Genomic DNA, 142,476 nt, shown 5'->3' on the forward strand with positions numbered 1-142,476 from the left:
AAAGTGTGTTCAGTTGTTGTATTGTGTCTCTCTTCTAGTGAGCTGGCTTCCTCCGGCTCGCTCTCTTCTTCTGGCCCATCTGCACTGCATTCAGACTCCTCGCTGTCACTCTCGCAGGAGCTCGACGTCTCATCTTCGGAGTCGGAGTAAACCTCTGCTCCGTGGAAGATATAGTGATTTGGTGCTTGGAACAGGTACTGGCCTGCTGTAGAAAACAAATACAAACAATTGACGGTTCAGTATTGAGAGAGACTCTATTGATGTGTAACTATGAAACATCTTTTGTTTTTGGCATTGAGAAGATGCATTTATAATTATTTAGTGAGTAATCAAATATAATTTAGATTTGGATGTATTTGCTTTGCATGCTGTTTGAGGGAAAAACTATAGTGAAGGGGCTAGTTTAAAATCACCATGGTCTCTCATTCAAATACATATAAAGTTATGTTAATTAAACAGTAATGTTCTCTCTTCTGTGATGTAAAACCTACTCTCGAGGCGTTTACTGATTGGACTCCTGTTGATTCGACTCATCCAGCATCGTCTACGAAATTCGAGGTTAGAGGTTTGGCTCTTCACTTCCGCTGCCTCTTCTTTTGGTGTTTCTTCTGCTGGTAGCTCTGAAGGCTCTGCCGTCTCCTCGCTAGGACACTGAGCGTTTGGACAAGGCTCTGGAGGTGTAATGTTATTACCAGCAGTCTCTGTGATATTCGGACATTCTGTCTCCTCTGGAGGGTTAATTACTGAGTCTGTACTGTGCTGCTTCTGCTCCTCCTGTGCTGCGTCACTGGAAGCAGACAAGGCCTCGCTTGGTGGCTGTTCTGGTAACCGAGGGGGTTTCTCTGTGATCTCCGTGAGTCTTGCCGTGTTGTAGCAGAGCTGCTCAAAGTCCCCGCCCAACCGATGACAGAGCTCGTTGACGATGACGTCACAGTCCCCAAGTAGCTCCACGTCAAAGTTGAGGTGTGGCAGCTGCTCCCTATTGATCAAGACCTGAGGCACTTCATGAGGAATGGAGTCTAGATGGGATGAAGAGAAAAGCCGTTTCATGCCAAAATCTCATGCCAAATATTTACTGCAGGCACATTATAAAACCACTGGTTATTGCATTCATGTCAATCAACATACTTGGGATGAGGGCAACTGGTCGGACTTTAAGTGAGGAGCCAATGACAATCAAGAGGTCCACCTCATCTTTATCCTGCTTCATGGCTCTGTGGAACATTTCTGGAAGATTCTCTCCAAAGAAGACGATATCTGGTTTCATGATTGCCAGAGGAATATCTGGACACCGCGGACAATGAGGGACGACCTGCAGCAGGAATACATTTTGTTAGAACAAATTATTGTATTAAAATAAATACATGGGGGTTGCATGTCTATAATATCCACAGTATTAGACAATGTCTTCACTGTAGGCAACTATAGCAATGATTTACTTTCACACTCCTCTGACAGACTAATGGATGGTGCTGTATGTTTGGAGAGGACAACCTGCAGCTGACAACCTCATGTCAAATTTTTAAACATGTTCATGTAATTTGCTGTCTCAGCATAATATAATCTAACAAAACCAAAATCACTGTGAAGTTGATGATGCTGGTTGGTGTTTACAATCACAATGTTTTAACTACAATGGCTGAAGTAGCAAATTCAGATCTGGGTGTCAGAATTTACATTTGAACACTGCTGATGAAAAAAAGATAAGACCAAAAAAAAGATGACAGCTGATCACGTTTTTTTTAAGATTTAAGAGTATTACTATTTTTATATTCCCAGTAAAAAGTCAGTTTATCTTGAACTTTGTTTTGCTCTCTGACTACATATAGCTAAACCATGATAGCCCTGCTAGCATCATAGCATTGTTGTTTCTTTAGTGAGACATTTTCCACAGCATACATTTTGTTATAGCAGAAAAATCACAGGTGGAACTAATAACATTAACTATGGCTCTGTTACAATCATTGCAATGTAATGGAGCAGTTAATGTTAATGTTAATGTTAAATCTGTGTTTGACATGTCTGCTGTGAAAACTCCCAGTTCATCCCTTCGGTTTTAGAGCCACTGTGTTAATGCCGAATGTTTGGGCGTACACAATGAAAACATACACAGATCAGCTTCTTTTTGCTCTACAGAAGTGACTATTGGAAGTTGCTTGTTAAGGAGTATTTTCATGTTATAGCCCCACCAGAAATGATGGATATTATAAATGCTTTTTCAGTTCCATTATTGCTGAACAGGCAGAGTATGTAATAGGCTTCAGGAGCTGCAGGAGATACCTTAATACAAACACAGTGCCTGCTGACTTTGATAATGCAGAATCAATACTGCATTATTTATTATGTATTATTCATCAGTTTGTAATGAATAAATACCTGGTTGAAGATGTCTTCTCTTATAGCTTCACAGTCCACTTTATGTTTACAGACAAGACAGGAAGCAGTTGCAAAAGACCCTGAAATAAAATAGTTATTAATGAACTTTTATTTATACCATTCTATATATTTAAAAACAATAAACAATATTTATCATTGTACCACTTACCATGACACTGGATAATTCTCTGAACTCCAGCCACTTGTTCTAATGTGTCAATGTTTTGTGTGTAATTGCGCAGCAGTGTCCCCTGCTTATCCAGCATAGATATGAATTTGTGGCAGGGTGAAGGCTGGAACTGACCCGGGTAGATCTCCTGTAACAGAGAGCAGGCATTCAGCGCTTGTGAGCAAATATCAAAAAACTGCAATAACCACGCACATCCTCCCTGTGCCGACTTCTCTTCACTCTGCATCTGTAAAACTAAAATACTTTAAAGTCTGTGAAAAAACCTAAGTTTAGAACACAACCTGAATGTCTTAACCGTCTGATATGCTCAGGACACTTTTTATTATCGTCCCACAGTTCAAACTAAAGGTGTCAAAACTCTTTAGCAAACTTTTTAGAGAATCTCATGTTAGATTTAGATCTGAATCCTCTTTTAAAAAACAATGTCAACACTAAAGATGCCTTTACACACAAGGATCCGAGCATCATATATTACATTACAAGCTTTTTCATAGACCTTTAGACAAAGAGTATGTATCTCATCTATGGTATATGCTCAAGCAAAACAAAGTATGTGGAGGCTTCTGTATCCGTACATGACATTATCTCTGTAGCACCTTACAAAAGGTTTATATTATCCTGTTTGTTTTTTGTTGAATAAATAATATCAACAAAGTTCATTATTTTACATCATCATATGTCAGATATACACTATATTTGTATCTGATGTAGCTAAATGAATTTAATTAGGGGAATCTTGTATTTGTATCAAATTAGAATATGCACAAGATAAATCATACATGAAACAAACCTTAGCAAACTTGAAAAATGGCCTTGGGTCCCGTCTGAAGTATTCAATGTCAAACATAGCTTGAGGGTCTGGAAGATCAGGGAAATCTACAGCAAGCCGCGCATATATTCCATCTCTGGAGCGAAAGTCTGGTATTCCACATGAAACGGACACCTGTGAAAACAGCACACAACATTCTGGCTTAGCAGCATGAACATAACACCGTACAAATAGGCATACACAGTAATTTAAAGGTGAAATATGTAAGAATTTAATTTAAACAGTATGTGAAATAAGAGATGAGAAATAAAATCAGACTTTTACTGTCTTTCTCGGTTGCTTATGACAGTATGTGGACTGATTTACAGTACCAGACAAAAGTTTGGACACATCGTCCCATTCACATCAATGAGAAAGGTTGTCCAAACTTTTGATTGGAAACTGGTTTTGCAATGAAAATGGATTTGTCGTTCATGCATGCTCCAGAGTGCCTTGTCTCTCTCCAGATCCCTTACAGCAACAACATGGTGCAACTCTAACCAACATTAACTTAGAAATGGAGCCCACTAACCTGTATCCCCATGCTGGCTTTCTTCCTATTGGACAGGTAAGCTAACATTACCTTAAAGAATGTTAAATATATTGCGATTGTGGTTTTAAGTGGCTAATGTTGGCGCTGCTGCTTGCTTGTGCCAATGGAGTGCGAGTACTCCTGCGAGCAACAGGATGCTGACTGCAGTTCACTTAATGACCACCGGTGTCACTAATGAGAGCAATTTCTGATTCTTACATATTGCACCTTTTTAAAAAAAAATCCATTTATGTGATACTGCTGTAAATACATACCCCAGCACCCGTCAGCACAAGGATCCTTTTACTGTCATGGAGTAGCCTGACTACATCTTCCAAGGTGTTGATATCCTTCCGCTTCTTTCTCTTTGGTGGTTCGGAGATGTTGATGATGATCTGCCACAACGTCATGTCGTCTAAATCTGGTGGGAGTACAGTCTCAGGCAGCAGCTCCCTCAGAATGGTCCTCGGGTCGGTCTCTCTGATGTGTTGCTGGATGAAACTGTATGAACCTGGTCGAGAATACAACATCTCAGCATGACTTGTATTGATGCTGTGCCACTGATACTTCACATTTGATATCAGAAGCTTAATAAAAAGTGTACTGGTTCCTGTTGTAACAGGAACAGCTTTTGTCAAATCCTACTTACCTATCTGTGGTTGAGGGGTCCAGTCGCTGGAGCTTGCATGTGATGATCTGTCATCTTCTTCTGTGATGTGGTCCGGTGTGACAGCCAGGCCGTTGGAGGGAAGGTCGTCATGCCCAAGAAAATCTAAAGCACAGACAAGTTTGGAAAATGGACAAATAAAACAAGACATGACTTATTTGTAAGTGATAACTTTAATAACCACTATAGTCCGTTACTTTCTATATCCATGACAACCAACTCAACTTTAACTGGTCATGAGATCATTGGTATGTAAGAGATGGTGATAAAGTTTTGTAGATGGAATATATTAAATCATGAAATTCAATACTTCCATTCTTGTCACACAGACTGTTTTCACTTTTCTTTTTAAGCGGCACTTGGACGAAAGTTCAAGTTGCTGCCCAGAGACGTAGACACCACTCAACACACACGCACTCACACACACACAAACAAACACACACATATTTACTGCATTTGACATTATATCTTCTGTTCCTCGTGAAGTTAACTTAACCGGTTAAGTTAGTAAAACAAGTACACGGCGTGTAAAACCTTGAAGCTTTGTTAAGAGCCGGGCTCCTTTCTTACCAGCACCTTCCTCCGTTGTCCCGAGTGCAGCGCAGTCGCGTAGTCTCAAAGCCGGTCTGTACGACTGGGAGAGCAGCAGTCCCAGTCCATTGTTGTCTCCGCCTGGCGCTCCCGCTGCGGCCTGCTCCACCGCCATCACCGGCTTCGCTTCCTTCTCCGCTGGCTGCGCACAACTCCCTGCCGCCTCACAACTCTCCGCGGCGCCAGAAACACACGAGAATGGATCTGCTTCGGCGACTTTAGTCACCGGACTCATTTTCGCCCTTTTGGCGGCAGGTTCGTCCATACCGGAGGTGCCTGAAAAGGCCGTTCCGAGACTGCTCTCTTCGTCCGCCATCTTCAGCCCGCAGAGCCGCTGGGCAGAGCCTTCCTCTCGGACACAGCTGGCTCATTTGCATAGAGCACGTGACTCTCTCTCCGCCAATAGGCGCGGCTGTCACGTCCCACTTGTTTTACGTCGCTGACATAAAACCATAACAAAAATGTTGCTGCTTTCAAACACCGTCGGATTATTTTTAGTGCTCACGACTGCTCAAAATGGTGAATAAACTAAGTTTTCTATAATGACAGGTGAATCATGTTGATATGTGTTTATCTTCTTGTTCCTACAGTTGATGTTTGAGCTTCACGGTGTGTTGTTGTTTTCACTATCATCTGATGAAAGTGGATATTTTCTCTGTGCTCAATTAAACAAAACAAAACAAAACCAAAAAACAACAGAGTTTATGGGCTGTGTTTAGGAGCATTTGTGACATCACAACTAGTTTGGAGTCTGGAGGAGATCTTTAACTTTTGTATGACTTGTATACATACAGACCTTTTGATTACAACATAGCCCAATCATATATCATTTTATCACAGGGTCATTTATTATGTTATTACGTTCGTTTTTTGTTTGGTTAGTTTCGTATTTGTTGTTTGATGTTACTTTTTGGGGGTCAAATATGATGTGTTGTTACGAGGCTTAATTAACTGTAACCTCAGCCTACACCTTTTTCAGACTGAAGAAATCTTTTAAATTGTGTTATTGTGTTGTTTTGATCTGTGGTAATTGAGTATCTGCCTCTTTTTTAAGTGTTTAAACATGTGTGTGTATATATGAATGTGCATATTTATACATATGACCTAATTATTGATTGCCGACTGAAATAATATTCAATTTCAGTGTTTTTTTTGTCTTTATGTTTTAATTTGCCCTTATTTCATGTCCCCACAAATGCTCGAAAACTGAGCGAGTAGCTGAGAGACACTTGAACGCATCATGCGTCACATGCTGAAAATTTACAGCTCATTTTTTTGCTCACAACTCAGGAGAAAAACCCCAGGGAGAATTTTCAACCAGCTGGGAGTTTGTCCATTAATTCCCTAAAGCTTTCTTAGAGAGCAATAATAGAATAAACTTGAAAGATATTGTCAGTGAGTCACGCAGCATCAACTATTGAAGCGAACAGCTGTAATCCAGCACACATTCAAGCTGCTCCTTTACAAGAAAGCTGACACATTTCCACTACAGATTCACATGGAGGCTGTTTTGAACTGCAAACCAGAGGATTTGGAGGATTATTACGGGTTATTGGGATGTGATGAATTATCGTCGGTAAGTTTGTTGCCAGTGGGTATGGCTCAGTCTAATTGCTGGATGACATAACCCTTATGGCTGTTTAGATATACCTACCAAAACATACACGTTTAAGGGTTAAATAAAGTCGAGATTAACATAAGATACCGGATCCACACCGCAGAGATAAGCAATTGTCTAAATTGGCATGTCAAAAGGTTAATTGATTCTATCCAGTATGTTCCAGAGGTTAGTCTGAACCAGCAGAAACCTGTTGATGCTGATGAAATATGTCAGATGTATTGCGTTACAGTATTTGTGTCTTATAATTACTTATTCATCATGTCAACATGTATATGTTATAGACGGTCCATATTATTATGTATTGTTTTATATTTTAGATCATAGTCTGACAACAGTAGCATCTGCAGATGTGTCTAAAGACTGTGATTTTGTGCATTGAAATGACCAGTCAGGATAACTATAATAACCATACAAGATTAATTCAAATGAGTGCAGTCAGTAAGCTTACAAGACACTGATTAGTATCATTTACAAGACGGAAGAAAGTATACTAGTATTCAGAAAATGTGTTTCATAAATGTGTATCTAATGTGCCTTTACCATAATGAATATGATCCCTCAAAAATAACTGTTTTTACTGAAATTGTACATGGTTAAATTAACAAAAGACAAATACATTTCTTTCATCTTTTTCCTGACAGGGTGAACAGATTCTCAATGAATATAAGATCAGAGCCTTGGCATGTCACCCAGATAAGCATCTAGACAACCCGGGCGCAGGTAGATTCATGGACCATTGCTGTGACACACTGGTGTATGTTTTATGCCATTGTATATCCATTTTCTGACTTCTCCCACAAAGAGTTAATGCTTCTTTCTGATGTCTTGACTTCAAAGCAAAATATGTTAATGGAGAGCATGTAAATAAGAGGCTGTTCCTCCCAGTTCTGTTACATTATGTGCCATCTTAGATATGACAGACATGATATTTTTCTTCCTGTCTGACAGTGGCCGACTTTCAAAAGTTACAGGAAGCCAAAGAGGTTTTATGCAATGAAGTCAAAAGAAAAAACTATGACCTTTGGAAAAGAAGTGGAATCACTATTCCGTTCCGTGAATGGCAAGCCTTGAACGAGTCTGTAAAAACCGTATGTAATGTCTTTAATTCTCTCTAATTCTTCTTTTTTCTAAATTCTTTATAATCTTGATATTTAGAAAGCCTTGTGATATGTTGTGTCACCTATATGCAGTCAATGCACTGGGCTGTGAGAAATAAAAAGGAACCAATGTTGGAAGCCCCAGAAGCAGAGAGACCAATCACCTCTCAGGCAGAGGACCGTCATTTTGAGCAGGAATCACCAGAGACCCCCTCATATGAAGCCATGCCATCCTCAAGTAAGTATATAAGTAAGTATTAGAAACCCAATTTTTTTGAACGTTTCATACCTGTTTCAACCTCTAACCAAACAAATGAACACAATAGAAATCTTGTATAGAAATCATTGTTTAAAATACTTTATTTATTGTCATCATATAATTTGATGCATATTGTGCATGTTGTATAAGCTACATAGTGCACATTCCTTGGTCAGCAAAAAATAATGTGGTGAATTGTGTCACCCAGTGATACAACATATTAACAATTAATCAATGTAGCAATGAGTAAATTAATAACAATATTTGCAATACAAATTAAAATTGCTACAGTATATTGTAGTCATCTTAAATTCTTTTTTTTAAATACATTTTTAAAAAGGTTCATCTTTGATCTTATTTCATATTTCAAAGCCTGCTTGCTGTATGCGATAGGTCTATAGGTTTTTCAAGGTTTCCACCTTGCTCAAGAGCAGCCAGCATTTTAGAAAAATTCTAAATTAAATATAATAAATGAAAGAAAAAGGTCTTATTCAAAATAAGATACCTATTGTAATCTTGGTGCTCAGCTCTGCCTATAACAGCCTTGTTCTTGTAGCCAGAAGATTAATAAACTGTTAACTGTGGCCAGCAGTAACTCCTCTATGCACATAATATTCTTTTGTCATAAGATCAGATGCACTTGATGATCAGACTCCAGGTGACTAGAAACTATTCTTCAAGTGCCCCACTGGTGTTACATTAAGCTATAGAAAGCTCTTTGAAACTCTACCATTGAAGCACCTTTTTTGTAAAAATGTTGTGTGGTGCACTTCAAGACATCCACTATAATAAACTGAATTTTGAGAATTGGACAAGAAGTCTATTTAAGTATGAAGAGCATTTCCATTAACACATATGACAACATGTCTGCAGGTTTTGATGCATTGTCATTCTGATATTTATTATATTTTAGAATAATCTTCTGCCACAGCAGTTGTTCCAAAGTGTTCTAGGTCACTCGGGACACTTCAAATTAATTGAGATTTTCCCCAAAGAAAAATCTGCAGCTACTTCACAGTCGACTCCTTTCTTGTCCTTCTTTGGTGAAAAGCTTTTGATGTGAAGCAGCAACAGCAGCAAGGGTTTGGTTCCTATTAACTGTACAACTGAATAACATTCATTTATAATTTTTATTAATTAGAATAAAATTACCCTCTGAGTGGAATAAAATTACCATAAAGATGTTGTGGTCCAATCACAAAACCTACAGTCACATTAAAGTAAACTACAGTGATTATGACCTCATAATATTTAAACATGGTTTTCCACTACTTAACTTATCGATCAGTATCGAGACAGTATATAATCATTGGTGTTGCATTATAATTTAGACAATACATAGTTTCATTTTATAATGTAGGAATGTCACATTAGTAAATTATGAATTATGTGGTTATTGAACAATGCTTAACATCAGCAGGTTGGAAATGTGTCTCATCACATTCACTTTTTACCATGATCCAACAAGGAGTATCTATTATTTGCACTGTATTAAATTGAACTTTTCATCCTCGTTGCCTAGGTGATTACTGCCATCGGCGTTTTCGCTGGGCTGCTGACTCACCATCTAATCTACTGCGGAAGTTCAGAAATTATGATATTTAAATATACCACCAAATAAATATTATTTGAATGTTTGTGTCTTACTGTTGTCACATTGATTCACCTTGGACCCTGTTAACTGTGGTGTCAAATTTGTTCTTGGACTTTAACTTCATGTACTTTTCTCTATAAACTGGAGATGATAAGCTAAATGTGTCTGGTGGATATTTGAATCTACAGTTTGACAGATCACGTGGATAATTTATGTTGTAAGTCTTTCTCAGTTGTTATGTTCATTCGTGCACAATTGGAGAGGTGATCAAAACTGATACTGGACTAGTACCTGTAATGCTGTAATGTGTACCTTTGTGTTACTGTTTGTATGTATCATTTCATGGTTTACATTGTAATGGATGTCATGTATAGAGAGTATGAAAATGATTCATTGTCATAAAAATGTCTATCAATATGGATCATTCATTGACTTCTATTTTCTTGCTTAAATAAGATGGGGTATTTCACATATCTAGCCCCCAGAGAGGCATCAGGTTTGTGGTAACCTTACTTGTTATCAGTGTATTTAAACTTTATTGTTAATTAAGTTGAATCCTACTAACCTGAAAAAAGGTGTTACTTTTCTTCATCAAGTCATTCACAAAAGTGGAAGCTGTCCAAAGTTCCCCTTTTCAGCTGCAAACATTTCACTTAATTTATCCAATGTAATTAGTGTAGACAAACAGGCTAAATTAAAACAGTCAGACAATTTGTTAATGTTGGGAAAGTATAGGCTGTTCAGTAATTCCACAGAGGATAATATTAAACCCATGGGTAGAAACAAGGTCCCAAGATATGGTCATATTTATGTGTTTGGCTGCACACATTAAAAGATGTAATGATGTTTGAGAAATTAGTAACAGAAAGAACAAGTGGGTGCTTTAGAAATCAATGAAACCACACCACACATATGTCAAATAAGAATTGTTTTACCAATAAATGTTTTGAGAATAAACAAGGCAATAAAACAATAATGTCAATAATAAGGTCTTTGAGTTTTCACCTCGATATCCTTTCTCTTGCCAACAAAAGCTAAAAAATAATTATAGGTGGAATTGCTGCTACTGTGCATGAATCAAAAAAGCAGGTTACATAAGTGGAAAAAAGCCTTCTGAAAACATTTGAAGGTACAGTTGAATTTTAAAGCACTGAAAGGAGTTCAAATGTTGAAGTGTAGATTATATAATGAGCTGGAAGTGTGAGTTGAAGGCAATGTCCTGAGAGAAATTAATGTAGATATCAACTGATGTGCTGACAGTATAGTGTAAGCACAGAAATGAGTTGAAAGTACATTTTTAGTACATTTTGTAAAAGAAAGTGGAGTTGTGAAATATGTTTGTGGTTGTCACAGGAAAGTTAGTCATACAAGCATGTGGTTCACTTCAACATCAACATGCTGTATGACCACAGAAAGTAAGTGTAGAGATATTACTGAGAAGAGATAGATGTGTCCTACATTATGTAGTTACATGTTTGAGCTGTGCAGTTTCAACTGTTCTGTTCTGTGTTTTCGAACAGGAAACGTCTCAGGCACAAGCACGTTTTGCGAATCGAGACATTAAAGCAGGTTGAATTGACACCAAAAGAAGCATGCATGGTTATGCACAGTTCAAACTGAAATTGCCACGAATTAGCACATCAACATTGATCTAAACTCGATATTTATCATTATTAGTGAATGAGCTTTGGAGATCTGTTGAGACACTGAGCAACAACACTGCAGATGCAGTGCTTCACCACTAGCCGTCGCCAGAGTTTGTGATGACGTCACTTTTGTCGAGGATATAAGGCCGATATGAACAGTACACTCTTGCCGGGTGCGGTGGCGCGCGCCTGTAATCCAAGTTACTGGGAGGCTGAGGCTGGCGGATCGTTTGAGCTCAGGAGTTCTGAGCTGCAGTGGACTATGCCGATCGGGTGTCCGCACTAAGTTCGGTATCGATATGGTGCTCCTGGGGGAGCCCGGGACCACCAGGTCGTCTAAGGAGGGGTGCACCGGCCCAGGTCGGAAACGGAGCAGGTCAAAGCCCCCGTGCCGCTCAGTAGTGGGATCGCGCCTGTGAATAGACACTGTAGTGCAGCCTGAGTAATACAGCGGGACTCAGTCTTTTTTACACTCTGTACACCTTATAACAAACAGCTGTGACGACACATACGCTCAAACATCACGTTTTTACATGTTAAACTGCTTCATGTTCATCAACAAACCTCCCAAACCAATGCTGTTTAGTCGGTCCCACACTGCCTCCACCTGGACAAGAGGAGCAACTACTATCAATCACAATAATCATTGCAGCGCCACAGATACACAACACTACAGGCTCAACTGTTCACTATTACAAGCTTTTCTCTCAACTCTTAAAGGAACTTGGTGGGGGAAAAAACTGTTTGTTTATTTTTCTGATACAGTAGCTTAATCAAATACGTCCACAATAATTTGAACAAAACAATCACACCTACAGAATATCCTGATCACCAACATTTGACCATTTTTAAATTTTGTTGTAAGGCTGTCGTTGTGAGTATGTCTGATATCAGCATAAAATGTCAAGATTAAGGGTGAAATAATGCAGTTAATGCATTGTTAAGTACACACCACCCAGTTCACAGTTTGACAAGAAACTCCCAACATTTATAACAAATTAAAGTTGAGATTTAATGCAAACAAAAATGTGTCCGTTATCATAACAGATGAGATGAAAATTGCAATCCATTTTCACATCCACAGTGTATATTGTCATCATTGTGTACTGCTCTATATCATGGTGCAACATATTGTTTCACCTCCAGTGAATATATAAAATTGTGTAATATATTCCGTCATATTGTCTGGTTATTGATTCTCAGAACAAGCCTAACTTTTATAAATGATGAAGTTTTAGTTTTTTCACTATTGCTTTGTTATCTAAAAGGAAGTTTATTTTTCTTTATGTTCAGAAATACATTTCACATTGGCCAGGCTCTGTTCAAAGACCTGTTTCATAGAAAATGTCTATTCTGATATTAAATGTTTTGAAATATTGTGGAGCTCCTTTGGGCCACGAGCCGCTGTTTGCCTACCACTGGGTTAGTGTAACATGCTAACCAAGGAAATTATGGAGAGTATTCACTTATGTCATTAAGCTACAATACATGAAAGATGAAGATAATATCAATGAATTCATAATGATCATATGATTAAAACAGCATAAAGACATGTTGTAAAACCACGAATCATCAAAAAACATGAGTCATTGACAGTGGGTGATCTTTGGGAAATAGTCAATGGGCTTGATGAACCTTCGTTGTTAGATGCCTATGCAGCGTGTTTCTTGGTGACGTCACTGTCGTTAAACTCCAAAACTCTGGTGAATGCAGTTATTCCTCGCCGGGTGTGGTGGCGCGCGCCTGTAATCCAAGTTACTGGGAGACTGAGGCTGGAGGATCGTTTGAGCTCAGGAATTCTGGGTGCAGTGAACTATGCCGATCGGGTTGAACAGTTGAGCCTGTAGTGTTGTGTATCTGTGGTGCTGCAATGATTATTGTGATTGATAGTAGTTGCTCCTCTTGTCCAGGTGGAGGCAGTGTGGGACCGACTAAACAGCATTGGTTTTGGAGGTTTGTTGATGAACATGAAGCAGTTTAACATGTAAAAACGTGATATTTGAGCGTATGTGTCCTCACAGCTGTTTGTTATAAGGTGTACAGAGTGTAAAAAAGACTGAGTCCCGCTGTATTACTCAGGCTGCACTACAGTGTCTATTCACAGGCGCGATCCCACTACTGAGCGGCACGGGGGCTTTGACCTGCTCCGTTTCCGACCTGGGCCGGTGCACCCCTCCTTAGACGACCTGGTGGTCTCGGGCTCCCCCAGGAGCACCATATCGATACCGAACTTAGTGCGGACACCCGATCGGCATAGTCCATTGCAGCTCAGAACTCCTGAGCTCAAACGATCCACCAGCCTCAGCCTCCCAGTAACTTGGATTACAGGCGCGCGCCACCGCACCCGGCGAGAGAATCTTGCATTCACCGGAGTTTTGTAGTTTAACGACGGTGACGTCACCAAGAAACAGACAGCGGCATCCAAAGACGAAAAACGTACTACATTGTTGAAGGTTCATCAATCAAATCAACAGTTTCCCAAAAGTCACTCACTGATAATGTTTTTCATCAAGATTCATGGTTTTATAACATGTCTTTATGTTATTTTAATCATATGTTAATTATGAATTCATTTAATTCATTGAATTCCTTCCTCTTCTCTCATGTCTTTTAGCTTACTGACATACAGTGGATACTCTCCATAACTTCGTCGGTTAGTATGATACAATAACTTAGTGGTAGGCAAACAGTGGCTCGTGGCCCACAATAATTCAAAACATTTAATATCATAATAGACATTTACTATTAAACATAACAGGTCTTTGAATAGAGACTGGCCAATGTGACTGATATCAGTTGGGCTAAATCTAAGTCATTAAGGTTTGTTTACATCAGTGTTACTTCTTGTAAACATCAGGCCTCCTCTGCATGTTTTACTTCATGGTACATATTAAAAATTGACAGATCAATTCACATGAATATTTTTAAACAAGGACTTGGGTGGTCTTTTTCTGTCTGAATTTCTGAACATAAAGAAAAAGAAACTTCCTTTTAGACAACAAAGCAATAGTGAAAAAACTAAAACTTCATAATTGATAAAAGTTAGGCCGGTTCTGACATTCAATAATCAGACAATATGATGGAATATATTACAAAATATTTCATATTAGCTGGAGGTGAAACAACATGTTGCACCATGATATAGAGCAGTACAAAATTATGACAATTTACACAGTGGATCTGAAAATGGATTGCAATTTTCATCTCATCTGTTATGATAAAGGACACATTTTTGTTTGCATTAAATCTCAACTTTACTTTGTTATAAATGTTAGGAGTTTCTTGTCAAACTGTGAACTGGGTGGTGTGTACTTAACAATGCATTAACTGCATTATTTCACCCTTAATTTTGACATTTTATGCTGATATCAGACATACTCACAACGACAGCCTTACAACAAAATTTAAAAATGGTCAAATGTTGGTGATCAGGATATTCTGTAGTGTGATTGTTTTGTTCAAATTATTGTGGACGTATTTGATTAAGCTACTGTATCAGAAAAATAAACAGACAGTTTTTTCCCCCACCAAGTTCCTTTAAGAGTTGAGAGAAAAGCTTGTAATAGTGAACAGTTGAGCCTGTAGTGTTGTGTATCTGTGGCGCTGCAATGATTATTGTGATTGATAGTAGTTGCTCCTCTTGTCCAGGTGGAGGCAGTGTGGGACCGACTAAACAGCATTGGTTTGGGAGGTTTGTTGATGAACATGAAGCAGTTTAACATGTAAAAACGTGATGTTTGAGCGTATGTGTCGTCACAGCTGTTTGTTATAAGGTGTACAGAGTGTAAAAAAGACTGAGTCCCGCTGTATTACTCAGGCTGCACTACGGTGTCTATTCACAGGCGCGATCCCACTACTGAGCGGCACGGGGGCTTTGACCTGCTCCGTTTCCGACCTGGGCCGGTGCACCCCTCCTTAGACGACCTGGTGGTCCCGGGCTCCCCCAGGAGCACCATATCGATACCGAACTTAGTGCGGACACCCGATCGACATAGCCCACTGCAGCTCAGAACTCCTGAGCTCAAACGATCCACCAGCCTCAGCCTCCCAGTAACTTGGATTACAGGCGCGCGCCACCGCACCCGGCGACAGAATTCTGCATTCACCGGAGTTTTGGAGTTTAACGACGGTGACGTCACCAAGAAACAGACAGCGGCATCCAAAGACGAAAAACGTACTACATTGTTGAAGGTTCATCAAGCACAACAGTTTCCCAAAGATCACTCACTGATAATGACTCTTGTTTTTAATCAAGATTCATGTTTTTTTATGACGTGTCTTCATGTCTAAATGATATTTTGATTATATGGTCATAATGAATTCACTGATATCATCCTCCTCTCTCATGTCTTGTAGCTTATTGACATACAGTGGATAGGCTAACTCTTATTTTCAGTGGTTTTGAGTGATACAATAACCTAGTGGTAGGCAAAAACTGGCACTTGGAACAAATCCAGCCCTACAGCAAAAACATTTGACTCAGTGATGAGAACTTTTGACGATCAGAATATGTTGACATCATTTTTCACAAATCTCCTGTAGATGACAAAATAAACAGGCTCCTGTAAATCCCAGCTATGGTAATATAACCCTGTTACATCTAATACTGCCCCCACAGTAGGACAGGCATTCAAACTATGGTTGTGTCATGCTATTTAACAGTGAAGGTGTTGAAATTAAGTCTAATGAACCTACCAGAAATTAATGTTTAATGTGTGTCAATTTCTACAACTTCAGCCTAAACAGGCATAACACATTTATTCTTCACAAACACAAATGATTGGCAAACACAAAATGATGTGTTCATGCAATTTTGCCCATGTTGACACATTATTTAACAGTGTTATAAATCTATTATTGTCGTAAATTAATTAACAGTAATAAATAAAACATGAAGGCCTGCCTTTCCACTGCACATGTTAAAGAAAAATCTTCAAAAATTGACACATGGTTGAACCTATTGCTGACCACTGAATATCTAAATGTCAATCAAAGAGTAGCTATACCACAATTCAAAACATTTAATATTAGAAAAGACATTTAATATAAAAATCCAAGATTTTGGATAGAGACTGGCCTATGTGACAGACATCAATTGGGTTAATTCTAAGTCAGTATGGTGTTTTTTTGTCTGTTGGTTTGTTCTACTTGTAAATATCAGGCTTCATCTGTATGTTTTGCTTCATGGTATACTTGTTAAAAATTGACAAATCAATTCACAAAACATTTTTCTTAACAATGCTCGGCTGTTCTTTTCCCGTGACCTCCTGTGTCTGAATTTCTCAAAAGTGTGCTTCTTGTCAAACTGTAAACTATGTGGTGTGTACTGAACCATGAGCTGAATGTATTGGTTGACCCAGTTAATCTTCCCATTTCATACTGATATTATAAACATACACTCACATCTACAAAATATCCTGATCATAAACATTTAACTCGAACATTTTGTTTTAAGGTTATTGTTGTGGTATTTTATTTACTGTATCAGATAAACATTTTTCCACCACCAAGTTCATTTAAAAGTTGAGAGAAAAGCTTGTAATAGTGAACATTATAGCCTGTAGTGTTGTGTATCTGTGGTGCTGTCTGTGATTGATAGTAGTTGCTCCTCTTGTCCAGGTGGAGGCAGTGTGGGACAAACTAAACAACATTGGTTTGGGAGGTTACTTGATGGACATGAAGCAGGTTAACTTGTAAAAACGTGATGTTTGAGCTTGTGTGTCATCACAGCTGTTTGTTATAAAGTGTACAGAGTGTAAAAAGACTGGGTCCCGCTGTATTACTCAGGCTGCACTACAGTGTCTATTCACAGGCGCGATCCCACTACTGAGCGGCACGGGGGCTTTGACCTGCTCCGTTTCCGACCTGGGCCGGTGCACCCCTCCTTAGACGACCTGGTGATCCCGGGCTCCCCCAGGAGCGCCATACCGATACCGAACTTAGTGCGGACACCCGATCGGCATAGTCCACTGCAGCTCAGAACTCCTGAGCTCAAACGATCCACCAGCCTCAGCCTCCCAGTAACTTGGATTACAGGCGCGCGCCACCGCACCCGGCGAGAGAAGCTTGCATTCACCGGACTTTTGGAGTTTAACGACGGTGACGTCACCAAGAAACATGCTGCAGAGGCATCTCACGACGAAGGTTCATCAAGCCCATTAACTATTTCCCAAAGATCACCCACTGTTAATGATTCATGTTTTTTTGATGATTCATGGTTTGAAACATGTCTTTATGCTGTTTTAATCATATGATCATTATGAATTCATTGATATTATCTTCATCTCTCATGTATTGTAGCTTAATGACCTAAGTGAATACTCTCCATAATGTCGCTGGTTAGCATGATATAATAACCCAGTGGTAGGCAAACAGCGGCTCGTGGCCCAAAGGAGCTCCACAATATTTCAAAACATTTCATATCAGAATAGAAATGTTCTATGAAACAGGTCTTTGAACAGAGACTGGCCAATGTGACTGATATCAGTTGGGCTAAATCTAAGTCATTAAGGTTTGTTTACATCAGTGTTACTTCTTGTAAACATCATACCTCCTCTGCATGTTTGACTTCATGATACATATTAAAAATTGATAGATCAATTTACAAAAATGTATTTTAAACAACGACTCAGGTGTTCTTTTCCTGTCTGAATTTGTGAACATAAAGAAAAAGAAACTTCCTTTTAGATGACAAAGCAATAGTGAAAAAACAAAAACTTCATAATTGATAAAAGTTAGGCCGATTCTGACAATCAATAATCAGACAATATGATGGAATATATTACACAATTTTACATAGTCACTGGAGGGGAAACAACATGTTGCACCATGATAAAATCATGACAATATACACTGTGGATGTGAAAATGGATTGTAACTTTCATCTCATCTGTTATGATAAAGGACACATTTGTGTTTGCATATATTAAATATCAAATTTAATTTTTTATAAATGTTGTGAGTTTCTTGTCAAACTGTGAACTGTGTGGTGTGTACTAAACCATGCATTAACTGCATCATTTCACCCTTAATCTTGACATTTTATGCTGATATCAGACACACTCACAACAGCGACAGCCTTACAACAAAATGTAAAATGTGTCAAATGTTTGTGATCAGGATATTCTGTAGGTGTGATTGTTTTCCCAAATTATTGTGGACGTATTTTATTTACTGTATCAGAAGAATAAACAAAAAGTTTTTTTTCCCAGAAAGTTCATTTAAAAGTTGAGAGAAAAGCGTGTAATAGTGAACAGTACCTGTAGTGTTGTGTATCGGTGGTGCTGCATTGATTATTGTGATTTATAGCAGTTGCTCTTCTTGTCCAGGTGGAGGCAGTGTGGGATAGACTAAACAACATTGGTTTGGGAGGTTACTTGATGGACATGAAGCAGGTTAACGTGTAAAAACGTGATGTTTGCGCTTGTGAGTCATCACAGCTGTTTGTTATAAAGTGTACAGACTAGAGCGTAAAAAGACTGGGTCCCGCTGTATTACTCAGGCTGCACTACAGTGTCTATTCACAGGCGCGATCCCACTACTGAGCGGCACGGGGGTTTTGACCTGCTCCGTTTCCGACCTGGGCCGGTGCACCCCTCCTTAGACGACCTGGTGGTCCCGGGCTCCCCCAGGAGCACCATACCGATACCGAACTTAGTGCGGACACCCGATCGGCATAGTCCACTGCAGCTCAGAACTCCTGGGCTCAAACGATCCTCCACCCTCAACCTCCCAGTAACTTGGATTACAGGTGCGCGCCACCGCACCCGGCGAGAGTTATCTGCATTCACCGGAGTTTTGGAGTTTAACGACGGTGACGTCACCAATAAACACACTGCAGCGGCATCTAGTGGTGAGAAAATGACATAGCCTACAGTGTTGAAGGTTCATCAAGCACAACAGTTTCCCAAAGATCACTCACTGATAATGACTCTTGTTTTTAAATCAAGATTTGTGTTTTTTTATAACGTGTCTTCATGTCTGAATGATATTTTAATCATATGGTCATTATGAATTATTTGCTATCATCCTCCTCTTTCATGTCTTTGTAGCTTATTGACATAAAGTGGATACCCTCCATAATTTCAGTGGTTTAGCGTGATACAATAACCCAGTGGTAGGCAAATAGGCTCCCGTTGACCAAATCTGGTCGTACAGCAAAAATATTTGGCCCACTGATAAGAACTTTCATAGTTTACATCAAAACTTTTACATACGTTTTTACAAATCCCCTGTAAATAACAAAATAATCACAAGCCTCCTGTAAATTCCAGCTGTGGCGATAAAACCTAATTACATCTAATACTTCCCCCACAAGAGGAGAGGCATTTAAACTATGGTTGTGTCATGCTATTTAACAGTGAATGGTGCTGAAATGAGTCTAACAAACCTACCAGAAATTAATGTTTAATGTGTGAATTCTACAACTTCAGCACATGGGACCATAACAGATTTGTTCTTCACAAACACAAATGATTGGCAGACAGAAGTAGTGTGTTGATGCCATTTTCCTCTCTGATACAAACCTTAATAGAGTTGTAAATCTATTTTAGTTTTAAAAGAATTAATAGATATGAATTAAACTTATAGGACTTCCTTTCCACTGCACATTAACGGCCCGTAATGAAAAGTCCTAAAAAAACCCACAAAAACCCCCCAACTAAATAACGCATGATTGAACCTCTTGCTGACCTTTGCAATCTGCAATCTAAATGTAAATCAAAGAGCAGCTGCACCAAAATTCTAAGCATTTGATATGAGTAGAAATTTAGTATTAAAAATAACATCTCTTTTAATAGAGACTGGCCAATGAGACCAATAAATATTGGGATAAATCTAAGATATTATGGTTTGCTTACATCAGTACTAGCCTATTTGTACACATCAGGCCTTCTCTGCATGTTGTTTACTTCCTGGCAATTATCTATTACAAACTGACAGATCAACTTACAAAACACTTTTCTTAACAATCACTGGGCTGTTCTTTTCCTGTGCATTCATAAAAAATATTGTGAGTTTCTTGTTAAACTGTTAACTAGGTGGTGTGTACTAAAACATGAGCTGAATGCATCGATTCACACTTAATATTCACATTTTTGCTGATATAAGAAAGACACACATATCAACAGCAACAATATGTTTGTGATTAGAAGATTCTGTGGGTCTGATTGTCTTGCCCAAATTATTGTGGACATATTTTATTTATGTTTCAGCATTTTTTTTCTCCGCTGGGTTCATTTAAAAGTTGAGAGAAAAGCTTGTAATAGTGAACATTATAGCCTGTAGTGTTGTGTATCTGTGGTGCTGAATTGATTGTTGAGAGTGATAGTAGTTGCTCCTCTTGTCCAGGTGGAGGCAGTGTGGGACCGACTAAACAGCATTGGTTTGGGAGGTTTGTTGATGAACATGAAGCAGTTTAACATGTAAAAACGTGATGTTTGAGCGTATGTGTCGTCACAGCTGTTTGTTATAAGGTGTACAGAGTGTAAAAAAGACTGAGTCCCGCTGTATTACTCAGGCTGCACTACGGTGTCTATTCACAGGCGCGATCCCACTACTGAGCGGCACGGGGGCTTTGACCTGCTCCGTTTCCGACCTGGGCCGGTGCACCCCTCCTTAGACGACCTGGTGGTCCCGGGCTCCCCCAGGAGCACCATATCGATACCGAACTTAGTGCGGACACCTGATCGGCATAGTCCACTGCAGCTCAGAACTCCTGAGCTCAAACGATCCACCAGCCTCACCCTCCCAGTAACTTGGATTACAGGTGCGCGCCACCGCACCCGGCGAGACAATCCTGCATTCACCGGAGTTTTGGAGTTTAACGACGGTGACGTCACCAAGAAACAGACAGCGGCATCCAAAGACGAAAAACGTACTACATTGTTGAAGGTTCATCAAGCACAACAGTTTCCCAAAGATCACTCACTGATAATGACTCTTGTTTTTAATCAAGATTCATGGTTTTTTAATGACGTGTCTTCATGTCTAAATGATATTTTAATTATATGGTCATAATGAATTCACTGATATCATCCTCCTATCATGTCTTGTAGCTTATTGACATACAGTGGATAGGCTAACTCTTATTTTCAGTGGTTTTGAGTGATAGAATAACCTAGTGGTAGGCAAAAACTGGCACTTGGAACAAATCCAGCCCTACAGCAAAAACATTTGACTCAGTGATGAGAACTTTTGACGATCAGAAAATGTTGACAACATTTTTCACAAATCTCCTGTAGATGACAAAATAAACAGGCTCCTGTAAATCCCAGCTATGGTAATATAACCCTGTTACATCTAATACTGCCCCCACAGTAGGACAGGCATTCAAACTATGGTTGTGTCATGCTATTTAACAGTGAAGGTGTTGAAATTAAGTCTAATGAACCTACCAGAAATTAATGTTTAATGTGTGTCAATTTCTACAACTTCAGCCTAAACAGGCATAACACATTTATTCTTCACAAACACAAATGATTGGCAAACACAAAATGATGTGTTCATGCAATTTTGCCCATGTTGACACATTATTTAACAGTGTTATAAATCTATTATTGTCGTAAATTAATTAACAGTAATAAATAAAACATGAAGGCCTGCCTTTCCACTGCACATGTTAAAGAAAAATCTTCAAAAATTGACACATGGTTGAACCTATTGCTGACCACTGAATATCTAAATGTCAATCAAAGAGTAGCTATACCACAATTCAAAACATTTAATATTAGAAAAGACATTTAATATAAAAATCCAAGATTTTGGATAGAGACTGGCCTATGTGACAGACATCAATTGGGTTAATTCTAAGTCAGTATGGTGTTTTTTTGTCTGTTGGTTTGTTCTACTTGTAAATATCAGGCCTCATCTGTATGTTTTGCTTCATGGTATACTTGTTAAAAATTGACAAATCAATTCACAAAACATTTTTCTTAACAATGCTCGGCTGTTCTTTTCCCGTGACTTCCTGTGTCTGAATTTCTCAAAAGTGTGCTTCTTGTCAAACTGTAAACTATGTGGTGTGTACTGAACCATGAGCTGAATGTATTGGTTGACCCAGTTAATCTTCCCATTTCATACTGATATTATAAACATACACTCACATCTACAAAATATCCTGATCATAAACATTTAACTCGAACATTTTGTTTTAAGGTTATTGTTGTGGTATTTTATTTACTGTATCAGATAAACATTTTTCCCCCACCAAGTTCATTTAAAAGTTGAGAGAAAAGCTTGTAATAGTGAACATTATAGCCTGTAGTGTTGTGTATCTGTGGTGCTGTCTGTGATTGATAGTAGTTGCTCCTCTTGTCCAGGTGGAGGCAGTGTGGGACAGACTAAACAACATTGGTTTGGGAGGTTACTTGATGGACATGAAGCAGGTTAACTTGTAAAAACGTGATGTTTGAGCTTGTGTGTCATCACAGCTGTTTGTTATAAAGTGTACAGAGTGTAAAAAGACTGGGTCCCGCTGTATTACTCAGGCTGCACTACAGTGTCTATTCATAGGCGCGATCCCACTACTGAGCGGCACGGGGGCTTTGACCTGCTCCGTTTCCGACCTGGGCCGGTGCACCCCTCCTTAGACGACCTGGTGATCCTAGGCTCCCCCAGGAGCACCATACCGATACCGAACTTAGTGCGGACACCCGATCGGCATAGTCCACTGCAGCTCAGAACTCCTGAGCTCAAACGATCCACCAGCCTCAGCCTCCCAGTAACTTGGATTACAGGCGCGCGCCACCGCACCCGGCGAGAGAATCTTGCATTCACCGGAGTTTTGGAGTTTAACGACGGTGACGTCACCAAGAAACAGACAGCGGCATCCAATGACGAAAAACGTACTACATTGTTGAAGGTTCATCAATCAAATCAACAGTTTCCCAAAGATCACTCACCGATAATGTTTTTCATCAAGATTCATGGTTTTATAACGTGTCTTTATGTTAATTTAATCATATGTTAATTATGAATTCATTGAATTCCTTGAATTCCTTCCTCTTCTCTCATGTCTTTTAGCTTACTGACATACAGTGGATACTCTCCATAACGTCGCCGGTTAGTATGATACAATAACTTAGTGGTAGGCAAACAGCGACTCCTGGCCCACCGTAATTCAAAACATTTAATATCATAATAGAAATTTACTATGAAACATAACCGGTCTTTGAATAGAGACTGGCCAATGTGACAGAGATCAGTTGGGCTAAATCTAAGTCATTAAGGTTTGTTTACATCGGTGTCACTTCTTGTAAACATCAAACTTGACTTTAGATAAAAAAGCAATAGTGAAAAAACTAAAATTTCATAATTGATAAAAGACTGAGTCCCGCTGTATTACTCAGGCTGCACTACAGTGTCTATTCACAGGCGCGATCCCACTACTGAGCGGCACGGGGGCTTTGACCTGCTCCGTTTCCGACCTGGGCCGGTGCACCCCTCCTTAGACGACCTGGTGGTCTCGGGCTCCCCCAGGAGCACCGTATCGATACCGAACGTAGTGCGGACACCCGATCGGTATAGTCCACTGCAGCTCAGAACTCCTGAGCTCAAACGATCCACCAGCCTCAGCCTCCCAGTAACTTGGATTACAGGCGCGCGCCACCGCACCCGGCGAGGGAAACGTGCATTCACTGGAGTTTTGGAGTTTAACGACGGTGACGTCACCAAGAAACATACAGCGGCATCCAATGACGAAAAACGTACTACATTGTTGAAGGTTCATCAATCAAATCAACAGTTTCCCAAAGATCACTCACCGATAATGTTTTTCATCAAGATTCATGGTTTTATAACGTGTCTTTATGTTAATTTAATCATATGTTAATTATGAATTCATTTAATTCCTTGAATTCCTTCCTCTTCTCTCATGTCTTTTAGTTTACTGACATACAGTGGATACTCTCCATAACTTCGCCGGTTAGTATGATACAATAACTTAGTGGTAGGCAAACAGCGACTCCTGGCCCACCGTAATTCAAAACATTTAATATCATAATAGAAATTTACTATGAAACATAACTGGTCTTTGAATAGAGACTGGCCAATGTGACCAATTGGGCTAAATCTAAGTCATTAAGGTTTGTTTACATCGGTGTCACTTCTTGTAAACATCAAACTTGACTTTAGATAAAAAAGCAATAGTGAAAAAACTAAAATTTCATAATTGATAAAAGACTGAGTCCCGCTGTATTACTCAGGCTGCACTACAGTGTCTATTCACAGGCGCGATCCCACTACTGAGCGGCACGGGGGCTTTGACCAGCTCCGTTTCCGACCTGGGCCGGTGCACCCCTCCTTAGACGACCTGGTAGTCCCGGGCTCCCCCAGGAGCACCATATCGATACCGAACTTAGTGCGGACACCCGATCGGCATAGTCCACTGCAGCTCAGAACTCCTGAGCTCACACGATCCGCCAGCCTCAGCCTCCCAGTAACTTGGATTACAGGCGCGCGCCACCGCACCCGGCGGCAGATTCCTTCATTCACCTGAGTTTTGGAGTTTAACGACGGTGACGTCCCCAAGAAACAGACTGCAGCGGTATCTAGTGGTGATTAAAAAAAAGTCCTACATTGTTGAAGGTTCATCGAACACAACAGTTTCCCAAAGATCACTCACTGATAATGACTCATGTTTTTAAGAAAGATGTATGTATAACGTGTCTTTATGTCAGAATGCCGTTTTAATTATATGTTCATCATGAATTCACTGATATCACCCTCCTCTCTCATGTCTTGTAGCTTATTGACATACAGTGGATAAGCTAACTCTTATTTTCAGTGGTTTTGAGTGATACAATAACCTAGTGGTAGGCAAAAACTGGCACTTGGAACAAATCCAGCCCTACAGCAAAACTATTTGACTCAGTGGTGAGAACTTTTGATGATCAGAAAATGTTGACATCATTTTTCACAAATCTCCTGTAGATAACAAAATAAACAGGCTCCTGTAAATCCCAGCTATGGTAATATAACCCTGTTACATCTAATACTGCCCCCACAGGAGGAGAGGCATTCAAACTATGGTTGTGTCATGCTATTTAACAGTGAAGGTGTTGAAATTAAGTCTAATGAACCTACCAGAAATTAATGTTTAATGTGTGTCAATTCTTACAACTTCAGCCTAAACAGACATAACACATTTGTTCATCACAAACACAAATTTACGATTAGAATAGAAATTTACTATAAAAATCACAGGTCTTTGGATAGAGACTGGCCAATGTGACAGACACCAATTGGGTTAAATCTAAGTTATTATGCGTTTTTTTGTTTGTCTGTTTTTACATCAGTAGGACTCGTAAATATCAGACCTCGCCTGTAGGTTTTATTTCATGGTACTTGTTAAAAATTGACAGATCAATTAACAGAAATATATTTTTAACAACGACTCAGGTGTTCTTTTCCTGTCTGAATTTCTGAACATAAAGAAAAAGAAACTTCCTTTTAGATAACAAAGCAATAGTGAAAAAACTAAAACTTCATAATTGATAAAAGTTAGGCCGGCTCTTACATTCAATAACCAGACAATATGATGGAATATATTACACAATTTTATATATTCACTGGAGGTGAAACAACATGTTGCACCATGATATAGAGCAGTACGAAATTATGACAATATACACTGTGGATGTGAAAATGGATTGCAATTTTCATGTTATCAGTTATGATAAAGGACACATTTGTGTTTGCATATATTAAATATCAAATTCACTTTTTTTATAAATGTTGTGAGTTTCTTGTCAAACTGTGAACTGTGTGGTGTTTACTAAACCATGCACTAACTGCGTCATTTCACCCTTAATCTTGACATTTTATGCTGATATCAGACACACTCACAACAGCGACAGCCTAACAACACAATTTTAAATGTGTCAAATGTTTGTGATCAGGATATTCTGTAGTGTCATTGTTTTCCCAAATTATTGTGGAAGTATTTTATTTACTGTATCAGAAAAATAAACACACAGTTTTCCCCCCAAAAAGTTCATTTAAAAGTTGAGAGAAAAGCTTGTAATAGTGAACAGTTGAGCCTGTAGTGTTGTGTATCTGTGGTGCTGCAATGATTATTGTGATTGATAGTAGTTGCTCCTCTTGTCCAGGTGGAGGCAGTGTGGGACCGACTAAACAGCATTGGTTTGGGAGGTTTGTTGATGAACATGAAGCAGTTTAACATGTAAAAACGTGATGTTTGAGCGTATGTGTCGTCACAGCTGTTTGTTATAAAGTGTACAGAGTGTGAAAAGACTGAGTCCCGCTGTATTACTCAGGATGCACTACAATGTCTATTCATAGGCGCAATCCCACTACTGGGCGGCACGGGGGCTTTGACCTGCTCCGTTTCCGACCTGGGCCGGTGCACCCCTCTTTAGACGACCTGGTGGTCTCGGGCTCCCCCAGGAGCACCATATAGATACCGAACTTAGTGCGGACACCCGATCGGTATAGTCCACTGCAGCTCAGAACTCCTGAGCTCAAACGATCCTCCAGCCTCAGCCTCCCAGTAACTTGGATTACAGGCACGCGCCACAGCACCCGGCGAGGGAAACGTGCATTCACTGGAGTTTTGGAGTTTAACGACGGTGACGTCACCAAGAAACAGACAGCGGCATCCAATGACGAAAAACGTACTACATTGTTGAAGGTTCATCAATCAAATCAACAGTTTCCCAAAGATCACTCACTGATAATGTTTTTCATCAAGATTCATGGTTTTATAACATGTCTTTATGTTATTTTAATCATATGTTAATTATGAATTCATTGAATTCCTTGAATTCATTCCTCTTCTCTCATGTCTTTTAGCTTACTGACATACAGTGGATACTCTCCATAACTTCGCCGGTTAGTATGATACAATAATTTAGTGGTAGGCAAACAGCGACTCCTGGCCCACCGTAATTCAAAACATTTAATATCATAATAGAAATTTACTATGAAACATAACCGGTCTTTGAATAGAGACTGGCCAATATGTGACAGAGATCAGTTGGGCTAAATCTAAGTCATTAAGGTTTGTTTACATCGGTTTCACTTCTTGTAAACATCAAACTTGACTTTACATAACAAAGCAATAGTGAAAAAACTAAAATTTCATAATTGATAAAAGACTGAGTCCCGCTGTATTACTCAGGCTGCACTACAGTGTCTATTCACAGGCGCGATCCCACTACTGAGCGGCACGGGGGCTTTGACCTGCTCCGTTTCCGACCTGGGCCGGTGCACCCCTCCTTAGACGACCTTGTGGTCTCGGGCTCCCCCAGGAGCACCATATCGATACCGAACTTAGTGCGGACACCCGATCGGCATAGTCCACTGCAACTCAGAACTCCTGAGCTCAAACGATCCACCAGCCTCAGCCTCCCAGTAACTTGGATTACAGGCGCGCGCCACCGCACCCGGCGAGGGAAACGTGCATTCACTGGAGTTTTGGAGTTTAACGACGGTGACGTCACCAAGAAACAGACAGCGGCATCCAATGACGAAAAACGTATTACATTGTTGAAGGTTCATCAATCAAATCAACAGTTTCCCAAAGATCACTCACCGATAATGTTTTTCATCAAGATTCATGGTTTTATAACATGTCTTTATGTTATTTTAATCATATGTTAATTATGAATTCATTGAATTCCTTGAATTCCTTCCTCTTCTCTCATGTCTTTTAGCTTACTGACATACAGTGGATACTCTCCATAACTTCGCCGGTTAGTATGATACAATAATTTAGTGGTAGGCAAACAGCGACTCCTGGCCCACCGTAATTCAAAACATTTAATATCATAATAGAAATTTACTATGAAACATAACCGGTCTTTGAATAGAGACTGGCCAATGTGACAGAGATCAGTTGGGCTAAATCTAAGTCATTAAGGTTTGTTTACATCGGTGTCACTTCTTGTAAACATCAAACTTGACTTTAGATAACAAAGCAATAGTGAACAAACTAAAATTTCATAATTGATAAAAGACTGAGTCCCGCTGTATTACTCAGGCTGCACTACAGTGTCTATTCACAGGCGCGATCCCACTACTGAGCGACACGGGGGCTTTGACCAGCTCCGTTTCCGACCTGGGCCGGTGCACCCCTCCTTAGACGACCTGGTAGTCCCGGGCTCCACCAGGAGCACCATATCGATACCGAACTTAGTGCGGACACCCGATCGGCATAGTCCACTGCAGCTCAGAACTCCTGAGCTCACACGATCCGCCAGTCTCAGCCTCCCAGTAACTTGGATTACAGGCGCGCGCCACCGCACCCGGCGGCAGATTCCTTCATTCACCTGAGTTTTGGAGTTTAACGACGGTGACGTCCCCAAGAAACAGACTGCAGCGGTATCTAGTGGTGATAAAAAAAAAAAGTCCTACATTGTTGAAGGTTCATCGAACACAACAGTTTCCCAAAGATCACTCACTGATAATGACTCATGTTTTTAAGAAAGATGTATGTATAACGTGTCTTTATGTCAGAATGCCGTTTTAATTATATGTTCATCATGAATTCACTGATATCACCCTCCTCTCTCATGTCTTGTAGCTTATTGACATACAGTGGATAAGGTAACTCTTATTTTCAGTGGTTTTGAGTGATACAATAACCTAGTGGTAGGCAAAAACTGGCACTTGGAACAAATCCAGCCCTACAGCAAAACTATTTGACTCAGTGGTGAGAACTTTTGATGATCAGAAAATGTTGACATCATTTTTCACAAATCTCCTGTAGATAACAAAATAAACAGGCTCCTGTAAATCCCAGCTATGGTAATATAACCCTGTTACATCTAATACTGCCCCCACAGGAGGAGAGGCATTCAAACTATGGTTGTGTCATGCTATTTAACAGTGAAGGTGTTGAAATTAAGTCTAATGAACCTACCAGAAATTAATGTTTAATGTGTGTCAATTCTTACAACTTCAGCCTAAACAAACATAACACATTTGTTCATCACAAACACAAATTTACGATTAGAATAGAAATTTACTATAAAAATCACAGGTCTTTGGATAGAGACTGGCCAATGTGACAGACACCAATTGGGTTAAATCTAAGTTATTATGCGTTTTTTTGTTTGTCTGTTTTTACATCAGTAGGACTCGTAAATATCAGACCTCGCCTGTAGGTTTTATTTCATGGTACTTGTTAAAAATTGACAGATCAATTAACAGAAATATATTTTTAACAACGACTCAGGTGTTCTTTTCCTGTCTGAATTTCTGAACATAAAGAAAAAGAAACTTCCTTTTAGATAACAAAGCAATAGTGAAAAAACTAAAACTTCATAATTGATCAAAGTTAGGCCGGCTCTTACATTCAATAACCAGACAATATGATGGAATATATTACACAATTTTATATATTCACTGGAGGTGAAACAACATGTTGCACCATGATATAGAGCAGTACGAAATTATGACAATATACACTGTGGATGTGAAAATGGATTGCAATTTTCATGTTATCAGTTATGATAAAGGACACATTTGTGTTTGCATATATTAAATATCAAATTCACTTTTTTATAAATGTTGTGAGTTTTTTGTCAAACTGTGAACTGTGTGGTGTTTACTAAACCATGCACTAACTGCGTCATTTCACCCTTAATCTTGACATTTTATGCTGATATCAGACACACTCACAACAGCGACAGCCTAACAACACAATTTTAAATGTGTCAAATGTTTGTGATCAGGATATTCTGTAGTGTCATTGTTTTCCCAAATTATTGTGGAAGTATTTTATTTACTGTATCAGAAAAATAAACACACAGTTTTCCCCCCAAAAAGTTCATTTAAAAGTTGAGAGAAAAGCTTGTAATAGTGAACAGTTGAGCCTGTAGTGTTGTGTATCTGTGGTGCTGCAATGATTATTGTGATTGATAGTAGTTGCTCCTCTTGTCCAGGTGGAGGCAGTGTGGGACCGACTAAACAGAATTGGTTTGGGAGGTTTGTTGATGAACATGAAGCAGTTTAACATGTAAAAACGTGATGTTTGAGCGTATGTGTCGTCACAGCTGTTTGTTATAAGGTGTACAGAGTGTAAAAAAGACTGAGTCCCGCTGTATTACTCAGGCTGCACTACAATGTCTATTCACAGGCGCGATCCCACTACTGAGCGGCACGGGGGCTTTGACCTGCTCCGTTTCCGACCTGGGCCGGTGCACCCCTCCTTAGACGACCTGGTGGTCCCGGGCTCCCCCAGGAGCACCATATCGATACCGAACTTAGTGCGGACACCTGATCGGCATAGTCCACTGCAGCTCAGAACTCCTGAGCTCAAACGATCCACCAGCCTCAGCCTCCCAGTAACTTGGATTACAGGCGCGCGCCACCGCACCCGGCGAGACAATCCTGCATTCACCGGAGTTTTGGAGTTTAACGACGGTGACGTCACCAAGAAACAGACAGCGGCATCCAAAGACGAAAAACGTACTACATTGTTGAAGGTTCATCAAGCACAACAGTTTCCCAAAGATCACTCACTGATAATGACTCTTGTTTTTAATCAAGATTCATGTTTTTTTATGACGTGTCTTCATGTCTAAATGATATTTTAATTATATGGTCATAATGAATTCACTGATATCATCCTCCTCTCATGTCTTGTAGCTTATTGACATACAGTGGATAGGCTAACTATTATTTTCAGTGGTTTGAGTGATACAATAACCTAGTGGTAGGCAAAAACTGGCACTTGGAACAAATCCAGCCCTACAGCAAAAACATTTGACTCAGTGATGAGAACTTTTGACGATCAGAAAATGTTGACATCATTTTTCACAAATCTCCTGTAGATGACAAAATAAACAGGCTCCTGTAAATCCCAGCTATGGTAATATAACCCTGTTACATCTAATACTGCCCCCACAGTAGGACAGGCATTCAAACTATGGTTGTGTCATGCTATTTAACAGTGAAGGTGTTGAAATTAAGTCTAATGAACCTACCAGAAATTAATGTTTAATGTGTGTCAATTTCTACAACTTCAGCCTAAACAGGCATAACACATTTATTCTTCACAAACACAAATGATTGGCAAACAGAAATGATGTGTTCATGCAATTTTGCCCATGTTGACACATTATTTAACAGTGTTATAAATCTATTATTGTCGTAAATTAATTAACAGTAATAAATAAAACATGAAGGCCTGCCTTTCCACTGCACATGTTAAAGAAAAATCTTCAAAAATTGACACATGGTTGAACCTATTGCTGACCACTGAATATCTAAATGTCAATCAAAGAGTAGCTATACCACAATTCAAAACATTTAATATTAGAAAAGACATTTAATATAAAAATCCAAGATTTTGGATAGAGACTGGCCTATGTGACAGACATCAATTGGGTTAATTCTAAGTCAGTATGGTGTTTTTTTGTCTGTTGGTTTGTTCTACTTGTAAATATCAGGCCTCATCTGTATGTTTTGCTTCATGGTATACTTGTTAAAAATTGACAAATCAATTCACAAAACATTTTTCTTAACAATGCTCGGCTGTTCTTTTCCCGTGACTTCCTGTGTCTGAATTTCTCAAAAGTGTGCTTCTTGTCAAACTGTAAACTATGTGGTGTGTACTGAACCATGAGCTGAATGTATTGGTTGACCCAGTTAATCTTCCCATTTCATACTGATATTATAAACATACACTCACATCTACAAAATATCCTGATCATAAACATTTAACTCGAACATTTTGTTTTAAGGTTATTGTTGTGGTATTTTATTTACTGTATCAGATAAACATTTTTCCCCCACCAAGTTCATTTAAAAGTTGAGAGAAAAGCTTGTAATAGTGAACATTATAGCCTGTAGTGTTGTGTATCTGTGGTGCTGTCTGTGATTGATAGTAGTTGCTCCTCTTGTCCAGGTGGAGGCAGTGTGGGACAGACTAAACAACATTGGTTTGGGAGGTTACTTGATGGACATGAAGCAGGTTAACTTGTAAAAACGTGATGTTTGAGCGTATGTGTCATCACAGCTGTTTGTTATAAAGTGTACAGAGTGTAAAAAGACTGGGTCCCGCTGTATTACTCAGGCTGCACTACAGTGTCTATTCATAGGCGCGATCCCACTACTGAGCGGCACGGGGGCTTTGACCTGCTCCGTTTCCGACCTGGGCCGGTGCACCCCTCCTTAGACGACCTGGTGATCCTAGGCTCCCCCAGGAGCACCATACCGATACCGAACTTAGTGCGGACACCCGATCGGCATAGTCCACTGCAGCTCAGAACTCCTGAGCTCAAACGATCCACCAGCCTCAGCCTCCCAGTAACTTGGATTACAGGCGCGCGCCACCGCACCCGGCGAGGGAAACGATCATTCACTGGAGTTTTGGAGTTTAACGACGGTGACGTCACCAAGAAACAGACAGCGGCATCCAATGACGAAAAACGTACTACATTGTTGAAGGTTCATCAATCAAATCAACAGTTTCCCAAAGATCACTCACCGATAATGTTTTTCATCAAGATTCATGGTTTTATAACGTGTCTTTATGTTAATTTAATCATATGTTAATTATGAATTCATTTAATTCCTTGAATTCCTTCCTCTTCTCTCATGTCTTTTAGCTTACTGACATACAGTGGATACTCTCCATAACTTCGCCGGTTAGTATGATACAATAACTTAGTGGTAGGCAAACAGCGACTCCTGGCCCACCGTAATTCAAAACATTTAATATCATAATAGAAATTTACTATGAAACATAACTGGTCTTTGAATAGAGACTGGCCAATGTGACAGAGATCAATTGGGCTAAATCTAAGTCATTAAGGTTTGTTTACATCGGTGTCACTTCTTGTAAACATCAAACTTGACTTTAGATAAAAAAGCAATAGTGAAAAAACTAAAATTTCATAATTGATAAAAGACTGAGTCCCGCTGTATTACTCAGGCTGCACTACAGTGTCTATTCACAGGCGCGATCCCACTACTGAGCGGCACGGGGGCTTTGACCAGCTCCGTTTCCGACCTGGGCCGGTGCACCCCTCCTTAGACGACCTGTTAGTCCCGGGCTCCCCCAGGAGCACCATATCGATACCGAACTTAGTGCGGACACCCGATCGGCATAGTCCACTGCAGCTCAGAACTCCTGAGCTCACACGATCCGCCAGCCTCAGCCTCCCAGTAACTTGGATTACAGGCGCGCGCCACCGCACCCGGCGGCAGATTCCTTCATTCACCTGAGTTTTGGAGTTTAACGACGGTGACGTCCCCAAGAAACAGACTGCAGCGGTATCTAGTGGTGATTAAAAAAAAGTCCTACATTGTTGAAGGTTCATCGAACACAACAGTTTCCCAAAGATCACTCACTGATAATGACTCATGTTTTTAAGAAAGATGTATGTATAACGTGTCTTTATGTCAGAATGCCGTTTTAATTATATGTTCATCATGAATTCACTGATATCACCCTCCTCTCTCATGTCTTGTAGCTTATTGACATACAGTGGATAAGCTAACTCTTATTTTCAGTGGTTTTGAGTGATACAATAACCTAGTGGTAGGCAAAAACTGGCACTTGGAACAAATCCAGCCCTACAGCAAAACTATTTGACTCAGTGGTGAGAACTTTTGATGATCAGAAAATGTTGACATCATTTTTCACAAATCTCCTGTAGATGACAAAATAAACAGGCTCCTGTAAATCCCAGCTATGGTAATATAACCCTGTTACATCTAATACTGCCCCCACAGGAGGAGAGGCATTCAAACTATGGTTGTGTCATGCTATTTAACAGTGAAGGTGTTGAAATTAAGTCTAATGAACCTACCAGAAATTAATGTTTAATGTGTGTCAATTCCTACAACTTCAGCCTAAACAGACATAACACATTTGTTCATCACAAACACAAATTTACGATTAGAATAGAAATTTACTATAAAAATCACAGGTCTTTGGATAGAGACTGGCCAATGTGACAGACACCAATTGGGTTAAATCTAAGTTATTATGCGTTTTTTTGTTTGTCTGTTTTTACATCAGTAGGACTCGTAAATATCAGACCTCGCCTGTAGGTTTTATTTCATGGTACTTGTTAAAAATTGACAGATCAATTAACAGAAATATATTTTTAACAACGACTCAGGTGTTCTTTTCCTGTCTGAATTTCTGAACATAAAGAAAAAGAAACTTCCTTTTAGATAACAAAGCAATAGTGAAAAAACTAAAACTTCATAATTGATAAAAGTTAGGCCGGCTCTTACATTCAATAACCAGACAATATGATGGAATATATTACACAATTTTATATATTCACTGGAGGTGAAACAACATGTTGCACCATGATATAGAGCAGTACGAAATTATGACAATATACACTGTGGATGTGAAAATGGATTGCAATTTTCATGTTATCAGTTATGATAAAGGACACATTTGTGTTTGCATATATTAAATATCAAATTCACTTTTTTATAAATGTTGTGAGTTTTTTGTCAAACTGTGAACTGTGTGGTGTTTACTAAACCATGCACTAACTGCGTCATTTCACCCTTAATCTTGACATTTTATGCTGATATCAGACACACTCACAACAGCGACAGCCTAACAACACAATTTTAAATGTGTCAAATGTTTGTGATCAGGATATTCTGTAGTGTCATTGTTTTCCCAAATTATTGTGGAAGTATTTTATTTACTGTATCAGAAAAATAAACACACAGTTTTCCCCCCAAAAAGTTCATTTAAAAGTTGAGAGAAAAGCTTGTAATAGTGAACAGTTGAGCCTGTAGTGTTGTGTATCTGTGGTGCTGCAATGATTATTGTGATTGATAGTAGTTGCTCCTCTTGTCCAGGTGGAGGCAGTGTGGGACCGACTAAACAGCATTGGTTTGGGAGGTTTGTTGATGAACATGAAGCAGTTTAACATGTAAAAACGTGATGTTTGAGCGTATGTGTCGTCACAGCTGTTTGTTATAAGGTGTACAGAGTGTAAAAAAGACTGAGTCCCGCTGTATTACTCAGGCTGCACTACAATGTCTATTCACAGGCGCGATCCCACTACTGAGCGGCACGGGGGCTTTGACCTGCTCCGTTTCCGACCTGGGCCGGTGCACCCCTCCTTAGACGACCTGGTGGTCCCGGGCTCCCCCAGGAGCACCATATCGATACCGAACTTAGTGCGGACACCTGATCGGCATAGTCCACTGCAGCTCAGAACTCCTGAGCTCAAACGATCCACCAGCCTCAGCCTCCCAGTAACTTGGATTACAGGCGCGCGCCACCGCACCCGGCGAGACAATCCTGCATTCACCGGAGTTTTGGAGTTTAACGACGGTGACGTCACCAAGAAACAGACAGCGGCATCCAAAGACGAAAAACGTACTACATTGTTGAAGGTTCATCAAGCACAACAGTTTCCCAAAGATCACTCACTGATAATGACTCTTGTTTTTAATCAAGATTCATGTTTTTTTATGACGTGTCTTCATGTCTAAATGATATTTTAATTATATGGTCATAATGAATTCACTGATATCATCCTCCTCTCATGTCTTGTAGCTTATTGACATACAGTGGATAGGCTAACTATTATTTTCAGTGGTTTGAGTGATACAATAACTTAGTGGTAGGCAAAAACTGGCACTTGGAACAAATCCAGCCCTACAGCAAAAACATTTGACTCAGTGATGAGAACTTTTGACGATCAGAAAATGTTGACATCATTTTTCACAAATCTCCTGTAGATGACAAAATAAACAGGCTCCTGTAAATCCCAGCTATGGTAATATAACCCTGTTACATCTAATACTGCCCCCACAGTAGGACAGGCATTCAAACTATGGTTGTGTCATGCTATTTAACAGTGAAGGTGTTGAAATTAAGTCTAATGAACCTACCAGAAATTAATGTTTAATGTGTGTCAATTTCTACAACTTCAGCCTAAACAGGCATAACACATTTATTCTTCACAAACACAAATGATTGGCAAACAGAAATGATGTGTTCATGCAATTTTGCCCATGTTGACACATTATTTAACAGTGTTATAAATCTATTATTGTCGTAAATTAATTAACAGTAATAAATAAAACATGAAGGCCTGCCTTTCCACTGCACATGTTAAAGAAAAATCTTCAAAAATTGACACATGGTTGAACCTATTGCTGACCACTGAATATCTAAATGTCAATCAAAGAGTAGCTATACCACAATTCAAAACATTTAATATTAGAAAAGACATTTAATATAAAAATCCAAGATTTTGGATAGAGACTGGCCTATGTGACAGACATCAATTGGGTTAATTCTAAGTCAGTATGGTGTTTTTTTGTCTGTTGGTTTGTTCTACTTGTAAATATCAGGCCTCATCTGTATGTTTTGCTTCATGGTATACTTGTTAAAAATTGACAAATCAATTCACAAAACATTTTTCTTAACAATGCTCGGCTGTTCTTTTCCCGTGACCTCCTGTGTCTGAATTTCTCAAAAGTGTGCTTCTTGTCAAACTGTAAACTATGTGGTGTGTACTGAACCATGAGCTGAATGTATTGGTTGACCCAGTTAATCTTCCCATTTCATACTGATATTATAAACATACACTCACATCTACAAAATATCCTGATCATAAACATTTAACTCGAACATTTTGTTTTAAGGTTATTGTTGTGGTATTTTATTTACTGTATCAGATAAACATTTTTCCCCCACCAAGTTCATTTAAAAGTTGAGAGAAAAGCTTGTAATAGTGAACATTATAGCCTGTAGTGTTGTGTATCTGTGGTGCTGTCTGTGATTGATAGTAGTTGCTCCTCTTGTCCAGGTGGAGGCAGTGTGGGACAGACTAAACAACATTGGTTTGGGAGGTTACTTGATGGACATGAAGCAGGTTAACTTGTAAAAACGTGATGTTTGAGCTTGTGTGTCATCACAGCTGTTTGTTATAAAGTGTACAAAGTGTAAAAAGACTGGGTCCCGCTGTATTACTCAGGCTGCACTACAGTGTCTATTCATAGGCGCGATCCCACTACTGAGCGGCACGGGGGCTTTGACCTGCTCCGTTTCCGACCTGGGCCGGTGCACCCCTCCTTAGACGACCTGGTGATCCTAGGCTCCCCCAGGAGCACCATACCGATACCGAACTTAGTGCGGACACCCGATCGGCATAGTCCACTGCAGCTCAGAACTCCTGAGCTCAAACGATCCACCAGCCTCAGCCTCCCAGTAACTTGGATTACAGGCGCGCGCCACCGCACCCGGCGAGAGAATCTTGCATTCACCGGAGTTTTGGAGTTTAACGACGGTGACGTCACCAAGAAACATGCTGCAGAGGCATCTCACGACGAAGGTTCATCAAGCCCATTAACTATTTCCCAAAGATCACCCACTGTTAATGATTCATGTTTTTTGATGATTCATGGTTTGAAACATGTCTTTATGCTGTTTTAATCATATGATCATTATGAATTCATTGATATTATCTTCATCTCTCATGTATTGTAGCTTAATGACCTAAATGAATACTCTCCATAATTTCGCTGGTTAGCATGATATAATAACCCAGTGGTAGGCAAACAGCGGCTCGTGGCCCAAAGGAGCTCCACAATATTTCAAAACATTTCATATCAGAATAGAAATGTTCTATGAAACAGGTCTTTGAACAGAGACTGGCCAATGTGACTGATATCAGTTGGGCTAAATCTAAGTCATTAAGGTTTGTTTACATCAGTGTTACTTCTTGTAAACATCATACCTCCTCTGCATGTTTGACTTCATGATACATATTAAAAATTGATAGATCAATTTACAAAAATGTATTTTAAACAACGACTCAGGTGTTCTTTTCCTGTCTGAATTTGTGAACATAAAGAAAAAGAAACTTCCTTTTAGATGACAAAGCAATAGTGAAAAAACAAAAAACTTCATAATTGATAAAGGTTAGGCCGGTTCAGATAATCAATAATCAGACAATATGATGGAATATATTACACAATTTTATATATTCACTGGAGGTGAAACAAGATGTTGCACCATGATATAGAGCAGTACAAAATTATGACAATATACACTGTGGATGTGAAAATGGATTGCAATTTTCATCTCATCTGTTAGGATAACGGACACATTTTTGTTTGCATATGTAGTACACTCAAAATATGTGATAACTGTGGTGTTTATTTTGAAACGGTTCATATATTATTTTAAGTCGTGCTTTATTTTTGCTTATTGTAATAAGAACAACTGTGCAGTACGCTATATTGACAGAGGTCCAAAATAGTTAATTTCCACATCTGTCTTGAGGAGAAATGTTAGTTTAGTAGGAAAGAGGAGAGCGGAACCAAAGTGCGCAGGTACGCCCGGTTTCCTAACGCGGAGGCTTCATCCCCTCTTTCCAGAGGAAAATTGGGAAGAGAGCTACATGGTTCGTGTCAAATTGTGAACTGTGTGATGCACTAACCGCATCATTTCACCCTTAATCTTCACATTTTATGCTGACAACAGACACACACACACACACACACACACACACACACACACACACACACACACACACACACACACACACACACACACACACACACACACACACACACACACACACACACCCAACGACAATCTTACAACAAAATGTTAAAATGGTCAAATGTTTGTAATCAGGATTTTCTGTAAGTGTGATCGTTTTGCCCAAATTACTGTGGACAGTAAAAGCCAGTATGAGCGATTGGTGTGATTGATAGTAGTTGCTCCTCTTGTCCAGGTGGAGGCAGTGTGGGACAGACTAAACAGCATTGGTTTGGGAGGTTTGTTGCTGAACATGAAACAGCCAAACAAGTAAAAACGTGATGTTTGAGCATATGTGTCGTCACAGCTGTTTGTTATAAAGTGTACAGAGTGTGAAAAGACTGGGTCCCGCTGTATTACTCAGGCTGCACTACAATGTCTATTCATAGGCGCAATCCCACTACTGGGCGGCACGGGGGCTTTGACCTGCTCCGTTTCCGACCTGGGCCGGTGCACCCCTCCTTAGACGACCTGGTGGTCTCGGGCTCCCAAAGGAGCACCATATCGATACCGAACTTAGTGCGGACACCCGATCGGCATAGTCCACTGCAGCTCAGAACTCCTGAGCTCAAACGATCCTCCAGCCTCAGCCTCCCAGTAACTTGGATTACAGGCACGCGCCACAGCACCCGGCGAGGGAAACGTGCATTCACTGGAGTTTTGGAGTTTAACGACGGTGACGTCACCAAGAAACAGACAGCGGCATCCAATGACGAAAAACGTACTACATTGTTGAAGGTTCATCAATCAAATCAACAGTTTCCCAAAGATCACTCACTGATAATGTTTTTCATCAAGATTCATGGTTTTATAACATGTCTTTATGTTATTTTAATCATATGTTAATTATGAATTCATTGAATTCATTGAATTCCTTCCTCTTCTCTCATGTCTTTTAGCTTACTGACATACAGTGGATACTCTCCATAACTTCGCCGGTTAGTATGATACAATAATTTAGTGGTAGGCAAACAGCGACTCCTGGCCCACCGTAATTCAAAACATTTAATATCATAATAGAAATTTACTATGAAACATAACCGGTCTTTGAATAGAGACTGGCCAATGTGACAGAGATCAGTTGGGCTAAATCTAAGTCATTAAGGTTTGTTTACATCGGTTTCACTTCTTGTAAACATCAAACTTGACTTTAGATAACAAAGCAATAGTGAAAAAACTAAAATTTCATAATTGATAAAAGACTGAGTCCCACTGTATTACTCAGGCTGCACTACAGTGTCTATTCACAGGCGCGATCCCACTACTGAGCGGCACGGGGGCTTTGACCTGCTCCGTTTCCGACCTGGGCCGGTGCACCCCTCCTTAGACGACCTTGTGGTCTCGGGCTCCCCCAGGAGCACCATATCGATACCGAACTTAGTGCGGACACCCGATCGGCATAGTCCACTGCAACTCAGAACTCCTGAGCTCAAACGATCCACCAGCCTCAGCCTCCCAGTAACTTGGATTACAGGCGCGCGCCACCGCACCCGGCGAGGGAAACGTGCATTCACTGGAGTTTTGGAGTTTAACGACGGTGACGTCACCAAGAAACAGACAGCGGCATCCAATGACGAAAAACGTATTACATTGTTGAAGGTTCATCAATCAAATCAACAGTTTCCCAAAGATAACTCACCGATAATGTTTTTCATCAAGATTCATGGTTTTATAACGTGTCTTTATGTTATTTTAATCATATGTTAATTATGAATTCATTGAATTCCTTGAATTCCTTCCTCTTCTCTCATGTCTTTTAGCTTACTGACATACAGTGGATACTCTCCATAACTTCGCCGGTTAGTATGATACAATAATTTAGTGGTAGGCAAACAGCGACTCCTGGCCCACCGTAATTCAAAACATTTAATATCATAATAGAAATTTACTATGAAACATAACCGGTCTTTGAATAGAGACTGGCCAATATGTGACAGAGATCAGTTGGGCTAAATCTAAGTCATTAAGGTTTGTTTACATCGGTTTCACTTCTTGTAAACATCAAACTTGACTTTAGATAACAAAGCAATAGTGAAAAAACTAAAATTTCATAATTGATAAAAGACTGAGTCCCGCTGTATTACTCAGGCTGCACTACAGTGTCTATTCACAGGCGCGATCCCACTACTGAGCGGCACGGGGGCTTTGACCTGCTCCGTTTCCGACCTGGGCCGGTGCACCCCTCCTTAGACGACCTGGTGGTCCCGGGCTCCCCCAGGAGCACCATATCGATAGCGAACTTAGTGCGGACACCCGATCGGCATAGTCCACTGCAACTCAGAACTCCTGAGCTCAAACGATCCACCAGCCTCAGCCTCCCAGTAACTTGGATTACAGGCGAGCGCCACCGCACCCGGCGAGGGAAACGTGCATTCACTGGAGTTTTGGAGTTTAACGACGGTGACGTCACCAAGAAACAGACAGCGGCATCCAATGACGAAAAACGTACTACATTGTTGAAGGTTCATCAATCAAATCAACAGTTTCCCAAAGATCACTCACTGATAATGTTTTTAATCAAGATTCATGGTTTTATAACATGTCTTTATGTTATTTTAATCATATGTTAATTATGAATTCATTGAATTCCTTGAATTCCTTCCTCTTCTCTCATGTATTTTAGCTTACTGACATACAGTGGATACTCTCCATAACTTCGCCGGTTAGTATGATACAATAACTTAGTGGTAGGCAAACAGCGACTCCTGGCCCACCGTAATTCAAAACATTTAATATCATAATAGAAATTTACTATGAAACATAACCGGTCTTTGAATAGAGACTGGCCAATGTGACAGATATTAGTTGAGCTAAATCTAAGTCATTAAGGTTTGTTTACATCGGTGTCACTTCTTGTAAACATCAAACTTGACTTTAGATAACAAAGCAACAGTAAAAAAACTAAAATTTCATAATTGATAAAAGACTGAGTCCCGCTGTATTACTCAGGCTGCACTACAGTGTCTATTCACAGGCGCGATCCCACTACTGAGCGGCACGGGGGCTTTGACCTGCTCCGTTTCCGACCTGGGCCGGTGCACACCTCCTTAGACGACCTGGTGGTCTCGGGCTCCCCCAGGAGCACCATATCGATACCGAACTTAGTGCAGACACCCGATCGGCATAGTCCACTGCAGCTCAGAACTCCTGAGCTCAAACGATCCGCAAGCCTCAGCCTCCCAGTAACTTGGATTACAGGCGCGCGCCACCGCACCCGGCGAGAGATTATTGCATTCATCGGAGTTTTGGAGTTTAACGACGGTGACGTCACCAACAAACACACTGCAAGATCATCTTATCTAGCGACAAAGGTTTATCAAGCCCATTAACTATTTTGTAAACATTTTGATGTAAATAGTGAACGTTCTCATCACTGAGTCAAATATTTTTGCTGCAGGGCTGAAATTAAGGGTAAACTACTGTATGTCTGTATGTCAATAAACTACAAGACATGAGAGAGGAGGATAATATCAGTGAATTCATAATACACATATGATTAAAACAGCATTCTGACATAAAGACACGTTATAAACCCATGAATCTTGATTAAAAACACAAGTCATTAACAGTGAGTGATCTTTGGGAAACTGGTGTGCTTGTTGAACTTTCAACACTGTAGTTCATTTTCTCACCACTAAATGCCGCTGTCTGTTTCTTGGTGACGTCACCATCGTAAAACTCCAAAACTCCGTTGAATGTAGGAATCTCTCGCCGGGTGCGGTGGCGAGCGCCTGTAATCCAAGTTACTGGGAGGCTGAGGCTGGTGGATCGTTTGAACTCAGGAGTTCTGAGCTGCAGTGGACTATGCCGATCGGGTGTCCGCACTTAGATCGGTATCGATATGGTGCTCCTGGGGGAGCCCGGGACCACCAGGTCGTCTAAGGAGGGGTGCACCGGCCCAGGTCGGAAACGCAGCAGGTCAAAGCCCCCGTGCCGCTCAGTAGTGGGATCGCGCCTATGAATAGACACTGTAGTGCAGCCTGAGTAATACAGCGGGACTCAGTCTTTTTTACACGCTGTGACGACACATACGTTCAAACATCACGTATTTACATGTTAAACTGCTTCATATTCATCAACAAACCCCCCAAACCAATGCAATTTAGTCTGTCCCACACTGCCTCCACCTGGACAAGAGGAGCAACTACTATCACTTACAGGCAGCGCTGCACTACAGATAAACAAAAACATAATGTCTTTACAAGTTAAAACTGCTTCATTAATGCTCGTATTTCCCATTTTTAACTTGAAGAACCATCAGAAACGGTGCTGTTTGTTTGTCTGACATCGCCTCCAACTGGAGTATCAATCATACAAACGAGGTCACTTCAAATACCAATGAAGAAGTGATTTCTTTATATCCGTAGGAGCTTGGTGCAGACCTGTGCACTGTTCAGTAGGTCTAAACAACATGGTTTGTATTGTGATGATAAACTGAACAGTGCGAGTGTAATTCTTCATTTATTAATCTTTACACCACTGTGTTTCACCAATCCCACTTTCTGACGCAAGGAAACTTTTGATTTTTAAGTTTTATTTATTTTATAATTTCTGAGTCTGGCACAGGGAATTTCCAGAGTGTTACTATGGTGATTAATTTAGTTAAGTAGAGCACTAATAGTTTGTTTTCCCCACACAGCATTCAGTTTGGAGTTTTTGTTTTGTATTTATTGTGTAATCTATAACATTTATTGACTCCCCTACTAGCTATCAATCAAACCAATTAGTGCGACACTAGATATAAGTAGATATAGAGGTTTTTCTTTCTCTCTTTGTGTGTGTGTCCATTTCATGTGTGTAATGACTTTAGCTTTGTAATCTCTTCTGATATTTCCAACAGGATGTCAGTACCTTCTCCAAAAAAAAACGTTATTAAGTGAATCTCTCGGTTGTTCAATAGGATTAAATCAATACAAACAAATCCAATGAAAAGCCAATACAAATAAATAGACCTATTATGATTTTCGCCATGTCTTTATATATTTTACACCTGTTCCTCGCGCTACCCTCTGTCATTGGTTAGCGCAGCTGGTGTTTCTGCTCCTATTGGCCCAAACCTCCTGTCACTCACACGGTTGTCGGGGTCATTTCAGTCCGCGGCTCGCTGTGTCGGGTCATTCTCGGTAACCTGACAGTGAGACCAGGATGGCAGGACGACTTCTCCTTCGAACTTGTACAAAAACATTGCAGCTGAGGAGCCATGTGTTGGCTACACGGCCACACCGCGCCATGGGCACTCTGAAAGGTAAGAGTCTGATTATTACCGAAATTTTAAACAGTACTACAGACTGAAAAGTGAAAGCTTCCCTGTCAGCGGGGGATGAATGTGTACAGGCAAGGAACTTGAGGGGGCTTCACTGTCAGTCTGGTATCAAGCGGTATTTTTAGTTTATTGCGCAGTTAGGTGGCTACAACGCCATACACTATCATCTGTATCATCTGTCTGTAAAACTTTAACCAGCTACCACTGGTGCTGCATTATATACAGATGGTAGATAAGACTGTTTTGTTTGTTTTCAGTAAATAAACTTTCTGTGGTGACTTTATGTGCTGTTAAAAAAAAAGTGTGTACCACGGACACGCTCAATTTCAATGCGCCCACAGTATTTGAATCAAATAATGAAGGTCATTTGGATTGTAACTAGTGGAAAGGCCTCTGGTAGACCCAACCTTCTTTGGCAGGCGTCTGTTGGTGTGGTGCCAGTATCCGGATAAAGGACAGTGGTTGGTTGGTGTGGGTGGTGCCAAGTGACCGACTGTGATGTGCACAGGGCACAAGCTGGCATGGCGACTTTGAAGGTGGTTTTAAATTTATAATGACCCTTTATGAACAACAAATAAAACTTTGCTGTATAATTTTCAGGCATACCAACAGATGAGGAACAGGCTGCTGGATTGGAGAGACGTGTCATGCAGGCCTTTAAACAGGGAAAGGTAGGCTACTGTACAAGTGCGAGTGTTCTCTTTAATTCTTACACAGTATGAACCTATTCTCTTCATATTCACATTGCAGGATCCCTACAGTATACTTAAGCCCAAGCAGTATGGTGGAACCAAGGAAGACCCTCATATTGTACCATGCATTGGAACCAAGAGGCTGGTGGGCTGCGTGTGTAAGTAGTACACATTAAAGGAAGGGTCTGTTGTTTTTAAAAAAAAATTAATGTGTAGATGACAAACCACGATGACCATAATATAATTGTCTGCAGGTGAGGAAGACAACACTGCTATAGTTTGGTTCTGGCTTCATGAGGGAGATTGCCACCGCTGTCCTTCCTGTGGTTCCCACTACAAACTGGTCCACCACGAGTTGCCCCATTAAAACTGACCTCAACACCAAAAGGCTCTGTACAAATGGTGCATTGTACCTATTTGCCTTCTTCGTGGCCATATACTTGCAATGTCTGCATATCATTTCATATGTACAGTGTAGCATTAAAATGTGTGCCTGAACTGGATTGTCTCAATAGAAATCTGTTGTTAGGTTTTTAATAAGCAAAACGGTTATGCAAGATGACCACTGCTCCACCCGGCTAAGTCATTGTGAGGTTATGGACGAGTCCAAACTTGGTTTAAGAGATATCTGCACACTTAGATATATGCAGTATTCACTTGATTTGTTAAGCTTTTGATGAAGGTCCGAAAGCTCAAAAATAAAGGGAATACTGCACAGATCGAAGTGTGCGGAAATCTTTCATCAGATAACTGAACAAGTTAACATCAGTTAAGCTGTGACAAAGAGCAAGGGAATCTATTAAAGCCAAAAATATGAACTAGTTTAATTGATTTCAGCATTTGATAAAATACTAGAAATAATGCTCCGATTTCAGTTTATGTCTGTATTACACAATAGATTAAGACTTTGGCTTATCATCACATCATTTGAAGAGCATTGTCTTGTAAATGTTTGACCCTTTACTGTAAATTCAATGGATCACTGTTATATGCTCAAAGTATGCAGCTATGTAAGACTGACAGTATTAAAAATGAATGAAAACTCTTCGTACGCTGGCACAGTCCCAAGGTGGTTGGTGAATGTACAAATTGCTTTTAAAGAGCCAAATACTGTAATAATGTAAACTCAAATCTAATCAGCCATTCATCATTCAGTAGTTTCTCCCAACAGTAATTCACATTTCAATGGCTGCACTTAAAGTTTTTATTTGTGGATTGTTTTAAAGCTTACAGCCAAGAAAATCCACTCAGCATCTAAAGCAAATGCTTTGCACTGCTCTTTCTCAAACATCACAACAGAACTTTATGTCAAACATAATGAATCAAACATTTTAATGCACAGGGGGTGGGCACAACATCATTAGTTCCTGCAAAATACTGCATGATTCACTGCAGTAGCCACGGAGTAACTACTACCACAGTGAAGCTTAAAATGTAAAAAGAGGTGTTGATTTAAATCTGACCATTTCTAAGACCACAGTGTTTGCTTAAGTTAGTTTGAGGTACTTCTGATATATTTTTTCATCAGTATAAACATAACAGAAACATCTCATTATTACATTGAATTCCATTGCAAGCTTCAGAAAGGTAGGGCTACTGCATTTGATTATATTTTACAGGTATTTATGTTGCTGTATGCATGCCCTGTACTGTAAGTAACAGTAGTTCGCTTCATCATACTTGTCATATCCAAACATTAATAAAAGCATATCTACAAGAGCAATATCAAACGTGAATCGACTTGTAATAGCGCAACAAATACTGTGATGGCATGGAGGAAAAAAAAAAAAGCTGAAAAATCGAAGTCAAGATTAACGTCTAAGACATCCAACTCTTAATCACTTGTAGTGTCAGGTGGCCGCCTCTTCTTTCCAACCAATGTTCATTTCCTTTAGCAGAACTCAGAGGAGTCTGCTAAACATCATCATTTGGGAATGTGGTAGCCATCAACAGTCTGGAGTCGAGGTTCCAGTTATTTCTGTGCACTATCACGCCAGGTTAAAGCCTTGATTGTGATCTATAGCTTGTAGAAGCTTCTCACGGAGTGTTTCTATACTCGTGTACTTGGGCAAGTCCAGCAGGTTGAAGCAGGTGTGTGCTACAGGTAAGTAATGCTCCCCTCCGCCAGTGGGCTGGATCACCAGTTTCAGGCTTTTCATGCCTAAGATGGGTATGCGATCACTTCCTGTGAGGAACACTGAAGAGACGAGAGACATTTTTCATTATATCTCGTTGCAGCAACAGCTTCTCTAACATTTTTAACACGTCACACATGAAGAGCAACACTTACAGAGGAACTGTTTCTTCTTTTCTAAAGGAAGACTGTGGAACACTTCCCAGAAAAGCCTCATGGTGGGATGGTCTGCCCAGTACTCCCCTTTATATTCAGTACTCTGAAAAATGAAAACAAAAGTTATATGTCCCATTTCAAGTTACTCAGCCAACAAAGTTTTTACTGAAAACTGAAGGCGTTTGCATGTATAATACATACATTTATGATTCACTGACAGATGAGATATGAGAGATTTAAAAAAAGATTGTGTACCAAGAGTGGAAATATTTGATACATTTCTAGATACTTAGTTAGATTGTTATTGTTCCTTTCTGAAGATTACATCATTGAGCTTGAAAATGAATCACTGAAATATTTCAATTTCGAACACCTTTTCGAGCTCCGTCCAGTCGTAGTTGGTGTTGCCGATCACCATGGCCTGCAGCTCGTTAGGCTGGAAAAGCTCCAAAACTTTGCCACCGCACACCTTGTGGAAGCCGGCAAAGAAGCACTCAAATAGTGGAGCCACTGATGTGTTGAAAACGTAGTCTACGTACGCAATGACAAAGTCCTGCCTAGAGGAATAAAAGAAAAAAAAAGACACTGATGAAAAAGAATATTACTTTTGTTAATTTCACATGACTGGATTGCTAAAACTGAAAGAGTTTAGCAAGAGACTACAGTGAATCCTGAGGTGAAAAGATTAATTGATTAAAGGTTAGGAACAACTTGAAACATAGAATTAAAGCCCTGAATTGGATTCAGTGGAGACTTAATATTTACAAATCACTATCTTAGTATATCTTTAGTATGCTGCACCTAGAGAGAAAGGACTGTTTACTCTCACTGTATGGTGGTGTCACTTTATTATTTTGATATTTCTGATGTCTATTTGTTCATCCATCCTAGTTTAGTGTGTTGTTAATATGCTAACATGAGCTATTTAGCATATTACACTAAAGTTCTGCTGAGGCTGATGAAAATGTTGTTAGTTTTACAGAAATTTAGTTATATTCACCTAAAAACCTACAGATTTTGGACATTTAGACCTGTATTAACTGTTTGATTTTTTACAAAGCTTTTCCACTGAAAAAGCTGCCTGTTGTGGCTGAAAACTACGCCATGAGAGCTGTAAGGGAACCAAAACAATAAAGTTGCAGGCGGGCTGAAACTCACCATAAAGCTCTGTAAAGCCATCTCTACGAGTGGTGTCTTTGACATCTGATTCATTATAATATTAGTATAAAAAATATCTATTATAGTTGCTATAATGAACCTTACTCTGGTGCAACTATCAAGTCAGAGTGTTTCAGAAGACCATCTCCAAAACCATTGGGTCTTAAACAATATTTGCTATTGGTTAACACAAAATCCAAGAAAAGCTTGATGTTACCGGTTTGAATTATTAACATTGATGTTTTCGCCATTAGACACTAGTTCCAAAACCTCTGTGGCACCATAGTTTTCTTCTGTGATCTGAAAAAAAACAGACATTTGGATTTTGCTGTTTTAGTATGCAGATATCACAACTATTTCTATACTTAATGCTCCACAAGGGACAATCATCTCACTGTGAAGTTCAAGCAGAAGGTGTCCTCAAGATCATCTTCTGCATAGTCCAGTAACTGCTGCAGACTCCTAGTTTAAGAGACAGAAAAAAGACATATTTTACAATATTTTTGGTACTTTTTTTAGACTATGATTAACTTACTTATACTCAACACTATTTCAAAAATATTTTAATCAACACAGTTTGTGTGGTAATATAATTGAAATATTAAAATAAAACATTTCAGGTGCAGCAAAAGTGATACTGAGGCAAACTGACATTCATATAGACATGATAAATGGAAACCTCAGATGACTGATCCTTGATCTGACCTTCCCACATCTGGCATTAGCTCTTTCAGGTCATCTAATGTCGGCTTCCTCTTCAGGAGCTTCTTATAAAGGGCCACCGGGAAGTTGAGTTCCACTATCGTGAGATTGTAGATGGCCAGACCACAGATGATCCCGATCAGGTTGAACAAGTCAATGTCCTCAAAGGTCTGGAAGAAACATTCATTGATTGTCAGTCCGACATATATCACATGGAGTACCATTGTCTGCTTTTAAACACTGACATGAATAACACTGATATAAAATCCATCTATGAGCGACAATCATGATTTCCATGCATTTGTATCTCTCTAGTCATATAGCTGATGAATACAGTTATACACTGGTGTTATATTACTAAGGCCAAACAGCGTGCGTACTTATTAAAAATCTAAAAAGAACTAGAAAATACCGCATTAAGATTTAATTTATCTGGTTAACTCTAAACAGGATATGACATTTAATTCTACCAATTCACATAAGACCACTTCAGTGTCCCCATTACTAAGGTTGTTTCAGAGTGCACTTATACATAGTGATAAGTGATATTATAGCAGTGTGAGGGTATGAAGGTCAATCACACAGTGAAGTACCTTGTTTGAAAACCAGATGAGCCTGGACTCCTCATGGTAACGGAACATGCCGTATTTGGGATCCAGCAGCTCTTTCATGATCAGCAGGAAGAATTCCTTTCTCACGCCTCCTGCATCGACTGCCTCTTCTCCAACAAAGATCACCTGCCATGGACACGTTAGGAAAGTTATAGCAACTTTTAACTTCAACTAACACACCTTTGTAAACATGTGTTTTGGAAGCGGGCAAAGGAAAGTAATAATAATATTTAAAGCATTCATCCATGAATGACAGATAGTACAATCAGTAATGTTTTGTATCACTCCTTAAATTAAACAAGCTGCATATAATCTTACCCACTTTTAAACTTAAAGTAAAAACACGTTTTTCCCTGGATACAGCATCAGAGGCAGAAACCTGTTCATTCCGACAGAGATGCTCAGTGGTGTATGAAATCAAAATGGTTTGACTTCTTCTGCACAGCTGTGGGGCCTACAGATCAAGTGCATTGGTAACTTTCGGTTAAACCCCTTCAGGTAACTTAAATGGGGATAAAACAATTAAACTGTGTGTCTCTTATGGATTTTTCCAAATATTATTGGGCCAAATGGATCAAATTTTGATAGTGAAAGGAATCATTTCGTTCAAAAAAATTTATCCACTGATTAACAAATGTCTCTTTCACAATGCAAGTCTATCGGCCAAAAGTCTTTTTTTCAGGTCCAATAGCATCACGTAGAGTTGTAATTACACAATTTGGCCACTTGTGCCACAAATTGGCTTCAAAGACCTGGTTTCAAGCCTCTTTCACCTCTGACCATACCCAACAGTGATGTCAGTGTATCCAGGAGAACACATGTACGTCACTGCAGCACAGAGAGAAGTCACACCACCGGAGATGAGCAAAAAACTAAATTTCCTGGGGGAGTTTAGATACTGTTAAAATGAATAATCATTTTCATAAAATATCCAGTAAACAAACCTTGAGTGGTTTCTTGTAGTCAACATTCTTGGACTTCCTGAGGACTTCCATGGTGTCTCCAACAATGTTTTCCCTCCGGACGATGAGGATGAGGCATGGGTTTACAGATTCCACGGCGGGAAGGAACATGGAGCTGAAGTTTTGCATCTGTGCCTGGTCCACCGCCATCTATCAATATAATAATAATTCCCTTATTATGTTTCAGGATCGAATGAGGGGGAAGGAAAAAAGAGAGAGAGAATGTGCATTACCTGCATTTGTATGACAGCATCAGTCTGAAGTAGTGTGGTCTTTGCTTGGGCATCAAAAACAAAAGGATACCTGCACAGAGTCACCACGCCATCATGACCCTGAAGACAGAGACATTAATGAATGAATCATAAACAAATGTAACAAAGAGAAAAGTGGAGCTGACATCAACAGTAGACTCACCATTGGGTACATTTGCCTCTGAACCCATGTGACGTAGTCATTTCTGATGTCTATCAAGTCATCCAGCTCGTGGATGTAGAATTTATCGTACTGTATTATGTGTCCTGCTCTATCGCTCACCTGGAGCAACAGGAAAATGTACGTCATCAACAGTTCCTCAAAAGCACTGCATGATGTAAAACAGCTGTGGTGACACAAATTCATGGATTTTCTCATTACTCACCATATGCAGGATCTCCAACAGTCGGAGGGACGTTTCCAGGAAACAGGTGAAAATTCTCTGCTCTACTGAAGGAATGCCCACCTTGTGCATCTGGAGCAGATAGACCACCACCTCTTTGTACAACTCTACAAGTCTCTGGAAGAACGGGGGTTCAAATGTGGACCACCAGTTTCCTGAAGCAAATACAAGACCAAACATGTCAGACACGAGAAAAAACTGCATGTATGAAAATCGTTCTTGGTCCTACCTAGAACCTTCAGTGGAGCTTCTTTCAGACTGATGATTGATTTGGCGAACTGGATAGCGATGGTCACGTAGTTTTTTCTGTCGCTGAAGAGAGGACATTCAGGGAGAGTGAGGTAGAGTCTCAAGGCTTCAATGTCTGGAGGAGAGCTGCTCAGTCTGGGGATCAGGTTCTTCTCCAGACTTGCAGCAATCTGAGAGTGACAGAAGACAGTATGCAGGTCTGTTAAGGTCTGGTGATAATCTGAACCTAACTGGCCACATGACTTAGTGCTTGTTTTATAATCACTGTGATAATTGGAGGTAGTGGGAAGTAAAATACATGCTGCCACTGTTAGAGGAATTGTAGCTGTGTGGAGGAGGACTGTATGTTGTGCATTTAAAGCATATATAGTAGAGAGACAAACAGACATGGATATGGTGCACTGACTAAAGCATTTACTTCCTGACCACTGACCTGCTGAGCGATCTCTGGGTGATCTTGCTGAATCACTCTGTGTAACAGGAGACGAGCCGTGTTCATATCCACCCCTGAACATTTACTGCTGGTACTGTAGTGATCTGGATGACTGTGTAAAAGAGAGAGGCAGTTGATGAGACTGAGACCAAGAAGACCACTCTCCCACTGCTTTTACATACATGAGGGAGGCTCATTATTGTACAATCCAATCCTACAACAACAACACTGGCTACAGCTTCATACTACAACATAGCACTGAGTCAGCATCCTTCATAAGAAATGATTTGTCCTCAGTACCTGCAAAATTCACATGCTACAAAGCATGTTGTGTTACCATAACAACCAGCAACAATGTGTTGTTATTAGCCGCGGTGTTACTGCATAATAAACATGAATACAGTGATTTTAAATCATTTTCACTTTCTCTGTTTTAATATATTTGAAAACAGAGGACATAATTAATATAAACACACAGACATTAATATTAATATTTATTTTAATTTATAATTAATATTAACAACATAAGCAAAATAAACATTCATCAATTCATCAACTAATTAACTAGACTTATCAAATTTGACATATACTAGTTCTAAATAGTGTGAAAATAATTTAAAATCAGTGAAGAAAATGTCTTGGATATGACCATAGTGAAAACAGAAAGTTCTTAGCAATGGGTTAAGACTTTTGGACCTAACTGTGGATGAACATTGACTCCATTTAAATAGAGATTACCTCGTAGACAGAAACGATCCATTGAGGCAGCTTGCTGAGGAGAACACGAGGTCAATCTCACTAAAGGGAATCATAAAAGTTGAGTCATTAGTGTGACTGCTGTTCACAAATAAGACATTACAGCACCATGGCGACTCATCCAATAATATGTGGTCCAAGTTCATGTGAGGAGACATTACTTGGAGACTTCCAGCGGGATTCTTCCTGGTGAGTGATTCAGCCACTTCTGTATAATCTCCTCATTCAAGGTGCAATGCCTTCTGTTGGGGTCTTGTATCCTTACGTCATCCAAGTTCTGCAGGCTCTGCTACAACAAATATTCAAGACTTTTTAAAAGTCTGAACTTACATAAGCAGACTTATTAACTGAGTGCTCAAAATGTCAGAAGTCGCGTGTTTATGAAAACATACATTGGCAGTGCAATAGTGAGAAAAGCTCTGGTCTCCTCCGGCATAAATCCTCTTGACACAGCAGCTCTGTTGCATTTCTGTAATGTGACGTAACAAAAGCAAGAAATAAACAAAGAGGTTGCAATGAGTTAAATACACGTAGAGTACTGAATAAAAACATGCAACAGTCTTCCTAAAGGTCTACCAAGTAATATTTTTGATACAGGATATTAAATCAGCAGCCAAGTCTGGAGCGTTTTACTCTGTGTGCTTCTCTCATGTTTCTTTCTGCCGTCTAGTCCTTCAGAAATGCTTTTATGCTGCTTTAATTGACTGCATCTCACCTGTTGGAGCACTGGAGGCTACCCAGGCGCATTTGACAGGGCCGGGGCTTTTTCTGTTGCAAGTGGAGCGTGTACCGAGTTGCCCGTTACCCCCGAGCCCAAAAGAGTCCATCTTTCCACAAGAGGGAGTGAAAGCCAAAGTGTGCTGCCTGTCGTTACAGAGCAGTTTGAGAACTGTAAGTCGTTTAAGTACGATTTCAAATCATCTCATCAGACTAACACTGCATGCTGTTTATTTCATGTTACATTGAAGTGTGCATGCAACATTGGACATTAAATTGAATGAACAATAAACAGGACATTTTACCTTCCACATGCAATCTGCGTGACTACATTTCCCATGAGCTCAAACACTTTCCTCGGGTTGATTTCGTGGTTTGTAGAGTTATGTCCGAGCTGTCCGTACCCTCCTGCTCCGAATGTAAACACACCTCCTTCCTGTGAAATCAACAACAGCAGTTATTTTGACCTTCTCGCGGACGAGAGCGCTGCAAGGCTAAAAAGGTTAGCAAATGACGCTTTATACAGGGTTAAAGAGCACAGAGGGTTTAATCAGGATTGTCATTTCAATCAAGCTATCCCCAAAAAGTGACAATCAGCTATATAATATTACACGCACTGCACTACTGAAGGAGGAACTTATGAGTTTAACCACCAAAGTAGTAGTTCAGTCATTTTATCTATGACAGCTTTACTAACCAGCTTAATTATTGTGATATAGGCTTATTTAAAAGAGGTGATTATTATATAGTAGAAATCAAAACAATTACCCAAGTTAAACCCTAAAACCTTCCATTAGATTTTGGAGGGCTGGTCCTTGGTTTCACTTTGACTTACTGAACTTAGCAAAGTCATGTAACAGTTTTACAATGCGATTGATTGAGGCATTCACCTCGGTTCATTGTTCACCTTGATCTTTGCTTCTAAATGAGTGGTTTCGAGCATTTAGTGAAACTGTAAATGAAACTGAGAATGATCTAAATGTTTGTATTTGCGAAGCTCATTACATTATTGTAAAGCTGTGTTAAGTGGAGTCCATGTGACTATTTATCTCAGCAATTCAAAATGTAATCAGAGCCAACAATTACCAAAATGATACAATTAAGGTCCAAGATTTAAAAACTATTAATTCACCACATAATAAAACATATATACCATACCTTGGTCAGTGCTGCTGTATGATCTTCTCCACAGGAGACATAAATCACTCTCTGTGATCTGAGCGACTTCAGCAGAGCTGGGAAACACCGATCTGAAAAAAAAAGCCCTTCATACAATTAGTCTGAGTTTAGAGATTGAATGCTCACTCACAGATTAAGGTTTGGACACTTCTTTTTTATCCCCTCACCATTGCGGTCATTGAGACCCAGCTGACCGAATTTGTTGCACCCCCAACCGAACACCGCTCCTGAGAGAGTGAGGGCGAAGCTGTGAGCGCCGCCTGCAGATATTTGAGCAAAAGGAATGCCCTGCAGAGACTGAATGATTTGGGGCGTGGGAATGCTCTGTCCAGTTAATCCTATCCCAAGTTGTCCGTATCGATTCTGGCCCCAGGAGAACACTTGGCCCCCTGTGAATAGTAATGTGTCAAAAGGGATTCATGTGAAGAAAACATAATGAATGAAAAAATCTGTATTATGTGTTGTGCAAAGCATGCCCCACCTCTTGAAAGTGCATGGGAATGCCAGTACCCACAGGCTACCTGAGCAATTTGAACATCTGACAACGTCTTGATGTTTCTGGCATTTTCAGAGAGGGAGAGAGAGAGAGAGAAAGAGAAAGAGAAAGAGGGAGAGGATTTAGAAATGATATCTTTTAGTGGTTGCTTGTGAGACATCATCTTAGTATAACATTTCTAATTTACCTAGGCACACGAACACATTCTTCAAAGTTATTTAGGCCCAGCTGCCCATCTGAGCCCAGGCCCCAGGAGAAAACCTGCCCTTTGTCATTCAGGGCGAGTGTATGGGACTCTCCACATGACACCGCCACTATGATCTGTGCATCCAGAGCCACAACCTGTTCTAATGCAGACAAAGACAAAGTGTTAATGTGATGAGTCATTATAATGCCATTATGATTAAAAAAAAAAAAAAAAAAAAGATGTATTAAAAATGAACCTGGTTTCTTTCTGGACTTCTCATGTCCCAGCTGGCCCAGGTCGTTGCAGCCACAGGTGTACACTGTCCCATCCTCCAGCAGGAAGGCGGTGTGTCTGCGGCCACACCCCACATCACACACTTGCTTCCCGTGGAAAAACTCACATTTTCGTGGCTCCACCACTATCTCCTCATCAATCCCACCCAAGCCCAGCTGTCCGTAGGAAGCATTGCCCCAACACAGCATTGTAGATGTGCCTTTGTTGGCTCCAACTCACACACGCCAGCAGGATCCTCGTCTCTGTAGAAACACGAGAGACACCTCGGCTGCTTGTTACAACCTCACAGACCTCATTCAGACCTCCATAGTTTGAGCTGCAGGATGCACTTTGAGCTGGTGTCACCTAGCAAGGCAAGTTAGCCCAATAACGTTACAGCTTGAAGACCGTTATCTCTCGGTGTGAAACAGACGCGGCCCTGTGGTTGGCTAAATTAATGTCTGCAGAATTTAACGACATACAAAACAACTAAATAATGTACTCGCAGCGGGCCGGGTAACATGTAAACAGATTAGCCAAGTAAGCTACAGTAAAAATGAACGGCGATGGCGGAGTTAAGCTAGAGAATATCACTTGAAAATACAAACCACTTCCGGTTGTGCGCCTCGCTCTTCAAATTAAAGTGCTGAGGGTTTAAAAAGTGATACATCTCTATTGTGATTTATATGATAATTTTTCAATATTCAAAACAGAAATAATGTCAAATTAGTCATGACCGTTGACTAAGTTAATTTGCCATTACATACAGATGGGGGAGAAATGAAAGGAAAAACCTAAATAAAAGCAGATGCTTCCACACAGGTGCACTTCATGGTACAATTGAGCAATAAACATCCCTACATGCTCTGTGGCATGTATAAAAATGCAAAGCAGGCCCAGTTGATTCTTTTTGTATCAAGATGGCAAGAGGAAAAGATCTAAGTGACTTTGAAGGAGGGTTCGTTGTTGAGGCACGGATGGCAGGAGCTTCAGTCACAATGATTGCTCAACTGGCTGCTGTTTAAATAGGAACAGTGACTTAAGTGACATCTGCATTTAGATCTATGAGAAAGATATCAGTGAAGAGGGTCTGAAATTGACAGTGACAACGCACCATGATGATGGTGCATTAGTGTAAGGAAAAACAGAAGAGCAACTTTTCCCCAGGTGACTGAGAATGTCAATGCAGGACGTGATCGGACTGTCAGCAAGAACAGTCTGTCAACAATTACATAGAGCGGGATGTTATAGTAGAGTGGCAGTGCATAAACCACTCATTACAAAGATGAATGCACTTTTGAGAGTTCAGTGGTGCAAAAACCATAAAAGACCATAAAAAAGGGATATGGTCAGATGAGTCATCCTTCACATTATTCTCGATGAGTGGGCGAGCGCATGTGTGAACAAGAGAATAGTACAGGTCTGAATGCTTGACCCCTACAGTGAGAGGATCTGGTGGCTCTGTTATGCTGTAGGGGGCATTTTGCTGGCATGGTTTGGGTCCACTTGTTCCCTTAAAAGGGAAGGGTCACTGCAAATCAATACAAAGTTGTTCTGTGTGATCACCTTTATCCTATGATGAAACATTTCATCCTGATGGGATTGGTCTCTCCCAGGATGACAATGCCTCCATTCATAGAGCAAAAAGGAGTTGATAAGTATGAAAAGGATGTGAATCATATGCTACAAAAAGACAAAAATCTAAAGGATAGCATCTTTAAGTGAAAACCAACATGGTCCACAAAAGTTAAAAGAAAATTGATTAGGGGTTTGATGGGATGCATTTAATAGAATGTAACTGAAAATACTTAATTGTCTACTTTTTGTGTACAAAAGGCAGCAATTTGTGCTTGGCTTGCATGTGCAGAAATCTGCTATTAAAACAAGTACATTAAAACACATCACATCCGGACAGGACACATTAAAACACTTTCAACAGAAGCTACGTTAAAAGGAGCACAAAGTACTTGATGGTGAGGACTGAATCAGAGTTATAAATAAATAGATATAAAGGGCGACTGTTTACTGAGGTAGCAGGCTGGCTTCAAAAAGTCCAAAAGTCCTCACTGATTAAGATATGTTATGGCACAAGATATGTTAGGGACAAACGTTGTTTTAGATGTTTTCTTCGCACAGGAGACGCTGTGCCTGATAATAAATACAGAATAATATGATTATGCATCACCTGCCGTTTGTTCCTAGGTTTAGCTGTCTAACCATTAAAGGGGTGTTACATCAGATTCTGTGACCTGCAGTGTTGGAAGAAGTGCTCAGATCAGATATCAAATATAGGGCATGACCAATACTGGATCTTTGGGGCCAATATACTGACATTAGGGAATACAATTTTTTTATCTAATCTATGCAGAATATATACAGTACCGGTCAAAAGTTTGGACACACTTAATCATTGATGTGAATGGGAAAGTGTGTCCAAACTTTTGACTGGTACTGTATAGCTATATAAACACAAGTTTTGTATTGATGCCTCAAATGCGGTTATCAAACACTTGTGACAAAGATGTTGCCTAATGGAGGCATGGTATTTTACACTTTAACAATAAACTTTACTGTATAAAATGACATCACTGAGAATCTACTTATGAATTACTATAAATGAAAAAACACATAGAACAATGTTGGTACGTATTAAACTTGAATTAAGAAGAAGGATAAAATATACATAAAATGCTGCCTATATATACATAAAACAGATAACATATATGCCAATACTAATATATCTATTGTAAGCCAATATCATCAATAATCAGTTAGGCTCTAATCAGTACTGCAATGTAAAGATACTTCAATACAAGTAGATGCATTTAAAATCCTACTTAAAAAAAATACTAATTCTATATAGAGGAAGAATTACTTATTTACTTTCACCTCAGTATTAATTTACTTTTACTTTTAATAAAATTTAACTTTAGTACTAATTTAGTCAATTTAGCTGGTAATACTTCCATACTCTTACTTAAGTAGGATTATAAATACACGATTTTTTATTTATTATTATTATTTATTCATTTGTAATGAAGTATTTTTTGTGGTATTGAAACTTTTACTTAAATAAAGGAACTTAGTTCTTCTTTTAGCACTACATGTCACAGAATATGAAGGGTTACCAGATACAGTGTAACACCGGTGTAACTACAGGCGGTAAACTGTTTAAAGATACAAACTATAGATAAAGCTCACGACACGTGGTAACATGGATAAAACACGAATTTCTTTCAACAGGCTGCAGTCTTCACATACTGTAACTGAGAGTTCATTCATTAAATTATTATATATTTTAGGTAACTGCATAGCTGAGTAACACAAACTAAAGGACGCGTTATGTCTTTATCTGTGTCGAAAGTGTGTTCACAAGTTACTGTCATGCCTAAGAATAACACGAGTTTTTTCTCTTTAGAATAATAAAAAGCCAAATAGAAACTCTTACCAAACCCGACACAGTTACTGTTTTCCAGCGCACATTTTCAGTCGCTGTTGTCAGATGTCAAAATGAGAGCTTGTTGTCAAGAGTCAGTCAACAACTGCTGGAGAAACGATATTTTTCTTCTCCACCCGCATTCAGAAAAGACCAGCCCTCCCCCGCCTTTGATTGGCTATGGTCCTGATAGTATTATCCAACCCCAACCAATCTCACGCTGCATGCCTAATCTTAACCAATCTAACCAACGAAGACAACAAGTATTAGCCAATCAGAGGCAGAGTAGAGCAGCCTATCGCGGAATGCAGGTTGGGGAAAAAGAAAGCTGCAGAAACAGGTGTCAAGTTGGCCGCACTGCAAATGCTTATTACCGGTGTTACTTTTAGAGATAGAGGTCGTTGTGTGTTTAACAGAGTCGCAATGCAGTGTCTGGAGCAATGGTTCTCAAACTTTTTCACTTCAACGACCCCTAAACTGACACAAATTAGACCACAGACCCCTATCTGATAAGATTTTTGCTTTCAACGTTTTATTACAGAAAGTGTATGAATTCCATGACCCCAAATAGTCACACATTCTGCCATTGTCTTACTTATGGATTGAATCAAAGGACCTCAAGAACCCCTGGAGGGGGGCTGTACTGACCTGAACCACTGTAGTAGATAGTGCAACTATATATTCAAGTTTCTTTCTTTTCTTGTAATTAAAGTTTTTATTAACTTGTTCAATATACAAAATGAAACACAATAGCAGTTGTTACAGTAAGCAGTAAGAACAAACAGAAGAAAACATAACAAACTAAATTTGGGCAAACAGAAGTAGCTACAAGAACAGTAAAAAAAAAAAACAATAAACTGTGGATATAAATGACACATTTTCCTTAAAAAAGTTTTGCAGGAATATATTCTTCCTGTGAGGCTCCTTCCTTTATACATCAGAAAATTAGACCAACCTTCATAAAACTCCCCTTGGCACTTATTAGTCATTGTGATTAGAGCCTCAAAAGAGGCGATGTCTGTCAACTTGAAAAGGTCAGTAAGATCTGGTTTTGTGTGGCTCTTCCATTGGCGGAGAACAATCCTTGAAACGGTAATAAGGCCTGCTGGTACAAGTCCAAATGTTTGTTTGGATATGCCTAATGGTAGGAGAGTTCAGTCTCCTAATAAGCACAGCTGGGAAAATTCCGTCAGTGGCCTTCACAACCACTCCCCCATACTTTAAATTACTTGTTTTAAAAAAGGAGAAACAAAAGAACATCCCCACAGTGAATGAGTAAAAGCATCACTTTCAATTTTTACACTTCCAGCCAGTGTTTTCCAGTTATTGTGTTTTCCAGTGTAGCACAGTTTTTTGAAGTTTAATCTAACACTCAGTGTAATCCTGCATGAAACTCATGTGGACATGCATGGGGACAACACTGAACCCATGGACAAACCCACTTTCAACCCGTATTTCAGCCCATGTAGTCCCCATGTAGTACCCACATAGAACTTAATGCTGGGACCGAGATGGGTCTTGCATATGTTGCCCAGTTGGGGCCCACCTAACATAAAGTGTAATCCTGCATCAAGCCCACTTGGGCAGTTGACATGGGGCCAACATGAAACCCATTGACACATAGGGCCCATTTTCGGCCCGTTCACTGTGGATGATTTTAAAAAATATATATATGTACATTTCCCTACTGCATCTATCCGTTTCACCAGATACGGAGACTATTGTTAGTAGTGACTGAATTCATTATTAGAAACCTGTTATGTAAATTTGATGGCACCTTAACTACAAATGTGCTGACCTTTAATTTGAAGGCACGCTCATTCAACCGGAAGTGGTAGTGCTTTCACAGTCTTTACTTTACAGAGGCGAAGAAGTGTCAGGAAGCATCTAAAATGTTCTAGATGGCTCCTCAGCTATACATAGTATGAGCACCATACACACCACACACATACCGTGTATGTGCGAAAACACACGCACAGTCCCCCATACACACAGAGACATGTGTATTTATACATACAGTTTTTATGTACATTATGTATATATGTTGTATGTATGTTGTTGTGTAGCCTATAACTACATCATTATTATTGACATTAAGTGTGCTGATGAGGTTCTCAGAGCTCATATTCTTATCAACCAACTCTAATTAAAGTATAAATTAATACCCACAATATAAATTACAGTGTGATATATAAAAAACTGTACTAGAGGATACTAAATTAAAAAAGGCACCAGAGAGTATTACAATGACACAATTAAAATACGAGGTTAATATAATGTACTATATTCTTTATATTGCAATATTTAAAGTATTTACAGCATAATAATTGTTTTATATTCTATTTATACATTGTGTGTGTATATTGTTGGCCATCTTATGTAATTATGGGTTCCTGGAAAGATCTGGAACATGTCTACTGAACCTTATCTGCCCTTTTCAAGCCTGATTACTGAAGACCTGATTAGTCTTATAAGTGGCAAATAAGGCAGTGTGGCTGGCTTTATACATATATACATATATACAGTCAGTCAGTCAGTCAGTCAGTCAGTCAGTCACTCACTCACTCACTCACTCACTCACTCACTCACTCACTGCTGTGTGTTGTATGTTTTTAAATGCATTAGCAGTGCGCCATAAAAATAAGGAGATCCCTTCATAATGTGCTTTCAATGTAAGTGATAGGGGACAAAATTCACAGTCCTCCTTTTGTGCAAAATGTATTTAGTAGTTTATCTGAAGCTTATATGACGCTTCAGCTGTTCAAATCAGTCAAATGAAGTAGATATCTTACAAAGTCTGTTTAGTTCCATGTTCCCCATTTTTGCTCTTCTCATCTAACAGTGAAACACTGTGGACGATTTCCACTTGATCTGTCTAATTCAGACTGCTGAAGCTTCTTATTAGCTTCAGATAAACCTATAAATATACTTTTTACACAAAGGACTGTGGATTTTGACCCCAAGTGCATTATGAAGGGATCTTCTAATGGTCATTATTAGCAAGAGGAATGATTAGAGAAAGCATAACCTGTTTCAATATTCATATCGACACCAGACTTGAAAAAATGGTGAATTTGTCCTTTAATTATGATAAAGTATTATTTTGACTAGGTGTCAATAAACTACATCATTAAACTTATATTTATACAACATATATTTGGTGTAAACACAATTCTCATGGACAGCTGATGGTTTATTTTAGGTTTCCAAGAAATTCTCAGTGCTGCTTCAATTCATAGTTCATGGACCAGTCATAACTCTTCTCTTTAATTGCTATTTGCAGGTGACGAACAAGAACTATTGATCTAAACTGTAAAATGCGTTAACACTGAAAGGCATGGATAGCCCTTCTTTCCACAACAGCAGCCTGTGTCACGTAGTCATTTGCGTAACAGAACATTTGTCTCATGATCACATCTTTAAGGCGCAAGAACGTTTGCCTCTTGAAAATCCAGTATTGCTGGTTCTTCCTGGGTGTTTTTTTTTCTGTCGTCGACTGTCTCGGAGCAGGAGGAACTATTTAACTCACATTAAGTTACAAATCAGCGCACAAGCAGGACAGAGCCAAGAGGAATACAGATGTTGTACTTGCTGGTTGTAAGTAATAATGTCTTTATAGCTTATTTTAATTTCTTTTAGCTGTGAGTAAACATCAATGTCAATTAATCACAGTTCTTGTCTTGTGAGGACTATGGCCTTGGTGTAATACTGACTGCTGTTCTTTTCAATGTGACAGATTGTTACTGGCCTCCTCTTCATCATAATGTTCTTTACAAAAGGACTCAAAGATGTGAGTAAACATTTACACTGTTACTGTTGTGTATGATTGAGTATTTTCTGTGTTAATCGTGAAAGCAACACAATCTAAATATGAGTATGAAAAAAAAGTATTAATACATGAATAAGTATTAATGAGAAAGAATGAAACAATAAGTGTCCTGCAGCTCTCAGTCCAGTATAAGGAAGCAGGAAATAAAGTATGGTTTTCTAAAATGATTCATATCTTTGACAGGGAAATACACTTCAAAAATCACAGTTGCATGACTCCACTGCCAACAAGATGGTGAGTAGTTTAAAAAAAAAAAAAAAAAAAAAAAGGAAAATGCTGTAATTATTTATAATAACTGGAATTAAATGTTTGACTTGCTTCTCTTCATCAGAAGGACCTTAGTGAAGAAGATGTGCATTTATTGGCCAGGATCCTTTCAGTTGGACTGGTGGATGCAGATCCGAACTACCTCCACCACCTTAAAGGCTACAGGGACCTGAACAGCTGATGATTTCCTTTGAAAAATCTGCACAGTTACAGTAATTAATGCACATAAGGACGCAGCAGTTCCTGGAGATGAATGGATTTGTGATGAGATGAGGTCAAGGCTGTTAAGCATTGTGGGTTGTTTTGTTTTTTTTACCCCAAATCAAGCTACTCTTGCAAGGCCAAATGTTCCATCATTAATGGAAAAATATGCACTTTATTCAGGTCAAATAGATATAACCCCCCTTTGATGGGGGGAGGAACTCTGCAGTGTTTAATGTGGATGTGACCATTTTGATGAAGGATCCTGACTGCTTTATTATTATTATTCTTGTTACAAATTATTATTTTTGCATAACTGTATAAAAAAAGCATTTGAAATCAGTGAATATGTGGATTGAAAAAAAACCTCTGATATATTACATAACATTAAAACAGACAAAGAAGGATTACATGCTCTGTTGTTTGTGGACCTTGCTTTATTGGGCTTACTTTGGTATTTCAATTGCTTTATTCATTTAAACTGTTACATTTATATAAGAAGTATGAGTGTTACACAATTCATTAGTTGTTACAGTTTCTGTAGAGAAAGCAATTAATCCCTTTAAAGTCAGATTAAGCCTCCTTTACAATAGCCACTGTGACTACAAATGATGGTGATATAAGTGCTAAACTTCAATTCTTAAGTAATGCAACTGTATGACAGTGGGACAGAAACAGTCAAAGACTGCAAAGTTACTCAGTATTGTATGTTAGCCATATAAAGTTGCTAATATTAGCTAACAGACACCAAATATGTCTGTAAGCAGTAAAAGCCTTGAGTGTATTGAAATTGACAATAGTGTACTACATTGCTAATAAATCTATGTTTTGATTTGTAAGAGGAAGAATGTGTTATTTGTTCTTTCAAAAGTTACATAGTCTTGCTTTCAGGGATTACTATTAATCCATTTTGTCATTTGGCTGAGTCACATTGCTTTCGCCATCATTTTGTTCAGGTCCTTACCTACAAGAAAGACAAGGAGATTAGATGTGAGTTAACTTTTGCTCATTTCTTTATCCTCAGTGGTAACTTGCTAAGGTCTCTTACTCCATAAATGTCTGTTGAGTTTGTCTCCTAGCACGTAGAACAAAGTCACCACCGACATGTTGAAAAAGAAGAAGCCCACCACACCAGCTGTGCTGAAGTGCCCGAGGAGGGGATATACCCAAATCCCAACTGACAAGTACACCCATACAATCCTGCAGAAGAAGAAAAAATGAAGGAAAAGCAACTCTCAGAATCACTGTATCTAACAGTTCATCTTGTACTGTCTGTCGTAAGAAAAATGTTGTATGTCTTGTGCAAATATTCACCGGCACAGTTTCAACTGATGGCACTGATTATTAAGATAGGAAAACACCCAGCAGTGCTGGAGGAGGTATTCAGATCTTTTACTTAAGTAAAAGTGTCAATACAACAATGTAAAAATACTCCATTACAAGTAAAAGTATTATTATATAGTATAAGTAAAGTATATATTGTATAGTATATTATAAAAGTACTTTAACTTAAAGTATTGCGGTAAAAGTAGTGGTTTGGTCCCTCTAACTGATATATTATTATATATGAAATCATTAGATTATTAATAACTTCAGTGTTGTAACTGTTGGAGGTAGTTTTAACTACCTTATATACAGTTAACTAGTTTAGTTCAGTGGTTCCCAACCTGGGGTTCGGAGCCCTCCAAAGTGTCAGCATATAAATCTGAGTGGTTATGAGATGATTAATGGGAGATACTGGAGGGAGTGAAGGTCAGAGGGAAAAATCACTATTTGGTGGAGCTGTTAACAACTCATAGACATCTGAAATGTGAGCCTGACTACACACTGCTTTTTGTAAGACGTCAAAAAACAAAAAGGTTGGAAACCACTGTTATAAGCGTGTTATATTATCCATTGTGTCAAATCTTCACCTGAAAAGTAACTAAAGCTGTCAAATAAATGTAGTGGATTATTAAGTAGCATAACATGGAAATACTCAAGTAAAGTACAAGTACCTCAAAATTTTACTTAACTAGAGTACGTGATTAAATGTACTTAGTTGCTTTATGCCAATGACACTCAACATAATTAAAAAACGTCTTACATGACATATGCAAATCTGTAGGCACCTAACAGAATTAGAGCTCAAAAACAGTTTTCACCCTCAAGCTATTAACATTGTGAAACGATACATACTGCTGCACTGGACTAGCCTGGACTAGATACAGTACGACTATAGACAGCACATTTATGGAGATGTAACTGAAACATTTTTGACACATGAAAGATACTAAATCAAGACGGATGTCATTATTTCAAAAGCTGAAAAGGTCACAATGCATACAAGCTTTGACATTATTCTACTGTACATGCTGACTCATCATCACTTACCAAAACAAGTAAGCAAAACCCACAACTCCTAATGCGGCCAGCGCATGTTTAGTCTGTGGGTAGACATGAGGCTGCACCAGAACTTCTCCAAGTAAAATGGGAAGGACAAATGTGTGCTGAGAAAACAGATAAGGGATAACTCATTATGTGGGGTGGTTTATAACAGGAGATTATTATTATCTTTATTAAAATGTTGGCATAAGATGGTTGAAAATGCACAATTACAGACCATTGCATGGTTTATCCAAGGGGGGAAGAAGGTGTCAATAGTAGCAGGGTAGACCAATTCTCTGTCATAGGCAAAGATCGACCAGAAAAGCGCAACAACAAACTAAACAAAGTGCAGAAAACAGAATCAACACAAAGCACAGAACAATTTTATGATTAACAGACGTTTCTCCTAAAACAGGTTTCTCACCATGCCCACAGGGAAGGCAAACACAGAGAAGAGAAGGTCTTTACATCTGTGCAGGGTGCTCTCTGTGTTTTTCCCAGGCTGGAGATCATTCACTGCAGCCAGTCCAAAGAATGACATTTGCAATAACTGAAACATTACAAGTAACATTAATGATTTTTTCCCACCCAATATTCTTTCTAAATATCTATCTTAGAAATGATGACATATTGTGTATTTCTAGATGATAGACATGATATAAACAATGTACTCACCAAATTCAAAAAAGTGAGGTACTTCCAAGGTCCTCCATAAACAAAGATTCCTGGTGGCAACTCTTCTCCATCCTTTGCAGCGAGACTCTTTACAATAAAAGCGTACCAGCTGAATGCAGTGATGTGATACACTCTCCTCAGGATTGAAGTCATTATTATAAACTTATGCTAACAGCAAAAATACATTAAACAATGGTAAAAACTGCTGTTCCAATTGGGAAATTTCCCTTCGGGTACTGCAGGCAGTGAAGGTTCTGTAAAGATTAGTGTAATTCAGCCAGAGCTTATCAAGATATCTGCAAGACAAGAGGTCCACTGTTTCTTATGAAGCACAGGAGTCCTTCTTTCACAAGCAATGCACTGTAGCATGTGACTAAGTAGAAATTTCATTCACAGTGAACTTAATCGGTTTCCTGGTGTTTTGCAAGAGAGGCCTTACAATGTTAAGTAAATCACACAAATGTCTTTAGAATGAGTTTCATTTGACAATGATATTTGAAGTGTTTATTACAGAAAGCACTAGACAGCAGCAAGCTGGCAGATGTTTGTCATCTATTGTAGACCATGAGCTGACTCCTTGAGTAACACATTGAATCCCAGCAAGCATCGGGTACTCTGTTTGTTAGCTCACCTTGACCTCTGACCTGCTTATGGAAGGACGGATTTGTAATTGCCAAATGTTGGAAAGAAATATGACATCACAAATGGCATCATACTAGACACAGGCCAGAAAAGTAAAATGTGGCCTGAGGGTGGCATCAGAAGCATGGTCAAGTTCTCAGGAATCACAAGTAAATTATGTCATAATTTGTTGCTCAAAATGTTATTAAACAATGAGTTTTTAATATACAGTATACTGCAATCAACCACGTTACATCACCAAATATGTAGGTGTATATCTTACCTGTGCAATATTATTTTAAAAAGTAGGACATTTAGTCTGTACCTTGATAAAATGATCGTCTTTAGACCTTTTCTGCTTATTAAAAGTCCATTTTAAGCCCAAGTTTGTAATTTCCCAGTTAACATAAAACTATTAATTATTATTACTGTTAATTCACATAAATGATTTATTTTATATAACAATATAAAGCTACAGCCTTTCAAGATCAATAACATTTAATAACTGAAATGACAATATGTACTCAAAGCTAATGAATTTAATGAATTTAATGTGTGAATTCATATATTTTTCTTAATTGGAATTCAAACAAAACCAATTTAAATTCCATTTGCAACATTTGACACAGGAGCCAAAAAACACAAAAAACACATTCTGTATAGATATCCTGATAAAGACACATTTTTAATAAAAAACAAATATTTACGACCACCATAAATCCATTTAAAAAGTTTAACATGCATAATAAAAATTCGTCACATAACAATGTAAATTCTTTGCTGTTTCAAAATTTATTTTTTAAACAGGCATGACAGGTTTTTATTGAAAAAGGCACATTTTCAGGGAGAATTACAAGTTCAGGCAAATTTTCAGAGACAATAGAAAAGGGTTGGTTCATCCAAATTACAAAGAAATGACACCATGTTTTCATCTGCAGTGGAATGTAGCCATCCATGTTGCTATGGCTTTGATCTGACTCTAGTGTCGCTCAAACAGTATTTTTACCTTCATTGTTTTGTTGTGAAAAATATCTCAAAGTCTGTACAAATAGGGGTTAAGACTGTCATGTGTCAAGTATTAGCATTGGCCTCAAAAAACTAACAAAAATAAAAATAATAATGACAGGTAGGTATCTGCATGGCAATGTACCACAGAGGTAAGCTTGAACATATGTTTGCATATTTTTTGTGCGTGTAATTTGGTAGAATTAACTTAACTTAAACTGACATCTTAAAGACTCTCACTGTATAAGAGAAAAAGAAACATAACACATACTGTATGGTTTGCAATGTCATATGCACTGTTCACAATTTGTAGTTTTGTTCATGTTTGATTAAGATTTCAGAAAATTAAACAATTACAATTAATTCCTATCAAAACATTTACACTCCTGCATGGATATGAATTTACATATCCACCTGTTTCACAAAAACACATTTTTATCAGCATCTTTGTTTAAAATGATTGTCAAATACATGACAGCATGTTATGATACCCTTTTACAAGTATTGGGATACTTTAGATTATATGTTACACTTGAAACCCCCAACTGATATTTATGTGATGGCTGTCAATGCTGTAAAAAAAAGGCAAGGACAGATTCCATAACAGAAACTTTTGCAAACATTGCACTTCACCCATGAAGTCAGTAAAAACATCACACATACGTAGTCTCAGTCCATGTCATTTTCACCCGAAGAAACTTGGTGACTCACCCGTCGAAGGAAGCCCTTTGTCAATCATGGCACATCTGTACTAATTTGTAGGAGTTTCATTCTGTAAGTTCATGTCTTTCTTAAGAAAATGTCTTGTTCATCCTTTCACTTTTCCATCGTGTTTTGCATTTTTTTCCGGATATACTATTTATCCTCACAACTTTCTTCGTATCCCACCTAAGGTGCCATCTGTGAAAGTAAAAGTGACACAAAATGATTTACAGCAGAGGCAAACAAATGTAATGAGTCTAATTAGTAACTGATACAGTAGCAATCATATTAATGTATTTATACCTCAAAGCGACTGTAAACTTTCTTGTCCTTCCTCATGCTCTGGATCTTCTCCAGCAGTTCCTTGCGCTCCTCAGCTGACTTCGGCGGTGCTCTGCCGAATGACCTGATCCCTCTTTCTTTCGCACTTATGGCATTTTTATCAGCTTTATCTTCTTTCTCATCATCAGTGACAGAAAGCTCTTTGGTCATCTCATTCCTGTTTTGGCTATTTGCGGAAATTTGCCCTAGTAGAAGCTTTGTATCATCTCTGAGGTTGCTGCTTGAAAGCACTTTGGCAGTTGATGAGTGGTAGCGAGACTGGGTTGATTTCGGCTTCTCGGACTGTGGCGACAGAGGAACGACTTCATCTGATGCAGATTCTGCTAACTTCGAGCAGTTATTTTGCCTTGCTTGGTCATTTGATTCCCGTGTAGTACTATTATTTACCTTGTTTGTAGCTTCAGTGTCCACATTTGCTTCCTCAAAAGGTTCAGACAGTTCATGCTCATCTGTAAAACTAATATCGGCAGGTACAGATGACTCTGAAGTGTGGCTTTCAGATGTAACAGATTCAGATCTTTTGCTTGGCAGATCAGGTTCTGTTGTGACTGATGTGACTATTGAGGTAGGCCCAGTTGGACTAAAGGGAGATTCTGTTGGGTGCGGAGCTTTGTTTGAGTCTGTTGGCGTCTCACTGGTAAAAGAAATAGTATCTGAGGAACTGTGCAATACAGGCATGTTGGTTTTTGTTTTTTCAGCCTTAGGGGACATGACAGATCCAAATGAGTCAGACAGAGGAGAAGAACATGGTATTGTTTCAGCAGGAATGGGAGAGTCAGAGCTTGTTGGGTAAAGTTCTGAGGGATAGTTTGCTAGTGTCGGTGCATCTTGAGAACATGCACTTCTTTCAGACTGGGGGGCATCAGGAGGGATGTCTGATTGCTCATCTGCAGCGTCTCCTGGGGTACAGTTAGGAGTAATGGCCCCTTTTTGGTCTGATGTAGAGTAACCACTTTCCAGATCAGATACAATGGGTAAACACCACTCAGTTGATGGAGAGCTAAGGCTAGGAGTTATGCTATCAGCTTTGGTGTCCTTTGGTGATGCAAGAACACTGGAGGAAACCTCAAATTCCTCTGCAATGGGGCTGTTTTCTGATTGAAGAGCATCTCTTTGTGAATCAGACAATATCCAACAAGATTCCTCAGAGTTTGTCTTTGTAGTGGACTCTAATGAGGAGGGCACTGAACCGGCAGCACATGTGTCAGGAGAAATATCAAATTCAACATGAGAGGAGTCAACTGCTACAGAATCTAACAGAGCTTGAGTGGATTTTGCTTGCACGTCAGAAGAAGTGTATGTTTGTAAAGCTTCGTCCGCTGATTGGGCCGAGTCAGGTAGGGGGGGGCTGAAACATTCCTTTGCTTTTATTTTGTCAGATATTGGGGACAGTATGCTGGAGGTCAGGGTTGAGCTTGAGTCTTCTTGGGTGATATCAGATGATACAGTCTCTGCTGGAGTGGAAAGAGGGGCAAAGCTGAAAGCTGTGGGACTACAAGTGGTCTGAGGAATGGAATTAGGTTTTTCACTTTTATCAGTAACTTGCACAAGAGATGGAACAGGTGTTATAGGTGACTGACAGGGACTAGGGCCTTTTACAGCACGTTTTGATAGCTTTGTGTCTTCTGATGGTTCACTCTGAGGGGTTTCTGTTTCTGCACAAACAGGCAAGGACGCTGCTTGGTTGTTCTTCATCTCTATTTTCTCTGAATCAGTTGAGACTGTGGTTTGTTCCTCTTCACAACATTTGGAGGTATTGGGGTCATTATTGACCTGACTGCCCCACTTCTTAGTTTCATCACTGACATTAAGATCAGTTGTTGCTTTCATCGGAGCCTGCACTGTGCTCTTTTCACCTTCTGCAGCCTTTGTAGCTTTGCGTTTGGCTGCCATCTCTTTGAAAAACTTGAGCCTCTCATCAGGATCACTCATATCTAAAAAGAGTGGAGTGAGCAAAGATTTGGGTGGTTGTACTAGTTGATCAGTTTTGGGCAGCTCAGCTTCATCTGATTGTTTTAATGACTCTTGTACCTCAGGGTTTTCTGGTGGATTCTTTGAATTTTCATCCTTTGAGGATGAATCTCTCTCTTCTGCTTTACTAGTTCCGTCATCTGGTTTTGAAGCTTCAAGTCCGGAGCCATCAAAAGTGGCTGATTTTATGTAACGACTCCATTCAAAAGGTTCTTTTGTAGCAGATCTTTTTTGTCCCAAAATCTGAGAAGCAAAAGGTAATTTTGTCTGTTCTGCCTTGTCACCCTCCTCATCCTGTTGCCCTGCAGCAGTTTGCTGGTCCAGAGAGCTGAATATCAGAGAAGATCTTAATCTCGAACTTCTCGGTACTGCTGGATTGTATTTCCTACGGAACGACTCCTCCCTTCGAACAACACTAGTCTTTGGTTCCTTTTGCTCTGCCTCCTCTGTCTTGTCTCCCTCAGTTGTGGATGATGATTCTGAAGGTGTTGGTGTTGATTTGGTTTCCACTCCCACTGCAGTACTTTCATCAGGTGATTTCTCCGATTGCTCTTGTACATGTTTGATATAATTTGGCATCTGACTTGCCCTGCGTAAAGCAGGAACCTTAAATTCTCTGAATTGAGGGATTTTAGGAACTGAAAAGTGCGTGCCTGTTTTTTTCTGCTGTATGGCGGGATTAGATTGTTCGTCCAAAGGATCTGGCACTTGAGATGGTGCCAGTGGCAGGCCTTCATCTCCTGGATTATCGTAAGCACTGAGGTAAGAGCTAAGCCTATAGTTTCTTAGCCCCCGTTTCACTATGGGATCCTTGCGATCACTGCTAGGTGGGAAAAACTGCTTCTGATCAGTTGGATTAGAGGGTGTGGGTGAGGTTTGACATGCATATGACTGGTCTAAACTCGATCTTCTAGGGTAACTTAATGGTAAATCTCCTGCAGGCAGGAAGCTGTCTGAGGCGTTGTCAAATTCTACATTTCTGGTAGATGATAAATAGTGTAGCACAGGATCAAAGTTATCCGTGTCTTGTGGTAAGCCAGGATCAGAATACTCATCTGCTGAATGACCTGACTTGTCTTGATTCCAAAATGTGTCATAGCCACTGTAGTTTGCCTCGGGTCCTGCTCTTACATTTGACTGCTGGCCCCTGTCAAAATGCCTTCCCTGGGATTCAAGGTCTGGCAACTCCTGTGGCTGCAGGAATGGATAAGAGTATCTACCATGACCACCTTCAGCGAAACTGTGCCGTTTGAAGGCAGGATTATCCATAGTGGGCATCCTGGAGTGGCCCTGATCCAATGAGGGATCTACTAGTGACTGCATGGATGAAAACCTTCTGTGCGGATCTGCAGGATTTTTAAGGGGCATCATTCTCCAATCAATATCAGTACGATCATCATCTGGATGACACTTCCTGGGGTCTCTGTACAGTGAAGTTCTTTCATGTGGGAATTGCCTCTTTTGTAGAGGGTTAAACTCTTCCATTGGAGCAGGCACATTTTCAATCATCAGAGGTTGTGACTGAGCAAACAGAATCCGAAACTCTTCATCAAAAGTTGATACAAGCTGTCCAAGGAAAAGGTGTGCCATACAACGGTGTATCTTCTCGAAAGACCACATGAAGCTGGACAATGAAAAGAAGAAGGACTTAATAAACACACTCAATTTATTTCAAACTCATGTGTCTAAATACACTCAGAAAATAAACATAAAATCATAAAGTATACACAAATCACTAACAATACTCCTACTATTTTCTTGTGTAATGTATAGAATTATGGCTTTCTGTAGTAGTTTCAAATCTCACCTGTAGTTTCCACTCAGCACAGCCCTGCAGTCTGTCAACAAGAAGCGATCCATCATCTGACCTTTGAAGGTTTTCCCTGAGCGACAGTGGTATGTGGTGCCAGTCACTGTTCTCACACGTAGAAACTGCAACATACGTATCAAGTCACCTACAGTTAATACTGAGCTTAAGTATGAAATGCAGAGGTGTTTATGTTCTTAATTGCAATTCAAGCTACAGTAGGTGGCAGCATTGCATTAACACTGCCACTTCCAAAACAGAGAGATATAAAATGGCTACTTTCAAGTTCCTCTTACATTAACATGTAGTATTTAGAAGTTACTAATTTTTTGTGGTTTCCATCAATGGAAAAATACTATATATGAAGGACATCATTGTGAGGTAACTGCCAGATTTATCCACATGACTAATGTCCATCTAAGCAACCATATAAAACAAATACAAAATAGTATTACAGGCAAATACAAGAGGCACATAACACACACAGACTTGACAGACATTGGTGGATGAAAATAAAAAAGTTCTTAAATATAATGTTCACTGTCTAGATTTTAACATTTCTAGCAAATGTATAATACGATTGTTAGTTCTGTCAAGCCAATTGGAGATCCATGTGATGTTTGGAAAGAAAAGACTGATATATTTTGTATTACGGAGTCACCTTTACCAACAATTGTACTGAAGCTACTGCACTTGTGCTTTTCTTCACAAATTCAGTTAGTATGGATAGAGTTAAAGGATAAGGCTGGTGATATATTTTCGTATTGTCAACATCTGAAAAGACAGAAACTAAGAGTGTGTTGGCTCATCTCTCAAAGCCTTGCAATTTCCATAATCTGTGACATGTAGCCCGAAGCACATCTGTTCCTACTTAAGAAATAAATCTTAAAAAACAATTTATTTTTTTTAAGGTGACATTTAAAAAAAAAATATCAGCTGGCTATCATAGTTTTTATAAAACATTACTCAAACAGGAGTTAATAGCACATTTTCTGGGGACTACTTTGAGCTGCACATTAATACACATTTGGTGAAATAGTGAGAGATTATGGCAACAGGGCAGTGTATGTTTGATTTACTCAAAATAAACTTAAGTGTCCATATTCACTGTAATGAAGGTACATATCAGGAAGTGCAGCAGTGTGGGTCAATCATGTGAGCTTTAAAACACAGAGGAATACAGTAAGGCTTTTGTCAATACTTGTTATTAGGATCAGTTCATTGTTGGTTTTAGTCTTTCTGTGGGAATTGTTGATAAAAAAGGAAAATATAGAATATCATCATTCTTATCACTAAATTATGTACAAACCTACTGTAATAGCACATCGACATATTTTGTGTTTTTGTGTTCTGTAGTCAAACAGTAGTCAAAGAGTGATGAATATAAAATGAGTTAATGAAATGTTACTGCAGTCACAAGAGAGAGTTAAGAGTTCATTCAACTTTCAAAGTATGTACACTTCTGCTTTTAAAAACTTCAGGTTCAGAGTTTAAAACCTTTCCAAAAAACAGCTGGAGCCTCTGTGGTGGGTGGGGTTATGGGTTGTGCTGACTGTGAGGATATGAGGGGAAGGGAAGCAAACGTAATATCCTGGATTGGTAATGGAACTTAAATCTGTTTCTGTTGTGTTTTTATATAACAATACAGTTTTATTACAGCTCAAAATGCAAAATATTTTATAAAACAACATGGACTCACCTGGATGCTCTGTAGATTTACTCTGCAGTTGGACACCATGTTGGTGAAGTGATGTGCATTCTGCTCGTCTAAAATAACATAGACGGCAACATTCCTCATGGCAGCATTGAGAATATCCGCAAACATGTCAATATCAGTAAACATGTCCATCACTATGGCAATCACCTACAGAGATAAAAGCAACAAACAAGGACGATATGAAAGCAAAACTGTTATGAGCGTGATATCTCAAAGAAAGGTCTAAATCCACCCCCATTGAGAAAGTGAAAGACTGACCTGCTGAGCATTCTTAATAAGTCTCCGCGCCTGTTCCTTGATACTCGGCATGTAAGGCTCTGGGGGGTTAATCAGAGTGGTGACCTCTGTGGGTACATTGAAGTGATGCAGGTTTGGCCAGCCAAGGTCCAGGCCCGGTGGGTCCAGGTCCGAGTGGATCGGCCAGTATGTGTCTGAGGAACCATCTCCCCCAGTGTCATGAAAATGGTGTTCCTTCTGGCTGCTCTGCTGAGGCACCTGAACAGAGCTCCGAATAAAGTGAATCTCAGGTCTGGACAGGAAGTCCACCACATTTGCTTTTTGGAGGACGTCGTAGTATCCCTCCAAGTCCTCCTCAACCAGTGCGTCAACAGCCAAGCGGTACTCTTCCCGATAATGAGGAGGGAGGTAGTTGGGGTCTAGGGGGTTATCCCCAGCAGAGGAACACTGAGAGCGACGTGCCATGTTGTTGGCTATAGAGAGACAGAGAATACATTTATTGTACATAATCATTTTCACATCACACATTTGTTTCAGGGTCACCAAACAACACAATAAGATTGCCATCTATTTAAAGCTGTAGCTGATTAACAATGGAAGCAAATTTACCTGTAATAAGTTTTACAATCACTTAAATCCTTTTTTCAAAAATAGATTTCCAGCAGTAAAATGAACATGTTAAGAGTTTTGACTGCTTGTCCAAACAAAACAAGACATTTTTACATCCACATATCACATTGGGTTTTGAGAACTTGTGATGGGGATTTTCCACCATTATCTGTCATTTTATTGACCAAATCATAAAAGGAATACTCTAGAAATTAAAAAGTAGAAGTAATCTACTAATAATCATTAGCTGCCTCCTTAAAGTCTATGTCATTGGTTATTATCTTTAACTAGAAGTGTATTGTGTATCGATCACGCCATGTCTTCACTTCATAAAATTCAGTGGTCCATATTAATTTCAAATAAACAGTAACTGAAACTATGAAACAAGTCATTGTAGTTTCCGTTTCACATGTTGCAAATGTTCTGTCAGATGTTATGCACAATACTGGAAGACGGATAATTGGATTATTTATCAATTTGGCAATTTCATGTGATTTTGCCATATAATGATATCAGACAAAAACAATCTTCATGTCATAGTATGTATTCCAACCATAGCAGCCAGCAAGACAACTCAATTCTGGACATTATTCATCTAACAAGAAATAGAGCCTTTATCTCAAGGATCTTCTCAGCTAACACTATACTAGTATAAAAAAAAAAAAAACTGTATGATGAATGGGAGAAGATGTAACCACAGGATCGATGGTTATGGGTGTGGCTCCTCCCTCTGGCCAAAAACTCAAGTTACCATTTGCAAGTTCATGTAAAACATCACATATAGACATATAACCACAAAATAGTCCATACAGGAATCTAAGAAAACAACATTGGAGATACAGAGCAAACGCTTCAGGGAATAAAGAGTTACTGGTATGAAAGTTGTGAGAGTCCAAATCTTTTAGCCCACTGATCGGCCTTAAACGTTTCAACAACATCAGATTACAATGAAGCCCACGTCAGAGACGCTTGCCATATGTCACACTTTATCCTCCATAATATAAACATCGGTCAATAACGGACTATCGTACAGCTCCGGCTTTATTTGTTAAACTTACCCTTTATGATATTTACTCCTCAAAGTTTCGTCATCTTGCTCTCTTCACCATGTTTTTTTCCACAACATATCGCGCTTCTAGTCCAGGTGGGACTCGCTTAAAGTTTTAGGTCCATCGGTTTCCCCACGTCACCCAGCTAAACCAGTTTATTGTCATGCTTGAGGCATGTTGGCGAGAATGTTTGAGACTGAGCGAAAAGAAAGAGAGAGAGAGAGAAAAACTACCGTCGTCAAATGTCGCCCCGCCTCGATTAAAGCTCCACAGTCTATTCACTTCTGCTCCTCACAGCTCTGTGTCCACGCTGAACCCTGCACATCTGTTATCTGTTCACAGCTGCTGAATTGCTTTTAACGACTGTGATAAAACAGCCAAGTGGCTAATTAATGATATGTGTGTATAAAGCATATGTTGCACTACTCAAACATTATTCTGCGTCACAGCCTGTTATCTTGTTTTGTCTTTTAATATGTATTCTATTCTGCCTAAAATCATTGTGTCAAATCTGAAAAGAACAACTATATGTCATCCTTTAAATAAAAAAAAAAGAGTCAGATATGAACTATAAATGATTATAAAGAGTTAATAAATCGGTTGGTAAGTTTAGCCAAACTCCAAATGAAAAAAAAAAATTGAGGATGCCAGATTGCAAATTATCACACAGCCTAAAACTGGGTAACTATACAACAAAAAGTGATTTTTTTTAAAAACCTAGCAACCACAGATTTTTCTGTTTCCAAAGCAGATAATCTTTCATAACATGTCCTAACAGTTCTATTCACCAAGTATTTTCATACTCTTGTGATTAAGCCCTGATAATCATCTGCTCATGCAACTGACAAGTTTACCCAGCAGGGCCAGCTCTGCTCTATGAGCAAACGCTTGTAATAAAAATATAGTGAAAAAATATTATGACTTTGTCAGCAATTTTCAAATATTCTAGTAATAGAAAAACAACCATAAGTCGTGCCTCTCTGTATTTCTGTGTGTTACCTTAATGTTGATAAAGTCTTGAATCATGTGTTTATTCCAGAAGAAATAGCCGTCCACCTTTCAGAGAGAATGAAAAAAACAGTTAAATGTATGTTTTTGCAATGCATACATAAAGACAAGTCAAACGTTATGTTTTTGTTTCTGTCTAAACCTGTTTCCACAGAAGTCATGCTATAGTAGAAGGAGTCCATGTCCATAAATACAGCTCATCAAGCAGCTGCCTCTCCAGATGTTATTTGTCTTTGTTTTCCTTTACCTGGAAGGCAGGGGAATACTGGATTGGGCAGTTGGACAGAAAAGAGTGACATGCTGATAAAGCAAAGAAAGGAAACTCTTGACTTTAAAGCTTTTCAAAGTGAGAAAGACAGGAAAGGTGGTGTGTTGATTTAGAAGATAACGAGACATTTTCATCATACAGAAACAAATACCTTTTTCTTGCTGCTTCTTGCAGGGCTGAAAAAGAGGATCTTCTATCAAATTTATGCAAATCTTACTAATTTCATAAACATTACAGTAATGTTTGAAAGGTAAATAAGGGTCAGTTTGGTGATGATGACATAACTGAATTTGGTACCACCTTAAGTTAAAAAAACAAGGTAAACTATCTTGTAGAAAAATCAGTGAAAAGAAGACATAAAGAAGGTTGGATACCACTTGCATAAAGTGGGCAACTACACTTAAGGTTTCAGTATACTCACCAGAGGTTTGTACAATTTGAATTCCAACCACATCTTAAGGCAAAGGTGTTTAAAGGTGTTTGAAATACTAACACTCAAAGGCAGGATCAAAATTCAGCTGTTGTTGAGATGAGTGAAATCTGATAAATGTTCAAATGTGGATAACACAACCTTCCTCAAAGGTGTTTCACTCATTTGTATACATGAGAAAATGTGCACAAAATGTGCAAAAAAAAATGGAAAAGGGAGAGGGCTTGAGATAGAAGTAGGCTACAAATACTGTTTATTTTCTTAACTTAGAACACCCGGCCAATCGCTGCTTGAAGTAGTCGGGATTGGGTTGGATTGTTTTTTTTGACAGTCACATAAATGATGAGAGGTCCGAGGGCGTTTCAGACACTGTATCTTCCAAACCCTTAAGTTGAATCAGACTGACAGCTTTAGGGAGCCCACAGTTTATTGGCAATAGAGGCAATAACTTGGTGGTAGTTTGAGTTAATGCAGATTTGTTTGGTAATACCACTAACGCGCAATCAGGAAAGAAGAGATGAGGGTCTTAAGGCCCTCAGTTAACATTTTGTTTAAATGTTATTTCATTACATATTGTGCTTCATTGGTGCATATTCCATAGTTGAACAACCACATGATTCATTACTAATGTCGAACTACTGCGTATACTAAAATCCCCACAACCAGATTTACTGGTATTTTGAAAAGGGTAATTGTAGACATTGAGAAATCCTGAGTAATTGTCATTAAATGTCACGGAGATAATTACTGTAAATGTCATTGTGATAGCTGGTTGTAAGATTTTCACTGTAAAGAGCACTTCATGTGAAATGTGTCTAGAGTTACAGGAAAAGTAAAATGTCCTCCAGCCTTTTCTTGAACTGTAAAGGTCTCTTGATTTATACTTATTTATGACTTATTCAACATTTATTAATCCATTAACCGATGCTGCCATAGGCCCCATAATAGACTCCTTTTCATTGACTTGTACCAGGACATCTATCATTACACGGTGAATGGCCAGCCAAACATAATAATCCTTGCTTAACATTTTGAATTCAAAGAAAAAGACTTTAAGATACAAACCGTGTGGTATTTGATTTAAGTCTCAATGGTAACAAAGGAAACCTGTTTATGTCTTAACCTCAACCTACTTATTGTGACAGTACATCAACAAACACTGATGGCACTGGGTGAGGTCGATTAATACTATAAAGACTGTCATCTTTTCACAGAGGTTCAGTTGAATAACACAAACAAAAGAGCAGAGCAAAGCTTGCAGGAGAAGCTCCCTCTGCCAACATGGTGCTAACATTCAATCTTTTGTAGCTTTTCATGGTTCACTAAAAAAATTTCCAGCACTATTTACAATAATGCCCGCAGACTGAGATGAGCTTACCTCTTACCAGACAGGGTGTAACTCTGTGATACAAAAATAGTGCGAGGGCTTATGTCGAAACCAAGCTTTGAAGTTGGAGGAAGGCCATCTGGGAGTCCAAGATAGGACCTTATATTGCATGTTTTGTTAAACCCTGGAAGGAGAGAGAGAGAGAGACAAAATACTGTGATTTTCCCTGTAAGGATTGCTCCACACTCAGACCTAAAATAGCCTCGTGAGGATGGAATCCGACGTCACTGAAGTAAAGGAAGTGATGCAACTTAGCTGCTCAAGTGAAGACATGAAGACAATTCCTCATTGTTTCCTTCTGGCACCACCCAAGGCACACAGAAGAGCACTTGGAATAGAAACATCATAATTAATGTTCACTGAGTTAATCGATAGTTGCTACATCACATACCATTGGGCAGCATTCACTGCTGGACTCTTCTAATTCTCTTCTAACTCTTCTAATCTCTGCAGCTTTCAGAAAAACACACATTTGTTATCTGCCTTTTGGTTTTTCTGAATGACAGCTTCGATTGTGAAACATGAACTTGATCCAAACACTGTGACCACCACCCCACCCCCTTCATAAGACATCTCTAGGAATGTTTGACTCTCACATAAACTTACAGTGTAACTGATATGATTTGTGTGATAACACAATGTCACCCGATTGTGAAAGGTGAACAAAAACGCAGTATCCCTTGTGGTAAACACATTCCAGAGTACATTAAATTGAACTGATAACTGCATCTACATGGTGGGTGGCCTTGTAGAATAAGTTACGCATACTAAAAGTTATAAGAGATATATTTCTTACTGTTTATGTCTGTTGTACATACTCTTATAACAGCACTGGGGTCAGATTTAAGATGTTTTACTGTATATGTGCTTCCCAAAGATTTGATACTGTTGAATAACTACATCAAACATGTACAGTGCAGGTGTGTAGGTGTGGTGCCAACCTGGGGGGCTTGGGCTGCGATGGCCATATATTAATAGACTATAGCTGGTGTGTTTGATATTCTTTAAACATTTGGTTTAAGGGAATAACATAAGAACCAAATGACATTTACAAAGAAATACAGGAAATCCAAGGATAACTTTATGTCCTAAAAGCAGTAGCTCAACACAAAGTGCTTTAAAGCATAACTTTAAATGGAGGGTGCGGCTGGACTGGTGTTTTAATGTGAGCACTTACATGTGCAAACAGGTTGTAAAAAGGTGGGTTTACCCCATTGGTGCAGGCTAAAACATTTCCCATGACATTTTCTTTGATGCCACGAAATTGACATTTGTGGTTTTGACTGAAATGTCTCAACAACTACTGAACCAATGAATTGTTATCACACTGGTGATTTTCTAACTTTATGTTCCATTCACACATTTTTATTGTGTCCAGTACATTGGTCAATGACTGAATACCTGCAATACTAATGGTGTTCCCATCAGCCCCAGCTGCAATTTGTTTTGCATTAATGAGTAATCATGTTAATATGCCAAACTAATATAGTGAACATGGTAAACATTAAACTCAAAAATCAGAATGTTGGTATTCTTATTGTGAGCATGTTAGCATGCTGCATTAGCATGTAGCTGAAAGCACCACTGTGTCTTCAATAAAAGCCTGACAGAGCAGCTAGCCTTGCTACAGACTATTAGCCTCATTATAATCCATATGGAGCTGACTATATCTACAGATTATTATTATTATCTACAGTTTTAAAAATGTAATAATGTGTATCTTTGGTCAGTAATACTAGGTGAACAGTCGCTGTTAAACTTTTCCACTTCTACCACTACCTTGCATTTACCAAGGAAAGTATGTGTACATGTTTTGTTTATAACATGTCTCAAGGCTTTTTTTGGTGCTGATAAAGGGAAAGTAGGAGGAGGAAGAGAGGAAGAGGATGGGAAAACAATAGAAAAAGGAAGAGCAGCAGCTGCAGAATCCATTCCTGAATGCAACATTTGATGGAGCGACACAGGAAGTCTCAGCAGTTCTCAAGGAGGTGAGATCATGCTCACCCAGAGACATGATGAAGGTAGAATTAAGAGGATGATGAATTAGCACAGTTACGAATGAGTGCAAGTCAAGACACTTAGACGGGAACATTAAGTGTTATGTGGTGATGACTGGCTATGACACAAAGCCCTTAAGGGGCATATTAAACAGTGATTCAGAAGTTATTATGACATTTAAAAAATCCTAAACAAAGAGAAGAGGAGAATTAATTAGATTTTAATCAAGTAGTTAATATATGAGAGACCTCCCTTATCATTAGAGGAAAAACAGGCTCTTCTATATTTGTCCCTTGGAGAGGCCATGCCAAATTCCACAGATGACTGTATTCTCACAACATTTAGTTTCTCTACTGTTCAGCCCCCCTGTCTTTGAGTGTAATGACAGTCATCGCCCCACATCTTTGTCAGAGCTGAGGGTGTCCAGCCAGGGATCGTCACCTCGCTGGTGGAAAAAGGCGCAGACATAAACACACAGGTGAGACAAAACCGCACCAGTAGAAACAAAAGGCTCTTGTCAGTGTGGCATGTATGTCAGCTGCTTATTGACACACAGCTGCAGAGAGATGTGGAATGGGTCCAGGTTGTGTTTATAATGAGGGTACGTTTGGATGGGTATCTCCCTTTTGATCTGAAGATCATGTGCACATGAAGCTGCGATTGGGTGCTGACCTCAATACACACAATGACTGGACTAATCAGCAGGAGTCCATTTGTATCTGATTTGACTGTCATATAGCTCGTTGGCAGTGTTTGTTTATTTAGGAGTGTACTCAGCTCTGTGTCTGTGGGCTACTATAAGAGATTTGTACTGGATGCTTTAATGAGATCTCCTTTTAGAGTCCTGTTCAGGCACAGTTTGACATTATGTTCTGTGTGTGCGTGCTTGTCTGCACCTGAAAATATGTGTGCAATCACTTTAGCATGTGTGCTCGTGTGTGCCTGTGATCGTGAGTGGCAGGTCACTACAGGAGTGGCAGTGGCAGCTCTGTTTAAACAGTCGCAATCTGTAGAAGAGATGACAGCAACAACAGGCCATAGCAACTGTGCTTTACATTTTGCATTGTTGTCCTTCATCAATCAATTTGTTTTTCCTGATTACTTTCCAGGTCTATTGTACTGTATCCTGTGGCACATCCTGCAGCTACAGCACATACTGGAACGTCCTGCATTGAGTCAGAGACAGATGTCTCAGGATAGACATCATATCCCTCCATTTAATGTCTGATGAGACACAACAATGACCGGTGTTTCCACCGGCACCTAAACGGAGAGGTGGAGCAACTTGAACAGTACATGATCGATGCCATGGTGAGGTATAATAAATACATCCATCTGGACTCAGTGATTGCATTGCTGTTGCAGGAAAATGTGCTTGACGTCTCAATTATATCACTCCTCGTTGAACCCTGGGATTCAGCTGCAAAAAGAGCCTACACAGCTGAATGAGCAGATCACTGAATGTAACAAATGTGCAAAGTAAGGACACTTAAGAGAGTCACTTTTTGCCCCTTGTCTGTAATTCCAAGCTGACTTCCCGTCACACTTTCAGTGACCTTTCTGGTTTTCTTTTTGCTTTTGTGATCTGTGTTTGCGTCTGCCTGTGGTTAGCTGGTTTGTGGCACTGAATAGTTGTTGGCAAAGGTTCAAAGAGCGGCACAATGAGCTTCTAAACTACAGTAGTAAACTGTGTCAAGTTAGCGTTCAAAGTTCTCCAGTGGAGGGTTTGTATTTTTCTGTAAAGGGAAGTGTAGGTTATACAGAAACAGCCAGTTTCCCTTGTTCAGAGGCTGTCCAGGAATGTGATTGGATTTACCAGGTCAGGAGGGAAACAGGTCAGAAGTCTTATGTCAATGCATGATTTCACAACTCAAACATTGACATAAGCTTTCTAAATTATAAATAAGATCATATTCCTTCAACCAGGTTGCCATACTTAACCTCTGCAGAGGCAGTGAGACAAAGAGCCTGATTAACATGGCAGTAACACTTTTCAGAAAAAACAGGACATTATTACCATTACATTGTATCCTCATATTCTGTTCTTACAACTCTACCTACATTTACTAAGATATTTGAGAATTAGGACTGTTGAATATGCCAATTATCTTCTGAATATGTATAATAAATATAAATTCTAACACCACTCTACAATGGTTGAATTGATTATTTTGGATTTTCAGATAGAGTGGGAGACACTGAACTCCCCAATTGTCCAGTTTATTTTCCAGCTGCAGGTATTTGACTATAGTGCGTTTGTCAAGGGGACAGCATTGACGTACTGCTTGGTCATGACATCCAAATAGCGCCACTCCCTGGACAGCCTACTTACAACATTTTATTCTGGTGAGGTCATCCAGCCTGAGGCCACAGTTTAGCAGCCTAGCAACATAACTTTGGCCCCTACTGTAACATTAGCAAGTATAGCTTAGATTAGTTTTTATCTGAGAAAAAAATCTCAGAGAACATTATTTGTATTTGCAGATTTTGGGACCACCACAGCTCAGCTGGTAAAAATCCCCTCAAAAGACATGTGGCTCTGTGTGGAATGCACACACATAAGCAGTCTGGCCAACTATGTCCACAGTTGAAGATTACACTGAAGCCCTTGTAAGTGAACATACTGAAGAGGGTAAGGTAGTAAAACTGTATGGCCATGTAAAAATGAAAGCATTGAGTATAGATTAAATGACCTGGAATTTTTCCATGGCTTACAGGTGCTGCTCTGCAATTGATCCCAACCTTTAAGCTCTCTGAAAGCATAACAAAAAGATACCTTCCCCAGGGTGACAATTCACTTTATCCGATTACTTTACATTTTTGCCTATGTAGACACATAGCAGAGATTACACCTACTAAATCAGGGCGTTATCAGCACTCACAGATCAAAAGAAATAGTGGTAAAATTACAGTGATGAGAAATTGGTTTGTTTATTATTAACATGAATTACAAGCTTATACAGATCTATCAGAAATGATACTGATATACACTTTTATTCTCTTATGCTTTGTGGCAAAATGTATAATGTGGAAAGCAAATCACATTTCAGACATCAGTGTGTGCTGTATCTATGGATGTAAATGATTTGTGGTTAATAAGCAGGAGCGCTGTATATATAGACGCTTCAATCTACCACAATATTTAGGAAGACTTTCAGCAGTGTTTTTCTATTTATAAGAGCAGGCGCTGACCCACGTTGTCTCCGGTCGTGCCTAGATTTGCGGGGCTCTCGCGAGATCTACACGCGTTGTTTTTTCATTGTGCTAAAATAATTATGTTTTATGAAGTGACAACGGTGTGGGTGAAGTCTGGTTAAGTATAGGCACAAAACAGCTTGGTTAAATTTAGGGAAATATCATGGTTTGGGTCAAACTGGTTAATCTCGCGATATCTTTTGCTGGTATGGGTTTACCATGAAGCGCGTCCGCGTCATTTTACCCGCGCTGTATCATCGAAGATCGTCTAGGTATAAGACGATGAATCACTTGAGCGTAAGAAAATTGTCGATACTTAGAAAAAAAAGTTTAAATAACTGCCATAAATGACATTAAGTCGTCAACTTTATATCACTGTGGCTTTTCTGTAGGTACAATAGTTGGTTTAACTTCCTCAGTGACACACATAGAGCGGTTATTGAGCGAGAATAACGACATGATACATTTTGAGGGGGAGTGAGAGCTCTTACCTTGTCGTCATCTCTGATCTCATGCATGCCCCGGTTTCTTAGCACTAGTGGCGATGTTACATTTTGGGTTGAATATGCACCTTTTTTGATATTTTGATTGGTTTATTTTGTGCAGTTTAACAGCCCTGAAACTGAGCGAGCAGCACTGTGAAACATGGCAGGAGTTATCCGGAGGCTTGACGAGACTGTTGTCAACAGGATAGCTGCAGGAGAAGTTATCCAGCGTCCTGCCAATGCTGTGAAGGAAATGATTGAAAACTGGTAACTAACTAGCCTAAGTTACATAATGCAGTTGATTTTATAACGTGAGGTAAAGTTAGATATTGAACTACTGTCTCACACAATCAGCGGTGGGACTAATACAGGTGACAGTGGTGCAGTAGCCTCCGGTGTTTACATCACGTTTGAGGCAAAGCAGCTTAACAACACTTATATTAATTTGCGACACTGCAGACTGAGTGGATAACTCCACATTAAAAGCAACAGGGCTGTGTAATAACTACAGTTTGTGTTTGGACATGTTATAGTCTGGATGCCAAGTCCACCAACATCCAGGTGACGGCGAAGGACGGCGGGCTGAAGCTCCTCCAGATTCAGGACAACGGCACTGGCGTCAGGGTGATACATCTCATTCCCCTCGCAATTGACCTGTGTGCACACTGTCCAGTTGGCTTCAGTGATGTCTGTATAATGAAAATGTCTGGCTTAGATGTAATCACATGACCTGATTAAGTTTGGCCCCTTTACAGTTGATGTCGCCACTAGTTTGCGTCAGTTTCAGGTTCACAGACTGTGTTTGTTTTCATTCAGTCTCTTGTGTCCCGGTGCTGCCTTTTCACCCATCTAATATTTACCACAGCTGTTACATTGATGTCATACACTGCACCAGCTGTACAACAGGGCCTTGCTCAAATAGACCATAATGTATGAGCATAGATCTTAAGATGTTGGTGTATGGGAATAGTTGCCTCTTTTGGACACACATAAGAGACTCCAGCGGGGTTAATATGATTTTCACCTGTGTGGCTTTCAAAAAACTCTGTTGCTTTCTCTGACTGACCAGGATATCCATCTTTCTTCTGATGCAGAGAGAAGATATGGAAATCGTTTGTGAACGGTTTACCACGAGCAAACTCCAGACTTTTGAGGACCTCTCGGCTATTGCGACTTATGGATTCAGAGGAGAGGTGAGCGGCTCCGTCAGCTGCGATTCCCACCTTCAGTTACACACATACTGTATAAAATGTTGACACACCTGTTGTCTGCTTACTTGTATGCAGGCTCTTGCTAGTATAAGCCACGTTGCTCATGTGACCATAACAACAAAGACAGCAGATGCCAAGTGTGCCTACAGGTATGGTTACATTTTAAATATTGGCTCCTCATGCATGTTAATAAACTTACCAGGATGATGGAGTTTTTATTGATGAAACACTTCTTTCACTTTGTTATTATGCAGAGCAAACTATAGTGATGGCAAACTAAAAGGCCCACCTAAACCCTGTGCCGGAAACCAGGGAACACAAATCATAGTGAGTTTTTGTACCATTACACCTCCTACACGATGAAGTTAACAGATGTTTTAGAACATTACAAGTTTTCCTGTCTTGTCCGCAGGTGGAGGACCTCTTCTATAATGTATCCACCAGGAGGAAAGCTTTAAAAAGCCCCAGTGATGAGTACTCCAGGATCGTAGAGGTGGTCAGCAGGTCAGAGCTTTTCTCCTTGTGTCTCATGAAAGCTGCTTGTTTTTTGTTTTTTTGATGAACATCATTTTGTTTGGATAACTTCTTATCCAGACTCACATCAAGCATGCTATTTTGCAGGTACGCCATACACAATTCAGGGAAAAGCTTCTCTGTCAAGAAGGTGTGTTTTTTTTCTCGTTTTTTTTAATAAATACTTGACTTAGAACAAAGCTACTGCAGGAAACTAGCTACTTCAAGCACATCTTTCTTTACAGTCTGTTTTAACGCTCTCCTTTTTCTTTTCCAGCAAGGAGAGACTGTGGCTGACGTGAGGACTCTGCCCAATGCATCTGTGGTGGATAATATTCGAGGAGTGTTTGGCAATGCAGTCAGCAGGTATTAATCAAATAAAAGAAAGAAAAGGCTTTGATGCTTTTCATTTACAATATGTGACTTTTTATCACCTTTAAGACTGACTGCATGACTGGCTTTGTGGTATGTTCCCAGGGAGCTGATCGAGGTCGGCTGCGAGGATCTGAAGCTCGCTTATAAGATGAAAGGCTACATCTCAAACGCAAACTACTCGGTCAAGAAATGCATGCTGATCCTCTTCATCAACCGTACGTGCCGTGGAAACGCAGCTTCACTGGTAAACGTCGTTTAATCTTGTTTAGCGCTTTTTTAAATGGAGAATGTGATCCGTTATCTCGCAGATCGTCTGGTGGAGTCGAGTGCTTTGAAGAAGGCCATCGAGACGGTTTACGCCGCATACCTACCTAAGAATTCACACCCTTTTCTTTATCTCAGGTAACTACAGGTGCATTTGTCTGTATTCTACATTGTTGAAAAATGCATTTTCTATATTCTCGGATTCTTTCTCATCATCACAGCTTGGAGATCGCCCCGCAGAATGTAGACGTGAACGTCCATCCCACAAAACATGAGGTGCATTTCCTGCATGAAGACAGCGTCATTGAGAGCGTTCAGAAGCACATCGAGAGCAAACTGCTTGGCTCCAACTCCTCACGCACATATTTCACTCAGGTATGATATGTCTGGATGACTATCTCTGTAAATGCGCTGATATTATTACAGCAATCATTGATAAGGTCTCCATATTTTATTAGGGTAACATGTTCTTGCTGAGCTTTTCTTCCTGAAGATCATCAATCAGAAGCGTGACCACTTTCTTGCACCAGTCAGTGTATGATGACAGAAACTTTTGGTGTGTTTGTCCAGACGTTGCTGCCGGGGCTGTCAGTGTCAGGTGGCAGTGAGGTGAAGTCCTCCAGCACCACAGCAGAGGCGGGAGAGCGAGTCTACGCACATCAGATGGTGAGGACCGATTGTCGGGCTCAGAAGCTGGACGCCTTCCTCCTGCCAAAAGAAAAGCCGCCTCCTGACCCTGAACCTGCTGGTCCCAGCAGCAGCAGCAGCAGCAGGGAGGCCACAAGCAGGACCATAGACATGGATGAGACAGATGACGCAGACATGCTGCAGGCCCTGGATGAACAGGAGGCAGAGGTGCCAAAAAACGACAAAGAGGGCAGCGTCAGTGCTCACGATGCTCAAAGGTGATTTCCTGTGACAGTGGGCAGTGGCGTGTAAATCAAGTCAAACTGTAGTGTGTCATGCGAGTCGTGAGTCATGTCAGCGCTCCTTTATGTGGCGTGGCTTTACGCAGTATTTCTTCACATCATTTTTATATCATAGTGAGTAATTATGATGATTCTTTCACAAGTCAGAAAAAGTGTTGATTGTGTAAGTGCAGGGCAAGCAGACGTGAACATTGAAGAGCAGAAAAAACAGTTGCGTAAGAGAGTATGAAGAAGAGTGTAGTAAAGTAAACATCCCTCCCTTATAACTTAAGTAATCTACCCTCGGGCCAATCAGTAACTAAATATCACTGACCTTTAGCACATCAGCAGGTTATAGGTGGTCAGTATGACAGTTTGTGTTTTTGAAAGATTAATTTAAAGTCCAGCTAATTGATACTTTCTTTACTAACAGTGTATTTGCAGCTTTTAGCTCAGTGTTTTTACTTTTTTTTTTACAGTGCAGTCAGGCCTCCCCAGCTCTCATTAACCCTGTTTTCAGCAGCTGGCAATTATTTTCTTTTTTTTTAAAAAAAAAGCTCCTGATAAACCTGCTGCGGGCAACCTGCTCAGCACAATACAGCAAAGAGACAATGTTAATGAGCAGCTGCTGAAGACTAGCAGTTAGAGACCCAGACATAAGGAGCTGGTAAACACTAAAATCAGAAAAAAGGAAGTAAATATTAGTTTCACATTTACCAGGTGGCTAGACAAAGGATTCCAAATAATTTCCAGTGTTGCTTTATGTCTGCTGGATTTACAAATTGGCAGTTTTTTCTTACTTAGTCATAACAACTAAATATAAGATAATGATATGTTGAAGGCAATTTGTGCATTTCTTTCGCCCCCAAGTGGCCAGATTTTTGTATTGCACACATAACTTGTCATGTTGCTTTAATTAAGACGAGTATTTGCCTCTCATTAATTGTGTGGTAAAATGTTTCTCACACTGTAAGCGGAGTTATGTCTGACTGGGTTTATGGCTCCTAGCATTAAATATTATGAAGTGAACATGCAGTGTGTGTGTGTGGGGTGTGTGACAGCGGTGTGTTTGTGTGTTTTATTATGAACCAGGAAGCGGCCAAGGACAGAGCAGCAGCAGGAAAAACAAGAAGAGGACCAGATGGTTGCAGCCACGTCCAAGAGACGAGTTATCAAACTGAACAGCATCAAAGAACTGAGAACTGAGATCACAGAGAACACACACAAAGGTACAATGGAAGAATAAACCCTTCCACTTTAAATAAGTCAAGTTTAAAAGCTGAAAATAGAACAATTATAAATCTTATTATACTTATCGATCATTTTACTTTTCTACCTGTGTGCGCAGGACTTCAGGAGATGCTGCAGAATCACTCGTTCGTGGGCTGCGTCAATCCTCAGTGGACTCTGATCCAGCATCACACCAAACTGTACCTGCTCAACACCAGCAAACTCAGGTCAGAGCCACAGCAAACACACACAGCTCACTGCAGATGTTTCATTCCCCACTTATTATCTCATTTCACTCCTTTTTTCCCCTGTCGCAGCCAGGAGCTTTTCTACCAAGTACTGATCTATGACTTTGGGAACTTCGGAGTACTAAAACTATCTGTAAGTAACATCGAGTCTAGATTGTAAATAATCTGAATATGTTGTACAGGTTATGATTTTTTAAATGGACAATTGTGTGAATTTAGACACCTGCACCGCTTTATGACCTGGCCATGCTGGCTCTGGAGTCTGAGGAGAGCGGCTGGACAGAGGATGATGGACCCAAAGAAGGCTTGGCTCAGTACATAGTAGACTTCCTGAAAAACAAATCTGAGATGCTGGAGGACTACTTTTCCATGGAGATAGACCAGGTCAGTATACGCCCACTGGGCAGAAATACTATCTTGTACTCTTAAAGACCGAAGCTTTGAGGTTCAATTTCAATTTTTTTGCACATTTTAGGAAGGAAATCTGATAGGACTGCCGTTACTGCTCGATAAGTACACTCCCGTCATGGAGGGCCTCCCAATGTTCATCCTACGCTTGGCCACTGAGGTGAAAGTTCTTGTTAGTCTCCTCCCTTTGAAGAAATGTTTCTGGAAACATAAACTGCATCTGAAGGTTTTTTTTGCTCTGTGGTTTTTTGTGCAGGTGAACTGGGACAATGAGAAGGAGTGCTTCAGAGACTTCAGCAAGGAGTGCAGCGCCTTCTACTCCATCAGGAAGCAGTACATCCTGGAGGCGGAGCCGGGAGAGGAGCAGGTGTGGAGGAGCTCACGTGTTCAATAACGCCTTCTATTATCAGTTTTATCAGAATATGTGTGCACTCGTAACGTAACACGTTAATGACAAAGAGTTGAACTGATGACGGATTTGTTACGCTCCTCTTTCAGGATGCTGAGCTGAACTCGTGGCGTTGGAAAGTCGAGCACGTCATCTTCAAAGCTTTCCGATCCCTCTTCAGTCCTCAAAAGCGCTTGAGCGAGGACGGCACCGTGCTGCAGATAGCCAACTTACCCGACCTCTATAAAGTGTTTGAGAGGTGCTGAATCGGACTAAAAGATCAACCCTACGTGCTGCTCTTTTGTACTCAATGTAACATTTGTGTTGTAAATAAAAACTTTTGTATGAAAACTTTTTTTGTGCAAATCATATTTCCATGAGGAGTTTCTGTCAGAGGAAATCCTGGCTCTGAATGGTCTATCTATAAGTGCCAAGCCTTCACATGGTTTTCTAAAAGTAAGACTCTGGACACGGAGCCAGGAAAAATAGAATTGGGTCATGAGTCCCATAACGATGCCTAAAATGTGGCAGCGTACCGGGCTTAACTTTTATTACATCTACTCTTCCCCTGTCAGTCTGAGACTCTGAGCTGAGGGATCAGAGCTCAGCATGAAGGAAATTAACACCTGAATTTGTGTTTCCACATACCTCAGAGACAATTACAAGTTCCTAAAGCCTGTATAAGCTTGGAATATTACATTCTACAGCGCCTACAGATTTTCCACGAGTGAAGGAAACCTGCAAAATTGTATTTCCATGATCTATACTTCGTCACAGAAATCCCTAACTACGCCTGTATCCTTATTCCAGTCACAGATTAACTTGTCTGGAAACAGAAGAGGATAAAGAGCCAAACTACAGATTTGAAGGGGCAAAATTTGGCCTTTTCTTTTCCGACAGACATTTAAAATTCCCTTATAGCAGCTGATTAAATATTCTGAAATATTACTGGGTATTAACTTTGGAAAAAATACCATTCACACCTCACATTTTAACTATACTGATTCAAATATTTAACCCTCCTGTTGTCCTCGTTTTAAAAATGGGTTTTTATATCAGAAATACTGATTTCTTTCGTCTAATTGCCTGATGGTTCATGTGGATGGTTTCATATTACATCCTTTGCAAGTATAATCATCACTACTTTCATTGAATTGGGTGATAATTTATACTTTATGCTTTAAAAAAAACTGCTAAACCGGGTTAATTTTAGCCCGGGAAGACAACAGGTGTGATTACGTGCTGCCCAATTCAAATATTTTTTGATAAGCCATCAACATATTTTCCTCGGATCTTAAATTTAGTTGAAATAATTAAAAATCATAAAATGAGCTACGATTTCATTTAAATGAGGCCTATTGACCATAATGTCCAAAAATAAGTGTCAAACTTAATGGTAATAAGTTGGAATGGAGTTGGCTAAAAAGGTCTAACACAGAATTGGGTTTATAATTTTCTGCTTTATAAACAGTCTAACAAGATAAAACTGACCCAGGAAGACAAAAGTTGCACGGTTGACGGGGAAGACAACAGGTAGGGTTAAATAAATGCAAAACTACATCATGGAAAGGATACACATTGTATACTGTATAGTTCTGTAAATTACACATTTATTTTCAAGAAATCTTTTAAATATTTGAAACATTTCAATGAAACCGCAGCAGACACAGTTGGTTCTATATATTTTCAAACGATGACTGCACCTTTTTTTTTTTAAATACATCATTCTGTACCTGTTAAAACGATTATTGTTTCGTCGAGCGGTGCAGATCCCCAGTCTCCTAGTGTGAATAGTGTGAAAAGGCACTTCACTGTGTAAGGGGAAGCTGGGAAGGTGCAGGGGCCATGAGGAGCAGCCGTGAGGGTTGAATAGTTTAAAAGCATCATTATACTCATTCATGCAACATATCAAAAAAAACAAAACAACAACAACAAAAAAACAACGAAAAAAAACAAAACTAAATACAGCCAAGCACCCAGCCAGAGAAATAAAATCTTGTGGATAACATGATGTAGTACAAAGCTCTGAAAAAATTAAGTAGTGACTAGAGAAATTTCCTCAGGTTTATCTCCCAGCAACTTTATAGTTTTATTAGTTAAGTTTCTGAGTCATTCCACTGAAAATACCGGCGGCTTGCCAGACGAAACAAACTTCCTGTTTAAAAAAAAAAGAAAAAAAAAAAGACAGTTCCGTTTTTTTGCCTGTGCTACAAGTTTTGTAAGTGTTTTTTGGTTAGCTACAAATCTTAAAGTGTTACAGCTGAAAAAAAAAAAAAAAAAAAGGAAATGTGCTCCAGGCGCAATATGGCAGTCAGAGGTCTGAGGTGCGAGTTTAAGGGCTTCTGTGGTGATGCTGCCTTGCCTCACTGCTGTGACAGAAGTGCGTTCCTGTTGGCCTTCATCTTTTCAAGGCGCTTTACTAGGTGGTTGTTGGTCATCTCCATCTCCTCGATCTTGTCTAGAGATGTGCGCAGCTGTGTGTGGAGAGGGGGGAAAGATGGGGGATATTATATCCAGCCTGATCAAGATTCACGCTATAAAAATACACCTTATGTATCCTTACCTCTCTTTGTAGTTTCCTCTTTTCTGCTTTTAGTTCATCTTCTATTTTCTCTGAGTTGTCTGCTGAAGATTTGTACCTGGACACTTGCCCTTCAAGTCTGCTAATCTGAAAACAAACACAAAAAGAGAACAAACTGGTGACTTAGTGCTCTCAAACTGACATCTACTGATCTCTGTGTATCATATTTTTTATAATTTAATGTGAAATATAGTGAAGTTTTTTCTCATTAACTTACATTTTGTTCCATTGTACCTATTTCCTGTTCTGCCTTAGAAAGTTTGAACTTGTATTCACTAATCTGTCTGTTGGCATCTCCTAAAGAGGAAAACAGACATCAGCGAGTTTGTGAATACAGAATAAAAATGTTAAAAAGGTAATTTCATGTATGTAGATCCATATTTAAGGTCGAGGTAGGGACAGTCAACTTACTCTGCATCTCAATAAGGTGTAGGTCTGTACCGTTTTCCATCTTCTCCCCGTCTGTGTACGCACTGTCCATCTTTGAGTGTTTCTGTCTCTCTTCCTCCATCTGATTCTTCAGCTTCCTGATCTGAGCCAGCAGCTCATCCTTCTCCTCTGCCAACTTCCGTAGCCTGACATCTTCAACACAGCAGGAAAACACATTTTACCAGAGCAATTCACTGACAACACGCAGATGAAATTAGATAAATGTAAATGGAGCTTAATATTCCATTACTAATCAAGATAATAAACCACTATCCGCTAATCCTTAAAGCAAAGTAAAGCTGTTTGAAAGAGTTAGACTGAGTAAATACTCTGATCTCTCTGAGCTCATGTCTCTGACTCACCCAGCGGGCCCTCTCCTGCTGACTCCAGCACCTGGGCGGCCTCCTGGGAGACCACAGTGATCCCTGAGGACAGAGGCTCATGGTTGACATCTCCGTTTGGTGTGCCGTCTGGGATGATGACCAGCCCGTGTTTCTGTGAGGAGGGAACACAGATACTGAGCAGGACACCAGCGTTTGTTTGCCATGTTACTACCCTCCTCATTACCATTAAGAGGTCAAACAAACAGGGCCGTGATACAGAACGTTAAACAAATGTCTGAACACTAAGTCGATGCTGAAATGTTGCCAGAAATTAAAAGACAAACATGTAAATACAGTACTTAGCTCAGTACTTAGGAAATAATGTTGCAATCAAAGCCTGAAGGCACAAACAATAGACATCTGGTCTTTTAATCATAACAAGGAATTCAAAGTTGTATTGTGGCTGTGTTTGAACAAGTTTGTTAAAATACTCGGATTTCATCTAATATTGTTAAAGTTCTTCCTGAATCTTGTTTGTGCAGTCGCTCTTGACCATTTTAGCAGTTTTTGTACCACTTGAATACAGGATGGCAGATGCCGACTGTTGTGTGTGTGCTTCTGTGGTAGGTTACCGTGGCGACTGCATGGAGCGGCTTTTAAATGCATACCCTCACTGAGAAGTAAATCCAACAGTAATTTGATATGGTTGCACTGTAGTCATGGTAAACGTAAGATTAACATAATGGTACCATATGAGTTTTTGCAGAGCCAGCAAGTAGTGAAAACATTGGCAAGAACATGAAGAATAAAAATGAGAAGAAAAACAGAAAGGCAAAATGAAAAAGAACACAGTAGCAGGTTTGATAGCATTAAACTGGCTTCCAACAGAAGGAAAAGCTAGAAAAGTAAGTTTACGGCCACGACTCATTTTTGGCCAGCAACTCATGCCTCTAAGCTTGTTTTTTTTTTTCTTGTGGGACTTAGGAGGACCTACCTCTCCTGCTTTGGCCTTCCCCTTGATGTCAGCGAGCTCATCTCTGAGCTCATCTCTCTCATTCCTAATGCAATCAAAGTACTCTTTCTGCCTCTCTAGTGCCTGGCCACACGGACGAGAGAAGAGAAGACAAGAGAGGAGAAGAGGCAGAGGAGAAGTTGGATAGACTCTGGACGGACATGCCACATCACATGCAAACAGCCCATCTTCCATGCACAAACATGCACTGTGCACATGTAGATGGAGAAACAAACAGTACACACAGATGAGGACAAGCCTGCATGCTCACAGGAGAAGTTACAGGGAAGGAGTTAAGAGGAGAGGAAGAGGTAGAGCACAGGGACTAATGAGTGTCTGTAAGGAGGGAAGTCATTCTTTCTGATTTTGCACTCCGTTTAAAAGCTACATATAACTACAATATGATGCGTTCATTATTCAGGATCTGACTTCATTACCTAACAAATGAACTGATCCACAGACGAAACATGCATGTCATGCTAGAATATGTACTCACTTATGATGATGCACATTTCTCTTTTACATCCTGATATTTTTATTTCACAGACTGTCCACTGCAAGCTTTAACACTGTGCCAGCACACTTTCACTGTTAGCTCAGGTTACAGGATCAAACTTGGAACCCTGTTATTTTGACATGCAAAAATCCAAACTGTGAATGGGTCCAGGTGGGTGCTAATGCCTAAGACCTAAGGGTCTCCATCATGCAGAGACAGCATGAAAGGCAAAAGAGCTGGATGGACACTTTCTGTCTGGAGGCTGAACTGCACCACCAGCTCCTTTGCCTCTCATCATCTGTCAGAGCACCCGTGTGGGACCTCCTACCCCAATCTTTTTGTCCTTCCAGTTTATCGTTTCCTGCAGGTCAAACACCTCCCTGGTGAGGGCATCTAACTTAGTCTGCATTCGCTGGCTCTCCTGGAGCGGCGTTGAGCAGTAACAAGATGACACAATACAAGAGAAAAACACAATAGCAACAATTGAATGGAACAAAGACAGAAGAAGTAAAAACAAAAAAAAACCACATACATGAAAACACTGAAAGAGAAAGAAAGGGATGAAACAAGGAGGGAAGACACTATTTTCATGAGGAAAATGCTGGGAAAGGAATGGAAGATAATGTTCAGAGTCAGATGGGACAATGAGACGGAGCTGAATGTCAGAAGGGACAGAGAATGAGGACCTAGAGGCAGGCCAGTGCCAATCATCGCTTATCAGGTTCCTGCAGGACAGAGTCTAGTTTGCAGCCTGCACAGAAGCACCAACACTTGTCAAGGTGTTGACATAAGTTAAGTCTGATGTTGTCACACTGGCACAAACAGTTTGTTCTCCCAATGCAGGAGCAGCCATACCTCTATAAGCTCATCTCTCTGACGGATTCCCTCTTTCAGTTCTTCTTGTTTATGCTGCAGAACTGAACACGTGTGCTTTTGTCTTTCTAGTTCCTGAAACCAGAGCGAGAACATTAAAGCCACATCAATATTCAGAAATGTACTTACATTAAATGTGCAAATATTTCTAACATGGTGTGTTAATAAGCTTCTTCACACATCCCCGATTGCTCCATATGTCACCTTCGACTTATCTTGCAGCTCCCTTTTCATCTCTGACATTTGCTCCTCCATCTCCTCTATGACGTCCTTTAGTGTGTCCACTTGGTAGATGAGGTTGGCTTTGTCGTTGTCCAACTGTGCGTTCGATACCATGGCTTTCTTATACTTCTCCTCCACCTCTACGAGTGACTCCTGGTAGGGGGGGTGGGGGTGCATGTTAATGAGTAGAGTAAAACTGATTAAAAAAAAAAAAGCACAGCTCACCTACATGCATCAGGTGGGCTTATATCTGGCACAAAAAGAATTAGTTTGTGCAGAACACGGAACACCAAACACGCTAAAAAGTTTTTCCTAATATCTAAAATGTAAGATTGATTGGATTGAGGAGGTTAAATAGTTTTGTTTCAACTTTTTTTTTTTTTTTTTAGCACATGCCCATTTATAAGCAGGCTTTTTGGAACTAATATATAAATGAAAGAAATGAAACTGATCACACGACATTTAAAGATATGCATTGAGTCACTCCTAGGAGTGAAACAAGGCGATGATAGTGTGAAAACAGGATCTGAAAGAGAGAACTACAAGAGAACCAGGAAACAAGATTGTGGGAAGTAATCTAGCCGCAGTGTGTCAGCTGTATCACACTCTACCAAGGAGCCGGGAGTCAGGTTTGTTAGTAAACTACTATATTCAAGGTGACATTTTTTTTTCTCCCCCAAAGGTAACAGGATGCTACTGAAGTCAAACCAGAAAACCATCCAACACCGTGGCAATGAAAGCCTGAGTGAGTCAAACCGTGACTGTTATCTGTCAGCAGGTGGAGCATGTTACTTTTCTTCTTACAACTTTGAGCCCAGCAGAATAGTGGGAGTGTCTTCATTTTCAGGCCACACGACCAAGTGAGTTGAATCAAAACAGGAAGTGCGGGAAAGATCATGCAAAAAAAAAAGGAAGGGTCGTTACGCAATTCAGACTGGGAGCACGCAAAGACACGGCTGTGGTGTTAGGAGTAAGGGAGGGGGGTACAGAGGGGTATGAGTAGGGAGGCAAAGGGGGGGTGGGTTAGTGACGCCATACTGCTCCCAGAGGACAAGAGAAGGCATGCTGTGAGCCCAAGCCCCTCTACCTTCAGCTCTTTAAGCCCTTGCATGTATCGCCCCTCTACATCCTGAATCTGGTCCTTTAGTTCATAGATATCCTGTAGAGCAGATGGAAGGAATTGGTTGGGGTGAATTGGGGCATCAGAGGGGGTGTGTGGGGAAATGGGAGGGGGGGGGATTATCAAGGAGGAGAGATAACAAAGCACCCGTGCCGCCATCTCAAACACAGTCCAGCTGGCATACACATGACCTGCACACCCAGATATAAGGAACAGCTTCGCAGGACACATCCAGTCGTCCCCGTGCATACGTAAAGAAAAACTGTTAAAGCAGAGACTCAGAACAGCAGGGAGGGTACAAACTGAGGCAATGCTGTGGGAGGTTCATATGCAGATGGAACAGCTGTAAACATAAAATGCTCAAAAATAAATGTGATTTAGAGTTTAAGAACTATAATAAACAAATAAAAGCTTTCTTCAATTCTTGGGTAAACTTTATATGAATTCATTTTATTCAGTTAAATGTATAGAATATGCCACTGGTTGTAGTGGAGGCCTTACCCTAAGTTCACTCAGACTGGTGTCGGGGTCATAGACGCTGCCGGTGTCTGTGCTGCCCCGTCGTGACGAGGTGCCGCCCAGTGATGCCAAGGTGGCTGCTGAGAGGCCTGGGGTGGCACAGCGGGAAGACGGCTGGAAACACATCATGCCACAGAACCACAGTTAGAAAAAACACACACACACACAGACACAATATGTCATTTAACACCATCACCTGACACCGCAGGGCTCTTTAATGACCCTGTCCTATTCAAATCCCCCTGAGGGAGGCATTGTCACCATCACATGCTGAGCTGAAGCTTTATAAACTTGATTAACTAGCTCACAGTCTCCACAGGCTGTGTGTTTAAAAGCCAGGCTGGACTTCTTTGTTGATGCGTTGTGGTGCTTAAACTGTGACAATCCATGCAGAGTAGGCACTAATTTATAAGTCTGTATACGATTTAACCTACTGACTTCTAAAACGACGCGATCATAATATATCTTGTTCCCACTTGCTTATTCACGATGTGGTAGAGAGTGAAAGTTGAAGTGAGCAGAAGGTTTGCACAAAAAATAGCATCGCTTAGACCGCAAAATACAAATCAGTCTAGCTCTACTGTGGTCTCCACACAGCCCTGGCTTGTTCTTACATTCTTGAGGAAATCAGCCACTGTGGGACCCTATATGTAGCTACTGAGTTTCAAAACCCAAGTACCACAACTTCTCAATGGAAACCCATTTGTTGTTTTTTTTGGTGAGAGCTTCTGGAAAAAGAAGCAAAGTAGCAGTAAAATGCAAATAAACGGTGCACTCACCCGACTATAATCTGTATACTGCTTGTCACATTTTTCATCCAGCTGAAAGAAAAAGGAGAAAACATTAGAAAATGAGATAAAGACTATTTTTACGGAGCGTGCGTCCTGTGTGGTCATGCTCGTAGTTGTTTCCTTATCTGTAAATTGGGGAGTTAGTCAAAGAGTTGTGTGAGTCGGGGGTAAGTGCTGCATGTTCACAGATTGTGCAGAACGTTAAAGTCTGAATCGATCACACCACATCATTTACTAAAATATAATTTACCAGCTCCAAGTCCATGCTGCTGCACACACACTGCAGCACAGCACTCGCATCCAGACCAGCAACCCGTGTGCCAATGCACTCATTTGTAAGGTTGTCAATAAAAAAAAATAAAAAAACAATACAAAAAAATAAAAAAACAGGCTGTGAGATGAGTTTTGAAAACCAAAATGTTACTTTTAATCATGCGTCAGTTATTAAAAACCATTCATCGTTCATTGTTGCATTGCATGTCTCGCTGCATATCCGCCACTTACAGCGTCCAGATCTGGGATGCTCAAATCATCGAGATCGGACACAATACTGCCCCTTCGGTTGGAGCGGCTGAAATAATCAGCAGCCGACTCACTAATGTCCGAGAAGTCAGACGACTGCTTACAACACACACACACACAAAGGATGAAGAGCAGAGGAAAAGGAGGAGAAACAGAGAATGGGAGAGCACCAAAAAAAAAAGAGTAAAAGACAACATAGAAGAGAGAACAGAATGAAAACGGTGACACTCAATAGATTACCCATTCAGCTATTTTTTAGCTGGTGATTGAAGCCAATTCACCACACTAATTTTATGCCAAAATGAAATCAACAGTAAAAAAAAAAAGAAGCTTTGATTACTGGATCATCAACAAGTGTGACTAGAGTGAAAGAACAGCATAATACAGTGTGGATGGTGCACAGCCCGGTCCCTACAGCTCACCGCACTGTCCCTGCGGCCTCGTCTGAAGCGGTCCTGGGACACGCTGCTGACAGTGTCATCATCTGAGGAAGACTGAGAGGAACACGCACACACACAAACACACATGATGAGGACCCCAAGTAATGGAGGAATGGCTGAATGCCCGAGGCTTTCTCTCACACACGCATGCATTTTCCCCCCTCCAAACAGCAATCTGTAGATATCCAGCAGCAGTCTTTACATTACACAGATCATTAGATCACTCCAATGCCTGTAATCCTACAGTAACGCCAATCATGCAATTAGGATAATTTTATCAAATGCACCAAAAATAAATAAGTCAGATCAGACAAACTTGCAACCAATTCTTAGCTTGCACAGCACTGAAGAAGAAACTCTTTATTCACACAATTTAATGTCAAACCATGATTTTTCCCTAAAGCAAGTCAGTTGGTACATGGTGACAGTCCCAAGTCGGAGGCAGGCCTGCTGCCTAGAGGGAGTGAATTGGGAGGGGGGTGGGGGTCTGTTAGCAGTGGGTGTCTTGTGTATGGTGTTAGCTGACATCATGCATGGGTGGCAGTGGTTTTCGGGGTGCTCACCGCAGGGCTGCTGCGAGTGGAGCTGGCTCCAGAGGAGTACCAGCTGTATTCAGAGGGCTGAGGATGGGGAGGAGGAGGAGGAGGATGACAGGACACGGGATCAACATGAAAACAGACCTCAAGTCACCACCACAACAGTAAGGCTGTTGTGGCAGTGACAATGCTGAAACGCTCACTGACAAGCATTCGGAGGACTTACGGCTCTTGAACTGTGGCCTGAGCCGTAAATGCTGGCGTCGTCGTAAATAGAGGCCTGAGGGCACACGTGGGAGAAAGTTCAGAACTCAGCAAAACACGAGAGGGAGCAAACAAACCTATGACGCAGTATTTGTGTAGGTTGTAGGAGAAGGACTTTTCTCTGGGTCATGCAGTGAACAGAAAGACAGTATTTCTAACATGAAGTAGGCCATTTGTTTCTGTGCTCTACAACAAAAGCTCTGGCTTCACACAAACACCTGCCTTATCTAACTGACGCACAAATCCCCCGGGCCTCTGCCAAGTGCTGAGATTGTCAAGGAGCTAAATATAAGCAGACCCAGGCGGCCACCCTGGGCATCTTATCAGATGTATGTGGCCACAAGAGAGGGGGGAACGTCTACTCTTGAAGGTAACCAAAAGGCATGCAGTGAGATGCTGGGCAGAGACTGACCATGCTGTAGCTGCGGGGCAGACCCGTGCCAATGGTGGAGGATGAGGAGGTGGTGGCCTGTCGGAGAGGAAGGGCCAGTTTAGAGGACAGAGGAAGGCTGTACTGGGAATGTTGAGGTGGAGAAGGATTGAAGAGCTAAAGTGCGTGGAAACAGGATGAATGTTTTGCTGACCCTGTAACCCATTTAGGGACTGCAGCCAAGAAGTGCAGTGAGGTGAGGTGAGGTGAGGTGACGAAGTCCCTGTCGACTGTTTTAAATGCTGGTGGGGCACCACCTTCGTCATTCAGCGAGTAATTTGCATTAATTCAAATGACCAACTGTTACAAGTGAATAGATACTTCATTCTAAAAGTACAGTTATGACTTTCTACAACATAACATCTTTGCTTGATGTTTCTATGACACACAAACAATAAGTTATTGCAGTTATACAACAGCTAAGTTGGCATACATTCAATCAACTAGACCATCTAGATGGGAATATACTGCTTCAACTGACTTCAGAGAGAGAGGCCTTGACCCTATGATCCTGTGTAAAAGGCTTAATGTTGGACAACACAGAGGAGAACCGACCCGTGGCTGATAGGTGGAAGAGGTGGAAGAAGGCGTTGGTTTGGTCTTCGTTAGGGTGCTGTAATTCCTTTGATCGTGGTACAGTCCAGTCTAGAGGGGTAGCAACATAATACGACCTCAAATAAACACTGACATAACAAATTTTATCCTCGAGTGTTAAAGACTTCTGTCTCAGATACATTTAATATCTGCACGACACTTCACAAGCAATAAACAGTGACTTGTTGAGGGGTAAGTTGATCCAACAGTAAATCACCAAAGCAAGCTACTGAGATTAGACTACAGTGCCTCCATGCTTGAGGCTGCAGCAGCAACAACAATAACACTAAAAGGAGTACACTGACCAGCAGGTCCTTCTTGGAGGAGCTGGATGAAGTCTTTTTATACCCATGCAGGTCATTGTACACAGAACTCTGTTCATCCCAGAAAAAAATACATCAAACAACTTAAAATAAGACAAAATGACTGGCAGAGGAGCATGAGGCAGAGATAAATGGATGATCAACACACAGGTACATACAGTGGAGCGGGAAGTCTTGAGGGTGGAGATGGTGGAGAGGCTATCGGACTGAAGAGAGAACAGGAGTCACAAGAAATGTGATCAGAAATAGATCAAACACCTGAGAAGCTGGTTAGACTGTCAGGTCTGCACTGACTTCATACATTTCATGTGTCTAACCAACAAGAAGTTAGTTGTTCAATAGGTTTAATCAACCAACACAGCAAACCATTTATTTTTCCACACCTTGCCCAAAGCTTCAGTTGACTAACAAATCATTTGTTAATGGCACTCGTCAGTTGTGTGGAGTAATTAACTAAAGGAAATATGATGTTGAAAATGCGGTGCTGGCCTTAAGGTTAGTTTTTATTTCTGTATCAACAGGTACAAATTCAAAGGCATCAGCACTTTAGGTGCTCTAAACTGTCCTTATGAAGTCTTTCATTAAAAAAAATAAAGCTTGTCATAATCCCATTGAATTACGGCTAAAGGCAGTGTCCTTTGTTTTTCTGTGTACATGTTGGTGTTTGATGGTATATTATGACTGCTTTTAGCTATGCTGATTAATAGGTAAATGCATTTCCAGCACAAAAAAATGGAATTTAGTAGCTAAAATATTCTCATACCAAATTTTGAAGAGGGAAATACTGAGGTGTCTCCTTCCAGGTGTAACTTAATGAGTCATGTGTAAATCTCCCATATGAAAAAAAAAAAAAAAAAAAAAAAAATCTAAAGCATGAGTAAAGAGGGCCGGTTGACGATAAGTGGATACAGGAAGTACACTATCTGAAGTTGTTTACTCTAAAATGCGTCTTTAAAAACACAAGTTAGTTTTGCTTAGCAGAAGAAATTAGTCAGAGCTAAACGTTGCTTACATGCTGAGAATACAAGTATCCAACATGTAGCCAACAGCACACTATACAGTTTTCTCTCTCACACACACAAACACACAAACGCACCAAACCGCCTTTTCTACGGGAACTGGATCGACTGCTGCTAGAGCCCAAGTCACGTATAGCTGATGAGGTCGACTTCAAATACAAAACAGAGAGAAAGTCAAACATTGGGACACATCTTCTCTAGAACTAAATTATGTTGAGCACCACTTAAAAGTATTTCACCAAAATGTGTTGATTTAACAGTGTTTTCATTGAGAACAATGGCCTTCACACATCATTGTGCCCCTATGAGTGCATGGTCTTAATAACACTGGTGGGGGTGTAACATCTACGCACCCTGTAGCTGCGGACTGACATGACATCATCATCCAGCCCCTGTTGATGTGGAAACACGGAGTCACAGCAGAAAAGCAGACAAAGAGGAACATGGGTGATGAGAGATTAACTGCAGGATTAAAGGAGAAAGAAGAAAGGAAATACAGGCAGAGAAAAAAAAAAAAAAGGGAGGGAGGGAGTGTGTGTGTGTGTGTGTGTGTGTGGGGGGGGGGGGGGGGGGGGGGGGGGTACAGACCCGCTGGAGACGGCTGCTGGAGCGACTACTACTAGAGGATCTGGCTTTTTCTGTGTCAGCCTGGAGTCAGGAAGGAAAGTTGGTCAGCATTATAGAATGAAAGTAAAGACGCTCAGTCACAGGCGTGTCAAAGGTCACGGAAATGCTCGACGGTTGCTAGGCGAAGCCCAAACCATGCAAAAACAACTTGTTTATAATCAAATGAGAGTCATAAACATTAGCAAATATGTTATCCCCTTTTGAGTACAATAGCAAGACTAATGATATACAAGAACCTTGACCTTTAAAAAAAAAAAAAAAAGCAAATGGAACGACACACGCTACTAGCATCTCTGGTTCTCTTTACCACGTCGACACACTTGCAGATTAAATCCATGCAAAAGTGGTTCGTAGACATTCTGAACCATTCATCACATCTGAAGTAGCTTAGGGTTGGAGGAGTTTAGTTAAAAACCCAAACCGCCTCCTCTCATGCGGACTCACCCACACTAAATAAAGTCAAAGGCCAAAGCAGCTCTACAAAATACACACGGTCACAGATTACGGTGTCTCCAAAGCAAATACGCCGCTGAGGCATATTTCCACAGTGAGGCACAGTGAGTCAAGTGTAGCTAAACGGTCAGGGTTGACCGGGGCTCACAATCCAACACACAACAGGCTGTGTTAGTAGAGTGAGAGCGCTGCGATGCTCTCTCTCTCTCTCTTGCTTGCTCACCATCCACTGGTGGATCTGACCCCATTTTTTGCTGCTACTGCTGCCTGATGAGCGGTAAGAAAGCTGGACAGAGGGGAGGAAGTGCCAGGAAAAAAAAACATGAAACCATACTTCACTTAAGACTGCTGAAATGTTAAAAAAAAAAAAAAAAAAAAAGCGGGATGACATTTACTTCAAGAATAGAAGTTTTGGTTACATCTGTGGACATGCAGCACTTTTATTTCTTGTTTTCTCAGGGTGTATTTTTGTACATTTTTAAAGCCACTGGGGCAGTTATTGCTGTAATTAACCAGAGTTCCCATGATCAGTCCATACAAGATATTTGTATTGGGAGCAGCAGCAGTTACTGGGAGGCATACTGGCTCATTCGTTGGGTGGAATAGAGTCCATGTTTGCCAGTGTGTGCAGTTTCATGTTATATACCTCTTTCTGCTGCCGTTCCAGTTCCCTCATTCGAATATCCCTGGCCTCCGCCCGAGCTGCCCTCTTCGCTGCCAGCCTGGCCTCCGCCTGTGAGACACAACATGAACACACTTGTTAGCAGTGAATGGAAACTTGTAGAGGTGCCGTTCTCTGTAGACACACCCAGTAAAAAAAAAAAAAAGGAAAAGTTTTGAGTTAAAAAAGAAAGAAAAAAAGACAAGTATATTTGGATACTCGAGTTCTTCCTTTCCTGTAAGACATAAGACACTAGGAAATGAGCACATGGGTTTATTTGATTCCTTCACCACAGCTTATAAAAAGGACTGATCACATTGTGAACTCACGTGCCCATGTGTGTACACTGAAACAGGTTTGGTGGTTGTAATTCTTCTCCCAGTCCATACTGGCTGCCATTCCAATGTACATAAGTGATGGGGCCAAAATCCACAAACCCCCATTCTGAGTAAAAAATGCATTTTCAAGTTCAGCTGTGGACTTTGTCCCTGGTTCACTTTCCCTAAAGTCAGAATAAAAAGCGGTTTCTTCGGGTTCAGTATAAGCATGAAGAGTGATTACAGAATCCTTCAGTCTTGAAAAAGTGTTGACCTATTTTTAGCGATTAATTAGGTTTTTTTGATATTCTAAATACATTAAAGAGTATAAAAACGCTGTCAACTTAGAGATAAGCAACACACAGCATCAGATTCATTCACTTTTCTAAAAGAGACTGATTATTAATAGCTAACAACAAACATTACATAATTAAAAAGATTGAAACAAACCAACAATTCTGCCATGTTGACATATCAGCCAATATTATCACAGATTCACTGATGATGGTGCACGTTTCAGACATTAAACGACAAGACATTGCAGTGGAGAAATGCCAAAGATGTGGTTGAGATAGTTTAGAGATAGTGACGCCATCACATACCTCAAGGTTTGCTTCCAAATTTAAAACTCAGCTCAGTACATATCTCAGTCACACTTCTTCAATCAACACATTTAGAGATCATTAAAACATGTAGGTTATCATGTGTGCATATGTAAAAAAAAAATTAAAAAAATTACTGACTGATTTTTTTTTTTTTTTTACCACTTAAGATCCCACATAACTGTAAAGTCTACAGTTCGATAGCAGATCCTGGTTGCTTATCAGTCTCCTTACTCTCTCTCTCTACTTGTTTCCTGTCACTGTCCAGTAAAAGGCATATCATTCTCTGTATATATACACACTTACATATATCCATTGGGCTACATTAAAGACACTGTATAGCATAAATTCTCATCAGAGCGTGCTACTCTGTACAGCGAGCTCTGGCTGACTGCTTTGCTCAATAAGTCACATTTTTTTGTAGTCCTGTCCTCAGTGAGCGCTTGGGACGCCTCATCACCAGCAACATGTGCTAACCATCAGTTTCAGGAGGGCTCTTTTCAAGACCTCACTGGAGAGAGTGTAGTACAAAGAGAAAGTGAGTCATGGTAGCGTGGCTCTACTCAGTCAGTAAACATGGAGGTGATTCAACGATATCGGAATATCTGACCCTTATGGAGCACAAACATGTCGAACTCAGAGCCAAACTAGGCCCGATAAAACTTTCCTGTGTGTGTGCCGAGCGTGTTGGTGGGGGGTGGTAAGAAAAGTCATCACACAATTTGCCCCCAGCTGAGTCAGAGTATGAACAGCGGCTAATTTTACAGAGCACCTCAGCAGAAGGAGCTAATTTAGGCGAGTCGCTGTACAGCCATGAGGAGTCACACACACAGGTGACAAACAGGCGCAGACGATCCTTCCATTGCCTTTAGGTCACCAATAACATATCATACATGCTCTGAAACTAAAAACATCCCACCAAACAAAGAATGGCACACTTGCTGATGTAGGCTAGCCTGTTATCTCTAAATAAAAGACGATGAATAAATGTTGTGTGTAATGTGTACAGTGTACAGTATCTCACTGCAGACAAACACGGTCAGCATTCCAACAATTTCTTATCTGTGATGCCAGAGTAGAAAGCCTGCGGGTATCGGCTATTCCTGTTTCAATAACAGCCCGGAGTGAACGAATGCTGTTTTTATACTAATGCTGAACAACAAGCCAAATTCAACTCTTGTTTTTTAACCTGCACATCTAGTGCTGTGGAAAAGGAAAATGTTGATCTATATTGAAAACATAAAAAAAAGAGAGAGAAAGTCACTTGTGACTCAGACTTGTATTCAGATGGACAGACTACTAATTTTATTTAAACAGGAGTGTAATAACCATCTTGTGTTATAGTTATTATTTAGCTTATCTTAAGATCCAAAATACGAAATGAATGAAAACAATGACAGTCTGTGCAAAGTTGTTGTAATGAGTGAGAAACAATGCTGATCATTACATAAAAATACAACACAAATCTTACATTTTCAATGAATTATTGAATAATCTTAATATAATAAATGTCAACACATGATGTGTTTTCCATAAGTACATTAAAACCAAACTGAAGAAAGACGTATGTTTTAACACTGTTTTACCAAGTGAGACTTCACAACTGCTCTGTATGATTTTGTGTCTTTAGCCTACAATGAAACATACTTTGTACAAGGAGTAGAAGGAAGTAAAGCTGAGAGGCCAAATGAGAAAGCAAGAGAGACGGCTGGCTGTGTGCTCTGCACCTGTTGAGCTGTCTGACAGTATGACCTGCTCTGCACAGCAGCACAGCTGAGCTCTCTGTCTCTGTCCTATCTATAGCCTGGACCATCCGGCCTTAGCTCTCTCTCTCTCGACAGCCACATCATGGGACTGGCAGGGAAATCTGAGCAGCAGAAATTCACCGTCAAACACACCTCCAGCACGTTGGGCAGTAACAGTCCAGCCATCAACCGTGAGATCACCTGGAGCACTCAGGACAGTGAAATGTCTTAACACAGAGAGTACCATAAACCAGCTAATACTCCACAGTGAGTGTAAAATCTGTTTATATGCACAAAATTACATGTGTCACAGTGTTAAATAAAAAAGAATAAATCAACTAGTGCTGATATGATAGTAGCTTACCAAAACATTTTGATATTGTAAATCGTTATGTGAAGACATCTGGATTCTGGGACATCTTGACAGGCTTCCCAACAATGAAAGCAAAATAGTAGGTGTAGTTAAGACTCTCCTGATTCATTACTGCAGTCTAAAGTCCAACTAGCAGGACTTTAGAGTGTGGTGATATGCAGCTGTAATACTATAACATCCTGATAATCAATTAATGCAGAATTTATTTTGTAGGAATCTCAAAATAATGTATGTTTTAGGCAGCTGCATTTAAATGATAAATATTTAACTTTTCGCTGAGTCAACTCAACAATTTAATCAAATCTTTGTCGAAAAAGGATCAAGAAGCCAAAACAAACAGCATTCTAGGTATGTGAAAACTAACTGTAAGACACACACATACAGTAGGTCCTAAAATAGGTACATTTTTTGAAATGCATGAATAGTCAGCTTTAAAAACAGGCTTGTACATTCTGCTTTATGTGAACTACACTGGTCTGTTATGCAAACGTTAATGCAAACATTAAAATTGCATCAAACTAATCGATGCTTGGTGTTTGCTGTTTCAGGCGATATTTTTAACAAAACAAAAAAATGACAACTAATTATTAAAAACAGCATATGTTAAAAAGCATGCATTATCAGGGGATGAAATTGTCTCAAACTGTGAACCAGCCCAGCAGCGGCCATGTGCCCATCAGTTATTGACAGACACATTAATGTGTGCTTTGTTCTCTCCAGCATAAACAATATCCTAACCCGACGTGGAAAAAGAAAGTGTGACATTTTCCATTCATATAACGATGTGTTGATATCACAAATCAAACATATGAACTATGAACTATACCTCCCACAGACACACACACCCCCTTGATACACACATGAAAGTCAATGATTGCCTAGCTGAAGCACCTCTGGCTCCCTTAGATCCTAATCTGAGTGACAACAGGTACGAGGTGATCTAATTTGAACGCTTGGCCGCCGTCAGATTTGTAAGCAAGGCGTTGGTACTCAAAAGGACTGACTGACCGGTAATGTAAGAGGCCTCAGAAGCAGCCTGGTGACAGTGCAGGCTCAAATTCACAGTCATTCTCAGCGGTGATCCGTGCCAAGTGTAGGCAGGCTGTAAGATGTATGCGTGCACAGACAACACGAGGCAGAAGCTGCCGTGTTATGAACATTTGTTTGGGAGAGTGAGGATGTGCAACAAGTTAGACACTGACCCTGTGAACTCCCCGCACAGTTGATCTAATCTCTGCTTTGCTCCACAAAGAGATTCAGATTTATGACCTGACTGGGAGGGTCAGATGACTCATGTTTCTATGATCGGCCTGCATGACTATAAAGAGTGCAAATGGAGCCTTGTGCTTAGTGCCCAAGAATGAGGCACTGCACAGCTTTCAAATAGCACAAGCGAACCATTCTTAAAAAAACGCTCGAGGCAAATGTTTATGAAAAGCTGATTTATCCAGAGTTTAATGCCTACCTGTGAAAGCAATAAATAATTTGACTGGATCAAAAACCTTTAACAGATAAAACCACAGACGACCCAGGTATTTTACATATTCCTACTAATCATGAAAAACCTTTAAACTACAACATTTCATGTTCGAGCCACGCCGCTCTGGAAGCAGGCAAAGGAATGGCGGCCCTGCTGTGGAACAAAATGGAATAATCCCGGGGCAAGTCGTTACAAGCCAGGCAGCTTCCCTCCTCCGCTTGTGTTTTCCTCCCCAAATAAAAACACTACGAGTCAACTCAGTCTCTCTGTGGTCCAAACCAGCTGTCTCCACTCAACTCGGGCTGAGACGCAAATCAACCAGCAGAACCTGATTGTCCACATATCAGCAGCGTGAGCGTTGAAAGCCCTATGCTGACACAACTTTGACCACCGCACTTCAAATCTACAGAAACTGGTTGCATAATAGATGAGGTACACCTTTGGGTCGCTTGGCTTGATTAAACAGACTGTCTGGTTGTTGAATGCAGGATTTTGGAAGCATGCCTAAAGCTTAACGTGACGCAAGAGCTACCAATCTGTTGCTTTGTGCATTCAAATCTTGTCCCAAATATTCACCCACAGAAAACAGACACTGAAGTTTTAAGTATAGCTTCTTTTTTTTTTTTTAAAACAACAAACATCAACATTTCCCCCATCCTTGCACTTTAGGTCTCTTCAAGTCAATTTTTATAAAGAGAGGAAGGTCTGATTAATGTATGTAAATACACATTTGGGAGGATGTCAAAGTATATACAATTAATCGATATGTTTTAGCGTAAAAGCTGTTCTGTGCGACATCAGCCCGTTCTATTTGTGCTGATAATGGTTTCACTGCCTACTCAAGTTCCCCTTATTAAAAAATGCACAACTAAATGTAAGACTGACAAATCAATCCTCTACCTATTTTTGGAAAAGCCCATTACACTGGATGAGGATAAACCACAAAAACAACAACAACAAAAAAACACATTAGCATTGATTCAGCAATGGAGGAAAAGAGCAATGTAGAAAGAAGAGAGCTGAGATTCATCCCAGTAAGCTCCAAAATGGAAATAGAGGAGTGTGTGTGTGTTTGTGTGTGTGCGATGGATGAACTTACCTCCCGGGCAATGCTACTCAAGGCCTCATCCTCTGCTGAGAATCGATCTTTAAGAGGGGCACGCTTTCTTCCAGAGCCTTGTGTCCCCATGTTGCCTCTGCAACTGTAGCTCCACCGATTATGTGCACAGCCAGAAAATACACAGCACTGTAGGCAAATACCTAGAGGGGGGGGGGGACACAAGCAAATAATGAAATGCTACAGCAACTTATTTGTGTGTAAACGCAGCCAGGAGATCATTGCAAATAGAATAATCTAACTTGAGTAAAGTTTTTGGGCTGACTCCAATTCCCACTACATTTCAATGTACAAGGTTTCATGCACTCTTCTCACTAACAATGCTCACTCCCTATCTCTATCCTCCATTCCTCCAAAAACAGACCGTCACTCGTGTATGGCACAGACAACAGCTTTGGATAAACAGTTGTGGCTGACAAGAACCAGCTTGAAATGTGACATGCAGGACCACAGTCACTTTATAAATCCGGATTGGAACACAACAGCATGATGAGGTCCACAAAGAGCATGATACTGATGAGTTACACGCTTAATCTGATCTCTTGGTGGTTCACTGTTAAGGCTGGGCTGTTGTAATCTTGATCGTTACGGTGACATGTGTGGTGATGGATATCCAAACAATTTCAATCACCCAGACAAAAAGAGCAGCTGACTGGTACACACCGGTGGAGAAAACGCCTTGATCAGAGATAGGAGATCTCCCGGTTGACGTTTGATGGGCTAATCCCCGCCGATTTACTTGAACAGTTTCCACCGACTAGCAAAACTAACGTTAGAGTCCCTGTATTATGTCTGTTAAGGGAAAAGGGAAATTAACTACTTCAGTTAACTTAACATGAACGTTTCACCAGTGTGCTGCCCTGTTAGCGTTAGCTTGCTAATTATCTTACGTTAACGAAAAGGTTATGCTAGCCAGCTCATTGGTGCGCTAACTAGCATTTTGTCCTCTCGTCATTCCTATTAAAAAGTTACCCCACATGAGGGTTTTACCCCGCTCCCGCTGAAGCTAACGCTTAACAAAAACGACCCAGACAAGTCCTTTCCATAGCAATGAGCCGAAGACAATTCCTGGGAGCCAAGGCTAGCTGGATAGTTAGCACTGGGGCTAAGAGACAGTGAAAGCGACCTGGCACTTGATTCTCCCGTCTCTTATATTCCCCAACGCCGAATATATGGAAAGTTACCTTCGCAACACCTTTAAATGACCCACGACACCGCAGAGGAGTTGTCCCTTTGCCCCTGGCGGTTTTAAGGGAAAGCCATTCAGCTTCTCTTCAGAGATTGGTAGTGTTTTTGTCCGCACTGACAGCTGTCATCAGTCCGCCTCTCCGCCGCTCTCCTCACCCAGTTTCCACACTGCTGAGCTCCCAAAGGTTCCCGGATGTTGGGAAAATTTAGGGTGTGATGCTGCCTTCAAGTGCAGTCAGACATATCAGAATGACAACTGTTACCAGACTGGGAGAGGGTTTCAAAAAAAAAAAAAAAAAAGCTTTATTGAAACAACAATACAACACGTTTACAGCACTTTGTGTATACGCGCCAGGTTTGTAATAAAATAATACAAATAAAAAGTAATATCTCGTAAATATTACATCAGTTATACGTTTTTGCACATTTGCGTATTGAAGAAATGTATTGTTTGATATGGACAGAAAGCTCTGGAAAGTTTGGCTTTTTTCTTAAGAATTTGGATTTGTGAATATACAAATTGGGTCAAGAGTAAGTAAATTAATCAAATAAAACTGCGATCTGATCTCCTGTAATTTTCTGTGGAACCAAACGTTTTTCCTAATAAAGCCTAATAGCCTAATAAAAATGAGGGTGGATGTGATCGGCAATAAAGTCGTAACAATTTACTCCGGCAATTGCCAGACTCTCTCCCAACAAATACCTCCAACGACTGGGAGAGAGTTTTCCACTGAATGAGTGCTTGTATGACTACATGTGAAGTGACTTTCCACAGCTGGGTCTGTTGGGACTGACCGCATGGAAATTATTTCAGCGAACAATGACGCAAACGGCCGCTATTATGGATGCTGTATAAATACTCCACTGTAATGTACTTTTTATTTCTGTTGCTCCATACACGATTGTCTATATTATCTATATGTGTTATTTGTTTATTAAAAATTAAGTAAAATTAAATTAAATCTCACTTTGAATGTATTATTATTATTATCATTATCATTATCATTATCATTATCATTATCATTATCATTATTATTATTATTATGTGAGTTTCCTCTTTTTTACTTTTTTTAAAACTTTTTTTTTGAAAAAACACATTATTCATAGGGTATTTTCTGTACATCTTAAAACATGTCTGAGTTGGATCTTTGCGATTAAATCCTTCACAGTGTAGGCTACACATTTTGCACCCTCAATATGAACAATGTCTCCAACAGCAACAGAAACTGATGAATCACAAACTGGTTGCTAATCACATCAACGGAAGTGAACACCTTTCAGCTCAGAAGTTAATCTTCATACCAGCTGTAGGTTCATAAAAAGTACAGCTTTTTAAAATTATGTTTTGAAAAACTTTATTTAGCTCTAATAGTACAATTTCACACACACACACGCGCGCACACACACACACACACACACACACACACACACACACACACACACACACACACACACACACACACACACACACACACACACACACACATTCCAGGAGTCGGTATATCAAACCTTAAATAGGGTACCTTAAATCATTTATATATTGAGAACCTATCAACAAATCACACAGATGACCCATTTGGTGGCAAAATAACTGAATAAATAAAAACTCCAAATCTTGGTCTAAACACTAGAAACTGCAACATAGGTTGACAAGGTGTCTGTATCGGTTGGTGTGTATCAGCCACATATATTTTCTGACTTATTTATAAACTAAGTTAGCGATTCTGACTTTTCCATTTACATGAATGAATGTTATATTTATCCATAACCATGACGATACTGTCCGTATCTGAAACATTACAGATAATCACCAGGGGAGAACAAAGGTTGCTGCACTGTCCACCTTTTGTCCACAAGAGGGCAGTAGCGGATAATGAGTTCTGGCTTGTGAGAAATTAAATGACATACTTCATGTTGCTACACCATGTACACTAAATATTTTGATACTCTCAACCACAGAATTGTTTCAACCATCAAAATAAAGCACATTATCCAGTGTGGACTGTTGAGTTTTTGATGATGTGATTGCAAAGATCTCTGCTTTTGTGTTATATGGATTGCAATGAATCTGAAACATTTAAAGTAATCTTTATTACATCATGTTATTGCCACAAATAATTAAATTACTGTCTGAAATAAGTCAGAACAATGAAAAAAACGATCAAATATAACTACATTTTATTTCTTTATTTTCATTGGCCAACGGTCACACTAGGTTACAGGCCAGCAGAAAAATTTCTATTCACAACAGTATGAAGAATTCAAACAGTGCAAGCAGTGTGTGGGTACCCTTTAAAAACATTTTTTTAGATAGTAAAGCACCTGGAAAAGAGGGATTTTTTTTAATTCAAAAGACCTGCAGGGCCTGCATGGGAATCCCCTGGCTGACACACGTAGCACAGGTCACATGGAAACAAATACACACACATGCAAAAACATGTACACACACAGTGTTGCTGTATTATTCTCCCTCATTACAGGAAGCTAATGACTGTTTTTTCTCTGATCACCCCTCTCTGTTTGCTATTGTGCAGACGGGGCTTACTGGAGTCTTAACCCAGAGACATCATCAGCCACACAGTCTCCATGCTTTACCACTCCTGTTAAACGCTCCATTTAGTCATCATTTTAAACACTAATTAACCAAGTTTCACATTCATAATGATAAAGGATGACGTCTAAATAGACAACAGTTGCTCAACATTGGATTCACTTATGCAGCCCCAGATCAAACTGTAATTACAGTAATTACAATTCAGCATTTCAGTGCTGACATTTACATCACTCTTTATGATAAACAAAAAAAATCTATTAATAAACATACCATAACGTTTGATGTGTGGTAGTGGTGGCTCTATTCAGACATTTAAAAATGTGTTTAATTGCAACAAAAAAAAAACTACATGTGATTTGGGACTTAAACTTTATCTGAGTAAAAGATATACCTCCATAAGAAAACAAAATATGTGTGAATATCACTGGACAGGACGGAAGTTGCGGAGAAAAAAAAGCCCTAAAGGTAGCCAGACAGTGTTTAAGTGTGTTTGTCTAGTTTTACAGCCCCTTTTAACTCATAAACACTCAAACACTTGGCTCGTTTTCCTGGAATAGACAGACGTGTACTCAGCTGCACCAAACATGAAACTGTGTCCCTGTGTTTTTCTCTGTAGTATCTTTTGTCTTTGCCTTTCTTTCTCCTCATTTTTTACTCTCACTAATAAACACTGTGCTACATCATATATTTTTATGTGTGCATAAGGGTGGATTTGTAAGTGTAATTTAGGATGGCATGCACCACCAGTCAGTGATCAGTGGTTGGGGGAGCCTCCTACTGCGCTAACAGGACTGGCTGAATTGTTAACGGGTCTGCCTTTAAGCCTGACTTGCTCTTAACAGAAAAGGAGTAGAAACCATGGAGCCCCAACATGTAATTACCCCATGGAGGGCAATGCAGCTCCCTCTCTCCTTCTCCTCTGGAGCCCTTTGAAGATGCCCCATAGGGAGTTGGTTGTAATCAGGACACATGACTCATTGATTACTCCTGTGGTCTTCCAGGAACTTAGCACAAGGAGTGGATGCAACAGAGGGAGGGTAGTCTCCTCGGACTGTGCAGATAGAGCGGAGGTGGAGTTTCAGGATAGACAGCTCGGCCTGGGCCTCGGACACAAATTAGATGCTATAAACAATCGGATGTGCATTGTTTTTCTGGTGGTTAGCACAGTCAGTTTGTTAAACTAGCTATTCATTACTGTCTGGAGCCAGGATGAGCTACCATATGCCAAGTAGGACCATAAGGTTGCAAGTTTGCATTCCAGCCAAACTCATTAGTACACTGATTAGTACAAAGTCAGTCACGGAGAGGAGGAACTAATCATGAATGCACCTGAAGCAGTGGTGGTTTAAAAACCTCCTAAACAAAACATTGTATTATTGCTCATAAGCAAACCCTGCAGCATAACTTTCCCTTGTATAACATGCAATTTATATACTTATAGTATGTATTTTGGACATGCCCCTTTGATACCACATAATTATACCATAAACATGTAATAAAAGAAGGTACTTTTGCAAGAAATCCACCCAAAACTGGCCATAGTCAAAATGAGTCCTTCTCCATGGGAAATGGTTGCCTTTCCCTGCAACTTGCAATTAGTCACATAACATTTACTTTTTCTCCAGTCTCTTAACCACACCACGCTTATTTCTGCTGTAATGTACTCAGTCAAATGTCCTAAATGAGACTGACTGAATATTTTATACATCCTAAATGGAAAAAAGGCTAAAAGATTATTAGTAGTAAGTCTTATTGCATATGAAAAAGCTTAACGATGATCACTAATCTCTTTAATTTTGTGAAAGAAAAGGCCTGTACAAAGTGTCCATCTGCATAGCTGGACATGCAATAGATTGTTAGATGATGCTTCGTTTAGCATTGAGAAAGACATCATGGGTAAATAGAATGGGCAAAGCAAGTAGACCATAAAAAGGATCATAAAAGATGTCTTTTGATGTTTCTGGGCTTGCACTCTGGACACCTGTGGGGTTGAACCCAGTGACTGGCTGTATAATAATTGGTATTGGTATGGTAATTGGGTCATTACTTGTCCAGTAGTTGAATTAAAGCCTGAAGCGTTGCTTAAGGCAGTGAAAATGTGTATTAATTGTGCAGTGCATTAAATCAAGCATAAATATAGACCTAAATTCTCTCACAACTGAGTCATTTTAGTTGGAAAAACTCAACAAGTTTTGACTCATTTCATATTTTCTTTGTCCAGTTTTTGTCTTCTGCCTTGCCTCACACAAATAGAAAACTGTATTTTTTTCAGTTAGCTGTCATGAATGATATATGCCATATAGTTTCTATTTGGATTGAATTGTCTTTTGCCAGTGAAGCGTTGTGGATATCTTGGTTTTCTCACACAGGTCTCTGGCTGATGTCTCCTGCCTTTCCCTGAGAGCGCATTAAAGATGTGGGGTGTGTCGTTGAGGCCTGTTCAGATGGCAAAACAGGAATCAGAGGAGCGTGGAGCAGCAGACACACACTACGTACACACCCAAGTCATTGTTGATGACCACACCGGAACAATTGCAGTCCTGGAGAGGCAAAAAAAATGCCTGAAGCAGAGAAAGTTCAAAAGCCAAAGAAGGAATGCTGTCTACTTACCAAATGATTGTAGAGAGGCTCATTGGTCACTGTGTGTCTTTATCTTGTCAGAGAAGATTTGCACTGCAGATGATAACATATATATTAACATATTTCCTCTGCTTGTTTGTCTCCATTCATATTGTGATTGCCAAGTGATAACCTTTCAAACATTTAGAGTTTTTGTGTACAAAAGCAAACCATAAATAAGACAACTGTCATGCAGATAGTGGTTGTGTGTGTTAGCCTTGTGTATTTGCGTGTCTTCGTCTGCATCTGTGTGTTTGCCGGATTTAAAATGATTAGTATTGTGTGAGGTGGCAACCATTTAAAGGTCTATAATTCCTTATTTACCCACATTTAGCATCTTCTTGCCTCCCACCCCTTATAAAGAGAATTGGTAGACTAATCAGGGCCTTCTCCGGGGGGGCGGGCTGGGCTTATTTGCCAATTGACATTTGGTGAAAGGGTGTTAGATGAAGAAAGCACCTCACAGCAAGAGGTAGAAGCCCCACACCAAAACTCATTTCAGACACGTTGCGTTTGTGTGTAAAGATGGGCTCGTTTTACCGCTGTCTACTCAGAGCAGGACGTACGCTTGCTGTGGGTGAAGTGTGCTGATCCGCTCCACTGAATTTTCCCCTTAAAGATTTTAAAATTTGCTTGTTTTCTTTTGTTTCATTGTTTTGACAGCATAATGGATGTAATTACATGATGATAACCTGTACTTGGGAACTGTTATCTTTGCATTAACATTAGAATAGCACATTGCTCACCCTGTAATTACAACAAGACTGGTGGAATTGTGCAGTTTTCAAAAGTACAGGCCAGGTGGTATTAGCATGAATAAGAAAATGAATGGAACATTCTATTTTAAGAATGAGATGTTTATCGCATAATGTATATAATAAAAGAAAAAAAGCTTTCATGAGAAGTTTTTTTCTGTTGCCTGATTTAATGCGTTGTCATCAGTCGGTGCTAAGATTTTCAAGACACTGCTTTACGGAGGTGCTTCAAAGTTCCTCAACTTTGTGATGTGCTGATTTTCAAAATGTGAAGCACTTATGATGTGACAAACATGTCTGATCGATGTGCGTTATGATGTAATGTTTAAAATATGAGTTTCCTGTATTTGTTCATTTTGAGGATAATATGTTAAAACAAGTTGTCCTCCTGTTCCTGCACATTTATACTGACAGCAAATCAAGCTAAATCAGCAATTCAAACAGTTCAGTGGTATTACACCCCGGGGCTGAAAAAGTTGAATCTCCTCTATTGTCACGGTATTAAGACTCAACAATACTCCACACTTTATGATGACCAGAAACTCCTGAGAATACAGTGACAGACTCCAATTTTAAAGATTAGCATTGAGCAGGACTGATGGGTCTCTCACAAACTTTATGTCGAGTGCCCTGGTGCATTCTTTACTATCTGTAAACACAAGTAATAATAGAGTTTGGCCCCAACTCAGTTCCCACAGTGCTTGCTTTTAAGAACACTTTGAACAGTAAAGTAGAAAGGAGGCGAGTGCAGATAGGCTGGACAACATGATGGGAAAGACAGGCCCTGGATAGTGGTGAAGTAATGGGTCTGAATCTAAGCCCCTCATTAGACAGCAGACTCATCCAGGGATGAAGGATGACACTCTGCAGGGGGGCTGCAATGTCAGATTTGCTATGAGGAAATGGCAGAGCACTAGGAATGTGTAGTGAAGTACAAGTCAGCTGACGGTGCTTTGAACTGACTTTCTCTCTCTTTCTCTTGAGTTAACAATGTCCTGTTTTTTTCCTCCTCTGTCTCAGTTTTCTAAAAGGAATTGATTTGACATTTCACGATATTTATGTCTGATTTTAATAAAACACTGATACACCAGCAAACGTGCTTATAATATTATGGGATTGTTTAGGTTGGAACTATTACAGTCCATGAATTAGAAAAAGTGTGTATCTACATCAGATGTCTTTAGTTTAATCATAATTAATGTACAGTTTCTGACAAGACAAGCCTCTTAAATAGGATTTTGATTCAAACAACTTGAATAGTATCTAAAAAGTTAAAATAACTGGAAACATAATTCAAACACAACAGTCCACTGCCATGCAAATGACTTTGTGAAAATGCACTTAGGTACAGTGGTGAGCTGGATACTACTAACATAATGATAACAACAATGCTAACATACTGAGATTCAGCAGGTATGACGTTTAGCATTTATGTTTTCATGATTTCATGTTTTTATGTGTTTCCATGTTCACCATCCAGTTAGCATGCTAACATTTCCTAATTAGCATTAAGCACAAAGTACAGCTGACGTTTATTGAAGGTATTTGGTCATTAACCAATTTGACCTATTGACCCTAGAAGAAATGTGAAAGGATCACTAAAATGATTGCTATTCATCCTGAGGGGCACATGAATGTCTGCACTAAATGTCAATCCATTTTATGGTGGTCAAGACATTTCAATCAAAATCATATTTTAACCTCTATGGTGGCACTAGATGAAAAATCAGGGGATTACTAAAGTCATTAGGATTTATCCTCCAGGGACCATGAATGTCTGTACAAAACAATTGAAATTGTTAAAATGGCCCGGTCTAGACCAATATTTTGTTTTCCCAGCTTGACTCCATTTTATCTTCGCCGATGTTTAAATTTTCATTTAAAGTGCTAAAAGAGATGATATATTGAAATGCTGTCAATCAACCTTCAGACTCCCTTATAAAATATGCAATAATATAATACTGAACAAACAAACAGAAGGCTTGCTGTGGTATATCGACTGTGTTTTGATCTACAACACAGTTAAAGTCAGTAAAACCTGACATTAAAACACTGATTACTTCACATTATAAAGCTTGCAAAGAAAACATAAAGTTGACCCGAGTGAACACTATTTATAGGTTGTTTAATCAATCACTGAAATCATCACTTCCAACATGGTGAGACATTTCTTTCCAGTGAGAGCTAACAGCACCAACATGTCTATTGACTCCTGTGTTAAAAGGGAAGGAACAGTAAAGATCTTTTCATCAACAGGGGAGCAGTCCTGGCATTTCATTATGTTAAACACTAGCACACATTACTGCATAATTGAGCTGATGTTTACAAAAGGTGATTGATGACAATTAAATTCCCCTGACACCAATGCAGCAAACTCAATGGTGCAGTAAGGATTTACAGTAGCCCATTACTTGTGCATATGCGTGCTTACTGAGAAGGAACAATGTGGGAAATTGATCTCACACCTGGAAAAGCCACTTATCTTCAACCCAGATTGCAGTTGGCTATATTGGCTGATGTCGAGCTAAAACGAGTCAGATTACTGTCCACTGAACCTTACTTAGATGCTTCTATAAATACAGCCTTGTCTCCTGGTTGACAAATCCACTTACGGCACACAGAGATGTTCTAACCTCTGTTTAAGAATGTGACAAATGCTGAGTCCTGCCTACTGATGTGATGGGTCAGGTAAGCGGCGATGAGGAGGAAAGGCTAAGAGCGGAGAGGATGACTGTCATTAGCATTCTAGCCAATGCGATGGAAAAGTGACATAACAGCTCAGTCCCTGCACACCATTGTCATCTCAGATTAGCTCCCCTTCTCTGCCTGTGTGCGTTGTTCTTCTGTAGAGGATCCTAAAGACTTCACTGCTGCCATTGTGGAGACCAGCATCCTGTGCCTCACTGCAGGATTGCCCAAGACGCTTGGTAAACACAGGAAATACAAAGCCCCTAAATACATCCCTACTGTGTTTGGAGGACTGCCATGACAACACATAGTGGATCTCCCGGAGAGCTGGGGTGTTTGTTAGGTGGATACACACTGAGATATGCCCAAGCAGTGCCCTTCTGTGTGAGGGCGTGCAGCTTTGGCTTATATGCTGTCTGTCACCAAAATAAGAAGCCTCCCCACTGCAGGGACACAGAATTTGTTTGAGACAGGAATCCACTCTGGGCTCACACAGCATGCCTAATTCTGAAGGAATGTTAGGATAAAAATCTCAACCAAATGTAAACACTCCTAATCTGCTCCATGGATCTTTACACTGGAGTCTTGGAGATAAGGCCAGATGAACTGCTCTGTGGGTTTTCAACACAGCGTACCTGCTCTGGTCTTTATGTTGCATGACTGAGGATCTCCAGACAGCTTTAGATTAGTAGTTCTCTCTCCAGAAACAACTGTCAAGGCTAATCTGCTCTGTAAGTGCAGGTCATCTGGACACCAGATCCACACAGAGCCAGCATCAAAGCTGGCCCCTTTTCTCCCACAAACTGTCTCTACCTCATCCGTTTTCTTTCATTTCATTCCTTCTTCCTTTTGCTTTAATAGCTTCAATGACCAGAGGGGAGGAGAGGATGTCTCCGCTGTCATCGATCCCACTGAGGACGGATGTGCGGGTGGTGCAGATTGTGAAGAGCAGTGAAAAGGGATGGGCATTGATCCAACTAAAGTGCATCCAGCTCTGATCAATAGAATAGATCTGCTAGGGAGCCATGAGTGCGGTTGTGTCAAACTGTACTAAATGAGGGCTGACGGCTGCTGGAGAGCAGTCTGACAGGAGCCTCTGAGGCCTGTGTCACCCTCACTGTCATCTTTTGTTCTATTTATTTAATGATTATGGTATTTGTAAAGTGGCGCCATGAGGTAGCATGACTACATAATCCTAACTGAGGCCATATTGTGAAGAGTTCCCATGGAAAATACTGTAATTGTTGTTTTGAACTGGAAGACCCCACAACCTTAGTATACAAAAACCACAATGTGTCACTTAACCCATATTATATTGTTTGAAATTAACACCTTAGCTAGGAAAATAGCTCAGCTTTCAGCTTCATTTAAGTTGATACATGATCTGTCACCCACTCACTTACAGTACTTTGTACTAATAAACAGTATGTAAGGGTTTTTATGGCCTTTTACACCCTTCGGTGTTGGTTTTTATCAGTGTCATGTAATGTATATTTTCAATAAATAAACCTGTCATGTAGCCGCTAATTCTGTCAATTCACCTTATTTCTGTGAACAGTAGAGATAGCCGAGGCCTATCTCTGCCAACTGAGCATATGGTTAACTGAAGTTAGATAGAGTTTCAAGGAAGCTTTGATGTTAAAACTTGACCTCATCCAGATATCTGTGAAAACACACCCAACAGACACGTCCTCTTATTCCTCAAGGAGGAATGTGTTTTGCTACATGTGAACCTGATCTGTTTTTATTTTAATGTCAGAAATGCCACATTAAAAAAAAAGTTGAGGGATCTCAATTGCTGTTTTCTGAGAAATCCTCTGTCCTTCATGTGTAAATCCCTCAACAAACTGGCCTAGAGTGTCATCCTGTGTTGTCCTTTTCAAAGGATCCCCAGGGTCAAACCTGTCAGGTCAACCTCTCTGAGTTTACCCCCAAACTAACCCCCTTCTCTCTAAAAAACACATGGGGCACCAGAAAGACTGTCATCCTCCCTTACACTCCAGGCCTGTTGTGATTTACTGCCTCGGTACACACCCCCATATAAACATATCATCCACATGTCATCATCCAGGCCTTTGGGGGTACTTTTCACAGAGTTGTGGTCTAGATTTAGAAGACTTATCCACTTCTCTGCTGTTAACATCATGAAACATTAGCCACGGCCCACTCACGATAGGATTTCTTCAGAGGTCTCTTCATCTTTGCCACTAAGACATAAATCAAAAATACTAACCTCGGTTTATCTTGAAGCACATTCACTGTCAGGTGTTAATGTTTATCTTAAGTGCCGTAAAAGGAAGTTCAGTTGCCACCCTTTTAACATATTTATGCCAGGAAGCTACGGTGCTAACAGCCAGCAGATAAAGGAAGACTTGCCATATGTTGCCTTTGTCAAAACACACTGTCCATCCATTTAAAATCAACACGGTTAGTGAAACAATAGTACTTTGCATTGCCTTCCATGGATAAATCCTTTCTTAATGCCTCTAACTGCTGCTCACAACTAGATCCATTTCTTGTCTGTAAGCCTTCCCCTTCAACTTTCACTAATACCCCATTACAAAAGGGTTAAAGCCAGCCCTCCCCCATCAGTTGCTTTGTGTCATGTTTCAAACACCCATTCATCAGTATAACATATACTAATCACAATGCCATGCATCATTTCAAACTGTTGCCCTCTTTAACCTGAAATTGTCAGGTTTCACATGATGTACAACTCTAAATATTTTGGTGTAAACAATCCTTCCCCTGATAATGACGGCATGCCAGTAGATTCCACTGTTATTTTTAAAATATTGAGTTCTGAGTGTGTCCACTCTAAACTAAACTGATCGTGGTTAGTGTGATGGTTAAAGCTGTTTGAACCTGTCTGACCACATTGTGCGTCCTGTAGGTGCAGAGACTCGATACCACATGGAGGATCAGTCTGTTCCCTGTGTGACCCCTGACCCCTGTACTGAGAGAGGGGCCGGCTTGTCCAAATCAGTCCAGAGAGAAGACCTCAGGGTGTTAGTGGAGCCGGCTGAAATTACATTTGTCTGCTACACAGTTTGTGTTTGCTTTTTTTTTGCCCTGAGACACAAAAACAGTGAAACGGAGACTAATGAAAAACAAGAGAAACTGAGGATTGAAAGAAGATGCTGTACATTAACTCTGTCTCTGGGTGTGTTGAGGAAAGGGCTTCATTATCCTTCTACACAATTTCTCACTGATCTTTTCCACTGCACCTGCGAGCTGGGACCTGTCTCAGATGGGGAGTGCAAGCTAACCACTAACTATACCTGGGAGACAAAGGCAAACAAACCAAACAGCAAGCTATTGACCCCAAGGAAATGCTGCAGTTTCCCCCATAACAAGCAACTTCCCCCAGCTGAATAAAATTTAATTGGATAGTCTCCCATGCTTTGGAAAAAAAAGTGTTTGAATTTTTTTGTGCTCCTCAATTTAATTTGGATTATTATTTCCGCCAATCATATTTTCCCACAAAAAGGCCATCATGGAGAAGATTTTAGCAATTAAAATGAATTGTTTGCAAAAAAATGAATATCGTGGAAAGGGAGAATGAGCGGTCATAAAACTGTGGCCTTACCAAACAGTTTAGAGCCCATAAAAATAATAGAATATTGACCCTTTCAGACTTGCCAGCTGAGCCTTTCTTTAACTAGGTGCATGCGCTGGAAAGAGAAAAGCGGCAGTCTTTGCCCAAAGTCTAAAACATTTTTTTTATAGGTGTTAAACCAGAGTCCATTAGGCCAGGAGCTGTAGGAAGCTCCAGCTTTCAAGTGGTCATTGTGAAAAAACACTCCCAACGGGTTTATGGTGTCTTGTAGAAAGAGGGCAGTCACATGTGAAAAGCAGTCAAATAGAGCAGAGGTGATAAGAAACAAAGTAAAATGTTGCTCTATAGATGCTGGGGAAGAATACATATGTACATATAATATAAATAAATTCTGTAGACATTGATGTTCACCTTTCAGGTGGCCTAATAGGGGACAAAGGCTAAAGAGTCAAATAAAATTGACATCTTGGTCAATGAGGAACTTGTTATTGGCCATATGGGAGCAGCTAGGAGGGTGCTGGGATGGGAGGGAGGTACCTGTTGGGTCCCATGTTCTCCAGTCACTCTGATCTTATCAGGGGGCCCGACCAAGAGGAGGACCAGCTGTCACTCTCGCCGCTCTTTTGATGTCCTTCTTCAGAGCTCACACACACCACTTCAGAGGAGTCGAGGCTTGTTTTTGTTCATAATGAGAATTGGTGGCTTTGTTGGCGGGCCAGTTGACAATCCCCACAGTAGAAAAAAAAAAAAAGCAAGATAAAGCAAGATAGTTACAGCTCTCTGAGGATATGTGGGGCCGGGGCAGTTCAACTGAGCTGTTTAGAGCCTGAGGCTTGACAAAAGAGAGGCAGTCTTCTGAGCTGACACAGGACGTCCTGCTCATAAAACAGCCAGGACGTCCTCACACAGACACTGGGACTGATAAAGGAGGAAACGCCATGTATTCATCTGAAACCTCTTCACAAATACGCCTCTGTTGCCCAACATGAGCTCATGTCTTGTTTTTCAAAATTGCGCACTATGAGTAGAATCCCAGTAAGCTACATGGAGATTGTGGAGTAATTATTTTTGCCTACCCAAGCACGAAAGCGTGTTCTAAGAGTCAGCTAGGTTGTTTTTATAAAGTTTAAGGCACAAGAAACACCAACATGTTTCAGCCACATAAACGTCAATGTATGCGTTTGGTAGATTACTGGATAACAACTTGTACTTTTCCTGATCCCACTTATTTGTATAAACTTGTGACTTGACTGTTTTTGGATGAGAAAGTGTGTGCATCTCATGTTTTCTACTCTCCCTGCTTTACAGTTTCTTTTTTTTTTTTTTTTACACAATGTAGCACTCCTCCTAAGACAGGCTGCAGAGACATTAACAACACAACAGGATTCTTATCTATGTTAGCAATGCTCTGGCAATGTCTGTCTGCCAGTTGTTTGGTTTGGCCCAGATTCAAATATCTCAGCATTTATTAAATGGACATTTCTCATGTTCCCATCAAGATAAAGAATTGCTGATCATCTGACTTTGAAGAGCAGCATGGCTGTAGACTTCAAATTTTGAAGTAGTTTTCAGAATAGGTTAATTAATCATTCCCTCTCCACTTAATTTTTTTTCTTGTTACTACACTTGACTACACTACACTGTACAGAATGATTTATGTTGTGAGTTTGACCGCTGACAGCTGTTTTCACATTCATTGGCTGAAATTGGAAAGTTTCTCTGAGTTCACTGAACATCTGATTTTTAGGGGCGAATCTATTAGCATGATTTGTGACATCACAAGTAGTTTGAAGCCAATCCTGGTCCATTATTCAACCTAAACGAGTGTGATGTGGAAACATAACCCTAACCCTAACCCTAACCTCCATAGACACTGAGAATTAACAGTGTATAAGTAGGAGTCATCTTGTTTGAGTTTCACATTTTTAATGACGGCTTTAACATCATTATACTTTTGTGGAAAAACCATATCACACACATGTTATTGTTCCAAGCAGAGTAAAAAAAAAAAGATTCTTAAAAAAAATAGTTGGCAATCTTTATAATATGACATATCTTGCAGCGAATCATGCTGCTGATTTAAAATAAACACCTCAAGTTTTATATTACATTTGTTGGCATGTGTCAGTGCACTGTAGTACAAATACTGCTTGACTCATGTCAAATAGTAACTGATGTTGGCCTCAAAAGCTAGAACCCCAAATACTCCTTCGCTTGCATGCACAGGGATTTTTCTCCATCTCAGACAATTGCTTGGCAGGGGCGAACGCACTCACAATGCCCTCTGTTACTGTGAGTGCGTGCTCTCCATACACTGCGAACTTTTGAACCACCTCTTGACCACAGCTTGAAGGGAGTTGAGACAATGGTTAGTAAACACACTGGAGTGAATGAAGGGATTAGGTATTAAATGACAGGATGTGCTTAAAGAGGAGCAGGTGGTGGTGGTTGAGGAAGGACCAGCTAAGCCTCGCAGGAGCGGAACTTCATGAATCTCTCTGTGGCTTTTTCTCCATTCTGCTCATCTTCATGCTCTATCTCCACCGCTCTCAATCTTTCACACTTGCCCTCCGTAGCTCATCTCTTCCTGCTCATTTCCCTCGCATTCTATCTCCTCATCTCTCCACTGTCTATCTCTATTGTCCACTACTACACAACCAGAGAAGCCTGCTCCTTAACTCCGACCTCAGACAATTGACATTCATGAGGTTGGACATTCCGGTCCAACCCCATTCATATGTACAGTAAGCAAAGGGACAAAAGCCACTTCACACTGTGGAGCCCATCCCCCATGCAAAGGGTTCCAGAGGAGCTGGGTGAATTTTCAGTGGTTTAACTGAAGACGTAGGTACAACATTGTTGGTCTGTACACTGCAAATGCAATACATTTTGCAAAATAAAGCCCAAGAAGATTATGTAGCTTCTGACATTGTTGCCTTCATCTTTTGCATCATCTAACAAAGTTTTGATGCCAGCAAAACCTCCTTTATACAGCTCTTCAGGGTTCAGAAAACGTTTTGAAATTGTAAAAATGTAGCCAAATATGTGCCAGCTGTGGGATCTGTTTGTAACTGCATGACTAGATTTGATTTGGTGCTGATATTTAACCACATGTCAAACTATAGATAATCCTCCTGGCCTCACATGACCCCAGTAAAGCATGATCTCCTCTATGTTTCAAGGGGTGCATTGTAGGTAGGAGTGAAAGGCTCCTCTCATCGGGGTGGTAATGAGTTTCTGAGCTCCCACTTGCCCACATAGTGAATCCACATTTTATATTTGAAGCACAGCACCTTCTCTCCAGTTTTCACATCAGGGAAGTAACACAGCCTCTCATAGATTTTCTTAGACTAAGCGCAAATAGAAAAAACTGACTATTGTATTACATGCTGCAACAGACATGCTGAAATTACTATGTTGAAAAGAGAAAACACAGCTTGAAGGGGTATTATATGTTTTGAGCATGGAGACAGCCTGGGAAGGGCTGGTCCACATTGAGTTTTGGGATTACCTCATGCTAAACGTAAGAGGAGAACTCCCCCCCTCCATCTGTGACCTAATGCGAACCCAGTCAAAGTTTAATTAGCACCTGTCTGCAGTGCACCCTTTGTTGTTCTAACTCCTCTCTCTGCTCTCTGTTACGTTTGTTTGCAATGTTTTTCTTGTTTTACGGATGTCACATTGTCACAGAACTGTTAAAACAACTGCACGATACTTGATTTGATATTTGAATACATTTTGATAATTCTATTCCTAGATGAAATGTTTGTTAATCAAATTAGATGCGTGTTTGCAGAGGAAAAGTCTACAGGCCTGATGTGTAATGTGTAATAAGATCACTGTCTAAAGCAGCTCAGTGGCATTCGATCTCTGCATTACCTCAGTGTTTACCTGTCCTAGTACTCAGAGTAGTTCATGACACTTCTACCTATTTTTATCTCACCGGACACTGACAAGCATGTCCTGTTTAGAGAGTGTATGTGAGGAAACCTGGATTGTGAGGTCAATGAACTGTTGCGTTGATCATTTTGCTGCTTAAACCATGCACATGTCAGTACTTTCATTGCCTAGACACATTATTATTATTATTATTACATTACATTTTTCAACTTTTTGTGTTACTTTTGGATAGCTGTTTCCAGTCTTTATGCTTCATAATTACAGTACGGACATGAGAGTGGTGTCAATCTTCTCATATAATTTTTCTGCAAAAAAACGCTTGTACAAAAAAAAGAACTTTGCAATTGTATTGTAGTTCTCTAGTCATGTTAAAAATGCACCATAAATCAGCATTTAAGGTTAAAGAACCTTAGGTAAGACCTTTTAACAGCAGGTGTGATGTTAGCAGAAAATGTGTAATCCTGACTAGATGCAACCATTTGCACTTGAACCACAATACGTGTAATAAGATCCCACACGACATCTGTGGTCCTTCAGTATGACTTGACAGCCATCCGTGGGGACCAGTGTGAAAGTAACTTCCTGCTGTGCACTCAGCTTTATACCATATAAAGTATCATGATCAAATCTTATTTGCAGGTCTGCACCTGTACACCTGCTGCACAGGTTGCTGCTTTCAGTTCGACCCCCAGAGGTTTTCACTCCCTAACTAATTTGTCTTTATCCAGTACCCGGCATCCAATTACATTATACTATTTGTGCAGACACTGATTATAAAAAAAAACTCTCCTATGTAATTATTTTTTCAGAGGAGAACACGACTTGCAGTAGGCAGGTGGACTCATCTTCTTCTTCTGACAGACTCAAACAGCAAGTCAAATGAAAGTAAGTGACAGACGTGTTGAACATGGGGAAACAAAAAAAGATAAGCCCAGAGACAGAGAGGGTACAAAAAGGCCCCTGACCCCTCTATTGTTGGGAGATGTGCCTCAGAGATGAGCCAGCTCTACAGCTGGAGAGGTCAGTAAACACACAAGGTCACGCCGACATAGTCCTGCTATACTCAACATCAAAGACAAGTCCAGCGCCTGTCATGCTCCTTCTGAGCCTGGTTGAAAACAGCAGCGCTAATCCCTCCGACCACTCGCTGTCCCTCTTACGAAGAGGCCAGAGGTCAGCTGGATGTACAAATCCTAATAAGTTGATGCAATTGTAGCAACTTGCTAAACTTAAAATGCAATCTTTGATGTGTGCTGAGGTTTTTGCCCTTTGGACCTCTTTGTGTGATGCATCGAGAGAAGAATGCATCTGAATTAACATGCGCCCTTAGTGAGCACTTTTATTCAATGAATGATGTCTTTTCTTCTTTTGAAAGCAAACCGAACATTTCTAGTTAAAGGAAAGTGAGAGAAAGTCTCACTAAATGCATGATTCATGAGCCTTATAAAATAATGGTCTCCATAGTGATTAAATCTTCAGGGAACACAACTTCAAAGTAAAATTTGATGAAATGCTGAAAATGTTTGTCAGCCCTTTAAGCTTCTTAGTTGGGAACTTTAAGGTCAGACTGGCTGCCTGATGGGAAAAAACATTATTATGAATACGACCATGGGAGAGAGAGCTGATGTTTGGAAGGCTAGCCTCTGTACTACTTACCTTCAGCAGTGGCCTTTCCCTCACCCCGTCTGAAAGAATGTTAATGGAAAGATGCCAAGGTAGATTTTGGAAATGAGATTATTGGGCAACTCTGTGCAGCTGCCCACTGTCTAATCTCTTCATGACAGCTCAGAAATGAGGAGCCTCTTATCATCTGTCATTCCTTCTAAATCCAATGTGCCTCTTGCCATAAACACCAACTGTTTTAAAACCTCAAATCTCTGCAACGAAACCTGAGCTCTAACAACCATCATCCCAATGCCTGAAACTGTAGGAGTGTGATTGTGTGTTTTAGTACTTCAGTGCAAGTGTGTTTACCCACGTTTGAATGTCTGAGTGCTGATAAGTTTCACCCTCTAATTAAATAGAACTGTCTGGGCTGATTGTTGAAGCAGCAACTTATTAAACCAACAGCTGGGCAGAGTTAGAAAACCAGATAAGGAGCTGTTACAGCTATCTGTGCCAAATTGGTCAGCCTCAGCGGGGCATTTGCAAGGATTAAGTGGAGATTTTCTTCAGCACGTGTGATATTCACCAGAAAAGGAGTGAGGTTGGCAGATGAGATGTTGCCGACATTGCTTACTCATTCATGAAGAACAACTGGGTGAATAAAGTGAAGGATACTTAAAAAAAATCAAGCTGTCTCAACATACATTAAATAGCAGTTTATTCTAATGAGAAAGGCAGAAATAGTTATAATCAATGAGCAGAATGATGAAATTTACAGAAAATAAACAATTACTTGAAATAACAAAATGTAAAAAGATTGTTTTCATTTCTCAATGTACAGACAATTATATGATAACAATCATGCCCATGAAATCACCAAATGCAGTCACATGCTATGAGAAAATTTAATTATAATAACATAATTATTTACAAATGAAATGTAGTATAATAATTGTGTTATACATGCTTTTATACAATGCACCATTTTTGTTAAGTTTCAGTCTTAACCACTTTTTTTTCTCTTTTCAACGAAACAATCAATGCACAAATGCAGTTTGTCAGTAATGATTAAGGGTGCTGAGGCAAAAGACCAGACAAGATCTTTCCAACCAGTTTTTTTAGAGCATTTCCCACAGCTCTCTGTGTTATTCATTCTGCCTGGGGGAACTCTGCTACACCAGGGTCATGACCTTCAGGGAGGCAGGCTGAAACCGACGAATCTTCTTCTTCAGGGCTCGAGAGGCTTTGATGCGGCAGGCGGAGGGCTCTGGTCGTGGGAGCTGCTGGAGGGGCTGTCCGGCTGCAGTGGGCCCAAGTGCAGCCTCAGCCCACACCAGACCTCCCTCCTCCTCGTGACTGTCCATCTGGTCGCCCTCATCCAGGGAACCGCTGCTGTCGGAGTCCGAGGACTGGAAGCTCTGGCTGGACTCGCTATCTCCGAAGCGATTGGTGGTGTTATCGCTCATCTCCCCCTCGCTGCTTTCAGCAATGGTGGAGTGAAAGAGTGAGGCGCATTCGGCCGAGTACTCCGACTCGCATCTGGGTGGGTATTGGACTGACATATGGAAGGGAGCTGGAGGATATCTGGCATTGAGACTGTGGAGGAATGAGTTAGAGGACATGGAGGATTGGAAGGGGCGAGGAGATCCTACCCATTGCCCTGGCCTGGCACTCATACTGCGGACCATCTGCATGCTCCCTGGTGCCTGAGCATGGGGCTCTTTTGACCTCTGACGCTGAGCACACGAGGCCTGGAACATCTCCACATCTGATGGCCACTTGGCAGCCCCTTGTCTTCTCCTCCTCTGCTCTACAGGCTGCTCATACTCCACACTCTGCAGTCTGCGGCTCTTGCTGGATTTGGTAACAGCAGGGATGGGGTTCGGTTTAGTATAAACCTTATGGGTGTGCATCAGTACTGGGCCACAATGGCTTGAGTCTGAGCCTGAGCCCTGTCTGCGTTCTTCTGGTTGACATGTGGTAAATTTCTGGATCACCTTTCCTTTTCCTGATCTTCTCGGTTCTCCTTTGGATCCACTGCTCTCTCTGGTCCTTTCACCGGAGGAGTAGCCATGTTGCTGCCTCATTGCTCGAGGCTTCTCACCGTTTTTTCTCTTGAGTTTTACAGCTTTGGTTTTACGGTCTGCCTGTCTCACTTTGACTCTCTGAGAACCAGCAGGGACAAATTTTGCATGGACGAACTCAGGGGAAGCTGTGTGATTCTCAAAGCCTTGACTCTCCTCTGTGCTGGAGCTGTGAGCCATGGCTGGTCTCTGCCTGTGGCCCTTCCTCTCTAATGGCCTTGTTTCTGGATTATCCCCACATCTCTTCTCTGAATGGCTTCTCGCCATGCTACCATATTCTCCCTGACTTTTGTCATTTCTCCTCAAGGATGAAGTGGTGACCTCATCAGAGCTGTACTCTCTCGTGGCAGTAGGATAGGAGCACCGGTATGAAACCTCCTGAGCTCTCACTGATTGTTTGTGGTTTGCGTTATCAGCTGTGTCTTGACTGAAGTATGTCATGCAGTGCCTCTTCTGGTTGTTATCTAGAGGTATGATGCTTGTGGTCTGGGCTGGAAGAGGCTGCAACTGGGACAGCTCTTTCTGAAACACCTCAGGAAACACAGTTACAACCTCAGTGGGCTTCCTGAGATAGTCGCTGTGTGACTGCAGAGTCTCTGTGCCCATTTCACTCATTTTGCTCAAGCTGCGTTGGAGGAGCTTGTCAATGTAACCCATTTGTGCCTTTTGGAGGGTGTCAGAACCATTCACTAGGGGTCCATGCCCCTCGAGAAGTCCAGGTGTGTCCTGTTCGGGCCCATGGGAAAAGATTGGGCTCTGGAGAGCCACAGCATGCAGGGGGCTCGGGTAATGATACACTTCAGTCCCACTGCGGGACACCAGGTTGCTGTGGAACTTGGGGTCCACTGTGGAGATCTTTGGGTTGTGGCACATGGAGGGTTTCTTTGCATCCACAGATTTGTTGTAGCTCTGTCCATGGGCCATCATCCTATCGAGATCACCTGATAAACACATGAGCAACACAAAAATACTGGTTTACCTTTCAAATCCCATATTCAATGAAGAATTACACGTTATTATACAGGAAAATACATGTTGAGTTGCTTAGTAACAGTTGCATGATTCCCATTTCGACACAAGACTTAAATAAGAGATTTGAGAGATATAGTTACCTGTTGACACAGGTCTTGGTCGTGCCTTCTCGGTGCCAGTAGTGCTTGCTCGGATTCTGCTGCTCCCGAGATGAAAGCCTGTGGCACGTGGAGGGTTGGGTTGGGTAGTGCTCTCATCAGCTGAACGCCGACGGTAAACATCAGCTTGTAAAGGTGGGCTAATGTGAGTATTAGCAGGACTCATGGGAGGGAGGAGAAGGCTCGTCTGGGAGGATGACATACACTCGCTGTACACTGAGGTGCAGGAGTTGGACAGTGAGCAAGAGCCGCCATCGCTGAGCTCATAGAAACCTGGAGAGAGCAGGAACAAAGAACGCATTATAATTTTTTTAAGGAATCAAGACTCATGTGATAGCAGACTGGGCGTATGCTTTATTACAAGGAAGTAAACAGCTGTAGTGCTTCTTAAGGGTGTGTGCCTACAGACCTGAACTTGGCCTGCTGTCACTCTCCAGCTGCTCTGTGGAGGCTTTGCTCACGTCCAGCTTCAGCTCACTGATCTGTTGGTCCAGCTGCTGCAAGTGTGTCTTCAGGCCTACATCCTGCTTCCGAAGACGAGACTACAAAACAAGCAAGGCATAGCAGTTTAGCCAAACCCAAAAAATATGTGCAGGATCAGCTAAACCAGAAGGCAAGTCTGGAAAAACAACAGTGTTTTGCAACAAAGATCCTGGCACACCCACATGCATGCAAATACATAGACATTCTCTGTACAGGTTCGTGTTCAGCGCTTTCTCTTAATGTATGAACAAGGAAAATGAAGCAGAAAGGTCAGGATGTAAGTAAGCAAAACTATAATTTCATTGAGGAACGCCTGTTTAGACAAAGGATGCTCTAATGTACAGCCATCTGAAAAACAAAATCGACCCAGCTGTGGCTGATGATTAACCCCAGCAGGACATGGGGGAGCATGGAAGAAGCAGTGGTGGGTAACTCATTTCTCCCCCACAGCGAGGTCCTGGCCATTGTGTAAACTACTAGAGGAGGAGAGCTTGGGGGTTGGGATGAAGGACTGTTTGCTTTGCAGCTTTTACTGTTACAGTTGTTCTCAAAATAAGGCCTGTGGGTCATTAAGTGCAAAATGTGGCATTTACTTGATGTTTAATTCTCAAGTTAGATCAATTTAGTTGAGTTTTTTTTAATTTAAACTTAAAGTAAAAGGTTTCAACATCTGCTTTACATGTATCTACTGGTGTCTTGTTAGATGGGTTGAGATTGTAATTTGGGTGACTGAAGAACACGTTGTACATTTTATCCTCCAGTGCATTTGCACAGTTGCACAGTTTGCACAATTGCAAGTCAGGCATAGCACCTTAATCCCTTCACTTCCTGTTATAATGGCAGCAACATGGAAAAAGCTTGTCATGGAAAAACTCCACACAGCCAGTTGTCAGCAGCACTCAAGAGGCCCTATGGGCTGAGACTCTCACTGAGTGTCATTCACAGCAAAATATCCACCTTTGAAAAACCACATCGCCATTTTTTTTTCTTTCCCTTTTTAATTTCCTGGCATTAGTGGTTAATGATTGCGGGTGCCCCCCTGCAGTGCAGCGTGCACACACAACTACAGTCCTCTGGTCTGGCAATGAACCTTGATTTATGACACCTATCCTACTTCCTACCCCCAGCTGAGAGCATGAAAGTGTGTTTGGTAATAATTGAAGACTGGATGCACATGAGCATCAGCTGACGGCAGGATTCACACGGCTGATTTTATTCCAAGCACAACTTCACTGTACATTTTTTGGGGGAAATGATGTAAAGATATAAAAGAACCTATAGTAAAAATATGATTATTATGGTGTAACCTTATAAAATCTACCACATCCACATAATACCCCCGAGAGGTATTTTAATGATTCCGTTTTAAGGGTTTTCATTTAAATAACTTCCTACCAGCTGTTGCTTCAGGGCTGTAAGAGTCGCCTCCAGTCGCTGCTCCTCAGCCCCCATCATTCTGGGATCCTCCGGTCCATCGTGGACAGAAGTGACCGGCTCCTCTCGGTCCACCCTGAGTGCCCATCTCACCATGTCGCTCTGTCTGTCCTTCAGCAGATGCAGTTCCTGCAGTCCGGCCAGAGCAGCCTGCAGCCTCTCTCCGACCCTGCTGCGGTCCATTCCGACTGCAGCGCTCATCATCCCAGCACAAGAACCTTTCCTGCTCAGCATGCTGGAGAGCAACGTCCGGGCATATCCAGAACCAAAAAATGCAAAAGAAATGTCTTCGTTGTAGCCTGATGCCTGATCGAATGAGCGCTCCTCACAGGATAACAACCTCTCTACTTACTGTCTCACTGCTGCTGTTAATCTATTTGGTTTTTAAACTACCTGTTAGAATGAATCTTGAGCGCAGAGGACACACGGAGCTCCTCCCACAGACCAAATGGCCTTCCTCCCTATTGGCTGGTCACTGGGTCCCAATGAACATCTGGTACTAATCCTCTCCATTCAAGTCTTCACTTGAGCTGCCCGGACATGTACTAAGTTCATCTGCATAATACCGCATGCTATGATGAACATATTATTATGCTATTTCCACTACTCTTTTGTTGTTATTCTTCTCTCCAGTAATTCTAGTAGTCTACTCTGAGATGGGTGCTCTACTGTGTGAAAGTGTGAAAGTCTGCTGTGGGGGATTTCAGGGAAAGTGAAGGAGTAGATAAAAGCAAACAACCACCTAATAAAAGATAAACAAATAATGGAAAATCACATATTTTAGCAGCTTTGAGGGAGGTAATCCACACATTTATTTTGTTTATTTGATTCAACTTGAATGTAAAACAGAACATTTAAAATCACATTTACCTTGGATGAATCTGTTGCATATATAACAATTTGCTGTCTACATGCACGTAAAATAAATTCTCCACTAAAGTAGTAGTTTTTTTTTCTGTTGACAGAGAAGAAAAAAAACAATATCGTGCAATATGAGGGCAGAAATGTGTAAGTGGCGCCCCCTGGTGGCTGCGAGGGAAACTGTTTTTTCTGGCAGTTGTATGCGTTCATAATGAACAACATTGGGTGTTGGGAAATATAGCATGTGACGCATAAATACACTTTCTCCCACTGTCATCTCACTTTTAATGACATGCATGTCTCTGTCCTACTTCATAATGACCTTAAACCTCTAAACATTTACACTTTTATTTCTCCTGTTGAAGTAGTTTCAACAATCTTACCCCACACTGTCAAACAGCTTGTTTCAGCTCTTCATGTATGGTAAATGATGTTTACATCACATGAACTAGACTCAATTTTTTCTGTTTGCTCCGTCCAATCAAATGCAAAAATTCCAGATTTGCAATTCATGTACAATAATACCACTTTTTAACAAATCAAAACAAGTTTGAAAAGAATGATTACATATTTTTTTCCAAAAGCTTGTTTCAGGAGGTTTTAAGAAATAATTATTTTATGTCAAACTGATATTTTAAGACTGAGTGTGAGACTAGATCATTTTATTAACAATAGCCATGGCAAGGCCTTGAGCCAGGAGGTGCAAAAACCTTAGGACAAAACTGTCAAACTCTCCTCTCTTCTGTGAAAAAATACCTAAATACTGTAGAAAATAGCAAAAGGTAAATCTAAGTATTGTACTTCTGCTGTCCTTTTAAAATGACATACTCAACACTGATTATTTGACCTCTGTTGCCATTTCTTGGCTTTAAAGTGTCAGTCGCCTCACAAAAATATGACTCATACAGCAAGTATCAAGTATCCCTCTTGTTTTCTTTCCACCTGTTGCTCATCAATCTCAATCAAACGATAACACATAAATAAGAGAATGATTGAGCCCTCATCACATGCAAAAGCAACATGAGGCAAGCTACAACCTATTCACTTACACTGCGGCTGTTCGTACTGCATCACAGGTGGGGAGATTCTTTCATGCTGATATCTCCGGATATCTTAAAGCAGCAGTTCAAAGGAAATACCAAAATACCAGGGGCGGTGTACACCTGTGTGAGCATTACACACGTTAGACACACACACACACACACACACACACACACACACACACACACACACACACACACACACACACACACACACACACACACACACACACACACACACACACACACACACACACACACACATAAAATATCTTAAATTCAAGTTTAATAAATGGATCTGCCTGATGATCACTGATATGTGGATTACATGCTGTTTTGATGGGATTTTGTCAGTGAATTTACAGTCAACATACACTAGAGGGCAGTCTCACATAACTTCTCACTTTTACCTCTTGCCTGTAGATACAAGGTATATTTTACATTTCTTATACTTGATTTTATACAATTGAATGTAAAATGGTGCAAAAATGAAGCTGGTTCATTTAGTTGATGTTTTCTTTTCTTTTCTTTTCTTTTTATAGATATGGAGCTTAGTCACTTGTTTACCCAAACACACAACCCTGTCACTTTGATAGTGCACTTGGGTAGGCCCCTCAACAAGATGCTCACATTATAGCAAATATAAAGTGCATTGTGAAGCCCACTCCTCACAAGGATAGCGTCATGTCCTTGTGATGCTGCTGGCATACAACACTGCATTGTGATGCCTGGATGTCCCTCTGCCCACATCCCCTTCAAAGCACTTCCTAAAGGGTGACATCAGCTGGGGTCCTGGCCCAAAAGGTGTTCTCTTTTTGGTAATCAAGAGTGTGATCTCTTAGCCTCCTCCACCCTGGCTTCTCAAAAAACAAAATCTTTTTACCCAGCACTTTGTGAGGCTAAATCCAGAAAGCTTTGTCTCTTTGGAGGTTTTTCTTTGTGTGGCTTCTTCTTTGTGTTCTGCATTTATCAGCAGATTTTCCATCCTCTCTCCCATTTTTTTCCATCCACTTAAGAAATGATAAAGAAACCAAATGTTGATAACGAAACAAAAGCACATGGGCAGGGATCCCTTTTATTGTATCCAGTATACTTGTTGAAGAACAGCTGCCGTGGAAACAGTGTGATAAAAGCTTAGTACCTGCTCAGGTAGATGCAGATGGAAACAATGGAAGATGCTGCCACAAACAGGATGTGCGGGATGGAAGTCAGAGAGGTAAACATGGGGTGTTGTCATATGTGGGACTGAGTGAGTGCCTGTGTGTATGTGTGAGAGGAAAAGCCTGGGAGTGAATCTGTTGTCAGCTCTGTGTTCATGAAAAAAAAACAACCTTTTTACATGTAGGCATTGTGAATTTACTACTTCAAAGGAGGAAAATCTGATAAACACACTCTGATACCTAAAAAGAGGCAAAATTCCTATGCTGGGTGTTGTTGATTTTAAACTATTTCCGGGGGTTTATTTCACATAATTGTGTGTGTGTCTATATGTCAGGGGATTCCCATGCAGGTTCTCTGATTGAAAATCCCTTTCGCAGGTATTCTGTCATCAACAAAGGCAAAAATAAGGAATTTCAGAGATCAAAGTGGTTTCCATCTGACAACAGAGCCTCCCTTGCTCCGCCACTTCTGGCCATGACAGCGGTGGTTGTTTGAATGAATGAATGAGCCACAGAGAACGTTTCATGCAGAATCTCACGTTTTTGATGTTAAAGGACGGGTTCACGATTGTTCAAGACTGTCTTAAAACAAAATTCAGGTGCCCAAATAACGTTGAAATAGGTTTTTCTTACCATACTTTCTCCTGTTTACACTGGCCATTAGAAAATCCTTTCATAATGCATTTACAATGTAAGTGATGGGGCCAAAATCCACAGACCTCTTTCTGTGCAAAATGTTTATCTGAAGCTAATATGAAGCTTCAGCCGTCCAAATGAATCTATTTAGAAGTCTCTCTTTTTGTTACTATACTTCCACCGGCGCTCAACACAGTCTGAGGAAACACAAAGAGGGAATTTGATGCTATAAAGACTGTAAATATGGCAGATATCCACTTGATATGACTAACCCAGATTGCTGAAGCTTTTTTCTAAGTTTCAGATAAACTTTTAAATGCATCTTTGAACAAATTGACTGTTTGGACACACTGTAGATTTTGGCCCCCATCACTTACATTGATGGAATATGTGAAGGCTATCTTTTAACAGCCCATACAAACAGGAGGAATGATTACAGTGAAGAAAACCTCTTTCACTGTTCATGTGGGACCTGACTGTTTTAAGACAGACGTGAAAAATTGTGAACCTTGAACATACAGCCACTCACCAGATGTCTACCTCCTCTTATGAGTTACTGTGGGAGATTATGGAGTTAGATTTTATTTCCAATGTGAGTTTTACTGGTAATAAAAAAGGCATTTTGTTCTTTATCTGCAGCTGCTTATGTAGATGTGTCCTTTTTAAGAAAAGCTTCCAGTAAATTCGTCTCCATGGTTTTGAGTAGTTTGAAACCTTAGACTTATTTTTAATTCCCCAAGTGATTTCTAATCTAAAAGCTTGAACTTTATCTCACTCATGAGACATGTCCAGGATTGTAAGAGGCCATTCGAGCAGTCCTTAGTTTTAAAGCTCTTAAAGGGAGCAGGATTCACATTTGTTATTTCGAAATTCTTGGTCACTTCCGATTAAAACCGTAGTCAAAGCTGTATCCAAGAAACATAACCCGTTGCTACTCCTTTGATACTGACTGATGCCAGCTTTGCATAAGAAGTGACAGTTCCTAGGGTTTTACAAGGTCTTTGAGATTCTGCATTCAAGTAGGTAACTATAGTGCTACCCGTTGTGAAGCAGAACATATCTCAGACCGTCCACTATGTCAGTTTCCAATTCATTGGCAGTGGAGCAGCTCCAGGATTTATCTCCTGATGAAATCCAAGATTAGGGGCTTGTTTCTGTGGGTTTTAGCTTTGATTAAGAGTTGTTCATGCCAAAAAATGTTGAATGAACTGTTGAATGTTGTTGGAGTTCTCTTTAAAGTTACTTTACATCATCCAGTAGGGATATTTGATTAAATAATGCAGTGGGGTATTAATTAAAGCCTCATCAAATGGATTTCTTTGGGTATGCCAGCTGGGTTGTTTACCACCTATAATGTACTAAGAGGGTTTTCTCAGTTAAAACACCTATTGGATCATTTTGGGTGGTCAAAAAGAAGAATTTTACCTGCATTTTTCATAGCAGACTGTTTTGTAGGCATGCATAGACCTGTCCCTAATGGTGGACCTGATCAGCCATATCTCCCTTTATCAGCATGTCCATCATGTACTGAACTATGTCTTCAGACCTTCAGTTGATTTGCCATCAGAATGCGGTACCCCTGCACATAAGAGAGACCTTTATACTGTATGCTCGCAAAATTATCTCCTCATCAAATTTTATTTGAGCTGAACAAATTTCTGTTTATTCAGCAAGTGAGCGAGACTTTCTGCCATGCTGTGCTCCTGCAAATCATAAAGACATCAGTCTAAATTAACTGATTTAGCATTGCTTTACCTATGAATGCAGAGTGCTGCTTTCAGCCAAGTTCCCATGGAGAGCAGTGGATGGTCTAAACCTCTTGTGTGACAAGCCAGGGGAACCATTTGGAAAATGTATTTTTTTCTGTGAAACCCCAAGGGTGTTTGTCAAGGGGCACTGTGTGTCGTGCACAGACACCATGAATTTGATGTGAAGTTTTCATTTTTATATATTTACACCTGCTTCACCCACAAGTATTTTATAGAAGTTTGAGATAATGTATGTGTGTACAGTATACATGTGTGTTTGGGCTTCAGAAGGAGAAAAACAGAATTAACTGGACACAAGTCTGAAAGACATCATTTACCTGTGGAAGGCTACATTTCAGGCATGGATATAAAAATGTCAAAGTCCATACAAGGGAGACTTATCATGGTGGGTCTCAAAGGACCCATATCTTTTCATAGGCAGGGAGACAGACGTGTGAGACTTGGACATCGTACTTAACTGACCCTGTCTGCAGAGTCCTGGAGACATGCTGCTATGCAGTCTCTGTGGGATAGAAACATAACTGAAATCCACATCTGAAGGTAAAATATTATTCCAGTGCTAATCACATTTAAATGATAAAATAGTTTTAAATAGATCACACAATATCTCAGTCTCTTATCGTTTGCTTGCTGTCACCTCTGCTCTCTTTCCACCCAAAAACCAGAGCAGACAATTAGATTATATGAAGTTTATTATTGCAGATCTAAAAATGGTACTTTACTTTTGGACAGTATAGTTGGGAAAAGTTTCAACATGTACAATAAAATGGGACATAAGTAAGAACATTTCTTCTTCTGGCCAAAAATGTTCCTTGTGCAATAGTGTTAGGGTCAGCAAGTTTTGGTAACACAGCTGTGGTTCAATGAAACTGCCACAAGAGATGTTTTGTGAAATAGTGCATAAAGTACTGTAGTTCTGAAGAAAGAATGGTTTCTGTTTTTAGCCATGCTAGTGGCGTGGCTCAAGGGATGGCAATGTCAGCTGGTATGTTGGTCCACCAGACTGAAATATCTTGAAAACTATAGATAGCTTGCCACGAAATTGTGTACAGACACTCATGGTTCTCAAATGTGTCCTAATGGCTTTGGCTGCCTACTAACATCCAGCTCTAGTGCCACCATCAGGTTTACATTTGTGGGTTTGAGTGAAATTTCTGAAAACTATTAGATGGTTTGCCATAAAATTTGCTTTTATGTTCCCCTCAGGATGAATTACAATACATTTTTGTTGACCCCTTAACTCTTTATCTGGTGCCAGGTCAAAATGTTAATGTTTCTAACACTTCTCAAAACTAATGACACAAACAACTAAGATGGTGAACATGGTAAATCTTACAGGCTACCTGCGTAACATCAGTATGTTAATCTGAAATACGGCAGGGCATATAGCTGTAGTCTTGTTTATCACACCCTCCTCAACTTTCATCATCTCAGTGTTTTAAAAAACAGTGTATGATTTAGAAAATGTTACCATATACTTTCTGCAATGTAGCTAACATTTTAGATCAGCCATGACTCTGTGTACACTATGTTGACCTTAAATGTTCTTGTTTATGTTCCATGTGATGTGTGGTATATTTTGTTTAGGTTATTTCTGCCTTTGCATATTCATATCCCATACTCTTTTGAATGTGTGTTCTTTGTTTGGGATATTTGTGTTTGTTGTGTTTATGCATGTAAATGACTACTGTATATATGATATAATGACAGAATAAAACCAAAATGAAAACCAAAACCATGTGTACTATACCATAAGATAAACAGTCCCTTATCCAAACTTATGCCCGCACACACATGATGCGTGGGTAAAGAGGAAGTCAGCCAGCCTGTGTGAATACCATCCAGGGCAGGGAAGATGTACTGTCATAGAGACTTGCAACACAATGTCAGCTGTTGTGTCCTTTGTCCTGTGTGCACTGTATGTTTATCAAGATGGTGGTAGAGACATAAAAGCTTGGTTTGGCTACAACAGGATTTTGAATGAAAAAAAGAAAAGAAAAAAAAAACAACTAAATCTCCTTTCCTCCTTTAGAAGGGCAGTTATTTTGACGGAGCAAGTTTCTTCTTGTACACAGGAACACCAGCAGACGTGGTTCTTGACATCCTCTAAGCTATCACAATGACTTTGCTTAACTAACTCAGACTCAGGAGAACCAAAGTGGCCTTGTCTAAACGTCCCACATGTCTGTATCAGCATCTGATTCTGGCATTTAATCTTCATGAGATGAGTTTGTGCTGAGATATTTAACCTAGAGGTTCGGGTTCATAGGAACATAACCACAGGCGATAGGCTGAGTTCTGAAACCTGTGTCTTCTGCCTCTACGCAGGTGTGTGATTTTAAGAGGCCTGAAGTTTTTCCACCTGTGAGGAGTGTGACAGAGTTGCCAGTGCCCTCAGGGTGGCGTAAGAATCTGTCTATCCACACACAATTGACATTCATCAAACATGGAAACTCACAACCGCTTGTTCAGATAA

At 40.2% G+C, this 142,476-nt stretch overlaps 9 protein-coding genes across 17 annotated transcripts in view; 3 read left to right on the top strand and 6 right to left on the bottom strand.

The window, feature by feature from the left end:
• Window positions 1-5,976, bottom strand: part of sirt1 (sirtuin 1) — a 7,107-nt gene extending 1,131 nt beyond the window's left edge. The window contains exons 1-10 of the mRNA XM_062430995.1: window positions 5,972-5,976; window positions 5,144-5,526; window positions 4,556-4,678; window positions 4,182-4,417; window positions 3,357-3,509; window positions 2,546-2,693; window positions 2,377-2,456; window positions 1,129-1,312; window positions 492-1,019; window positions 1-205 (exon numbers count right to left, since the gene is read on the bottom strand). The exon at window positions 1-205 is cut by the window's left edge and continues 1,131 nt beyond it. Of these exons, the coding sequence (XP_062286979.1) occupies window positions 1-205; window positions 492-1,019; window positions 1,129-1,312; window positions 2,377-2,456; window positions 2,546-2,693; window positions 3,357-3,509; window positions 4,182-4,417; window positions 4,556-4,678; window positions 5,144-5,526; window positions 5,972-5,976 (2,045 nt within the window). The remainder of the gene's footprint in view (window positions 206-491; window positions 1,020-1,128; window positions 1,313-2,376; window positions 2,457-2,545; window positions 2,694-3,356; window positions 3,510-4,181; window positions 4,418-4,555; window positions 4,679-5,143; window positions 5,527-5,971) is intronic.
• A 449-nt stretch (window positions 5,977-6,425) lies between these two features.
• On the top strand, window positions 6,426-10,154 carry dnajc12 (DnaJ (Hsp40) homolog, subfamily C, member 12). 2 transcript variants are annotated; one of them, XM_062430554.1, is made up of 5 exons: window positions 6,426-6,740; window positions 7,427-7,505; window positions 7,734-7,873; window positions 7,976-8,132; window positions 9,664-10,154. In XM_062430554.1, exons 1-5 carry the CDS (start codon window positions 6,663-6,665, stop codon window positions 9,744-9,746), a joined length of 537 nt encoding a protein of 178 aa, XP_062286538.1. In that variant the 5' UTR covers window positions 6,426-6,662; the 3' UTR covers window positions 9,747-10,154. The 2 variants fall into 2 exon arrangements, with proteins under 2 accessions (XP_062286538.1, XP_062286539.1); XM_062430555.1 differs by having other exon boundaries at window positions 7,976-8,120.
• A 33,824-nt stretch (window positions 10,155-43,978) lies between these two features.
• Window positions 43,979-45,345, top strand: LOC133991515 (cytochrome c oxidase subunit 5B, mitochondrial). Its single transcript, XM_062429965.1, has 4 exons — window positions 43,979-44,137; window positions 44,756-44,826; window positions 44,906-45,005; window positions 45,102-45,345. The coding sequence occupies exons 1-4, from the start codon at window positions 44,038-44,040 to the stop codon at window positions 45,212-45,214; spliced, it is 384 nt and encodes a 127-aa protein (XP_062285949.1). The 5' UTR covers window positions 43,979-44,037; the 3' UTR covers window positions 45,215-45,345.
• A 13-nt stretch (window positions 45,346-45,358) lies between these two features.
• On the bottom strand, window positions 45,359-59,080 carry herc4 (HECT and RLD domain containing E3 ubiquitin protein ligase 4). Of its 5 annotated transcripts, XM_062429962.1 has the most exons (24): window positions 58,964-59,080; window positions 55,499-55,778; window positions 55,243-55,402; window positions 55,041-55,117; window positions 54,727-54,948; window positions 54,539-54,630; window positions 53,686-53,816; window positions 53,379-53,527; window positions 53,056-53,132; window positions 52,825-52,952; window positions 52,646-52,705; window positions 51,908-52,019; window positions 51,455-51,644; window positions 51,208-51,380; window positions 50,985-51,104; window positions 50,804-50,902; window positions 50,553-50,720; window positions 49,591-49,734; window positions 49,001-49,167; window positions 48,691-48,757; window positions 48,513-48,595; window positions 47,511-47,694; window positions 47,138-47,240; window positions 45,359-47,044 (listed from the first exon to the last, which is right to left on the bottom strand). In XM_062429962.1, the coding sequence occupies exons 2-24, from the start codon at window positions 55,722-55,724 to the stop codon at window positions 46,836-46,838; spliced, it is 3,141 nt and encodes a 1,046-aa protein (XP_062285946.1). In that variant the 5' UTR covers window positions 55,725-55,778; window positions 58,964-59,080; the 3' UTR covers window positions 45,359-46,835. The 5 variants fall into 5 exon arrangements, 4 of the variants coding, with proteins under 4 accessions (XP_062285946.1, XP_062285948.1, XP_062285947.1 ...); XM_062429964.1 differs by lacking the exon at window positions 58,964-59,080 and having other exon boundaries at window positions 55,243-55,397; window positions 55,499-56,095; XM_062429963.1 differs by lacking the exon at window positions 58,964-59,080 and having other exon boundaries at window positions 52,825-52,949; window positions 55,499-56,095.
• Window positions 59,081-64,174: 5,094 nt separating this feature from the next.
• Window positions 64,175-66,443, bottom strand: LOC133992277 (androgen-dependent TFPI-regulating protein). Its single transcript, XM_062430996.1, has 6 exons — window positions 66,291-66,443; window positions 66,040-66,165; window positions 65,851-65,952; window positions 65,622-65,737; window positions 64,297-64,448; window positions 64,175-64,212 (listed from the first exon to the last, which is right to left on the bottom strand). The coding sequence occupies exons 1-6, from the start codon at window positions 66,441-66,443 to the stop codon at window positions 64,175-64,177; spliced, it is 687 nt and encodes a 228-aa protein (XP_062286980.1).
• A 1,127-nt stretch (window positions 66,444-67,570) lies between these two features.
• fam83ha (family with sequence similarity 83 member Ha) lies at window positions 67,571-76,664 on the bottom strand. The gene is made up of 6 exons (XM_062430774.1): window positions 76,360-76,664; window positions 74,714-75,165; window positions 74,438-74,602; window positions 72,739-72,863; window positions 68,922-72,555; window positions 67,571-68,816 (listed from the first exon to the last, which is right to left on the bottom strand). Exons 2-6 carry the CDS (start codon window positions 75,155-75,157, stop codon window positions 68,805-68,807), a joined length of 4,380 nt encoding a protein of 1,459 aa, XP_062286758.1. The 5' UTR covers window positions 75,158-75,165; window positions 76,360-76,664; the 3' UTR covers window positions 67,571-68,804.
• A 6,059-nt stretch (window positions 76,665-82,723) lies between these two features.
• mlh1 (mutL homolog 1, colon cancer, nonpolyposis type 2 (E. coli)) lies at window positions 82,724-91,010 on the top strand. Of its 2 annotated transcripts, XM_062430097.1 has the most exons (20): window positions 82,724-82,752; window positions 85,243-85,388; window positions 85,655-85,745; window positions 86,216-86,314; window positions 86,408-86,481; window positions 86,587-86,659; window positions 86,745-86,836; window positions 86,954-86,996; window positions 87,123-87,211; window positions 87,323-87,435; window positions 87,529-87,622; window positions 87,706-87,859; window positions 88,055-88,389; window positions 89,485-89,621; window positions 89,741-89,849; window positions 89,940-90,003; window positions 90,090-90,254; window positions 90,346-90,438; window positions 90,535-90,645; window positions 90,777-91,010. In XM_062430097.1, exons 2-20 carry the CDS (start codon window positions 85,282-85,284, stop codon window positions 90,930-90,932), a joined length of 2,199 nt encoding a protein of 732 aa, XP_062286081.1. In that variant the 5' UTR covers window positions 82,724-82,752; window positions 85,243-85,281; the 3' UTR covers window positions 90,933-91,010. The 2 variants fall into 2 exon arrangements, with proteins under 2 accessions (XP_062286081.1, XP_062286080.1); XM_062430096.1 differs by lacking the exon at window positions 82,724-82,752 and having other exon boundaries at window positions 84,946-85,388.
• Window positions 91,011-92,256: 1,246 nt separating this feature from the next.
• lrrfip2 (leucine rich repeat (in FLII) interacting protein 2) lies at window positions 92,257-111,870 on the bottom strand. Of its 3 annotated transcripts, XM_062429984.1 has the most exons (27): window positions 111,720-111,870; window positions 110,518-110,678; window positions 104,887-104,973; window positions 104,464-104,526; window positions 103,749-103,808; window positions 103,514-103,552; window positions 103,238-103,309; window positions 102,300-102,347; window positions 102,124-102,192; window positions 101,780-101,869; window positions 101,207-101,263; window positions 100,757-100,810; window positions 100,558-100,614; window positions 99,977-100,048; window positions 99,537-99,650; window positions 99,021-99,062; window positions 98,224-98,355; window positions 97,690-97,761; window positions 96,585-96,755; window positions 96,363-96,455; window positions 95,836-95,928; window positions 94,994-95,095; window positions 94,039-94,171; window positions 93,659-93,829; window positions 93,465-93,544; window positions 93,230-93,334; window positions 92,257-93,140 (listed from the first exon to the last, which is right to left on the bottom strand). In XM_062429984.1, exons 2-27 carry the CDS (start codon window positions 110,605-110,607, stop codon window positions 93,030-93,032), a joined length of 2,277 nt encoding a protein of 758 aa, XP_062285968.1. In that variant the 5' UTR covers window positions 110,608-110,678; window positions 111,720-111,870; the 3' UTR covers window positions 92,257-93,029. The 3 variants fall into 3 exon arrangements, with proteins under 3 accessions (XP_062285968.1, XP_062285966.1, XP_062285967.1); XM_062429982.1 differs by lacking the exons at window positions 94,994-95,095; window positions 95,836-95,928; window positions 99,537-99,650; ... (9 more) ...; window positions 103,749-103,808; window positions 104,464-104,526 and having other exon boundaries at window positions 92,526-93,140; XM_062429983.1 differs by lacking the exons at window positions 94,994-95,095; window positions 95,836-95,928; window positions 97,690-97,761; ... (10 more) ...; window positions 103,749-103,808; window positions 104,464-104,526 and having other exon boundaries at window positions 92,526-93,140.
• Window positions 111,871-130,575: 18,705 nt separating this feature from the next.
• On the bottom strand, window positions 130,576-134,768 carry dact2 (dishevelled-binding antagonist of beta-catenin 2). The gene is made up of 4 exons (XM_062430786.1): window positions 134,496-134,768; window positions 133,027-133,159; window positions 132,600-132,890; window positions 130,576-132,428 (listed from the first exon to the last, which is right to left on the bottom strand). Exons 1-4 carry the CDS (start codon window positions 134,766-134,768, stop codon window positions 130,576-130,578), a joined length of 2,550 nt encoding a protein of 849 aa, XP_062286770.1.
• Between the last annotated feature and the right edge of the window lie 7,708 nt (window positions 134,769-142,476).

Source organism: Scomber scombrus, chromosome 12 (genome assembly GCF_963691925.1).
Source record: "Scomber scombrus chromosome 12, fScoSco1.1, whole genome shotgun sequence".
Lineage (NCBI taxonomy): Eukaryota > Metazoa > Chordata > Actinopteri > Scombriformes > Scombridae > Scomber > Scomber scombrus.

Bases quoted from the DNA above. Each gene is read 5' to 3' on its own strand.
- dnajc12 (XM_062430554.1), top strand. From the start codon at position 6,663: ATGGAGGCTGTTTTGAACTGCAAACCAGAGGATTTGGAGGATTATTAC. The intron at 6,741-7,426 runs GTAAGTTTGTTG...TTTTCCTGACAG, and splicing joins GATGTGATGAATTATCGTCG to GGTGAACAGATTCTCAATGA. The intron at 8,133-9,663 runs GTAAGTATTAGA...CTCGTTGCCTAG, and splicing joins ATCCTCAAGTAAGTATATAA to GTGATTACTGCCATCGGCGT.
- fam83ha (XM_062430774.1), bottom strand. From the start codon at position 75,157: ATGGCACGTCGCTCTCAGTGTTCCTCTGCTGGGGATAACCCCCTAGAC. The intron at 74,603-74,713 runs GTCAGTCTTTCA...TTATCTCTGTAG, and splicing joins TTATTAAGAATGCTCAGCAG to GTGATTGCCATAGTGATGGA. The intron at 72,864-74,437 runs GTGAGTCCATGT...CGTATGTTGCAG, and splicing joins TAAATCTACAGAGCATCCAG to TTTCTACGTGTGAGAACAGT.
- herc4 (XM_062429962.1), bottom strand. From the start codon at position 55,724: ATGCTGTGTTGGGGCAATGCTTCCTACGGACAGCTGGGCTTGGGTGGG. The intron at 50,721-50,803 runs GTAATGCACATT...TTATATTGATAG, and splicing joins ATGCTGTCATACAAATGCAG to ATGGCGGTGGACCAGGCACA. The intron at 47,045-47,137 runs GTAAGTGTTGCT...TCGTCTCTTCAG, and splicing joins AAAGAAGAAACAGTTCCTCT to TGTTCCTCACAGGAAGTGAT.
- mlh1 (XM_062430097.1), top strand. From the start codon at position 85,282: ATGGCAGGAGTTATCCGGAGGCTTGACGAGACTGTTGTCAACAGGATA. The intron at 85,389-85,654 runs GTAACTAACTAG...GACATGTTATAG, and splicing joins AAGGAAATGATTGAAAACTG to TCTGGATGCCAAGTCCACCA. The intron at 87,212-87,322 runs GTATTAATCAAA...GTATGTTCCCAG, and splicing joins TTTGGCAATGCAGTCAGCAG to GGAGCTGATCGAGGTCGGCT.
- LOC133991515 (XM_062429965.1), top strand. From the start codon at position 44,038: ATGGCAGGACGACTTCTCCTTCGAACTTGTACAAAAACATTGCAGCTG. The intron at 44,827-44,905 runs GTAGGCTACTGT...TTCACATTGCAG, and splicing joins AGGCCTTTAAACAGGGAAAG to GATCCCTACAGTATACTTAA. The intron at 45,006-45,101 runs GTAAGTAGTACA...AATTGTCTGCAG, and splicing joins GAGGCTGGTGGGCTGCGTGT to GTGAGGAAGACAACACTGCT.
- LOC133992277 (XM_062430996.1), bottom strand. From the start codon at position 66,443: ATGACTTCAATCCTGAGGAGAGTGTATCACATCACTGCATTCAGCTGG. The intron at 65,953-66,039 runs GTGAGAAACCTG...CACTTTGTTTAG, and splicing joins TTGCCTTCCCTGTGGGCATG to TTTGTTGTTGCGCTTTTCTG. The intron at 64,213-64,296 runs GTAAGAGACCTT...TCTTTCTTGTAG, and splicing joins ACTCAACAGACATTTATGGA to GTAAGGACCTGAACAAAATG.
- dact2 (XM_062430786.1), bottom strand. From the start codon at position 134,768: ATGCTGAGCAGGAAAGGTTCTTGTGCTGGGATGATGAGCGCTGCAGTC. The intron at 133,160-134,495 runs GTAGGAAGTTAT...CTTGTTTTGTAG, and splicing joins CAGCCCTGAAGCAACAGCTG to TCTCGTCTTCGGAAGCAGGA. The intron at 132,891-133,026 runs GTCTGTAGGCAC...TGCTCTCTCCAG, and splicing joins TGACAGCAGGCCAAGTTCAG to GTTTCTATGAGCTCAGCGAT.
- lrrfip2 (XM_062429984.1), bottom strand. From the start codon at position 110,607: ATGGGGACACAAGGCTCTGGAAGAAAGCGTGCCCCTCTTAAAGATCGA. The intron at 103,310-103,513 runs GTGCGTAGATGT...TTGTATTTGAAG, and splicing joins TGTCAGTCCGCAGCTACAGG to TCGACCTCATCAGCTATACG. The intron at 95,929-96,362 runs GTATGGCTGCTC...ACGCCGCTCCAG, and splicing joins AGAGAGATGAGCTTATAGAG to GAGAGCCAGCGAATGCAGAC.